This window comes from Myotis myotis, unplaced genomic scaffold, assembly GCF_014108235.1.
Source record: "Myotis myotis isolate mMyoMyo1 unplaced genomic scaffold, mMyoMyo1.p scaffold_m19_p_8, whole genome shotgun sequence".
NCBI classification, from domain to species: domain Eukaryota; kingdom Metazoa; phylum Chordata; class Mammalia; order Chiroptera; family Vespertilionidae; genus Myotis; species Myotis myotis.
Window position 1 is genome coordinate 39,609,155 of NW_023416390.1, and position 144,179 is coordinate 39,753,333.

General features: G+C 39.3%; 2 protein-coding genes and 1 long non-coding RNA gene across 4 annotated transcripts; all 3 read left to right on the forward strand.

Annotated features, from left to right (window-relative positions):
- Nucleotides 1-12,751: 12,751 nt before the first annotated feature.
- LOC118661530 (serine/threonine-protein kinase MARK2-like) lies at nt 12,752-13,994 on the forward strand. Its single transcript, XM_036319618.1, is given in 2 exon segments — nt 12,752-13,317; nt 13,319-13,994. Coding segments are annotated over 2 exon segments (1,242 nt in total).
- Nucleotides 13,995-47,565: 33,571 nt separating this feature from the next.
- On the forward strand, nt 47,566-100,073 carry CWC22 (CWC22 spliceosome associated protein homolog). 2 transcript variants are annotated; one of them, XM_036319837.1, is made up of 20 exons: nt 47,566-47,692; nt 55,963-56,100; nt 63,624-63,691; nt 65,190-65,300; nt 68,022-68,273; nt 72,364-72,492; nt 73,916-74,084; nt 74,444-74,497; nt 76,619-76,754; nt 76,849-77,055; nt 77,150-77,212; nt 82,439-82,543; nt 84,137-84,218; nt 88,266-88,326; nt 92,371-92,448; nt 92,817-92,969; nt 94,367-94,494; nt 96,067-96,168; nt 96,259-96,479; nt 99,232-100,073. In XM_036319837.1, the coding sequence occupies exons 2-20, from the start codon at nt 56,074-56,076 to the stop codon at nt 99,816-99,818; spliced, it is 2,733 nt and encodes a 910-aa protein (XP_036175730.1). In that variant the 5' UTR covers nt 47,566-47,692; nt 55,963-56,073; the 3' UTR covers nt 99,819-100,073. The 2 variants fall into 2 exon arrangements, 1 of the variants encoding a protein (XP_036175730.1); XR_004969408.1 differs by lacking the exons at nt 47,566-47,692; nt 94,367-94,494; nt 99,232-100,073 and having other exon boundaries at nt 96,259-96,401.
- Nucleotides 100,074-103,547: 3,474 nt separating this feature from the next.
- On the forward strand, nt 103,548-105,727 carry LOC118661219. The gene is made up of 3 exons (XR_004969210.1): nt 103,548-103,615; nt 104,991-105,141; nt 105,579-105,727. It is a non-coding gene; the product is annotated as an uncharacterized LOC118661219 (long non-coding RNA).
- Nucleotides 105,728-144,179: the final 38,452 nt, after the last annotated feature.

A 144,179-nucleotide genomic window follows, 5' to 3' on the forward strand; every position in this document is an offset into this window, starting at 1 on the left:
GCTGAGCCATACCAGCCAGGGATGCTTGTCTATTTTATCTATCCTTCAAAAGTTACTTGGAACATATGTCCTTCATAAAGCCAAAATAATTTTTGAAGCATAATGCAAACAGAATTATTGACAATCTGGTCTATAATACAGGTGATCTTAACATTAGTATGTAATAGACGGTAGGAGATAAAACAGGAAAGTAAAACTGTTTAAGTTTTTATTTAGATTAAGTTTAGACCTTGTTAGAATACTGTAAACAGATACACGACCTTATGTATGCACAAAAAATTTGGGGGTAATCTCCCTAAGAAAAGAAATAGAGTGTGTAACTTCCAAATAGCCAGAGAAAAATTTTAAAACAGTGTAATTAAAACACAATTAATCCAAGACAGGCAAGGAAATAAGAAGAAAAAATAAAAGAATATGACACGAATAAGTCCAAGATGAAATGACTCAATTTTTAAAGAGAGAGAGCAACCACATGAAGAGGGCCATGTGGATAGGATCTGAATCTCTACCAGCATCTAGTCAACATCAACTGGCAGACATGTGAGTGAACACGTCTGCAGATAATTCTAGCTTAGAGACTTTGAGTCTTCCAGACACAAGCCATGCCCATTGGGCCCCATCCAAATTCCTGACCTATAGAATGCTTTTTGTATAATAAATGGTTTTTAATGCCACTAAGTTTTGGGAGGAAAAAATGTATTCTATATCTATAGTAATGAAATGCACAAATGCACAAATGCACACACATTCACACACTCATCGAGTGAAAGAGAGTACTAATGATAAAATGAATGGGTCGAAATAGTTCACAAACTATTAGTGAAGCCTAGTCCAGGGGATATGGGAGTGATTTTTACAACTTCTAAAGATTTGAATTATATCAAACTTTGAAGTTATTGAGGGCTAAATGAGGCCAATGAGCAAAAGTCCTCTATCATCTGTAAAGCACTCTGACAAATAAATTAATATTCTAGTAGTAGTTATTCCATGTAAAATGGTGTGTGAAGACCAAAACAGACACACAAAGATTTCACTAGAGTATAATCTTTCTAAACTGTAACATTTATGCTGCTCCCTGTTAATGCTAGACAACAGAAATAAGCATCCTGCCTGTATTTTTCTGCTACTAATTGTTAATGTTTAAAAAATATTGGACACAGTACACAGTATTTAACGTTCGTTCTAAGTGAGATGTGCTATTTTTAAGAGAATTTACAAGCTTTTCTTTCTAATTTACTCTAATTCAATAACATGCCATGTTACAACACAAGGGGGCAGTATTTCTTTAAAAATTCCTCTGTCAGATGCGTAATGTAATTCACTGAGGTGGCACAATGGAACATCTTTTAACGATATGTCAAAATCAAGACAATTTAGCACCCATGTCAACTATAACTCATAGCCACTGGCATAAAGTCATAGTACTATATTTCTGGAAACACTTGAATAATTCCTAAAACAAGAAGTTTATGGGTTAACACAGATGTAGAGATGAAATGCCTCCCAACCAGAATAGTAAAAAACAAATATGTAGTTCTAGTCCCAGCTACTTGACCTGTCTTCTACTAGGACAGGTTAGGGCAGCCGTGGGCAAACTACGGCCTGTGGGCCGGATCCGGCCCGTTTGAAATGAATAAAACTAAAAAAAAAAAAAAAAAAGACCGTACCCTTTTATGTAATGATGTTTACTTTGAATTTATATTAGTTCACACAAACACTCCATCCATGCTTTTGTTCCGGCCCTCCGGTCCAGTTTAAGAACCCATTGTGGCCCTCGAGTCAAAAAGTTTGCCCACCCTGGGTTAGGGAGTGTGTCCCTGTTTCAGCAGCAGCAGCTATTAGTAGTTGGGAAAGAAACTTCACCACACTAATAGGGTCCATTTGGAAAATATCAAGTAAACTAAATGGCTGTTTCCCTGGAAACGGGCAGCAAGAATCCCTCCAAAGAACTCTTTACTCCATGCTTAAAGTACTGACTTATATGAACTTCCATTCAGTATGTACAAGTAACTAGAGATAATAACCCATTATTTCATTCTGATGGTGGCCCTAATGGCCTTTTATTCAGGGGTCAAGTCATAGGTCAACAGGAATCACCTCTCTAATGGGCTGAAAAAGTAAAACATGAAACACTACAGCATGGTCTGAAAGCAACAACCACTGAAGTGATTCTAAATAAATATAGGTCAAATGCAGAGCAGATCAGCCTCCTGAAAGCCATGTGGTATTATCAATATCTATGCAGTACCCACCAGGCCAGACTATCCTAAGCTTCATTTAGCAAATGTAATCTCAATAAGACTGAGGCAGATACTGGTACAGAGGCACAGTTTAAATAAATAGCCAGGGCTGGGCTAGAGCCAAAATGAAACCCAGAAGATCTAACTCCAGAGCCTGTGTTCTTAGCACATGATACACTGTTTTTCACAAGGCTGAGCTCTGTGCTAGCGTTTGAGCGGCCTGAATTTTAATCTTCCCCTGACACCATAACTGTGAGCTGGGAAAAGTGCATCATTTCTGGGCCTCAGGGTCCACTTCATCCCGCCCACTAACCACCACCACCACCATCACCTCCATAAATAAAGAAATTGGACTAGGTGATGCACAGGCCTTTCTTTGGCTCAGTAATTCATGACAGTCTTATAAAAGCAGCTATCACATTGGTGCAAAGCATAGAATCTTCTATTTTTAGATACCTGCCTTCTGTGATCACTGATAGCCACAAAGAACACTTGGATTTTTTTTTTAATAATTTTTATTGCTTGAAGTATTACAAAGAGTATTACATGTCTCCTTCCCCCCCCCCCCCGACATTCCCCCGGCCCCTACCTCCTAATGTCTTGTGTCCATTGGTTATTCTTATATGCATGCATATAAGTCCTTCGGTTGATCTCTTAACCCCCCCCCCCCCCCCCGCAAACCCTCCCCAGGCTTCCCACTGTAGTTTGACAGTCTGTTCAATGCTGCTCTGCCTCTGCATCTACCCCTGTTCATCAATCTATACTGGTCCTCATTATCTGTCCCAACCTCACTGGAGCCGTCCCAGCCTCACTGGGGGCGTTTCGTCCTCACCAGGGCCGTCTTGACCTCACCAAGGCCGTCCCAACCTCATCGGGGCCGTCCCGACATCACTGGGGCCATCCCTACCTCACCGGGGCTATCCCTACCCCACCGGGGCTGTCTCAGCCTCATCAGGGCTGTCCCAACCTCACTGGGGCCGTCTTGACCCTGCCGGTATCGTACATCGCCAGGGTCATTTTGGCCTCACCAGGGCTGTCCCAACCTAACCGGGGCCGTCCCGACCTCACCAGGGCCGTTTTGGCCTCACCAAGGCCGTTTCAACCTCACCAGGGCCATCCCGACCTCACCGGAGCTGTCCCTACCTCACCGGGGCTGTCCCTACCTCACTGGGGCTGTTTCAACCTCACCAGGACCATTTCAACCTCACTGGGGCCATCCTGACCTCACCGGGGCCGTTTCAACCTCACCGGGGCCATCCTGACCTCACTGGGGCTGTTTCAACCTCACCAGGGCCGTTTCAACCTCACCGGGGCCGTCCCGACCTCACCGGGGCCGTTTCAACCTCACCGGGACCATTTCAACCTCACCGGGGCCATCCTGACCTCACCGGGGCCGTTTCAACCTCACCAGGGCCGTTTCAACCTCACCGGGGCCGTCCCGACCACACCGGAGCCGTTTCAACCTCACCGGGGCCGTTTCAACCTCAGCGGGGCCGTCCCGACCTCACCAGGGCCGTTTCAACCTCAGCGGGGCCGTCCCGACCTCACCGGGGCCGTTTCAACCTCTCAGCGGGGCCATCCCGACCTCACCGGGGCAGTCTTGACCTCACTGGGGCCGTTTTGGCCTCACCGGGGCTGTATCGGCCTCACTGGGGCTGCCCCGACCTCACCAGGGCTGTCCCAGCCTCACTGGGGAAACACGAAGTTTGGCACTCTGTCCCCTGCCGGGCGGCTCCCCACCAGACAAAATCTCCAGGCGTTCCTGGTGGCTGAACATCCAGTACGCCTGCTCGGACTTCGCCCTCCACCAAGTGCACAGACTGCCCATCTGACGTCCCCCAGCATCCCACGCGAGACTGGAACCGGTGGGCGTGCTTGTGCACCTGCTGGTACAGCGGTTCCACATCGCCGGCCCAGCTGGGCCCGGCCCCGGCCTGCCCTGAACCTGACTCTGCCCCCCAAGTGCGTCCCTCCCGGATGCGAGGAGCCGAAATCTGCAGCCTGCTGGGTTGGGCTCTGTACTTGGTGCCTCTGCACAGCCCACTCAGTCTCATTGCTCTTCTTTCTTTCCTTCTAGTTGTAGAGCCTCCACTGGGCCAGCTTTCCCATGATTCCGTATGATAGCTGTTTGTCCCACAGTTGGTAGCCTCGATGTTGTTGTGGGAGGCAGCACGCACAGGTCTCTTCCTTACGGCGCCATCCTGGTTCTCCTGGGTCTGCTTCTTGAGCGCGTCTCCCATGGGTGTGAGGAGTTGAAGTCTGCAGTTTGTTGGGTTAGGTTGCAAAAGCGCAGGTGGGTCTTTTTGTGCACCTGGCAGGCACAGCTTGGATGGGGATGTAAATTGATTAGGGCTGTCACCCTCAGGGAGTCACCAGGGCGGAGCAAATAGCAGTGGCGGCGTCTCTGTGGCTCCTCGCCTCTCTGGGACACCGGGGCTTCGCGTCCCCCAGTGCCTGCGAGCAGCCGCGCGATAGAGCCTCCCTCGCTTTCTGACCGCTGCAAGGCTGTGCCGCCTCTCCCCGTAGGGTCTGGTGGCTCATGATCCCGCTCAAACCAGCTCAGTGGATTCGAGAGTTTGTAAAAGCAGAGGCGTTTCCTCTCATCCCTCTGGCCCAGCCCGGACAGGGATGTAAATTGAGTAGGGCAGGGTCTCAGGAAGCCGCCAGGGCGGGGCAAACAGCAATGGCGGTGTTTCCGCTGCGGCTCCTTGCCTCTCCGGGACACCAGGACTTCGTGTCCCCCAGTGCCTTTGAGCAGCCGCCAGAGCCTCCCCCGCTCTCCCTCCGACCACTGCAAGGCTGTGCTGCCTCTCCCCATGGGGTCTAGGGCCTCAGAGACCAGCCCCGAGCATGCCCAGAGGATTCGAGGGTTCGTAACCACTTCCAAATGAAAAAATCCGCACATCCAGTTGCAGCCCGCCTGGTGCGTGACTGTGTACCTCTGTTTTTGGCGCCTCTATAGCCTCCTACTCAGTCTCACTGCGCTTCTTTCTTTCCTTCCAGTTGTAGAGCTTCCACTGGGCCAAATTCCCCATGGTTCTGAATGGTGGTTGTTTGTCTTATAGTTGGTAGTTTCAATGATGTGGTGGGAGGCAGCACACACAGGTCTACTCCCTACGCCGCCATCTTGGTTCTTGGAACACTTAGATTTTTAATTTCTCAGTCAACGACATACAATAAATCACCAGGCTATTTTTTTGAATAAATTGATGGCTATGTCTTATCCACTCTTTATCTGCAAACAGGTGTTGACATGAACGACTATATATGAGCACTGTATTAAATGGGGATGAGGGGATACTCACATCAAGAATGTACAAAGGGCAGCAAATAAGGAAGTTCTGGGCAGTAACTATGAACTTCACCTCCCGTACTTCACAACTCTGACTTCAGCCGGCTCCTATCCTTTCACTGGACTTAACCAATGTGACGGCTTTGAGAAGCTTGATTATAGAACAAAACAGAAACTGCATGTGCTTTAAAGATTTTCTGACAGCAGTTACTGACCTTTTCATTAAAGTTTTCTGAAATTTAATGCAAAACACTGAGAATGTATTAGGTAATTTTACAATCTCTAGATATTCTAATAGAATATAAATCCAGCATTCAACTGTACTGTTTCACCTTCATCATGAGTATTAAAATTGTTTCATAAAAGCCTAGTTTCAAACTAGCCTTTTTACAAATGGAAGGAAATACTCTCTTCCTTTAATGCATTTTTCAACTGTATTATAAGCCCTTTGAGATTTTTTTAACATGAAGTTAATTTATTTCTGCTGATTCCTGTTCAGGCTGATGTTGCCAGAGGCTTAGTTGGAGAGAGAGAAAAAGAACATTACTTTCAAGTATAAAAAAATTTACAGCTCAACTAGATATCAAAATTGCTAAAATTTCATACTTGAAATAAATGCTAGAGGCTTAAAAATCTAGGGAGTAGCTTTTAAATAAAATTGTAAACCTTTAACATTTAGTATTCTAATTATGAAATAACAATGTCATCCTGTCAGACTTTATAACTCATGAATTAACTTTGGCATTTTCCCCTATAATGTAACTGCTGTAGAAACAACCATAAATTTTGAAAAATAAGCTTCATTAAACACCTTACACCATATACAAGAATAAATTCAACCCATGCACCAAGCGGTCACCAGATTGATTCCTGGTTACGGCACATTCTCGGGTTGCAGGTTGCGGGCTTGATCCCCAGTAGGGGGTGTGCAGGAGGCAGCTGATCTATGTTTTCTATCTCCCTCACTCTCTAAAATCTATAAAAGCATTTTTAAATAAAAGAATAGATCAACCAATGGAGTTGTATGCATGCATATGAGCATAACCAATGGACACAGACAATGGCTTTGGGGAGTGAGGGCATGTGCTGGAGGGTGGTGGCTGCTGGGGAGAGGTCAATGGGGGGGAAAGGATACTTATGCAATACTTTATTTATTTATTTTTTATGTTCTAAATTACTCTTCTATTTTTTTGATTTTTTTAAATTAAATCTTTATTGTTCAGATTATTACATTTGTTCCTCTTTCCCCCCCCTCCCCCCATAACTCCCCTCCACCCAGTTCCCACCCCTCCCTCCGCCCTCACTCCCCATTCACTGTCCTCATCTATAGGTGCACGATTTTTGTTCAGTCTCTTCCCGCATTCCCCTCACCCCTTTCCCCCCCAAGAATAGCCATTCCACTCCCTTTCTATGCCCCTGATTCTATTATAATCACCAGTTCATTCTGTTCATCAGATTATTCACTTGATTTTCAGATTCACTTGTTGGTAGATGTGTATTTGGTGTTCATAATTTGTATCTTTACCTTTTTCTTCTTCTTCCTCTTCTTAAAGGATACCTTTCAGCATTTCATATAATACTGGTTTGGTGGTGATGAACTCCTTTAGCTTTTCCTTATCTGTGAAGCTCTTTATCTAACTTTCAATTCTGAATGATAGCTTTGCTGGATAAAGTAATCTTGGTTGTAGGTTCTTGGCATTCATCACTTTGAATATTTCTTGCCACTCCCTTCTGGCCTGCAAAGTTTCTGTTGAGAAATCAGCTGACAGTTACCTTGTAGGTAACTGACTGTCTTTCTCCTGCTGTTTGTAAGAGTCTCTCTTTGTCATTTGCTCTTGGGATTTTAATTATGATGTGTCTTGGTGTGGTCCTCTTTGGATTCCTTTTGTTTGGGGTTCTCTGCACTTCCTGGACTTGTAAGTCTATTTCTTTCACCAGGTAGGGGAAGTTTTCTGTCATTATTTCTTCAAATAGGTTTTCAATATCTTGCCCTCTCTCTTCTTCTGGCACCCCTATAATTCTGATGTTGGTACGCTTGAAGTTGTCCCAGAGGCTCCTTACACTATCTTCATATTTTTGGATTCTTTTTTCATTTTGCTTTTCTGGTTGGGTGTTTTTTGCTTCTTCGTATTTCAAATCATTGACTTGATTCTTTCAATCCTCTAGTCTGCTGTTGGGAGTCTGTATAATATTCTTTATTTCAGTCAGTGTATGCTTAATTTCTAGTTGGTCCTTTATCACAACATCGAGGGTCTCATTAGATTTCTTGTAGATCTCATTAAGTTTATCAGCAGTTTCTAGAAAATTCTTGAAAAACCTTAAAAGTGTGGTTTTGAACTCTATATCCAGTAGTTTGCTTTCCTCCATTTCTGTCATTTGTGCCCTGTTTCTTTGTCTCCACTTTTTTCATGTTTCCTGTGTTGATAAAGTGGTTTTCTGTGCTGAGTGCCCTCTAGGGCCCAGTACTTCAGCCTCCCCAATTACCTGAGGAGGACACTCTTGGTGCACAAAGACCCTTGTGGTCTTTGTGCACAGTCTTGTTGTAGTTAAGCCTTGATTGTTGTAGTTATCACTGGGAGGAATTGACCTCCAGGCCAATTGGCTGTGAGAATCAGCTGTGTCTGCAGTGGGAGAACTTCTGTGCTGGAGACACCCTTCTGGGGCAAGACTTGCTTCAATGGGGCTTTGGTGCTCACTGAGTCTGCCCCCTGAGTGTGTCCTTTATGGTTCCATGGAGCTGCGAACTGGATGGTCCCACTCTGACCTCTGGGTTTCCTGGCTCCTGTATCTCTAGGGAGGTGCTAATCTAGCCTTTGTCTGAGGCTATCCAGCAAAAGCCTCCCTGCAGTGCTTGGGCAGGGTGGGTCCCACGGGATCAACAGGGCAGGGCTAGCAGTTATGGCTGCTCTCAGTCCAGCCTTCAGAGGCTCTGCTTCTCATTGTCCCAGTAATCACTGCAAGCCCCTCGGAAAGATAGCTGCCCTCGAGTTCCGACTGATGCCAGACAGTCCCGCTTCTCCCATATGAGTATGAGTCCCCAGAGACTAGGCCGGAACTGGAGCACAGAGCCTGAGACTCCCTCCCGATTGAAAACGACAACCGAGAGTGGGACCATCCAGTTTGCAGCTCCATGGAACCATAAAGGACACACTCAGGGGGCAGACTCAGTGAGCTCCAAAGTCCCATTAAAGCAAGTCTTGGAGGAAAACCAAGATGGCGGCATAGGTAAACACCGGAGATTGCTGCCTTGCACAACCACTTCAAAAATACAACTAAAAGATGGAACGGACATCATCCAGAACCACAGGAAGGCTGGCTGAGTGGAAATTCTACAACTAGAGGGAAATAGAAAAGCTTACCAAGACTCAGAGGAGGAGCGGTGCGGAAGTAGAATACTAAGGTGCGGAAGTGCATGCGGAGCGGGCTGGCGGCTGAGGGTGCGGTTGCCTTTTTCAATCAGGAGGGAGTCTCAGGCTCTGAGCTCCAGTTCCAGGCTAGTCTCTGGGGACCCAGACTCATACGGGAGAAGCGGGACTGTCTGGCATCAGTCGGAACTCTAGGGCAGCTTTCTCTCCAAGGGGCTTGCAGCGATTACCGGGACACTGAGAAGCATAGCCTCTGAGGACTGGACTGAGAGCAGCCATAACTGCTAGCCCTGCCCTGTTGATCCCGTGGGACCCACCCCGCCCAAGCACTGCAGGGAGGCTTTTGCTGGATAGCCTCAGACAAAGGCTAGATTAGCACCTCCCTAGAGATACAGGAGCCAGGAAACCCAGAGGTCAGAGTGGGACCATCCAGTTCGCAGCTCCATGGAACCATAAAGGACACACTCAGGGGGCAGACCCAATGAGGACCAAAGCCCCATTGAAGCAAGTCTTGCCCCGGAGGGGTGTCTCCAGCACAGATGTTCTCCCACTGCAGACACAGCTGATTCTCACAGCCAATTGGCCTGGAGGTCATTCCCTCCCAGTGTTAACTACAACAATCAAGGCTTAACTACAACAAGACTGTGCACCAAGACCACAAGGGTCTTTGTGCACCAAGAGTGTCCTCCTCAGGTAATTGGGGAGGCTGAAGTACTGGGCCCTAGAGGGCACTCAGCACAGAAAACCACTTTATCAACACAGGAAACATAAAAAAAGTGGAGACAAAGAAACAGGGCACAAATGACAGAAATGGAGGAAAGCAAACTACTGGATATAGAGTTCAAAACCACACTTTTAAGGTTTTTCAAGAACTTTCTAGAAGCCACCGATAAATTTAGTAAGGCCCTCGAAAAGACTAGTGAGACCGCCGATAAATGTAGTGAGATCCTCAAGAAATCTAGTCAGACCCTCAATGTTATGATAAAGGACCAACTGGAAATTAAGCATACACTGACTGAAATAAAGAATATTATACAGACTCCCAACCGCAGACTAGAGGATTGCAAGAATCAAGTCAATGATTTGAAATACGAAGAAGCAAAAAACACCCAACCAGAAAGGCAAAATGAAAAAAGAACCCAAAAAAAACTAAGATAGTGTAAGGAGCCTCTGGGACAGCTTCAAGCATACCAACATCCGAATTATAGGGGTGCCAGAAGAAGAGAGAGAGCAAGATATTGAAAAACTATTTGAAGAAATAATGACAGAAAACTTCCCCTACCTGGTGAAAGAAATAGACTTCCAAGTCCAGGAAGTGCAGAGAACCCCAAACAAAAGGAATCCAAAGAGGACCACACCAAGACACATCATAATTAAAATGCCAAGAGCAAAAGACAAAGAGAGAATCTTACAAGCAGCAAGAGAAAGACAGTCAGTTACCTACAAAGGAGCACCCATACGACTGTCAGCTGATTTCTCAACAGAAACTTTGCAGGCCAGAAGAGAGTGGCAAGAAATATTCAAAGTGATGAATGCCAAGAACCTACAACCAAGATTACTTTACCCAGCAAAGCTATCCTTCAGAATTGAAGGTCAGATAAAGAGCTTCACAGATAAGGAAAAGCTAAAGGAGTTCATCACCACCAAACCAGTATTATATGAAATGCTGAAAGGTATCCTTTAAGAAGAGGAAGAAGAAGAAAAAGGTAAAGATACAAATTATGAACACCAAATACACATCTATCAACAAGTGAATCTAAGAATCAAGTGAATAAATAATCTGATGAACAGAATGATGATTATAATAGAATCAGGGGCATAGAAAGGGAATGGACTGACTATTCATGGCGGGGAAAGGGGTGTGGGGGATGCGGGAAGAGATTGAATAATAATCGTGCACCTATGGAGGAGGACAGTGAGTAGGGAGTGAGGGCAGAGGGTGGGGTGGGAACTGGGTGGAGGGGGATTATGTGGGGGGGGGGAGAGGAACAAATGTAATAATCTGAACAATAAAGATTTAATTTTAAAAAAGTAAAAACATAAAAAAGCTATATGCTCATTTGGGCACAATCAGAAGCCTATAATTGATGTAGCATATTGAAAAAAATGATTGCCCATTTCTTTCTCTTTTTTGAGCTTGACTTTTCCCTTGACAGTTTTACATTAAATGTCTTATCTTTGAGTCTGTATTTACCTTGCTGAAAGAGATCATTATGCTAAGAAAATATTCTATTCTGTTGATATTATTTAAGTAACTATTAATACAATTTTATAAATAGATATAATTAACTCAACACTGGCAACTTTCTTTGAAATTTTCTCTTTTCCTTCCTGAGCTTATTGTAATCTCTGACTGTAACTTGTAAACATCTGTCTAGAATTCATGAAACGTCCCCCATTTGGGTCCCAGTCAGCTCAGCAACAGAGACTGTCATGTTTAAGAGCTGAGCATCACTGCAGTAAGGTAAAAATGAACAAACTAAAGTGTTCCAGTGGGAGAAACTCACAGGCTGATAATCCCTCTAAGGATTCCCTTTATACAAAGCTGAGACTTTAGGAGGGAAGTGTTAAAGGAAAATGATTACTAGAATAACATACATGTGATTAAAACACTCAATGTACGGAAAGTAAGGATTTTTCTTAGAAGATGAGTTTGAAATACAATGTGCCAGAGGCTCCTCCAGTGTCCTCAAGCCTGCCTGCTCCCTCTCTGCCTCCATAAAGGGTAGAATTTGCCCCAACATATTACCCCACCCTTTGTACCTCTGCAGACATCCTTTCATCCAGAGAAGTCTTTTGTGTCATCTGGAAATGGATATTCAAAAGGTAAAAACACCTTGCAGCCTTACCGCAGGTCCAAACTTATTGCATCCTTAGCAAGTACCAGTGGAAGGACGAATCATTTTCTTTAATCTTTACAGCGAGGCTCCTACCAGCTGGCTTTTCCTCAGTCTCACAAAGCAACCACACACCTGGAAACCCAGACTTCAGCCCTCCTCTGTCCCATGTTATCTGCCCCCAAAGCTGAGTGAGGACCGAACATAACTGTTTTTTAAAACGTTTTTATGAATCCCTTTGATTAAACAGTTGGCCATATTTTCTTTTGTTACCACAAGCTCTTCTGTTAATCCAGTGAACAAACATTTATTAAACACTTATTTTGTGACCACACACTGTGCTAGACTCAGGGAACACTATAGTCATGCTCTTCCCTTCATGGGAAAGACAGACAGTAAACAAGGCTCAGCCCCACTGTGGTCAGTGCTATGAAGATGACAAATGTGATGGCCTGAGTGAGGCAGGTAGGAATGGATGGATCAGGGATATCTGAACTGAGAATTGGAGCATGAGAATAAGTCAGATTTTCCTCGTGCACGCATCTTATCACGTTTTATTTTTAATAAAATTTCAATCTAATATCCCACATAAACAAAAGTGTGTGTCCTTTGTTTTTTCCCAGAGTATAAGGGTCATGAGACCAAAAAGTGAGAAAACCACTATGGTTTATCCCCAGCCATGATTGGTCCATTTCTTGCACTGACCTCATAAGGCACCATTGTGATGGAATTGCAAACCACTCCCCAGCCGTGATTGGTCCATTTGTTGCTCTGACCTCATAAGGCGCCATTGTGATGGAATTGCAAACCACTCCTATATAAGGCCCTGTCTGGGCCGAGGATTTCGTCCGTTATAGCCCAGGAAGCTGCTTGCGGTGACCTGTTGCACTTGGACACCTTAGCCTGTTTTTGTCCTATTTTTTTTTCATTTTTCTTTTATTTAATTTTTGTTTTTATTTCGTTTTCTTTTTTGTTATTTCTATTTTTTTATTTTTGTTTTGTTATTTTGGAGCTGCCATGTCGTCTGACTGTGCAACCTCCTCTTCTCACTTTTCAACCCCTCCCGTCAACCAGGTGCGCTTCGTTGGTGACTATGTGCTCCAGCGAACAATCAGCAAGGGAGCCGGGGCCACGGTGAGCTTGGCCTGGCACGTGCCAACTGCCACCGAGGTGGTTATAAAAGCTATTATTCAGAAGGGCTGTCCTGAGTTCCCTCAAGAAGCCCATTGTCTTCAGAGCTTAAACCACCCAAACATCACGACATTATTTGAGGTGACTGCCACCCAGGACAAGTTTTACCTGGTGATGGAGCACATGAGGGGAGGGGACCTACGAGAGCACCTGGAGACCTACGGCCGCCTGACGGAGCGAGAAGCGCGCTCCGCGTTCCGGCAGCTGGTGTCCGCGCTCCAGTACTGCCACCACAGGGGCATTGCCCACCGGGACCTGAAGCCCGCCAACATCCTGTTAGACGCCAACATGACCATCAAACTGGCAGACTTTGGTTTCGGCAAGGAAGCGAAGGGCCAAAAACTGAGCACCTTCTGCGGCACCATCTACTACATGGCCCCCGAGATCTTCAAACCAAGACTATGACAGCTGCAAAGCGGACGTCTGGAGCTTGGGGGCCACCTTGTACAAGATGGTGACGGGAAAGGTGCCGTTCCGGGGGGCCAACTTTGTACGACAGAGGGAGAAGATTCTGGCGGGGAAGTTCGAAGTGCCGCACTTCCTGAGCAGGCAAGGCCAAAGTTTTTTTAAAAGATTAATTACGGTGGACCCCAACCAGAGGCCGACCATGGAAGAGGTCATGGAGGACCCCTGGCTCAACATGGGCCAGGAGGAGGAGCCGCTGCGGCCCTACATCGAGCCGCCCCAGGAGGACTTGGACCCCCGCGTCACAGCAATGATGCTGGACCTGGGCTTCAACCAGGAAGAGATCCAGCATTCAGTGACGCAGAGGACATTCGATAAAGTGATGGGGACATACAGGATCCTGAGAGTGACCCAGACCAAGATGCCCGGCCGCACCATCCGGGTAAGGCCCTACCCCTCCCTTGAGGCCAGGAGCATTTTCTCCAGCCAGGAGGTGGGTTGTGGGCAGAGCTCAGGAGATCTATCTCAGTGCTGCGGCCGAAGCAACGCTGTGAGCACACTCCAGCGAACATGTTTCCTTGGCACACCAGGAAGTAGCAACGCCCGCCTGACAAATCTCCAGGAGCCACCTACTCTTGGCCCCGATCTCACGCCCATTGGATAACATAGAAAGCGTGTCCCTATTGCAATGGCTGCTTACCCCTTTATATACGGCTATACTTCCTCAATCAACTTGGATCTGTGTCTCTGGAAAAAAAAAGAAAACGACAACCGCGCCCTCAGCCTCCAGCCTGCTCCGCATGCATCTCCGCACCTTAGTATTTTACTTCCGCACTGCGCCTCCTCTGAGTCTCGGTATGCTTTTCTATTTCCTTCTAGTTGTAGAATTTCCACTCAGCCAGCCTTCCTGTAGTTCTGGATGATGCCCATTCCGTCTTTTAGCTGTATTTTTGAAGTGGTTGTTCGAGGCAGCAAACTCCGATGTTTACCTATGCCACCATCTTGGTTTCTCCTATGTAATACTTTAAACAATAAATAATTTAAATTTTTTAGAAAAGAATAAACAACCCTAGCTTGTTTGGCTCAGTGGATAGAGCGTCGGCCTGAGGACTGAAGGGTCCAGGGTTCGATTCTGGTCAAGGGCACATGCCCAGATTTCAGGCTCGATCCCCAGCTGGGGCGCGTGCAGGAGGCAGCCAATCAACGATTCTCTCTTCTCATTGATGTTTCTATCTCTCACTCCCTCTCCCTTCCTCTCTGAAATCAATAAAACTATATTTTAAAAAAAAGAATAAACAAAATGGATTAAAGACTTAAATGTAAGACTAGAAATCTTAAACTCCTAGAAGAAGACATAGGCAGAGAAATCTCAGACATTTCTCTTAGTAATATTTTTTTTATATATCTCCTCAGGCAAGGGAAACAAAAGGATAAAGAATAAACAAATGGGACTACATCAAACTAAAAAGTTTTTGCACAGCAAAGGAAACCATCAACAAAATGAAATGATTGGGAGAACATATTTGCCAATGATACATCTAATAAGGAATTAGTATCCAAAATTCATCAAGAACTCATACAACTCAACATCAAAAAACAAACAATCCATTTATAAATAGGTAAAGGACCTGAATAGACACTTCTCTAAAGAGCACATACAAGACGGCCAACAAACATATAAAAAGATGCTAATGTCATTAATCATTAGAGAACTTCATATTAAAACCACAACAAGATATCACCTCACCCCTGTCAGAATGACTGCCATCAATAAATTAACAAACAAATGTTGGTGAGGATGTGGAGAAAAGGGAACCCTTGTGCACTGTTGGGGGGACTGCAGACTGGTGCAGCCACTGTGGCAAGCAGTATGCAGTTACCTCAAAAAATTAAAAATGGAACTGCCTTCTGACCCAGTGATTCCACTTCTGGGTATATAACCAAAGGAACCCAAAACATCAATTCGAAAGAATATATGCACCCCTATGCTCATTGAAGCATTATTTACAACAGTCAGGCTCTGGAAGCAACCCAAGTGCCCATCAATAGATGAGTGGCTAAAAAAGCTGTGGTACATATATACAATGAAATATTACTCTGCCATAAAAAGAATGAAATTTTACCATTTGTGAGAGCATAGATGGATCTAGATGATATTGTACTACATGAAAAAAGTCAGCCAGATAAATACAAATACCATATGATTTCACTTATATGTGGAATCTAAATGCCAATATACATAAGCAAACAAACAGAAATAGATTCATGGATTCAGAGAACAAACTGATGGTTGCCAGAAGGAAGGTGGGTTAGAGGACTGGGTGGAAGAGGTGAAGGGATTGAGAAGTACAGATTGGTAGCTACAAAACAGTCATGGGGATGTAAAATATAGCATAGGAATATTGCCAATAATACAGTAATAATTATGTATGGATACTGAAAAAATCAGGGGGACCACTATATCAATGGTATAGTATATCATTGTCTAACCACTATGCTGCACACCTAAAACTAATATAAAATAACATTGAATATAAACTGTAACTTTAAAATATTAGAAAAAATATATATATATATATAAGCTATAAAAAAGAGAAAATAATTCATTAAAGCTGAACAATCCTCTTTTTCTATCTTCTTAATAATTTACTTCTTGTTGTCTGGTACATTTACAAATCAGGAACTCAGTAAAAAAATAATCCTATATGATAGCTCTAAGGGCTGAAAATATTCTTTCCCAGACTGAACAATGCTAATCAAAATTTTGCATTCAGATTATGTTACATTTTCCTACCTAGAAGTAAAGAAATGGGCACAATCCTATAACATCAAAACTAAAAGAATTTTATTTCATTGCTATTATAATCTGTTAGGAAAGGAAATGTTAGGAAATAGTGAACATAATTTTAATATATTAAAGATTTAAATATACATCAATGTATTTTTATGAGCAAAACAGACCTAAAATAATAGTCAAATCTTTCACAGAATTCTTCTCTGAAATCCATTCAAGTCTAATAGTTCTCAAAGGGCACATTACCAAACCAAAAAGCTTTTTTCAGAGTCATAAATGAAACTAGACAACAGGATTCCAGACAGTATTAACATAATGAGCAAACTAGCTCTATTTGTGCCAAAATTAATTGAAAAAGTTGTTTGGATTGATTTTTAGCTTGATCTAAACTACATTTAAACAAAACACTCAACACTGTATCTAGGCAAGAGTACTCAACTTTAATAAACTTCAAAAGCCATTTCGAATTTTATTACTTTATTCTCATCTTGTAGATGATATTTTTTCTTAAATTGTTATATTGGAAAGGAGAAAAGGAAACTAACATTCATTATGTTACAGCAAAGTACCAGTGGAAACTGAATTATCACTTAACCCTGATAATTTCCCTGGAAGGAACACATTTCTTTCCAGAGATTTCAGAAGAGGGCCTTCCGACTTGAAAATAATGGTGACATGCTACTTATCATTGTACCTAAAAAGACTGACCGGGGAGCAAAAATCTTCCCATAGCACACTTCAGAATTCTTTATGTGGAAGAATGCCTGAACCAAGTGATTAATTTGGACCACAGAAGTCATAGGATTGGCTGACAAGAGCCTGCCATACAATGGATGTGTCCTGGGGGCTCACAGAGGCTTTGGCAGGGAACTGGGATGAAGAGTAACACAGCATTCCTGGCCTTGGGGGCTTATAACTTGAGACATATATAGAGAGTTATGTAAAGAATTAGCATTTACTTAGATCAGTGGTTGGCAAACTGTGGCTCGCGAGCCACATGCGGCTCTTTGGCCCCTTCAGTTTGGCTCTTCCACAAAATACAGGCTCTTCCACAAAATACCGGCTCTTCCACAAAATACTAACTTCTGCGCATGGGCTACGAAGTTTCAATCGCACTGTATGTGCGTGCCCGCACGTGGTATTTTGTGGAAGAGCCACACTACAGGGGCCAAAGAGCCGCATGTGGCTCACGAGCCGCAGTTTGCCGACCATGGACTTAGATTCCCATAAAAGTCTGGTCTCACATGTGTTCTCTTTCTAACCCAAATTTCTCCCAAGTGCCTTCTAACCGTAGATAACGAGAACAAATTCAGCCATACTCTGGTCTTTGATGACATCTTCTGGACCGGTCACATACCAACATAAGCCGGCCTCTCTTTGAGCCCTGTGTTCTTCTTTAATGTTTGCAGGGGCTCCTGGACCTCTTCTCCATAGGGGAGGGAAGGACTCAGTTACATGAAACCTAGGCTTTCTGGACTGACTGCAAGGAAGCTGGAACTATGCACAACTTGGAGACTGTATGTAATGGTGGCTCTCTGGTATCATTTGTGGGATATCAGAATAGGTTCCTTCCCAGTTCCCAAAAGAGCTCCTTTACTGGCTTTTAACAGCACATACAACTGCAAGCAGAGTCATTCCTTCACTAGATCTAGAACAGCCATGACAAATCCATGGGGGGTGTATGCCTCTTGACTAATAGAATGTTTTGCAAGTGTACTGTGCAGCCCTGAGCCCAGGCTTTAAGAACCGATGGCTTCCACTTCTGTGGCATTTGAAGCATGCTGCCATGCTAGAAGGAAGTCTAAGCTATGCAGCTGGAGAGAAAGGCTGTAAGGAGAAGACCTGAAGCAGCTTGGCAACAGGGAGCACTAAGGCTCCAAACATGTGAAAGAGGTCTTCTTGGACCTTCTAGCCCAGCTGCAGCAGAACTCCCACTGGAATATAATGACATAAGCAACCGCAGCTACACTACATGAAGCAGAAGAGCTGCCCAACTGAGCCCAGTCCAGCCAGAGAATTGTGAGAAATAATAAACAGTTCTTGTTTTAAGGCACCACGTGTTGTGGAGACTTGTTTCACAGCAACAGGTAACTGAAATGGGGAACCTTGTACTTTAAGATGACAATAGTACTCCCTTCTCTCCCTCTCTTTGGGCCTTGATAAAAACATTCTAAAGGTCATCTGTGAGGCTACTCGATAATAACAGCCAATCGTTTTTTGAAAAGCAAAATAATGAGAGGATGCTTGACCTATGGAACACTGAAACATTTTTAAACTTCAGTAATCAGATAAAGAAGAACAGCTATCACGTATTGAATGCTGATAAGACACTGTCAGCATTGCTCAAAGTATTGCCATGACAAATAATGTATTATTCTTCATGCTTACAGTTGAAAATCTGAAAGTAATATTCAAAGCTGTTATACTAATAATTATAGAGCATTAATGATAAACCAGAATAATAGAAAAGATAATAAAGCTACATATGTGTTAGAGTTTAAGATTAATTACATATGTAAGAACACTGGTCCGTCCATGCATTGTACTGAATGAACAATCATCAGAACTGAAGAGCCTTCAGGTTTCTGAAGTGTCTCCTAAGGGATCTAGGACAACCGTAATTCTCTCCCTAGGGCAGTGATCGGCAAACTCATTAGTCAACAGAGCCAAATATCAACAGTAGAACGATTGAAATTTCTTTTGAGAGCCAAATTTTTTAAACTTAAACTATACAGGTAGGTACATTGTTATTCACTTAATTAGGGTACTCCTAAGGCTTAGGAAGAGCCACACTCAAGGGGCCAAAGAACCGCATGTGGCTCGCGAGCCGCAGTTTGCTGACCACAGACCTAGGGAAAAAGAATGAATACTCCATGATTTCAGCCACTCTGTCATCTTGCTCTGTACAACAGGCTCCAGCAGATGTACAGTAAAGGGAACCGTAAAATGGCCTCTGCTTAGCACATAAACTCTGCTTTGGGAGAAACTCCCATCCTTGGGGCAAAGAGCCCATCACCTTCATTCATAAATGAAGGCTGGAAAAAACCTTTCTGATCAAAGAGCAATTCTTTCATTCCCAGATGAAAGAACAGATGCCCAATGGGTAATGTGACTTGCTCAGGGTCACATACTGGTGCCAGAGCTATTCCCCTGACCCCACTCCCACTCTACTCCAGAAGGAGTCTCTCCCTGTGTCCTCCCCACATTAAGCTCACTTTAGGAGCACCTCTCCAGCCCCAACCACTTCACTTTTATGAACCGACAGCCACTTAAGGAAAGAAGAGAGCAAAGGCAGTCTCTGCCTTTTTCACCTTGCGTCTCAGCACCTGGCACGATTCCTCTCCACTGAACACACTGGGGAGCATTGATCAAGGCAAGAAGTGCATATTAGCCAACAGTTACCTTCAACTCCCCTCAGCAAAGGCAAGCTATTTATGGAAGTGATTTTGTTGACTATGTCAATCATCTGTTAATACACAAACATTGATTTCTACAGTAACTGTTAGACAAAATAATTGTATCCTTTAAAATTAAAGATTTGTTTTCCCACCATAATAATGTTTTGGTTTCATAATTAATATAGTCATTAAATAGGAAGAATTGCTTCTTTTCTTTTATCAGAAAGAGGACAAGATGTTTACTCTTAATTAATGATTGGGATGCTCTGAGGTGGGCAGCCTGCACTTTGCCTGAAGTGCCATTTCATCTCCAGGAATGCGACCCTCAGCTCATCAAACCATGTTAAAACCATACGTTTCTTTATTTAAAGACACCTGTTCACTAAAGTGCATGTTTTTCTCATCCAGGTTTCTTCTCCCTACTGACGAGCGCCACTGACATCCCAAAAAGTACAACAAACAAGCCAGACAGACTTATAGTAAGTTCAGATCAGGTTTTACAGGTCAACTACTCCATTCCAAAATGTCCCTTCACTCCAATTTCTTCACATTCCCCACTCGTGGTTAAGAAAAATCAACAACTGCTATTACTTAATGATGTGATATTAAGACAGCTCCTAAATGGATGTTTAAGTGATTTTCATCCAATTAAAACGTTTGCTTGCAGATTGCACAGGATGGCAGTGGAAGGTATCAATTACCAAGAATATGCTCTACCACAAGTTTTCCGTGTCTTTTCCTTTGCTTTGCTTTGCTGTTCCTTGTGTGTTGATTAAGCTATCACAGTTTAAAGGAGGAAATATCCAAACTTAATTGCAGTTGACATTGGAAAATTTAAACTCATTCTAACTGGCTGCTTTGTTTGAACAGCCCTTCTCATACTGAGTTTGTGATGTTCAGAAACTAAAGTTCTCCTATCAAATCACCATCCCTAACTTGTCTCAGTTCTTACTGATTTCTTTTTTTCCTTCCACATTTTTATGGTGGAATATACAAACATAATTTACTCTCTCAACCATTTATCAGTTCTAATGGATTTCTACAGGATATCATTCACAGGTGCAACAAAAAGCACACTATTTTTTATTATGTTTCAGTTTTACCTCAAATAAACTTGATGATTTATTTTTATCAGACATTTTTCTTCAATCTCTGTTCAGCTCTCTTCTACTCCTCCCTGGAATTGCAGCTGAGATAACACACTCACCTTGGCCAGTGTGGCTCAGGTAGTTGGAACGTCATCCCGTGCACGGAAAGGTTGCAGGTTTAATTCCTGGTCAAAGCACATGCCTAGGTTCTGGGTTTGATTCCTGGTCAGGGCACATGCCTAGGTTCTGGGTTTGATTCCTGGTCAGGGCACATGCCTAGGTTCTGGGTTTGATTCCTGGTCAGGGCACATGCCTAGGTTCTGGGTTTGATTCCTGGTCAGGGCACATGCCTAGGTTCTGGGTTTGATCCCCGGTGGGGAAGCATACCAGAGGCAATGGGTCAATGTTTCTCTCATACATGAGTTGTCCAGAGTTCTGTGGACTTAGAGATAAGAACCTTTTCTCTGAGGTTTAACTTCACGTTGGGTAGTCAGCAATCTGATCCCAGAGTAAACTTGACCTCAGCGGTGGTCCAGTCTGGGAGATGGTATATAGCAATAGGAGGGTTTCAGCAGTGCTGATGTGCAAAACTAGGGAGGCACCACCAGATCATCACATTATCCCCAAACAGACTCCAGACTGCAGCTGGGAGTAGAGAGGACAGGGCTCCCTCTCTCCATAAATAAGCAATTTAAAATAACTAACCAGATTCACCATCCTTATTAAACAGGACAGCCCTATAGCAGACTACAGTAGTAAGCAAGAAAAGGAGGCTAATCTTCCAACCTGGGATCACCCAGCAGGGATTTGGGTGGTATGCACTACTTGGAGGGTCCACTGGGGCTAAGGGCTTATGCTTGCCAAACCATACCTGTAGCAGCAAACTACATTTACAAGCATCAAGGAGGTTTTGTGTTTGTTTGGTTTTTGGTACTTTATACCCTAGTTTTAATTATCTTAGGGATTCCTGAGCTGAAACCTGTGGGTAAAGGAGTACCAGAGACTATTATTGAATTTGGCTAAAAATGTGAGGGTGCTTTCATTTCTGGACATGAACTTGAGCTAAAGTATATAGACAGTATGGCAATAGCATTCATCCTTTACATAGAAGGACTCACATAAAGCCACTTCAGATAGAAATGGTATAGCAAGCACTGCTATTCTCCTTGGTTGAAGGGCAGATTAGAGTTCGTTACATTATGCTGTTTCCTAGTGGACTGTCTGTATCAATGCAGTTCTTAAGGATGATGTTGTGTTTTTTCTAAGTCAGTGATGGAAGCTGTGCTTTAAGGAGAAGATATTTATTATTTGATACTATTTCCTCCTTCTTAATGTTTTGCATCCTCAGGCTCATTCCTCTGAGTGTAGGTCTGACTCAGTGTGTCATCTGGCATATCCACACCTGCCACATTTCAGCCCTGCTCTGTCCAACACAAAAGTGCAAGTAACATGCTGTTTAAATGGAGCCATGCTGACAGTTTCCGTTCATTCAAATAACATTTGTGAGATTTGCATGGATTAACATTCAGATGACAGAAATCTAGTTTTTATTCAAATAAAGAGACAATTTATAACCAGACTCACATCTCCTCGTTGCAATGAATCGGTGACTATCATTTACCAAAGATTTTCCATGCAGCCTGCCAATGAATTTAGGCCAGGATCCTTGTGCCTTTATAACGGAGACTTCTCTAGACATGCAAAAAATACTATTTTCTTCTTGTTGGGAAATAGCACTAAACTAATTAAAAACCTCATTACGTGTCCCCTCGGCTCACTGCACCAAAAGAATCTACTTTTGAAATTGCTACATTTGTCCAAACTCATCCACAGACCTTAATTCTTCAAGAGGATGTAAAGGGCTGTGTAGATTAGAATGAAAGTCACCTTTCAGGGGTTGATTTTGGTCATTCAGATACCAATGATATGCTCTTTGACCTGAAGGAGACTGAAGAGGATGGTGGGAGAAAACGTAGGGGTAAAGATGCAGAACACTGGGGTGCTTATAGATTCAGTCTATTGTGGGAGCTGATGGCCTTGGACTACAGATGCCTTGCAGAGAGGTGCCCATCAACATGTACAAGGACAATTTACAGAGCACCAGTCATAAGGAAGGTGGCTTTACGTAAGCTTCTTATTTGTGGAGCATAGGCCAGGTAGTCTTAGAGAGTAACTGCTTTTTATTTTCATTGTTTTAAATGCTGAATCATAAATATAAACATAGATAAAATCCTAGAATCTAGAGTTTATTGAACTCTTTTTCCCAGGCCATCCCTAGAGAAAATTGGGAGGTAGAGTACAAGTGCCTGATATTGCCTGTTGTTTGTTTCCACCATCCCACCAATGCCTCAGACACTCCCTGGGCCTCAGGTCTACTTTCTTTCTTAGCTCCATCAAAGCTGGTGTCTTGTCTGGAAAAAAAAAAAATCAGAGTCATATTCACATCCACATTGAGCTTAAAAAACAATTACTGACTGTTGCTTTGCCTGAAACACATAGAAAACTGGGGAAAAAAATGAAACAATGGTTTTCAAGAGAGTAGACAATAAAGGATAGTGATCCCTGAGAAATAGGAGCCCTATGATGACCCCAACTTACTGCATTGCGAGAGCGCCCAGGCCGTGATGTGCTGGGAGGGGGAACCCAGCTGTAGCCTGGCAGTCTCTCTAAGTTGAGAAAAATGGGGATGTTTTTGGTTGTCTCGGTGCTGGGGATGCTGTAGACATCTAGTGGACAGCAGTTGATGGGGCAGTCCTAAATAACAGAATTTTCCCAGCCAAACTGTGCAAGTGCACCGAGGAGGAACACTGGCAGGGGCTATCTGCCAGGAATGCTGAGAAGGCTTAGGGAATATCCAAGACTTTCTATTGTAATGACACTGGGGGAAATGTGACTTTCATGTTGTATGTGTAGATAAAATCACCAGAATGTACACTTTATATATATCTTATAGTTTTATTTGCCAATTATACCTCAATGAAGCTGAAAAATAAATAAAAATGTGACTTAAAAGATTGTTTACTTCATACGTCATTTGTCTGCTTTTCTCATTCTTGTGCTCCAACTCTAGTAGAAAGATAAAGATGACATAGGTGATAAGGGAAGGGATATCCAGTAAAATCTGCCTTGTGTTCAGAAGAATCTTGAAGCATTTCATGAAAGCATAGGGGGCATAGTCTCTTGGTGGGAAGCAGAATGGGGCAAGAGGTACATTTTAGGAGATGATGGGAAATATTCCAACAATCTGAGAGAAAACAAGGGCAGGAAAGGGAACAGCAGCTGTCTCAGTGATTTATTGGCTTACTCTTCCCCAACCTGTCTTCAACATTTTCCCTTGTATTTCCATAGGATCTACCAGTACATTAGAAGATAGAGAATAAGCAGTATATGAGATGATTTTGAAAAAACAAGAAGAAAAGAAAGGGTGAAAAGATCCTAGGCTGGAGTAGATGAGAGGGAAGGGGGCAGCCTGAGCCCAGGGAATATGTCAGTGTGGCCATTCTGATAAATGGGAGATCCCATCATCTGGGCCAAAGTCCAGTGTTGTCAATGTTAGCCAAGCTAATCTCTCATGATTTCTCACCTGTATTCATGGTGGGCACTCTGTAGACATCGTAGCAGTGATGTGAACTAAGCATTTGCAAAAAACTATCCATGGTTAGGCACCGTTTTAGCAATGGTTTTTTTCCTACTTCCTGTCTTAGAGCATAGTTTCAATTGTTATGTAATTCTAGACTCAAACAACTGAGAATAACATTTAAAATATTCATTTGGTTTCAAACACAAGGGGTGTGTGTGTGTGTGTGTGTGTGTGTGTGTATTCTGGCTGGTTTATGTTACTAAAGTCAAGCAGAAACCTTTTCTGTATTCCTTTAGAAAAACAGTGAAATAATAAAAATAAAAAAATAAATAAAAAAGGAGAAAGAGAGGGCAGAAGTTGTTTTGTTGAATTCATTTTTGTAAATCTAACCAAAACATACTGAGTGGAACGTGTGACCTTCACTATTTCAACAAGGAAAAAGGAAGTCAACATCTCAAATTGACAATTTTGCTTGGAAGCCTCTCTGAGCAATTTTAACTTGGTTGGTACAAATATTTTCTGCCAATTAAAATTGTGCAATATTCCCACAAGTGAAACTACTCTTGGCAACTACATCTCTTTGAGAAAAAATAAAATTAAGAGTTGGGTGTTTTAAGTGCTTAATTTAATAATATCTTAAGTAGGTATAGTCACTAATTAATTATTTTTAAAATATTATATTCTAAATTATTATTTTGGGGCACTGGGAACAAAAACCCAGAGATCTCTTCCTTATCAAAACAAAACATATTAAGTGCCTCATAGTTTGCAACATAATAATTTTTCAAGACAGAGAACTTCTAAAAATTATTAAAGTCATTTCCTGTTTATCTACTACAAGTTTTTTTAAAAATATGTTTTAGAGTGGAAGGAAGGGGGAGAGGGAGAGAAAGAGAGAAAGAGAAACGTCATTGTGGAAGAGACACATCAATTAGTTGCCGACTGGGCCAAGATCAAACCTGCAACCCTGGTACTTGCCCTTGATCAGGAATTGAACCCATGACCCTTAGGTCCCTGGGCCAATGCTCTAACCACTTGGCAACCAGCCAGGGCTACAAGTTGATCTTTTTATCTGCTACCAGTCCAAGGCATTGGAAGTACGATCCAGAAGCATCAGCCTGATTTAGGTAAAATTTAAGTACGATTTACATAGCCAATTAAGTGGCTATGTAAATAAAACAAAAGACAAAGCATATAAAAAATAGATCATTCAAATAAAAATAAATCCAAATGGACAATGAGAAAAAGATAGCATAACTCATTATGAAGAGCACAAGGCTTTAGTTTCAGAATATCTAGGTTCAAGTCTAGGCTTTCACTTCCTAGCTGTGTGACCTTGAACAAGTTCCTGATCTCTTTATGCCTTTTCATCTGCAAGTAAAGATGGTCAGATATGCTACCTCACATGAATGCATACAGAAGTGAAGGAAGCAATCCATATATGAAATTGAGCATTACAATAAATGCCATGGTATCTGCACTCAATAACTGTTAGCTAGTATTGCTATTATTTTAAAAAATAGACTCAACCTCATTACCAATCAGGAAGCCACAAAGTACTTTATTTCACTATATTAAAATGGAAAATTTTATAAAGGATTGATAACAACCTGTGCTAGCAAGAGAGTAAAGAAAGTGGGGCACATATATATAATTAGTGGGAATACATATTGGTTCTGCCCTCTCTGAATGGCAAGTGTTCCCAAACTCATCTTATTAGAGGACATTATTTCATCATGATCATCATAATTTGTTACACTCTGTTCCTTGCAAGGCATTAACTGGAAGTTGTTCATTAAGCTGTTGTATTTGAGAAAACAAGATCAAAAGAAACTGAGAACACATAGATACTCATATTTTTGTGAGTGCTCTTTTCTAACCCAATTACAAACAACACTTGTATTTCAGTTAGTCTCTGTAGATTTTAAATTGAATTTATATTTAATAAAAGAACCATGTGGTATCTATTGGTTCTTTATTGTAAATACTCTTTGATATATATTACTTAATCTACATTTTTTTTCTTTCTCTTCTTTTTGTATTGGGAAATGTTCCCAAGACTTTATTCTTCTAACCTGAATCAGACTGAATCATACATCATATGGTGGCAAAATTCCCTTGGCTACAACGTTTAAAAATAAAACTAAATTAATAAAACGTTATGAAGTAGCTGTGGTGTAATGGAAAGACAACTAGTGTAGTCAAGAAGCCTGAGTTGTAGCATTTTGAGCCCTCAGGCAAGTCTCTTAACCTCACTGAGACTCAATTTTCTCATCTGTAAAGCATAAGAATACTATGATTTGCTGAAATTATTATATGGGAAACATATCACCCAAATTTGTTTTGTTAATTTTGGAACAACTTTCTCGTCTCAGTTTCTATAGCAATAGAGCTATGACCTTGTAGAGGCCTCCCTTGATACCATCCAAGTCTAAGAAAGGTAAGAATGTCGCTGGATCAGTGCTAAAATGAGATCCTCCAGTATTCAATATTATCATCACTGTGGGGGAGGGTTAGGAGAGAAGAGAGGGTTTAGAGAAAGGAGAGGGTATGAATTTAAAAGGAGATCAAAGTTCTTTCCCTCCTTTGGATCTTTACAGGGTGAAACAAAGGGATTACAAATCAAGCCAGAAGGATCAATTTTCTCTTCACAGCTCCTGGAAGAATAAAATCAAGAGAGGTCTAAGAGGAACGATGAAATAAATGAAACCTGGGGGTGTAAAATGGAAGAAAGCTTGGGCCTAAATTGACTCGAACATAAAAGTAATCCCTCAGATCTTGAATATGGGAAAAGAGGAGTGAAGCATAAGCAGGTGCAGAAATGGAGAATTTCCTGTGTCTTATTCATGACGTTCTAAACACAGTTCCAAGGGACTCTAAGGGCAGTTGAAATTTTAATACTGAGGCTTTGGCTCTAAATTGTATAATAAAAAAAGTTCAAGCTTTGAAGTCACACAAGCGCTAGAACTGGCCTCCTCCTTGCTTCTTCCTTCCAACACACACACAGGCTATTCACAATCCTGCATTTCCACTACATTCCCTATGATGATCTTGAACTCCTCAGTCTTAATGTAGGTTAGGACTATGAGGCAATGCCTGGAGGCCTGGTCTTTCATTACTTGAGGCTCTAGGTGTAGGAAAACTTGTTCTAGCAGAGTACAGAGCTTTAGAACTTTGGGGCATTATTTTTATCTCCCTGATCAATATCACCTCACTGGTGACTCTGTGTGCAATTACAGTCCCCAAAAGGACACTCCTTTTTAGTATTGCTTCTTTTGGGGCATTAAATGTGTCTGTAAAGACTGCTAAGTTTCTAAAGGCTTATTTCTCAAACATGAAAGTCCTACAAGCAACTCAAAGTGAGAGAGATCCAGAATCTCTGCATTCCTAAAGACTTATCCTGGGTAACCCTGGGGAACAGTATGGGAAGTACAGGGAGTGCACATTTGGGTCATTAAAAGTGATGAATATCCACCATTTCTTGCTGTCACGGGTTGATGCAATCTGAGGATGTGTCCCAAAACTATAAATGGTGTTATTTAAAAATTAGTTAGCTAATACATAACCTTATGGCTTTTATATGTGTTAAGATCCAGAAGTGGTGATGCCCAGTTTGATGTCAACAGGGCAGAGTTAGCTGTAGGCAAATTAATGAAAAAGAAAAAGTCTTCTTTGGCCCCCTCCAAACACCATTTACTCTGCACTCTGTCTCTTTGACCCCTCAGCATGTAAATCCCCTTTAATGACTCTTGGGCTGCATACTCCTTCCTGTGCAGTGGCCTCCTCTAACTGGCTCACCCAAACAGGGCTCATCACCTAGATCCTTACTTCACACTAACTTCTAATCAAAGCTTAGCTTGTCATATATTCTACTCTTAATAGACTCTTTTTATCTTAAGAATTATTTACTACTAAAAAGTGAAAGTCTATTAAGCAGGATTACTCATTGGTTCATTATATCATTAAAGTAAAACATAATAAAAAAATTTCATAAGAGCCACAATAATTTTCCACAGGACTCTTTGCCAAAGTTAGTGACGAAGCAATCTTCAGCAGCAGCCCCACTTCAAATGCCTCAAGCAAAGATTCTGTCATGTATCAAGGCACAATGCCATGTTGAGGACACACCATAAGGTCACCAGGAAATGATGCCTTGAACTCACCCTTCCCCAGTAGAAGCAAATGCAATGTTTTATGCGTAAATGAAGAATCACAGAAATGACATGACAACCTGCATTTTTTCTTCTCTATTGGTAAACCTTTGGTGATCTAGCCTTTTGTTTCAAGATACCTCTGTTGATAGCAGAGGGGATCAGGGTACAACCCAGAGAAAAAGAGGATTAATCTGGATGCCCACACCTTGGTCTTATGGTAATTTTAAGGGATGGTCATAAAAGAGGTATCCATGACTAGCTCATTTGGAAAGGAAAGTGGGAAAATATTCAAGATAAAAGCCCTGTTTGGGAATAACAAGTGCATTCAACCAGGCATGTTTTCATTACTGTATCTCTTGAATATCTAAGCATAGTAATAAGGACTAGAAAGTATGTGGGTTTCATGAAAGCAAATAAGGTTTTCAAGTGAATTACCCAGTGTTTTTTACTGACAATAATTATTGTTCTATATTATTCTATAATTTAAAGGAGATCAAAGGTATTTCCCTCCTTTGGATATTTACAGGGAGAAACAAAGGGTTATAAATCATATAATCCTATAATTCTATAATTATAATTCTTTCTTGTTCCTTTCTTTCTACAATTCTTTCTTGTTCTTTTCTTGTTTTGTTGCTTCCACACATGAAATCAGTCCCTCTTTTTACCCTCAAGTTCATAAACTGAATTTTCTTCTTGTTTTAACTTTTAGCAAATTTAAAAAGTCTTTCTCTTTCTCTTCTTGCAAGCAGAATTCTGGGCCCCCATTTGATCACTGGAAATTAGATCACTACAAATCCAGTAGCAAATAATCTTCACAAAACAAATTCATATCTATAAAAATATTTAAAGCTTGTCAGTAGAGACCTTTCAGCTTGTGCTATTTTCCCTTTGGGCACCATAAACACAGTGATCTTAATTTGTGATATTTGAGGGCCTTTGAAAAGTGAGAACATAAAAGAGTTATTAACTGAAAGATAAGAAAAGAAAAATAGACAATTCAATAATAATAGTTGGAGACTTCAGTACTCAACTTTCAATATTGGATAGAACAACTAACTATGCAGAAGATTAACAAGATAATAGAATACTGAAAAAAACACTATACATCAATTAGCTTTACATATCCTATATAATAAAAGGCTAATACGCAAATCAACCAAATGGTGGAACAATCAGTTGCTGTGATGTGCATTAAACACCAGGGGGCAGACACTCAATGCAGAAGCTGCCCGATAGTGGTCAGTGTGCTCCCACAGTGGGGACACTGCTCAGCCAGAAGCTGGGCTCACGGCTGGCTAGCGCAGCAGAGGTGTTGGGAGCATCTCCTGCTTCCGAGGCAGTACTAAGGATCCCTAGGCTGGCCGAAGCTGGCAGGTGGACATCCCCCGAGGGCTCCTGGACTGCAAGAGGGCACAGGCCGGGCTGAGGGACCCCCCAAGTGCATGAATTTCATGCCCCGGGCCTCTAGTATCTATATAATACTCTACCCGAGAACAACAGAATGTACATTTTTCTCAAGTGCATATGAAATATTCTCCAGGATAGATCATATATTAGTACATCGAACGAATCTCAAAAAATTTTAAAGAGTTGAAGTAATACAAAATATGTTCACCAATCAAAATGAAATGAAAATAGAAATCAGTAACAAAAAAGTTGAGGGAAGACCACAGATATGTGGAAATTAAACAACATGCTGCTAAATAATCAATGGGTTAATGAAGAAATCAAAAGAAAAAACAGAATATATTTTAAAATGAATTAAAATAAAGACATACCATATCAAAACTTATGAAATGATAAATGAGCCAAGAAAAAAGAGAGGAACTCAAGCTCCCAGAATTAAAAAATGAAAGAGAGGACATTAATATCAACCTTAGAGGAATAAAAAGCATTATAAAGTAATACTATAAACAGCTATATTCCAATAAATTAGATAACTTAGATGAAATGGACAAATTCCTAAAAAGACACAAACTACTGAAATGACCTAAGAAGAATTAGACAATCTGAATAAATCTATAACAAGTGAAGACAATAAATTATTAACCAAAAAAAAAAAAATACCCCAAAGAAAAGCCAAGGCTCAGATGCTTTCACTGATGAATTATACCAAATACTTAAAGAATTAATACAAATTCTACACACTCTTCCAAAAACTGGAAGAGGAGGGAACACTTCCCAATGCATTATCCTGTATTACCCAGCTACAAAAAACAAAGACTTCATGAGAAAAAAAAAAAAAAAACACCCTACAGACCAATATCCACTACAAATATGGATGCAAACATCTTCAACAAAATAGTAACAAACTGAATCCACAAACATAAAAAAATTACACACCACGACCAAGCAGGATTTACCCCAGGAATGTCAGGTTGGTTTAAGGTCTGAAAGTCAATTTATATAATTATATCATATCAACAGAATAATTTAAAAAATCACAACACTTTGGATTCTGACAAACTCCAACCCCTTTTCAGGATAAAGACACATGGCAATCAAAGAATACAAAGGAACTTCCTCAACCTGATAAAGGGCATCTATGTGGAACATATAACTGATATCATATATGATAACAGAGACTAGATGCCTTCCCCTAAGATCAGGAAAAAGACAAAAATGACCTTTTTCACTACTTATATTCAACACTGCGCTGAAGGATCAAGCCAGGACAATTAGGCAAGAAATTAATAAAAGACATTCAGATTGGAAAGGAAGAAGTAAAACTCTACTCACAGGTAACATGGTACTGTACATGGAAAATTATAGTGAATTTATTAAAACACCATTAAAACTAAAAACAAATTCAACAAGGTTGCAGAATACAAGGTCAATATACAAAAATCAATTGTATTTCCACACACTGGCAATGAACAATCTGAAAATAAGAAGAAGAAAATAATTCCATTCACAAAAGCAGCAAACAATGAAATATTTAGTAATACATTGAACCAAAAAAAGTGCAAAACGTATTTAGAAATCTACAAAACGTTGAAAGAAATTTTTTAAAAATCTAAATAAACAGGGAGGAAAATCCATGATTATGGATTGGGAGTTAAGATGGCAATACTCCCCAATTTGATCTGTAGCTTTAAGATAATACTAATGAGAATCTCAATGGATTTCTTTATAGAAACTGACAGAATGATTATAAAATTTATATGAAATTACATGGGACCCAAAAGAGATAAAACAATCTTGAGCCAGGCAGCATGACTCAGTGGTTGAATGTTGACCTATGGACCAGGAGGTCACAGTTTGATTCCCAATGAGGGCATATGCCCAGGTTGTGGGTTCAATCCTAGTGGGGGCCATTCAGGAGGCAGCCAATCAATGATTCTCATCATTGATGTTTCTATCTCTCTCTCCCTCTCCCTTCCTCTCTGAAATCAATAAAAATATATATTTTAAAAACATCTTGAAAAAAAAATAGGAGGACTTACAATTTCTGATTTCAAAACTTACTACAAAGCAATGGTAATCAAGACTGTGGTACTGGCAAAAGGACAGACATATTCATGAATTGGAACAGAATTTAGAGTCAAGAAATGAAATCATGTGTCACAGCCAACTGATTTTCAATAAGGTGCCAAGGCCATCTACTGCGAAGTCTTTCAACAGATGGTGTTGAAATTGCTGAATAGCCACAAAAGATTGAAGCTGGACCCTTTCTCCACACCACATACAATATTTAACTCAAAATGGATCAAATACATAATTGTAAGTGCTAAAACTATGAAACTTGTAAAAAAAAAACAAATGGTAACTCCCATGACCTTAGATTTGGCATAAGTCTTGGATATGACATCAAAAGCACAAGCAACAAAAGGAAAAATAGATCAGTTTAACTTCATCAGAATCGGAAATGTTTGTGCTTCAAAGAATACCACCAAGAAAGTGAAGAAAAAGAAAAAAAATAACCCTCAAAATAGAAAAAATATTTGCAAATCATATGCCTGATAAGGACCATGTATCCCAAATATGTAAGACACTGTTACAAGTCAGTAATAATAAGAGAATCCAATTTTTAAGATGAACAAACATTTTGCAAAGACATTTCTCCAAGGAAGATATACAAATGGCAAATAAATGCCCTGGCTGGCTAGCTCAGCTGGTTAAAGATCGTCCTGATACAACAAGGTTTCGGGATTTATACCGGGTCCAATGACTGTATCAATGAGTGGAACAACAAATGGATATTCCTCTCTCTCTCTCTCTCTCTCTCTCTCTCTCTCTCTCTCTCTCCTCCCCCCTCCCTCCTCCTCCCTTCCTCTTTTTAAAATCAAGAGATAGACTTTAAAAACATTTTAAAAACTTTAAAAATTCTTTTTGAATGGTACTAAGTGAATAAAAAGATGCTTAACACCGTTAGTCATCAGAAAAATGTTAACTAAAATCACAATGAGGTGCCACTTCATACCTGCTAGTGTCAGTAAGGATGTGAAGAAATTGGAACCCTCATACCTGCTGGTATGAATGTAAAATGGTGTCTAGTAGTTCCTCAAACATTTAAACATAGAGTTACCATATGATCCAACAATTCTACTCCTTGCCTATACTCCAAAGAATTAAAAATAAGTATGCAAATAGTTGTATATAAATGCTTAAGCATGACCAAATGGGGTCTACCCCAGGAATGTCAGGTTGGTTTAACATCTGAAAATCAATTGATGTAATACATCATATCAATAAAATAAAAAAATAAAAATCACAACCCTTTGGGTTTTCACAAACTCCAACCCCTTTTCATGAAAAAGACACATGGCAAACAAAGAATACAAGGGAACTTCCTCAACTAGTGAATAGATAAGCAAAATGTGATCTGTCCATATAATAGATGTGTTATTCAACCATAACTAATAATGAACTGCTGATACATGTTACAATATGAATGACCCTGAACACATTATGCTAACTAAAAAGAGCCAGTCACAAAATGACTACATATTATTCCATTCATGTGAAATCCCCAGAGCTTAGAAATCTGTAGAGATAAAAGGTAGATTAGCAGTTGGTTGTGTAGGGCTGGTGAGGAAGTAAAGGGAAACCAGTAGGGAGGGTAACAGCTAAAACATATGGTGTTTCTTTTTGAGGTGATAAAATGTTCTAAAATTGATTATTGTGATCATAACATATATTTGTGAATATTAAAACCCATTGAATTGTACATTTTAATGGGTGACTTTGTGTAATATGTGAATAATATCTCAATAAAGTAGCTTTTTAAAAACATTGCTCTAGTTTGAAAAATAAAAGTTATTGGCTCCAAGCACAAAAGAAAATAATTAAATGTCTACAAAGAAATGTTAAATTTACTTCTGATCTTTTAAATTTAATGCTACAAACAATTTAATTATCCTGGACAGCAATTTGTACGTTAGATTGTCTCATTTCAAAATCATTCTCTAGTAAGCAGGATGATTCTTTAGAAATCAGAGCTAAACATAAATAATTTCAAAAACAAACCAATAAAAAGCAGTCACATTATGTTCACTGCACAGAAATTACATTTAATGTGACATGTGGGTACATTTAAGTGTGTGTGATATGATGTAAGGCAGTATTTCGCAAAGTAAGTGACGGAGGCTAAGTTTTAAAATGGCCCTGCTTTTACCATGCCTTTCCCCCACGGGCACATGCACTGGCGCTGTGTTTGTCAGTAAAAACGCCTTACTAATTTCAATCTCCTTCCTCTCAACTCAACACATTTTGGTTTCCAGGGACTCTGAGCTCCAGCTTTCTCCTCCAGGTTTTGAACATTAATTATCTGTTATCTTTCACACACTGAGGCCTACACTTTCAGGTAAGAAATGTGAACAGATAAACCATTGAGAAATTAGCTCATTTTCATGCAAATGTCTTTATGGAGAGAAAATGTCTTTGTGTCAAGAATGAAGACATAAAGCACCCAACTAAGAATGCCTAAAATGAATTTGGTATAGTATATATAATTATTCCTCCTTGAGATAAAATTATAGCTACTTAGTATTTTAAATTTGGCCAATTGTTAAGACAGAAAGAAGAGATAAACTTTAGAAACAGAATGTCCTGGGTTTGGATCCCTTGTCTTTCATTTACTGGTTATGTGATCTTGAACAAGTTGCCCAAGTTCAGTTCTCTTATCTGTATAAAAGAGGATAATGTAGTATGCATGCATTATAACATTACATGGGGGAAAGGGCTGTAACTAATAGCAGCAGGCACTCAAAAAACTTTTTTACCTTAATATTCTGGAATTTGAATGTAAAATGAAAATATCACTAATGGCACCATTGAGTCATTCATGAAATGTTGCTTGATCCCTAGTAACTAAGATTTATTTTGTTTGTTCTAAATACCAGAGATAGCCCTAACTGGTTTGGCTCAGTGGATAGAGGGTCGGCCTGCACACTGAAAGGTCCCAGGTTCGATTCCGGTCAAGGGCATGTACCGTGGTTGCAGGCACATCCCCAGTAGGAGGTGTGCAGGAGGCAGCTGATTGATGTTTCTCTCTCATCGATGTTTCTAATTCTCTATCCCTCTCCCTTCCTCTCTGTAAAAAAATCAATAAAGTATATTAAAATAAATAAATAAATACCAGAGATAGGTCAGACACTACTGATAAACTATAATAATAAATATCTTCCATGCTCCCTCCTACTCTCTAGTATTTTATGATATCTAATAAAATAGTTCCAGTATAGTTCCCTGAACAAATTGAGAAGAACAGACTTGAGAGCAGGGCAATTCCTGGAGTACATGTGATAGGCCCTCACATTTGCTGATAGTAGAATAACTGGTCATTTTTTCCTCTCTTGTGTAGCATTGCATCTACAAACTGCTTTATATCACAGGGACATTGTGAAGAATTAAAGACCCAATAGAAACTCACAAGATGATTGCAGGCATTGAATAAATGAATGAATACATAAAGCAGAAAATACCTAAAGAAAGGAACAAAGGAAAGACAAAGTTACCTTCTGCTGTACGATTAAGAAAAGCATCTTGAGTAAGGTCAGGGAACTCGTTACTAGAATGGTTAAGAGAGACCTAAATGTCTACATATGTCTGATGTGATTTTGTTTCTCTCTCGACTTACAATTCTTTCTATTCCTGTTTTCACAAATTAATCCTTATGAAACTGCACTGTACCTATAAGGTAAGGGCACACAGTTAGTAATAGAAATTTTCTAATGGAATGTGGTGAGGATGAGAGATTCTGATCTTCTCATATACCTTCTCTGGACCATTCAAAGTTGAGCTCGAAAGAAATGGAATCGGGGAAAGCTGGGGCTTGATCTAGTTAAGTCAATTTCTAAAACAGCCAGGGAATGGGACACATGGGAGAGAAAGTGATTTGCTTGTTTGCTTGTTTTTGTTTATATTTTCCCATATGCAAAAAACACGGTCTATATACTTCCTACTAGTGGAAGAAGGAATCATATAAAATTGTGAAGGTGTCTTTAAAAACAATTCTAAAATCTTGCCCATCCTTCCAGAAAATCTCCTGAAAGCTTTTGAGATAATGCTGACACCTTTAAGTAACCAATCCAGGAAAAAAAAAAAAAATGAATGCAAATTGACTGGGGCCCAGGACCCAGAGTCTCATCCAGACCCATATCTCCAGGGAGGCGCCATCCAATCTTTGGTCCACACTGATCACTGCAGAGATGCCCGCTGATACTTGATTCATGATGACTGCCACATCAGTACCTGGCTTAAAGGATGAAATCTTCACTAACCTGGGCTCCTGTCACCTTAGTGCAAGTAGTCATCTCGCAATCTTGCCATCTGACCTCTCCCCATATGCCAAGGCAATACCATTTGAATGGGGCCCAAATTCCCCCTACTTGCAGACTTACACCATCTGTCCCTCCTGCTTTCACTGTCTCTCACTGTGTGAGCCTCTTCCCCTCCATTACAGCATATGTATATGCTGTATAACGACGCTTCAGCCAACAATGGGCCCACATATACAACGATGTACCATAAAATCATACTGGAGCTAGAAAATTCTATTGCCTAGTGATATCATAGCCATCCAATTGTTGTAGCACAAGACATGATTCACAGTTGTGTGGTGATGAGGTGTAAACATACTTGCTGCACTGATAGTTATATAAAAGTATAGCACATAGAATTATGTACAGTATATGATTTATAAGTAACTATGTTAGTGATTTATGTATTTACTGTACTATACTTTTATCATTACTGTACAGTGTACTCTTTGTACTTATAAAAAAAAGTTGCCTGTAAAACAGTATGCCATGTTATACTGGCAGCAGTAACATATTGTGTTTACTGCATCTCTTGATTGCATCATTTTCTCTTGGGTTTGCTTTAACCACCTATTGCTTAAAATGTTTAGATACACAAATATCACAGGGTTACCACTGCCTAAAGTACTCAGTGCAGTAACATGCTGTACAGGTTTGTAGCCTGGAAGCAATAGGCCATACCATCTAGCCTAGGTGTATAGTAGGCTGTACCATCTAGACTTGTGTACACACCCTCTCTGATGGTCACACAATGATGAAATGGCCTAACAATGCATTTCAAAGAACACATTCAAGCCACCGCATGACTGTACTGCTTTCCAGAGGTATGGCCTTTAGAAAACAAAGGCAGCAATGTCTTAGGGCAAATGGCTTCTATTTCCAGACCTATCACTAACCTTCCCTGAGGCAAGAATAGCCTATCTGCAGGTTTGAAATGGGTTCAATAGAGTATATGGGGGAGGGAGGACCTCAGTACATTATCATATCATATTCAAGAGCAAAAATCCTCTTTTGTTGAGGAGAAAAAACACACCACTTATTTAGTAATTTTCCTGATAAAGTCCTAATTTTGTAACTAGTTTGGCCAATTTTGGCTAGCCTGAGACAGTACAGTGCCAGCTACTATTTCAAGTGCTGTAGCGAATGCTCCTGATACCTTGATCATATTCCTTGGCTCTGCAGAGGTCACCTGCAGCTCAGTGCAGAGTTCTCTAATGGCTTTTTAGCACAAGCACTGCCATCTTTGCCTGAGGCCTTTCTCTGGCTCTGGAGCCAGCTTGGCTGGAATGGACCAGCTAAAAGAAATGACCTCCCCCAGGAGTAGCTCTCAGTCAGTGAAGGATCACTCTGTCCTGTTGGGGGCAATGCCAAGGTATGTCCTCTATGCTGTTCAGTATAGTAGCTACTAGCAGACGTAGCCACTGAGTACCTGAAATGTGGCTTGTCCAAATAGATACACACTTTTAGTGTAAACTACACATTGGACTTCAAAGATATACTGTGAAAAAAATGTGAATTATCCCATTAATATTTTTATTGCCTGTAGGTTGAAATTACAATAGTTTGCTACATAAAATATGATAACAAACTTAATTTTACCTTTTCTTTTTACTTACTGGAAGATTTTAAATTACATGTGGCTTGCATGTCTACATATCCATTGAACAATACTGTATATCGTTTATTAAAGGGTCTTCCGCAGAAATGAGCTGTAGATGCCCACACCAACAACCCAATCATCTTCCCCATTTTCCTCTGTATTGAAAATATTAAATATCTCTGTGATGGGGATTATAGAGAGGTTTTTATTTTTGGATGGAGTTTGGTGTAGATTGAAATTTGTGCCCTAACTGGTTTGGCTCAGTGGATAGAGCATCGGCCTGCGGACTGAAAGGTCCCAGGTTCGATTCCGGTCAAGGGCATGTACCTTGGTTGGGGGCACATCCCCAGTAGGAGGTGTGCAGGAGGCAGCTGATTGATGTTTCTAACTCTCTATCCCTCTCTCTTTCTCTCTATAAAAAAATCAATAAAATATATTTTTTAAAAAGAAATTTGTGCCTACTGTTCTAGGGACAGAAAATTTATATTGGGGGAAAGACAGCTCTTTAGTAAAATACATTTTTATGGGCCATTAGGTTATGCAAAACAAAGGAGAAAGTGGGAACTGAGAAGGGAATCTGCTCTATTTTTCTTGTTAGGTGTTATCTCTGCAGAGATTACGGCAATGTTGGCTAGGTTTTGTGTTTCCTTGAGAAAGCTGGGGAGAGGGGGGAGGGAGGGGGCGGGGCCTATACCCCGGAGGATAGGCAGGAGTCAATGGACATCCATCTGGGGAAAAGAAGTCAAGCCCTGTTCCATGTGGCAAAGTAGAGGAAGGGCAGATATGGCCTTTCAAGGAGCCCCTTTGGAAGGGCCTGACTCATGGACTCCAGGAGAAATGGCACTAATTCCTCGCCTAGATTTGTGTAAGTAGATTTCTGAAAGTAGAGAACCATTCATGTTCCTCCTGATGACTCTTACTGTGACCCGTGCTTAGTCATAATTCCTAGTGATCAAACACACAAAATATGAGGAATGTCCTTTATTTATTTTTATTCCAACATGCTCCAATATATTGGATACCAACTTTCAAGCCATCCAGACAGTCAACATTTTCCCCAGAACAGCTTTGAGTGTATGACAAAATAGTCGTTGTATTCTAAGACAGTGTTAACTAGTCTGCTTACTACAGATATATGCCTTTTAAAATACTACCACGTGGCATTAAATTTTAACTCAATATAAACCTAAACTTGAGGCAGTGAAATCCCCATTATTGGTTTTTCAGGGTACTTTCATTCTACTTAATCCAGGGATTACAGAACACATGCTTCAGGATTGAATGAGGTTATAAAAACCTTCCCTTTTCATAATATACTAGGGCTATTTTCCTTCACTGACTTGCTTATTCAAATGTCCATCATTTTCACCAAATTGCTCACTCAAAATAATTAGAAAACATACCTTTTAAATAGGTTATGCCTGATGTAAGCAGAAGGAAGTTCAGCATTTGATCCATTCTTCCTTCCTGTCACCAGCTCTTTCCATACTGCTTTCCCATATATTTGGTCTCTACCCCAAACCTTCTGTTTCTATAAGAATCTAGGCTTTTGAGAACTAAACCAGGAATACCAGCAGACCTTTAGCTTCCCATTCTGCCATATCTCTTTCCTGAGGAATGAGCCAAAGAAATCAATTGCTTGATTAGGAGAAAGGGGAAGAAAAAATCCCGACGAGCAAAAAAAAAATGGTCATTATTTCAAAATATTATTCTGTGTAAGATACTATGTCAGCATTTTACATACAGCATCTTAGTTCATCCTTAAACAGCTCAAATGCTGTTTATTGTATTGTTAAACGCTGTAAATGTTATCCTCATTTTAGAGTGAAGAAAATAGGCTTGGTAGGTTGGCTTAGCATAAAACAGCCTCTGAGATAACTTCCGGATAGGCACACCCTTGGGTCATTCCCTCCCCACTCTCTGGGCTGTCATGTGTGGGGTGACCCTAGCGATTTGACTCTAACAAAAGAAAGATGGCAAAAATAGTGAGACATCACTTTTGAAATTAGGCTGTGCCCTCTCTCACTTGTTCCCCCTGATGGAAGCCAGCCGCCATGTGTGAGCCATTCCACAGAGAGGTCCACGTCAGGGGCAGGGAAGTGATGACTCCAGCCAACAGCCACTGAGGACCTGAGGCCTAACAACAACCATGGGAGTGAGCCAGCCTGGAGGCACCCTCCCCCAGTTGGGCCTTGAGATGACCAAAGCTCTGGCCAGCACCCTGATTGTGGCCTGTGAGAGGCCCTGACCAGAGGACTGGGCTCGGCTGCACCCGATTCATGACTCTCGGGAAATGAGATATAACATGGCTGTAAGCACTGAGCACTAGGGTAATTATCCGGTACAATTAAACTTAGCTGATTTGGCTCAGGACATGCTCTGCTGCTCCCTGGGACGTGGGACTGGCTCTCTAAGCTTCCCTCGCAGAGGCCGCCGCTTGTGGCTGGGCCTAGTATGCCGCCTCCTGTCTCCCACAGGCCTGGGCAGTGCTGAGATTCTCGCACACAGCACACACCCTAATCAACTCCTTCCCTTGTTCCAAAGAGAGATTCCTTGTTTTCTTGCTTGTACTACGTTATTGATAATTACTTGAACTATTGATAATTCCTTTTGGATGATGACTCAGAAATATCCATTCTTATTACCACTTCATTTATTTCTCTTTATTTCTCTACCTTCTCTTCTTTCACTGCTTTCAAGCTCCTTTGTTGCTCCTTTTTACTCTTAGGTCCCATTTTCCTCTTCATTTCCACTTTCTCCGTAAACTGTTTTTTTTCTTGCTTCTGCTTTCACTGACAGAGAAAGGCACGACTTGCCTTCTGGAAACATAACATTTGTCTGAAAAGAACAGCTTCCTGGAAACATCATCAGAAAGAAAAACACGGGTGAGGGGGGCGGTAGTGCACGAGAACCTCTTTTTTAGTGGGTTTCTTGTTTTTGTTCCCACCCATCTCCCATATCAACACCTCCCCTGAGGCACTTCAAAACTGCTGGCCACCCCAATGGAAGTGCTTTCATAGCAGCTGTCAGAAAGAGTTCCAAGCGTACTTTTAAGTTATGACATGTGGGTTACATAAGCACTGGAGACTTGTTAAAACATTCAGAACATGATACGAACTGAGTCACACAACAGTGGGTCAAAGCGGCAGCTTTTCAGGGTGACTAACACGGTCAGCCAAGATTTAGGCACCCTGGACAAAAACACATCTTACGGAAAATCAGTGTAAGAATATATTTTGTTCCTTCCAGGCACCTATACTCCTAGCTTCAAAAATACCTATGGCTACAATGACTTGGTATTTGGGTTAATTATGCTTTCAAATATAGCTGTAACAGAACCAAATCACATTAGAAATTGGATATGGGATCCAAAGGTAATTCTTTATTTTATTTAAATTACTCTTATCTTCCCCAAGACCCCTACCCACTGGAGTATCTTCAGGGGAAAACAACAACAAGAAAAAACAAATGGTAAGCCACTCCTCTAAACCCAAGTGACTTAACTTCTTTCTGTATTTCTCATAATAACTCAAATGGCATGTGAGGTGGGACAGTTCTTCCCAGAGCTCTGCAGGCATTTAGCATCCTGTGCTCGCTCCTCATCCCTACCTCCTTCTTTTACAAAATGCAAGTAACATAGCATGTGACACCACCAGCTTATCCACCCTCACTCATTTCCAAACACCCCCTTGCAGGTTAGGACTGCTGTCGCCCTAATAAAAGAATCCTAAGTAATGCTCAGGTACTTAGGCAAACCTTCTAGATCCATCCCCACCCACCTCCTCTCTAAAAGGGCATCTGGGCTTTCAAGGAAAAGGGGCCAGTGAGGATCCTCAGATGGGCGCAGTGTTCCCAGGTCCTCTTGTTTCCAAGGAAGTGGTCACTACTCCACTGACTGCCCTTCCCAGCTAAAGTCAACGGCTGGTGCCATTCAGGAGCTGGTCACCACATAGAAAGTCGACCCTGTTGCCACGTGATTAAATGAATATTATTCTCAAATGTGACACTGAGAATAACCTTGTTGCACAACTTATCTGTCCAATTATACCTTGGTAAAAGGAGGAAACATTCCTCCTTTATTGATAGAAACATTCTTTTTTGATAGAAAGTTATAATGCTACGACAGTAGGACATTCAGTTAAAAAATTTCTCAATTCTTAGGTATTGGTGAGAATTTCAGTCCCAAAGTGGAGTGTACTAAATTAAAGATTTGAAAGAGCTTCAGAAGAAAAAGAAAGGGCTCACTTATACATCTACAAAGAACAGAACATTAAAATACCCAAAATATTCTGAATAAATTAGCACATTGAAATTTCTTTCAACAGTTTATTAAGGTCACTGTCATTAATTGTTATCTCGCTGGGCCTTGGATGAAGCAATAAGCTTTGATGACATATGTCTGCTTTTGCACAGAAAAGAGCCCTGAAATACTGACGTGTTCCACTAGTCCGGTCTAAGTTTCCTAAGCAATGTCATCCTAGTAGATGGTATCTAAGACTTTGTTCTTTAAAAAACTTTTTTTCTAATAAAGTACAGTTGGCATACAATAGTATATCAGTTTCAAGTGTACAACATAGTGATTCAACATGTATATGCCTATGATGTGATCACCACAATAAGTCTAGTAGCCGTCAACATGCAAAGTTATGATATCATTGACCACATTCCCTGTGCTATACACTACATTCCCTGTGGCTTACTTATTTTATAACTGGAAGCTTGTACTTATTCCCTTCACCGTTTTCACTCACCCCCCCCCTCACCCCCCCACCAACCTCCACTCTGGCAATCCTCAGTTTGTTTTCTGTCTCTATGCAAACAGGACTACATTAAACTAAAAAGCTTCTGCAGAGTGGAAGAAACTATCAACAAAATAGTGACAACCTACTGAATAGGAGAAGGTATTTGCAAATGGTATATCCAATAAGGCATTAATATCCAAAATATATAAGGAACTCATACCACTCAAAATCAATAAACAAATGATGCAATTTTAAAAATAGGCAGAGGACCTGAATAGACATTTCTCTAAAGAGGACATACAGATAGCCAATAGACATATGAAGAAAATGCGCAACATCACTAGTCAACAGGGAAATGCAAATCAAAACCAAAATGAGATATCATCTCACACCTGTCAGAATGGCTATTATCAAAAAACAAGAAATAACAAGTGTTGACAAGAATATGAAAAGGGAGCCCTATGAGATTGTAAATTAGTGCAGACATTATGGAAGGGAATATGAAGGTTCCTCAAAAAATTAAAAATAGAACTACCATATGACCCAGCAATTTTCCTTCTGGCTATATACACACAAAAAAAAAAGAAAGAAAAAGAAAAAAAGAAAGAAAGAAAACACTAATTATATATGCACCATATGCTCATTGCAGCATTATTTACAATAGTCAAGATATGAGAGCAACCTATGTGTCCATCCATAGGTGAATGGATAAAGATGTGGTATATATGTACAATGAAGCATTACTCCGCAACAACAATGAAAACAACAAAAAAGACTGTTCTTTGAAATACCCATAGTTCAGAGCACCTAGTGCAGTCTTTTCCACAGGGCTCTGAGACTTTTGTTTTTTCTGAAGACTCAATCACTAGCCTTTTGCCTAAACTAGAGTCTCAGACAAGCTTCAGAGAGAAGCAGAAACCTGCTTAATAATGAGACTGAATTGCTGTGGTCAATTTATTACAGTACCAATAACATCAGAAAGAAAAATACCCTAAGAGCTATTTCATAAGGGTTTAATCAATGTTTCCCATGAACTAAGAGCCTATTATGGATAGTGAGGGCAGTGACAAATTTCCAAGGCCTTCTTGTAAAATCTACAATTTCTGAAAATTTTAAATGAACTTAACTTAGGGAAGGCTCTGGTCTGAAGTTTTCCCCACGCAATTCTTACAATAGCGGTGAGGTAGTTAAGAAATATGCAGCATACTACACAAATCTACATTTTTCTAGTATCTCTCTGGTGCTAATACTATTGTGGCAGATAGAGAAATGCATCCTTCAGATGTTCAGACTTTTCTTCAAGGAAGGACTGGTGGCCGCTGGCTATTAACTCCTTCAAGGTGGCCTCAGCTTTTGAGTTTTGGCAATGCTCTTCTTGGGGTGGCCTCTGCTAATGACCAAGCAAGAGGTGCTACAAAGACCGAGATTTTTGCCAAGTACAAGACACTTCTACTAGGTAATCCTCATGTTGGACCTTTCGGTTGGGCTTCCAGAGACTTTGTCAGATCTGCATTGTTGTCTGTTGACTATTCCTACTCAATCTTGCTTCCTGCCTTTTCCTTTCACAGGTGTTACTTTTGTCTCTATCCCTGTTCACTTGTCAGAGGACCCAATAGTACCAGGATTGACCCGAAAAAGTTGTAAGTTGGGATTTTGAGACTGAATCCCTCACTGCCTGACTGGCAAAACGCACACACACACACAACAAAAAAACAAACAAAAATCAAACAAAACCACCATCCCTGGTGATATATGGGGCACAATGAGTCCTTGGCCCAGTATGGTAGTGCAATTGCTAAAGCTCTCCACTGCCGGAAGCCGGTCTATCCTTGCTGCTTGACACAGTCGCTGCAGGGAAGAAACGTCTGCACAGCATATGTTTCAAGGGACCTGGCATATATGGCGTATGTTTGCTCCCCCTCGTAGTGCTATGTGTTTTAAACAGGACCACCTCCCTGAGAAAGGTTGTTTCCCCAGGTGAGGATTTTTCCCTGGAGTTAGGGATTAACAGGACTAAGGAAGGGAATAAAACCCCTTAACTAAGTGCCAGGTGGGTAATTAATCACTTTAACTATGAATAATCACGTTTAAACTACATAATCTTTACTTAGGATAATCTCCTTCAGTTACTTCCTTGTAGCTTAACAGAACAACAGAGTAGTGACCTTGGAATGGAGATAACCTTTGGAATAGAATGGATAGGATTAAAATCAACTGGTATAAATACAGATGTAACAGGAGAATAAAGAACAGAACCTGGCTGGAGACCCTGACTAGAGAACCTGGCTAGGATGCTGATCAACTGAACACTCTCTGTGTCATTTCTTCTTTGCCAACTCCGTCCACACCTTTGGGAACCCCTGGACCTGCTGGGGTTGGACCCCAACACTTCACTGGCAGAGAGCACTGGAACATAATACTACACAGGGTGAGTTTATTGACTTTGGGGAATGCTCTTTGAATATAGGATTAAACACTCTGGAAAGGACCCAAGGGGGTGGAGCAAATTCTCTGCCAGGGTGACTTCTAGACACCTAGAGAAAGCACTGTCCCCGGAATGTGTATAGAGAGTGAATCTCCATGGAGCAAGAAGTGAACCAGTTATGGGTTCACTCAGCAAGATAGACCACCGACTCAGAATTTAAATTTAAGAGCCTTTACTAAGCTGGCCAGCTGACTACAGTTACAGCACCCTGCCGAATCAGAGGCTGAACTGCAGCCCTGACTACTACAGGAGTTACATTTTATTATTAAACTAGAGGCCCGGTGCACAAAAATGTGTGCACTCGGGGGGAAGTGGGGGGGTCCCTCAGCCCGGCCTGTGCCCTCTAGCAGTCTGGGACCCCTCGGGAGATAATGACCTGCTGGCTTAGGCCTGCTCCCGAGTGGCAGAGGGCAGGCCCAATCCCTAGGTGCAGCCCCTGGTCGGGCTCAGAGCAGGGCCGATTGGGGGGTTGGGGCACCATTCCCGTCACACTCAAGGCAGGGTCGATGGGGAGGTTGTGGCGCGACCCCCTGTCACGCACAGAGCAGGGCCCATCAGGGGTTGGGGCACTGCCCCCTGTCACTCACAGAGCAGGGCCCATCAGGGGGGTTGGGGCTCCGTACCCTGTCATGCACAGAGCAGGGCCCATCAGGGGGTTGAGGAGCTCCCCCCTGTCACTCACAGAGTAGGTCCGATAGGGGAGTTGGGGCACCGTCCCCTGTCACACACAGAGCAGGGTGGATCAGTGGGTTGGGGCACCGCCCTCTATCACCCACAGAGCAGAGCCAATCAGGGGATTGGGGCACCGCCACTGTCTCACTCAGGGCAGGTCCGATGGGGAGGTTATGGCTCTACCCCATCACACACAGAGCAGGGCCCGGGGGGCGGGGGGGGGGTTGTGGCCCCACACTCTGTCACACACAGAGCAGGGCCGATCAGGGGGTTTGGGCGCTGCCCCCTGTCATGCTGATCCCGGTGCCGGGAGGCCTCTCTGCTCCGCTGATCCCGGTGCTGGGAGGCATATTACCCTTTTACTATATAGGGTAGAGGCCTGGTGCATGGGTGGGTGCCAGCTCGTTTGCCCTGAAGGGTGTCCTGGATCAGGGTGGGGGTCCCCACTGGGGTGCCTGGCCAGTCTGGGTGAGAGGCTGAGGGCTGTTTTCAGGCTGGGAGTGACTGAAGCTCCCAACCGCTCCTTTTTTTCTTTTTTCTTTTTTTTATTCTGGGCCAGCTTTACCTTGAGGCTTGGCTCCAGCTCTTAAGCCTCCGCTCCTGAAAGTAGGTTTCTGGCCTTTGCATACAATGTTTCGAATCTGCTGGCTGAAGTCTGGCGGTATTTGTTACAATGTTTCTTAAACCGCCAGCTCAGAGGCCTGCAGCTGCAGGCGGGGAACGTTGGTTTCCTCCAACGATCCTCCGTCACTGAGGCAACCAAGCCTCATGTTAGTTTCAAGCTGCCTGGCTGCCGGCCGCCATCTTGGCTGACAGTTAATTTGCATATCTTGCTGATTAGCCAATGGGAAGGGTAGAGGTCGTACGCCAATTACCATGTTTCTCTTTTATTAGTGTAGACTCTGTGGAGGCCCAGAGAAAAATGTGTCTTTCAAATTCTGGGCCCCCCAATATGGAGGAAACTCTCTTTATTTATACTCTCTCCAGACCTTTGTCTCCCAAATTTGGAATGAGATCCCGGGCCTTCTGAGAAAGAAGGCCTGAGTGCTGGGAAGGGGCCATGAGACCATAGCTCAAGGCCTGGCCTGATGTCAGTACCTTCCTATCTGTGTGTTTTAGGAACAGACAGCACAGCATGACCTGTCTGGCCAAAGCACCAGATATGCAGCCCAGCACAAACCATGACAGACACAGATACCTCTTCAATGACAGCCTTCACCTGCTAACACTTTGAAGTCCACCTCAGGTGTTGAGGCCACATTCTCCGTGTGCTGGCTCAGGTCAATGACTAAGCAGGACTGTGTTACAAGGGGCTCTTACCCTACCAATTTATCCCAGTGTGGGACTCCCACCCCTGCCCCATCCAGTTTCCTGCCTTTTCCTCTCACCTTTCCACATTCTTAACTCTATCCACTGTTAGCTTCCTGAAGGACCTAATATAGAGGCATCATCTTCTCTCTACAGAAGTAGCATCTCCTCATTGCTACACTTTGTTTATGGTCCAATATTTTCCCATTCATTTAGGCTTCAAATCTTGGAATTTAGTACGCATGTAACCACTTGGTAACATTTTTTTGCTTAGATTCTCCATCTAATTACCGAAAAAGTCTGAAAAAGGGTGTCTGCTCTTTTTAATAATTTCACAGGAAATGACTACTAGAGTTTACTTTTTTGCAAATGCGAAGAAATGTTTTTAAAGCATATTTTGACATGTCTTAATCCCTACCAGGATTCCCATGAGCCACCTGACTGTACCCTCTGGCGCTTATCCAGGAGAACTACAATTCCCGTCGTACATTGCGGCATTCACATACAACTGCTTACGTCATTTCCACCCACACAGGCGGTGGATGTTGGGTTTTGTAGTTTGTGTCAGCTTCTCTTTTGTCGCTGTCTGGGGAAGGGAACAGAGTGACCGGATAGACTGCTCTGATACGGTTCTTGAAATAAATCACTAGGAGAACGTATCAAAGGCAATGCAGCGTAAGGTTTTTATGTGTTTCACGTTCTTCTTTCCTCCTCCTGCCGTGGCCGGGAAGGGGAAGTGACGTACTTCCGGTGTAATGGCGGCGCGGTGGAGTTCCAGGTAATTGTCTAACTCGGTGGACTCGCCACCGGCGGCGAACCAGAGTGGGGGTGGTGGGTTGCCGGACCGGGTGGGAAGATCAGCGGGCCCCGGGGTGGGTGTGGGTTTGCTGGGCGGGCTGTCGGCGGCGCCGGGGCGCGCGCGGCCGCCTTCCCGCCGAGCGCCGGCCTGGCCCGCGAGGTTGGAGGGTGAGAAGCGGCCGGGCGGAGTCTGAGCGGGTGGGTAAGGGGCGACCGTGAATGCCCGTCCGCCTGCGCGGATGGACCCAGCTTCCTAGCGAGGTTGTGGGCACTATGCCTCCGCAGGGCCTTTGTTGCCGAAACCCTGCAGCGGCGCTGGCTCTCGCCTCCGTGTGGGGTGTGTTTGGGGCGCGAACCACTGGGAGCCTCTCGAGTCGTTTGGGCTCGCGCCCCGCTCCGGGGGCTGCGCCGTGGCGTGGCATTCATTGTAGTTCGTGAAGAAGCAGTGGCAGTGCCGCTCCTGTGCCGCTCTCCGCCGTCATTTCCCGGTGACTGCTGCTCTCAGATGTCCGCAGTCCTTTCTTTTCCTACGCGATGATTGTGCTCAGAGGGGCTCTCTGTTGCTCCGTATGGGCTGCCCTCCTCCGTCACCCCCTTTCCTCCCGTTAGCTGATCCACCTCCAGTGTCTGGGAGCTCCGAAATGGGCTCCCCAGTCACCGCCTCCCCGGAGCCCGGGCCCTACACTGCACTTGTAACAGGAAAACAGTCGCCAGTGTCACCGAGTCTGGGCGCAGCACCGCCCCAGTGACGGCGAACCTATGGCAAGCGTGTCAGAGGTGACACGCGAACTCACTTTTTTGGCTGATTTTTCTTTGTTAAATGGCATTTAAATATATAAAATAAATGTCAAAAACATAAGTCTTTGTTTTACTATGGTTGCAAAGATCAAAAAATTTCTATATGTGACAGGGCACCAGAGTTAAGTTAGGGTTTTTCGAAATGCTGACGCCCCGAGCTCAAAAGGTTCGCCATCACTGGTTACTAACCTATTGTCACATAATCCTCACGACAAGTTTTTGAGATCCACGAAGAAGGAAAAGGTTGGGGAAAGACTATTTCAGATGCCAGACCTTGGTGATTGCAGGTGTGGTACGGATTCCTTTTACATGGGTAGGGATCCCGACCAGAAATAGCAAATGGACAACCACGCAGACTCGGGCTTCTGCAGACCGTCACCCTGCGTCCTCCTTACCTGGCCTTATTTTAGGATTGTCTGTGAACTGGAGAGTTAACCTCAGTTTCCACCCTACCTGGGAAGGCACATTTAGGATTGCCGTTAAAAGTGTGATTTTGATCAGAAGCAGCATTGTTTCAGGCACCGTCTGGAGGAGGAGGAGACTGACTGTGTTGGTGCTGGGGACAGAGATTTCCGTCCGCCTTGAGCATGTTTAGTTAAGTCTCTCTCTCCTGGGGCAGGTTCCCTAACATCTTTAGTCTCGGCATCCTTATCTGAAAGTTGTGGTTAAGAGTAATACCTACCTCAGTGGGTTGTTCTGAGGATAAAGGAAAGTAGCTCATGTAAGGAAGGCATTGTGCACAGCGCCGTTTTAGCTGCTCTGTTATTGTTGCCACTGTAACACAGTTGATGAATTCGCTGTCTCGGTTCTTGTTCTTCGGTGTTGAATGTCGCCCTTCCTCTTCCATGTGCCCATGCCACTGTTACGGAGCCTTTCCCACTTCCTTTGACTGGAGCTCTGAAACTTGAGAAGCCAAGGACATGGACCCAGTGGTTCTGAAAATGTGGTCTCCTGAATCAGCGGTACTAGCATCTTCTTGGAACTTGTTAGTGATGTAAATTATTGAGCTTAGCCCAGACCTGTTGATTTGGAAACCGCGGAATGGGTGGATCTTTCGGTGTCTTTGTTACCAAACCATCCATGCGATCCTCATGCCAGTTTGAGAGCTGCCGTTCTAGCCCATCTCCTAGGGATCTGTTATGGTCCACCCCGCCCCCGGAATTAGGTCTGCTGCCTTCCCTGTTGCAAAGCATTTCATCTGTAGCCAACCAGTACGGCCCTGGTACGCCGCCTGTGCCTCCCCACTTTGACTAGTTTAGTCCTATCATTTCTGAAATTCTGACACTTCCTGGACTGCTTAACTGTCTTTCCTAAACCAGCCAGAGCTCTGTCAGTTTTCCCAGCTTTTGAACTGTGAGAGGTCAGCTCTCCTAACTGGTGATGGTGCACTGCCAAGTGGCCTCCAGTGGCTGTTGTACCGGAGACCACCTAAGAGAGCACACAGTGACACATTGTGTATGTATAAAGCCCATGCCTTAATTTGAGCATTATTCTCTGTTTATTGCCCACCTGTATTTAGTCTAAATTTTGTACTACTTGGTGTAACCCTAACTTGGTATAAGTCATGGCTAGCCTAGAGCTAGTTTAAGAAAAAAGTGATTATTGGTAATAGAGCTGATCCCACTGATGACTTGGTGGGCTTTCTTGTATTTCTCTACTTTTCAGTTCGAGTCTGAGAATCTCAGCATGGAAGGGTGGTGGAACCAGAAGGCCTCTGGCATAGGAGTTTCAGCAAACTTCCAGACTTACTAAACCTATAGCCGAAATATTTTACCTCAGTATGTGTAGTTCCCAAGTGGACATTGGAAGAGGCATTTCAATGCCTACAACAAAGGGCAAAGTTTCAAAGCATTCTCTTCAAAAATAATACATCGGGAGGAAGCAATGGATTAAAGCAAGCCTTTGCCATTTGTAGCCAAGCTAATAAGTCTTTCCCAGTGAAGAAATACCAAAAAGATCATATGGGCTGTTTTGGCCTAGGGACATGTGCTCCTGTCATATAGAATAGGTTAGCTGATGGGAAGGAGAGGCCCTTTGGAGATTTATGTTTAACTTGACTTGGAGCCTAACTCATAAATGTATTAGGCTAGGCAGAGTTCAGCACTTCCACCTGAAAAGCTACCTTGACTGCTCTTCCCTGAATTAGTTTATTAGGACACCTTTTTATCAGGACAGCTGGTGACTGGAGCCTCTGTGGTGGAACATAGTGCTGTGTGTCTAGGGGCTACTTCATGAATCTCTGGAGGCTACCACCTCCAGATTTCCTTGGAATGTGGTTTGCTAAATGGCTCGAATTAAATACTTAGAAAGCCCACTTTGAAAGCGGTGCACACCCCGACTGGGGATTGAACCGGAAAGCCGGGTATGTGCCCTGACTGGGAATCGAACCAGCAACCTTTTGCTGCATGGGATGATGCTCAACCAACTGAGCCACATGGGCCAGGGTAAGAGTGGTTTTTATAAATGTTAGTTGAAGGTGTGGAGGTGAAGATGTCCTTCCAGTGGGACTGTGGAGAAAAGATAATGACTATTCATTTAACAAACATGTATTGAGAGCTTTCTATATTGGGAGTATGGCAATGAACAAAACAGACAAAAATCCATGAGCAAAGATTAACCTCTACTGCAGCGGTTCTCAACCTGTGGGTCGCAACTCCTATGGTGGTCGAATGACCCTTTCACAGGGGTCGCCTAAGACCATCCTGCATATCAGATATTTACATTATGATTCATAACAGTAGCAACATTACAGTTATGAAGTAGCAACAAAAATAATTTGTTATGGTTGGGTCACAACATGAGGAACTGTATTTAAAAGGCCAGAAGGTTGAGAACCACTGCTCTACAGAAAAGTAATGTTAGAGGGGTGGAAAGAATAATAGAGATAGGAGGAAAACCAGGTGAACCCAGTGTCCATTTAAGCAAGAACTTCAGTAGGAGGAGCTTAGCAGTACCAAATTATAGAGTAATCCTTTGTAATAAAAGGGGAATATGCAAATCGACCAAATAGCGCAATGACCACCAGGGGACAGATGCTCAATGCAGGTGCTGCCCCCTGGTGGTCAGTGCGCTCTCACAAGGGGAGCACCGCTCAGCCAGAAGCTGGGCTCATGGCTGGTGAGCGCAGCGACTGGTGGGGAGTGGGTCTAAGCCATCCGTCAGACATCCCCCAAAGGCTCCCTGACTGCAAGAGGGCGCAGGCGGGCCTGAGGGACCCCCTCCCTTTTCGAGTGCATGAATTTCGTGCCCCAGGCCTCTAGTGTCAGGTAAAAGAAATGGTCCCTGGGTTTAGCAACAAAGAGGTCATTATGTAACTTTGATAAGTACTTTGTAGTGGGAATAGAAAAACAGATTTTGGTGGGTAAGTGGAGTTAATGGGTGGTTAAGAATTGGAGGCATCAAGTGTAGACTTAACAAAAAAAAAATTGGCTGTTTAAGGAAAGATAAAGTGTATGGGACTAGAGAATGGACAGAGTAAAGGGAACTTGCCTCATAAATGCAATGATAAGTTCAACATGTAGAATATTTAAAAACCTCAATGGGAAATCAATACTGTAAATCAAGAAATAGCTGATAGAAATTTTGAAACAAAAATTAACAAATTCCTGCTCTCATAGAGCCTATATTCTGGTAAAAAGGAGCACATTAGAGGATGTTCCTATGTAACAGCAAAATATTTTTTTAAAACTTTAAGTAGTGTCCAGGTCAGTGTAGCTTAGTTGGTTGGGCTTCATCATCCGTGACACTGAAAGGTTGCCCGTTCACTTCCTGGCAGGAGGCCTGCAGAAGCAGTCAATCAATGTTATATTCTCACATAGATGTTTCTCCCCCTCTCCCCCTCTTCTTTCCTCTCTCTAAAAGTTAATAAACTATTAAAACATTTTAAGTAGCATATCAAAATGATCACATCACTAACTTTGATTTCTTTAGTTACTTAAATACCAGCCAATACGGACTTGCTTGGTGATATAGGAAATGAATGAATAGTTATTCCCAGTTTATAATGAGTTCTTTTTAGTATGAATATTGGTATCACTGAGTTCATTAAAAAGATAAGAAATTTTAAACTCTTGTTTTTTGTTGTTGTTGTTTTAACTCATCAGAATCTGTCATGAGATGTCCCCAAATTGGTGTGGACTCCTCTATACATAGAGTCACAGACCAGAGACAAGTCAAACGCTTTTATATTGTTTGTTCCTCATCACTTACAACATCCCAGCAGTATCCAGATACTGTCTGCACAGCTTCCAGCCCTGTACTTGAACATAGGAATATTCAGTCATTGGAATGGTTATGAGTGTGCAATGACTAAGAAAAAACAATAGGCAGTACAGGTCTGCAATTTTTTATTTGTAATTCTTGAAGTCAGAATGTTTTGACATTCAGAATTTTTCAGATTTTCGAGAAGAAATTTTAGAGCAGATTTTAGTGCAAATATGTTAAGTAATCCCCCTTTTGGGGTTCTGGCCAAGTCCTCCAATCAAGCACATTAATATTTCTGCAGCACATCAAATGAGAGTCTCATGAAGTCTAAAGTTGGTGCATATCAGGAGTTGCTGCCAGTTGAGTTTACAACAAGCTTAAAAAGAAAAATCTTTCTATTTTCAGATTTCAGAATTGCAGAAAAGGGATTGTCACCCTGTAATACCTGGTGACTTTTTCTGAAAGGGATAGGAGTGTGTTGGCATTTTTTCCCCCTGAATTTGGGAACTATGCTAAAATCAAATTACATCACTTTCCTTTATGTGGTATACCATGGGCAGATTTTTTCTCTAATATGTACATATATAAAAGCCTAATATACAAATTGTGCCCTTTGGAGTTTTACTGAGAGACAGAGTTCGATCGCTTGCTATGACGTGCACTGACTACCAGGTGGCGACGCGGAATAAAAGAAGGCCCCAGCTAGCAGCTAGCATCCAGGGAAGGGAGGCCCCAGCTGGCAGCTGCTAGGGACCTTACCCATGCACAAATTTCGTGCACTGGGCCTCTAGTGTACATATATTTAAAAAATAGCAAGAAAAAAATAGAATGGTTTTCTTAAACAAAGGGGTTTTCCTTCAGTACCTACAGGGAAAGGCCCTAACAATCTTGTCATTAATGTTTAAGAACTGTGGCCAATCTGCTGCTACTGTCTGTTCCCTCAGAAGTAAAATCACTGTTCGGAAGGGACAGGGGCTTGGATCCTATTTGAGGATTTTCCTCAAGATTCCGCCCCCCCCAATTATATATTTTTTGCATTTAGAACAAATTTAAACTATATATATTTTGAATATTGATTAATATTACCATTATTCCCACTGGACAACTATGATTTATGGATTTATATATTTTTATTTTTTTAACTGTTAAAATGTCTGAAATTTGTCCAGTCTGCTGTTACTGCGTAGAATGCAGAAGAGCAAACTAAAGGGAATCCACTCCCCTTTTAACAATTTTATGATAGTATATTTTGGTGAGTTTCTCTAACCTGGGTTGAGAACTTATAAGGGATGATGGTAGAAATGTTGTTCTGAAATAATAGAGAAAACAGTGCATTTTGGCCATTGGTTGAATATATTTGCATTTTCTGAATTTTTGAGATAATTGCAGAATTTTTAGTTTATTCATTTCCAGTTAAAGTCCTTCTTACAAATGTTATTAAATATTTGCTTTCTGACGTAAAATTGTCATCATTTTTAAACTACATCTCCTTATAAAATCTCCTTGCTAAGGAAAGGAGGTGTGGTTTTGCTGAGTTGCTTTCTTGTGACAAGGAGAGGAAAATTTAATAATTCATCATAAAATCCTCATAGTGGTCCTAAAAAGAGCAGTGAGAGCTATAAACTCTGGATAAATTGCTCTCGTTGCAAGAATTTCCAATTAGACCAAATATCAAGCATGTACATGTTGAGCTTTAAGAATTTCCCTAGAGGGAAATTTATATAAATCTTGATGGTGATAATACTTTAAACATTTTTTTGTTGTTGTTAGAACTGCAGTACCAGTCTACCTTTCAATATTGTCAATTTCATACTTATATTTTGGGACATGGTATACTTGATTGCCAGAATTTTATTTGGTGATGATGATTGAAGGGTGGTAGAAAGAGGAAATGACACTGATCAGAAAGAAAACTAATTAAATTTAAATAACTAAGGTACATTTGAAATAAAATACATAGAAAGTTGCTTTTTTATTTTATTTTTAATGTGTTGGTAGGTTGAGAAGAGAGACCAGATTTAAGACCCAAGAGGAATATCAAAGGAAAATGTTAAATTTTGCACAATAGTTATGTGCTTTAGATTGAAATTATATTTTATATATTGTTAAGTTTATAAAGTATGTTACGTATATTGTACTTACTAATATTGATACCATGCTAACTATTGTAATAGAAACTTTCCTTGACTTAGTGGTTGTGTACATTCCCATCTATATTAAATGGTAGCAGCTCTATGTCACTTTATAGTGTCAAGGTTATTTGTGTACATGGTCTAATGGAAAGAATACTTATTTACCTGTCCTCAGGCTAGGTTTTTACTTATGGTCCACCACTAACTATCATAGCTTAGGGCATTAAATGAGTTATCTGACTTTCATCTTATCTTTAAAAAGAAGAAATTGTACTAGATAATATGTAACATTTTTTGCATTAAAATTAATATTTTTCCTAGTTGTATTCAGTTTTTTTGGTACTGAGAACAGTTCTTTCTCTAGGTTCTTTATCTTAAAATTGTTTTTCTATTTTATGTTGTTTCTGTGCCATGCACCATATTATAAATCATTTAAATATGCAATTCTCATAAGCCCTAAATCACTTATACATGTAACTCCAATAAAATACTTGGAAACATAACTATCAATTTAGCATTTTTCAAAAATTCCTAAAATGTGTTTAACAGATGGATAGTGAAATTTAATTTTAGCATTTAATGTTGATGACTAGGTTTATTCTGAACAAATACTTAGTTCTCATAAGTGCATATACCTGAAGCCTTTGAGACTTGATTATGCTAGCTAGCTTGATTATGCTATTATTATAGTACCTTATATTTTCATGCAGAGTATATTTATCTCTGATTGATCATTATTACAGGAACATTGGATATTTTACAATTGCTTCCTCTGTTCACTTGTTTTTTGTGTGTGTTTTTTATAATGTCACAATACTATTTTATGATGTAGATATATTTCTTTCATTGAGAACAAGTTGAATAAAGTTATCTGACATTAGTTTTTAAATTAACTTTTTTCTTCTCAATTATAAGAATAAAATACCTTATTGCCCTTAATATACCCTTCTTATTATTTGCTCTCTTGTTCAGAATCTTTGCTAATAATATGTGTTCTTTATACATTATTATGTGGAGCTATTTAAGGATTTTTTTATTATTGGTTATATCTATGCCTACTGACTACAAAAAATAAGTTGGTCAAAGTTAACAGAGCTTTCTTTGGTATATTTTATAGGTGATCCTTGCAGACAGAAAAAGTATACTGTCAGAAAATTCATACCATTTGGGACTTGTTATTTGGACCAGCTTACGGAGTCTGACTGATAGGATCAACGGGCAGCAGAAAATGAAAAGTAGTGTGGCGCAGATAAAAGTAAGTCTTTGAAACGTGTAATAAAAAAATAAACATGTAGTCAATTACCTATCCTTTAAACAAAAATGCATGTATATAATTCAGACAGTAAAGTGACATCGTGCATACATCTAACACAATTTCAAATGTGCATACTTGGTCAGGTGGGAGTAATAGTGTTCAAAAGGACAGTTGAGAGAACATACAGGGTGTGTATGCATGAATCAAGAAAGTGCATGTTAGTGGGCACATGAAAAAAAATAACAGGGCAGGAAATCCTTAATGCACATGAAATGAACTGTGATGCCCAAATGGTTGTAGTTCCTGCATATCTGTCTACAAGTGAACCTTTTGTTGCATAGTTCATTATATATATGAGCTCTATATCCTGTGCTGTCCTTTAGACATTATACATTCAACAAATATTCACCGGATTCTTACTGTGTCTCAGTGACTGCTCTAGGTACTTTGGGTAAAAGGGTGAACAAAACAAATCCTTGCTCTCATGGAGTTTGCATTTTAGTGGGAAGAGAAAATAAATCATAAACTTAACACATAAGTAAATTACATGGTCTGCTAGAGTACTAAGTGCTTGACTGTGCTATGAAGAAAAGAAATAGGGTAAGATTGAGCAGTAGCACTGGAGGTTGCAGTTTTTAACCCCTAGAGTGCCGGGGAGCGCAACTGTGCTCCTCCTGTCTTTCACCAAAAGTGCCGGGAGCGCTATTGCGCGCCTCCTGCAGTGTCACTATTAGATGCTACTAGTTCACACTTTATTGACAGATGGCACCTAAGTGCAGATTACTTATGATGCCAAATGTTTGTAGTTCTAAAATTGACCACTGGCATTTATCTGCCTAATTTTTTACAGGTACTACGATTTTATGAAGTTTACTCAGATTTTGTAGCCCTAAAGCTTCGAAATGGCGTCCAGTTCTAAGTCTGTTTTTATTATCTAAATATTTTAGATTTTTTTTAATCAAAATCTTATTAAAAGTTAATATCTTCATTCATGTATTCAAAGTCAACATTAATTTTATTTTAACATATGTTTTGTTCAAATTTTTTTCTACAAGTATTTTATAATACAATCAGCAAACAATATATGTCAAAGATGAAAACAAATGTAGTAAAGGTTTCCTTAAGTTTTTGAATATGTAACTTCATGTACTTGCGATTCATAATTTTTTTCCTAAACTGCTGTAAAATCAGCAAAAATGCCTTGGCAATTTTAGCATAGTTCCTAGGATATTGGTTGGCACTCAAAGGGTTAATTGGAAAGGCCCATTGAAAAGGTAGCCATTTGCCCTGACCGGTTTGGCTCAGTGGATAGAGTATAGGCCTGTGGACTGAAGGGTCCCAGGTATGATTCAGTCAAGGGCATGTACCTTGGTTGTGGGCACATCCCCACTAGGGGGATGTGCAGGAGGCAGCTGATTGATGTTTCTCTCTCATCGATGTTTCTAATTCTCTATCCCTCTCCCTTCCTCTCTGTAAAAAATCAATAAAATATATTAAATAAAGAAAAGGTAGCCATTGAAGCAAGGACTTAAAGGATATGAGGAAATTAGCCATGCAGGTATTTGGTGGAAGCATGTGCCAGGCAGAGGGAACAGCAAGTGGTGGTCCAGTCTGGCTGGAACAGGTTATGAAAAAGGAAGCATAGGAGGCGATGAGTAATGGGTCAGTAACTCCAACTGCTTTCAAAATTGTTTCTCTGCCCAGATGGTGTGGCTCTGCGATTGAGCATTGGCCTATGAACTAGGAGGTCACAGTTCAATTTCTGGTCAGGGCACATGCCCAGGTTGTGACTTGATCCCCAGTGGGGGGCATGCAGGAGGCAGCCAATCAGTGATTCTCCCTCATCATTGATGTTTCTTTCTCCCTCTCCCTTCCTCTCTGAAATCAATATCCTATCTAATAATAGACAAACATGGTAATTAACCATACCTCCGCTATGCTTCCCATTGGCTAATCAGGGTGATATGCAAATTAACTGCCAACCAAGATGGCAGCTGGCAGCCAGGCAGCTGAAGCAAATAGGAGGCTTGCTTGCTCCAGTGATGGAGGAAGCCAAGATTCCCCGCCTGCCACTGCTGGGCTCTGAACTGCACTCTAAGCAACGATGTTGCAATTATAGAAGCTAAACAAACCTCAGATACCTGCTTTCAGCCGTCAGAGGTGGAGCGAGCAGGACCGCAACAGTGTTTCAATTATAGAAGCCAAACAAACCCCAGATACCTGCTTTCAGCCAGCCGGCCTGGGAGCTGGAGCCGCAACAAAGTTTCAAGTACAGAAGGTAAATAAATCCCAGAATAAAAAAGAAAAAGAAAAAAAGGAGCGACTGGGAGCTTCAGTTGCAGGCTTGGCTCACCTGAAAACAGCCCTCAGCCCCTCATCCAGGCTAGCCAGGCACCCCAGTGGGGCCCCCCACCCTGAAGGGAGTGCGGCAGCCTGAAAACAGCCATCAGCCCCTCATCCAGGCACTCAGATTTAGACTGATATCTTTTCTACAGAAGGAGAAGTGTCTAGTCCAGCCGTGGGCAAACTATGGCCCACGGGCCGGATCCGGCCGTTTGAAATGAATAAAACTAAAAAAAAAAAAAAAAGACCGTACCCTTTTATGTAATGATGTTTACTTTGAATTTATATTAGTTCACACAAACACTCCATCCATGCTTTTGTTCCGGCCCTCCGGTCCAGTTTAAGAACCCATTGTGGCCCTCGAGTCAAAAAGTTTGCCCACCCCTGGTCTAGTCTCTCTCAGCTCTTCCTGCTCCTCTTAGACCAGCGGTTCTCAACCTGTGGGTAGCGACCCCTTTGGGGGTCGAACGATCCTTTCACAGGGGTTGCCTAAGACCATCGGAAAACACGTATGTAATTACATATTGTTTTTGTGATTAATCACTATGCTTTAATTATGTTCAATTTGGAACAATGAAAATACATCCTGCATATCAGATATTTACATTATGATTCATAACAGTAGCAAAATTACAGTTATGAAGTAGCAACGAAAATAATTTTATGGTTGGGGGTCACCACAACATGAGGAACTGGATTAAAGGGTGGCGGCATTAGGAAGGTTGAGAACCACTGTCTTAGACTATGCTTCTCCACCCTTCCCTCTTGTGTTACCGATGGGTCCTCTGTGATCCCTTGAGCCATGGTTTGGACCCTCCCAGTCGTTTCTCAGTTTAGGGTGTTTCCCTCTATCCTGTAAGCCACAGGCAGGTCCACTAGCTGGGTTGGAACCAATCTTGCCTCAGGGGAAGCTCAGATCTTCTTTTGATGTTCTGAGCTCATCTGTTAGGCTCAAGAGGCTTGAGCTGAGGATCTTTCTTTTCCCATTGAGCTTTACTGTAGCTTCCTTAGCTAGCCAGAAGCAAGGTCCCTACCTCCAGCCATCCTGTCCCTTGCTCTTGACTTGCTCCCTGAGCCTAATGTATACCCAGAGCTTGGGACTCAGGCTCCCTGCTTCACTTACCTCCTTGTACTGCTCTCTCTACATTGTTAGAGACTACAAGTGGCTGCGTGGTATACTGTATTTGTTTTGCTAAATGAACAGAATTTTTAAAGGTAATTTTGACAATAAGTCATTTTCAACTATTGCTCTGACTTACAATCTAACTCTATGATAGAGGAAATTGGGAAATTCTGGTTATTATTATTTGGATCTTACCTCAAAATGATTTTTCACATAGTGAAATCCTGTTCACCTACTAAAGCCTAGTTCAGGTCCCCCTTACTCACTGTCATCCCTCAGGACTCTGTACCGTGGTGGTTGTGCCCTACTCAAGATCTCCTGTTAGCACTTACTACGTGTGCCAGTCATCCATTAACGTCATCATATTTATGAAATCCCGATTCACGACTTCAATATTTTTGGTTTCTCTTTCTCACAACAGATGTTATGGAGATGTGTTAAAAATCATTAGCACAGAATTGAGGCCATCTCCCTAATGTAATAAAAGTAATTGCAGTGCCTTGTAAAGGAAAAAGTAGAGTTTGCAGTTTTAGTGTCTCTTTCTTTTCCTCTTTTTTCCCCTCTTCCCCCTCTTCCTCCTCCTTCTCCTCCTCCTTCTCCTCCTCCTCCTTCTTCTCCTTCTTTTCTCTCTTTCTCTCTCTCTCTCTCTCTCTGTCTTTCTGGAACATATAATCTGATATGTTTAATTGTGGAAGTCTTTATAACCATCTCTCCTACAAGATCATAAATTCCTTGAGGGGTTTTCCTTTGTATTCTCCAGACTACACAGGAAGGCCTATGTCATATAATAAATATCAGTAAATACTATGTTTGATGTTAACCATGACTTGAATTAGTCTTGTGTTCCACATTTGGCTTAAGATCTTGATGTCAGGTTTTAAAACCTATGTGTATGTGTGTGTGTGTATATATATATATATCTCCTATCTAATAAAAGAGAAACATGGTAATTAGCCGTACTTCCACTACCCTTCCCATTGGCTAATCAGGGTGATATGCAAATTAACTGCCAGCCAAGATGGCGGCCAGCAGCCAGGCAGCTTGAAGCGAACATGAGGCTTGCTTGCTTCAGTGACGGAGGACTCCAACGTTCCCCGCCTGCCGCTGCCAGCCTCTGAGCTTGCAGTTTGAAACATTGTTACAAATATAGAAGCTAAACAAAACCCCAGAAACCTGCTTTCAGCCAGCTGGGATCTCAGAGCTGGAGTTGAAACAGTGTTTCGATTATAGAACCCAAACAAACCAGATACCTGCTTTCAGCAGCCGAGGCCTAAGAGCTGGAGCCAAGCCTCAGAGCTAAAGCTGGCCCAGAATAAAAAAAAGAAAAAGAAAAAAAGGAGCGGTTGGGAGCTTCAGTCACCCGCCAGCCTGAAAACAGCCCTCAGCCCCTCACCCAGACTGGCCAGGCACCCCAGTGGGGACCCCCACCCTGAAGGGTGTGTGACCAGCTGCAAACAGCCATCATCCCCTCATCCAGGCTGGCCAGGCACCCCAGTGGGGACCCCCACCCTGATCCAGGACACCCTTCAGGGCAAACCAGCCGGCCCCCACCCATGCACCAGGCCTCTATCCTATATAGTAAAAGGGTAATATGCCTCCCAGCACTGGGATCAGCGGAACCGCGAGGCCTCCCGGCACCGGGATCAGCATGACGGGGCAGCGCACAAACCCCCTGATTGCCCTGCGGCTCTGTGTGTGACAGGGGGCAGGGCCACAACCTCCTTATCTGCCCTGCTCTGTTCGTGACAGGGGAAGTCGCCCCAACCCCCTGATCAGCCCTGCTCTGTGCCTGATAGGGGGGAGCTCCCCAACCCCCTGATTGCCCTGCCGCTCTGTGTGTGACAGGCTGTGGTGCCCCAACCCCCTGATCGGCCCTGCTCTGTGTGTGACAGGGTGTGGCGCCCCAATCCCCCCCCCCCCCCCCACGGGCCCTGCTCTGTGTGTGACGGGGTAGAGCCATAACCTCCCCATCGGCCCTGCCCTGAGTGTGACAGGGTGCGGCGCCCCAACCACCTGATCCGCCCTGCTCTGTGTGTGACAGGGGGCGGTATCCCAACTCTCCTATCGGCCCTGCTCTGTGCGTGACAGGGGGGAGCTCCCCAACCCCCCTGATGGGCCCTACTCTGTGCATGACGGGGTGGTGCCGCAACCTCCCCATCGACCCTGCCTTGAGTGTGACAGGGGGCGGTGCCCCAACCCTCCAATCGGCCCTACCCTGAGTATGACTGAGGGTGGCATCGCAACCTCCCGATCCGCCCTGCTCTGTGCATGACAAGGGGTGGTTCCCCAACTCCCCAGTCAGCCTGAGCCCGACCAGGGGCTGCACCTAGGGATTGGGCCTGCCCTCTGCAACCCGGGAGCAGGCCTAAGCCAGCAGGTTGTTATCTCCCGAGGGGTCCCAGACTGAGAGAGGGCACAGGCCGGGCTGAGGGCCGCCCCCGCCCCCCCCCCCCCCCCGAGTACACAAATTTTTGTGCCCTGGGCCTCTAGTATATATATAATAGAGGCCTGATGCACAAAAATTCATTCAAGAGTAGGCCTCCCTTCCCCTGGCTGCTGGCACTAGATCCCTCCAGCACCCAGGACTCGGGCTGCTTCCTTCAAGCTGCCCACGGGCACCTGGACCTGGCTGGCTTCCTTCAGGCCTCCCACAGGCACCTGGAACCCGGGCTGGCTTCCCTCGCCCGCAGTCACCTGGGACCCCTCCGGCCCTGGCTTAATCAGGAAGGATGCCTGGAATGACATCCGGAAGATATCTGGTCTAATTAGCATATTACCCTTTTGTTATTATAGATGATGTTGAACATTTCTACTTCATTGTGTTGTTAAGTGAAATAATTTAAAAACTTTCTTATACACATTAGAAACAGGGTTTTAAGATGGTTGCACTGAGTATAAAATAACAGCCTAACTATGGCTACTGTAAATTACAGATTTGATCACATGCTTATTTACTTACATAGATTAATCTAGTTTAAATGCTTCCTTCAATAGTAATGAGATTGGAAATTTACTTGTGATAATGTTAGACTCCAACTTCTGTTACATAGATAATCATAAAATAAGATGAAGTTTGAGCACTTGTTTACATTTCTATGCAGTAATTTTCTATTTTTATATATATCTTTTCCCATTAAGAAGGCAAGTATGCAGAACAAGTTACTCATTATTTTATTTACTTTTCTTAGATTTCTAGATTAAGATATTTTAAAAAACATACTGTTTTTCTTTTCTTGTAATTTGGTTAATTAAAATTATTTTAGTTCGTTTTAAAAACCTTGTCAATATTGATGTTGATCAATGGTATAAACATTTACCTATTTATAGAGATAAATATTTTGGCTTCTTAAACATATTTGGATTTTTAAATTAGTATATGTTCTCAAACTAGATGGTTCATTTCTCCGTCTCACGTGACATGTCTCTTCAATCTCATGTTTATTGAAGTTATTTGTATGTCTGTTATTTTTAAAAGGAATTGACACAGGAGCTATATCTTTCAAGTTATATCTTTGAAATCCTTATAGCCTAATGTAGTGCCATACATATCAGACACTCGAATAATGTTTGCTGAAAACACGAATGAATTTCATAAATATATTAGAGTTTGTTTCTTCTAGCCATTTATTATATCTAGATTCATTAACTTGGACTAAAATTGTGATTATTATAAGCCAAAGGAAATAAGAAGGCCAGTGCAGTAGTAAGTCTTGGGCATAACCACAAAAGTGAGCTCTTGCTAGAAAACCTCTGGCCCTTAGTCATGTTTTTCACCAAAAGAAAGTTTTGATCTTATTTTTCACCAGGGGAGGTGAAATAAAAGTGGTATCCTATACATTTATAACATATATAGGAATAAAATATCAGCAAGGTGGCATGTGAGAAATATTTTCATCTACCTTGAATTTTTGGGGTTTTTTTGCGCAATAGTGAAAACAGATTTTTGAAAAATATTTTGAAGTAATTTCTAAAGCATTTCCAATTTTATGAGATATATATTTCATTGGCTGTGTGTTAACATGATTTTTTAAATACTTCTTTTTTTTCTTTTTGGAAGCATTCTTCAGGTCATGACAGAAGGGAAAACAACAGTTCATATCAAAGGACCGTCTCTCCAGAAGACAGGTAAACAGTTTTATGTGTTCTGAATTCAATTTAAATGTTTTATAAGTTTAAGAAATTACTTAACTCTTAGTTTCCCAATTTTAGAGTGGACAACTTCTTTTTTATGGTTTTATAAAGAATATTGAGTGGACTTGAGTATGAATCATTCTTGACTGACGTAGGTCTTTCTAGTAAATAAATCTAGATTTTAAGTAATTTTTTAGGGAAGAGGGAAGAACTTTAATATCTCTCTCTAGAATGAGTTTATAAAATGGAAAACTGAGTTGAAATTACATTATTTTGAGGTGCTGCTTTTGCTGTTACTACTATCCTTTACATTTACAGAGCTTTTTATAGTCTTTAAAATACTAGTATTGTTTATATATCATGTTAAGATCAAAGATGCAGAAATATTACCATTATATTCATAATGCTTTCATATGGACTTAAGTTATTTCACTTAGTAAACCGTGACTATTAAAAATAATTTATGAAGGGAAAAGCACCCTCCAAACTTTCTTTCATTTGTCTAATCTCTTCCTCTCCTTGCTAAAAATCTCCTTTCTCTGCTAAAAATCTTTCTTCATGGGCAAGTTAATTGCCATGGTTTGCAACTACTTACTACCTTTCATCAGTCATCTACTCTCTATATTTAAAAAAATAATCTCTCCAAAGACTTAAATGTGTCTATAAAATATTGATTATGTTACTATGTATATTTATTATGTGGGTGTGTATTTAACTTCTGTTAAGGTTCTCTGATTTTACTGATTTTTAACATTCAAATAGCAGATTTTGTACTATTCATCCTTGTTTCTAGTAATTTTAATCCATTGCCACTGCTATCCAAAAATGCAGTTTCAAGAATAATCCTATATAATAAAAACCTAATATGCTAAGTGTCCAGTCGACCGGTTGGCCTTTCAATCAATCAAAGCATAATATGCTGATGATATGCTAAGGCTGCTCAACCGCTCGCTATGATGTGCCCTGATCACCAGGGGGTAGACACTACGACCTGTAGGTTAGCTTGCTGCTGGGGTCCGGCCGATCCGGGACTGAGCAAGATGGCTGGATACGCTCTGGAGCCCTCCCGAAGTCCCTCCCTTTTGGAGTGAAGTTAAACTGGTCTTTATAGACACCAACTGATGACATTGATCTCATTTATTCAGTGTTTTGATAAAATGAGTAGCTATAGACTAAGCAAAAAAAGTCATTTTCAGGATGAGTGTTTTTCATGCTGACTATATACGATATCCAGATACATATCTTGCTAAGGACAGTGTGAATCAGGATGACAAGTTTGGTTAAGTGAATTCCAGCAGTTGTTTTGTTGTTGGGTACAACAAAGCTTTTATAATCAAGACTGAATGAATGGGTGTCAAATAATGAGCTGTCTGTTAAAAACAGTTTGATAAGACATTTTTTAGTCATAGAGTTGCTTTACATTACCAATGTATGGCTTTCCTAAGTGTAACATAGCTGTTTTCAACTTTGGTTTTCTTATTTGCTGTGTTAGATATGCAGAACAAGAAAGATCCCCCCGGGATAGAGATTACTTTGAGTACAGCAGGTCAGACAATGAGCGTTCAAGAAGAGGACGTTCTTATGATGGCAGCATGGAGTCACGGTTAGTATTGGAAATTTTAACTATAGAAAGAGTGTATTAGTTTAACTTTTCTTTTTTCTTTATAATAAAAACAATAATAGCATTAAGTGGATGATCTTCTAATAAGGACTTCATGTAAATTAGTTCTATTGCAGTAAGTGTATGATGGTAGATGCTGTTATGTCTATTTATAGATCAAGAAACAGGCTTAGATGGGGGGTAACATGGGGATAAGGACACATGTAATAACAAAAAAATTTTAAAAAAAGAAACAGGCTTAGAGAAGTTAAAACATTTGTGTGTGTTCTAGAAGCATGTTAGTCTCAAATCTGTCTGACTCTAGAGCCAAAGCTCTTATTCATTATACTGTACTGCAAGAGGAGTTGGCTCGTGTGTTTTGAGGTTCTTTACTGAATGAAAGGAAGTTGTTTATATTATATTACCTAAAGTGATCTAAATTTACTTTCCTGCATAACGGCAAATGAACATTGAAAATGAAGTTACCAATCTGTGGTTTTAATCTAAATATGTTATTATTCTTAGTCTTGGAGAACTTGACTACCCACCTTATTAGTCATCTAGCTTCAAAAACTTGTCTACTATGTTTTATTGTTCACTAAGTTCTTACTGATTTTGATATCTCTGTCGGTACCTAATCCATGACTTCTAAAACTGTATTCCTACTAGAATTTTGATCAAAACTCTGCAATTTGGTGCTTAAATGGATTATTTGATATCTGCAGCTCAAATTTCCTTTTCACTTCTTTTACTTTCATATATATCTCCAGTCTTCAAATGTCAGATTAAATGAGCCTCCAAAAGCCAATCCCATCGTCTGTCACCTTAATGACACCTTAATAAGAACAACTATTATCACCATATTTAGTGTGCTAGGCCATTGGTCGGCAAACTGTGGCTCGTGAGCCACATGTGGCTCTTTGGCCCCTTGAGTGTGGCTCTTCCACAAAATACCGACTTCTGCGCATGGGCCATGAAGTTTCAATCGCACTGTACATGCGCGTCCGCATGTGGTATTTTGTGGAAGAGCCACACTCAAGGGGCCAAAGAGCCGCATGTAGCTCGTGAGCCGCAGTTTGCCGACCACTGTGCTAGGCATTTTGAATACTTTCTCACATATGAGCTAGATACTGTTTTTCACAGTTTAGAAAAGAGGACTGATTTGAAGTGATTTGAGTAATTTACCCGAAGTGGCAGTTACCTGTCTGGTAGATGATGAAACTGGGATTTGAACTCAATTCTCACTCTAAAGCCCATGATTTTTCATCATTCCTGACTGTATTACTTCACTGTAAGTCTGTGTTTGGTCCATTTTATGTACAAAAAGTCTCATTTGACCCACACAGTCACACTGAAGTATTAAGGTGGAATATAATGGCTAACAGTCCAAAAGCATTTGAAGAGAAATATTTCTATCTGGATTCAAAGGAGACTGTGTTGCTCATGCACTCTAAAGGAACCAGCACTATAATTATAAGGAGACGATTTTATCAGCCAGTTAATAGTTTTAGTCGGTGGTTCTCAGAAGAATCATAATCATTGCTGTTAGCTACTCTCTTGGAACATTTTATCTTCATAACAGGAAGCAACTCCATTGCAAATCAGTGCCTAGATTTCAGAGCACCTGACTTTGTGACTAATTGGGGTTTCTAGACATCATTTTCAAACTGCCTGCTTTTCTCTGTCTCTAGGTTGCATTACTGTATATTAAGACAGTAATCTCATATGCCGTCTAGATTTAGGTAAAATCTATTCAGTGGTTTCCTGGTTGTGCAGCCCTTGCTTTCATATAAGATAATATAAAACAGTTTTTATTTACTGTATTCATATAACTCATCGTTGCACAAAGTGTGAGTAGAATGACCTGAGTTTCCAAGGCAGTATCTGTATATGTAAAAAATAGGTAAGTGGACAAGCTCTTCTCTGGGGAAAGATAGCAAAAATCAAGGATTTACCCTTTCCTGTTACTCTTGATAGTTTCAGAGAGCAATATTCTAATTATTTTAAAAGTGTTAGCTTAAGAAAGAATACTCACTTGCATTAATAGGGAAGAGTAATTGTGGCTAGAAAATGGTTGATTTTCTTTAAAAATTGTCTCAAACAGAAACTTCTGGTATTCTGAAGTTTTTGATAAAAATACCAGTTATATCAAGAAACAATTTCAAATGTTACATTTTTATGATAGTCTTACTCCTAAATTGTCATTATTGATGATAAATTCTGGTTTCTCCTTTATATAGTTTATATCATGTGTATCACAAGCCAATTTGTCTTCTTAAAACACTCTTTTTATGTCACTATTCCACTCTGAAACTATTTAAAGTGTATTGCTTGTCTTTGAAAATTTCAGCCTGACTTGAACACATACTTCCAACTACTGTTATACATGATTCTTTATTGTTTCCTGATTGTTCTTTTCATTCTGGCCTGAACACCCTTGCTCAGTTTTCCATTAGTTATTTTGTCTTCTACTACTTGCAGAAAGCCATTCACCCTTCGCTCTCCCCTTGTCTTCTTGCCCCCAATATAAATTGTCAAGCCTTGATGACATAAGTTAATTTAATTACATTTTCTTGTGAAGTACTTTCTACCCATTCCAAACCACTTTTCCTTCTCTGAATTTATTGGGCCCACTTATGGTCTCACTCATTTGGTATGTAGAAATACATTTAAGATTGTATTTTATATTGTCTTTTCTCCATTTTCCAAAATTTAATGTTACAGAAGTAGGGACAGAGAGAAACGCAGAGAAAGAGAAAGAGAAAGAGATGTGGATCGGAAAAGGTACCGGAGATCTTCATCGCCTGGGAGAAGAAGCCCAGAACCATCGGTGACCCAAAGTTCCTCTGCTCAGGATGAGCCTACTGCAAAGAAGAAGAAAGAGGAGCTGGATCCTCTTCTTACTCGTACTGGTGGAGCATATATTCCTCCTGCAAAGCTCAGGATGATGCAAGAACAGATCACAGATAAAAACAGGCATGTTCATATCACTAACTATACAAGGCAATGATATCTCATTGAAAAACAAAAATCAACTACGGTCTAATTAACCTTGGCTGTTGAGAATTTACATTATTCCACAATGATAGATCCCTCAAATTAGACTTCTTCCCTTCTTCACTCTATAAGCTTCATTGGAATGCTGCATGCTATTTGTCCTACTCTGACACATTAGCTCAGCACTTCTTTATTTCTTTGCATGTATGAATTTAAAAATTTAAGGAAATAACACTTAGCTATTTTAGATTATTTCTTTCATAGTTGCATGCTTACCTATTGGTAGTGTCTCTTTTTCCTGGATAATCAAGAGTATTGATATTTTTTACCTAAAATGAATCTTCAGTTTTACCAAACCAGGAGTTGGCATACTTTTTCTGGAAAAGATCAGACAGTAAATATTTAAGTCTTTGTCTGTTATTCTATCTTTGTTGCAACTACTTGATGACTCTTGGGAATACAGCCATAAATAATATGTAAACAAATAAGCAGCTTTGTTCCAATAAAGCTTTATTTACACAAACAGGCAGCGGACCACATTTGGCTCATGGGTGTAATTTGCCAACCCCAGTACTAATCCATGGAACTAAGTTTACAATTTTTTTTTCCCTCCTTTTCTTTGACCATAACATCTTGGATTATAATGTTTTGCTACACTAAGGCAGACATTCAAAATTTATATATGACTATTCACACTGAAAATACCTTTCCTTCCCTTTTTAAAACAATTGGGATGTTGAGGAGCTATATAGGAAAGTGCAGTTAAGTTTTCTCTCATGGGATGAGATAACATCTAGGTGTAAGATTGAAATGCCCACTTAGTTGCTAGGTAGGTAGTAAAAAGATTGGCCTAGAAGATAGCTATACTTTAAGAAAAACAGATTCTAGGTTTGTCAAGAAAGAGTGTTCCTGCATCTTTTGTGGGTATTTTAATGGCAACTTGAAAGTACTTGATAACCTTGTATAAATGAAGTCTAAATGTGTTTCAAAACTGAGCTTGAAGTAGAAATGTCATTTGTGTAAGTGTAAAGACTTGAGATAAGTTAAAACTTAAAAAGTTATGTGCTAGAAAGGGATATTAGATGACATTAAATTTAAAACTGGTAAGTATGTTTCTCTTCATATGTCATGTCCCAACACTTGGTAGTGATGCTTGGAGTGTTATGCTGAGGAGGGATTTGGAGATGGCCTCTGTGGTTCGTGGGAGCTTCATGACCACATAGGCGTTTAGCTCTTGTAGAAGCAGTAGTGGCAGCATTAGTGAGAAGTATTAACTGTCCCCAGTCCAGCCCAAAGCAATCCTAATTGTAAAAAACAAGAAGCATTGTTAATGCAAGTTTTTCTTATGAATAAAGTGGGCAGTCAGCAATATGTGAAATTTTAAGTAATTCCTAGAATATAACTTTATCTAATCTAATAATAGACAAACATGGTAATTGACCGTACCTTCGCTATGCCTCCCATTGGCTAATCAGTGCAATATGCAAATTAACCGCCAACAAAGGTGGCGGCTAATTTGCATACTGCAGGCAGGGTGGGCCAGTGCAAGCTGCCATCCGGCCCCCGTGTGCCGCCTAAGTCCCGCCCCCAGCCAGGACCCCTATGTTTGGCCCTGGGCGGAGGGTCTTGGCGGCGCAAACGGGCCACCTAAATCCCGCCCCCAGCTGGGACCCCCGTGTGCAGCCCTGGGCGGAGGGGCTTGGCAGCGCGATCGGCCCGAGGAAGCCCTATTCTTGCAGGAATCCTCCTGCAGCGGGCTTCTAGTATATATATATATATATATGTTTGAAGTCTGTTCAGAGGCTGTAAAGGGGACAAAGAAAATTAAGTCTCTAAGAGAAATCTATAGTCTTTGCTTTTAGTAGGTACTTAATCAGGTGAATTGTAGGCTTTATAATTAAGTATAATTTTACTTGATACAGTTTTTTGATCAAAGTTTAATAGAAGTGATTATCAGTAATATTTTATTGGTCAAGTTGGTTATTAAGCCGTAGATATATTTCTTTAGAGATAGTAGCATACCAAAAGGTTGGGGTTGAGGAACAGTGGGAGTGCAGGCACTAAGGGGTACATGATCTATAGCAAATTTAGAAACAGTAATAAAATTAACTACAATTCAGTCTGCTTAGTATCTCCTCAGTGTTTGCTGAGGATAGTATCAGTAATAAAATACTCTCCCCATCCCTCCTCAATATCTATAATAATAAAAGCATAATATACTAATTAGACTTGACGTCCTTCCAGATGAAGCCGGGGCTGTGAGGGAAGCCCAGGTCCTGGGTGCCACAGGGAAGCTGGAGCCAGCAGCCGGGGGAAGGAAGACCTACTTTTGCACAAATTTTGTGCAAGTGGCCTCTAGTCACTCCAGAATAGGGAATCTTAACCTACACACCTTTAAGAGATCCATGAATAGAATTCAGGCAGTTCATGAACATAAATGGGGGGAAATGCATCTTTATTTTTACTAATCTCTAACTAAAATTTATCATTTTTTTTCTATGGGAATGTAGGTAACAGACCATAGTATTAATAGACTATTAGTTGCAAATATCTCATAATAATTCTTTATGGCCATGGTATTTGGAAATTAAAGACGTTATTAGGCCTACTACCAGTTCTTGTTATTTAATTTGTTAAGAAGCACAGAGAGTACTATATCAAACTTTTGTTCTTTTCATGTTTTAAAAACTATATTTCAGTATGATTGCTATCCTTTGTAATCCTATACATTTGTAAATATTATCCCAAGAAGTCTATCAGCTTCCTCAAAAATTTATATGTAAGAAAAAAAAATTAAAACTGCATCTGAAATGACATTCCACAAAGAAATAATTACAAAAAAACCATAGAATCTTAGAGCTTTAAAAGGTTTTAGACAGTATCACGTTCAACCAAAGAAACTTTAAGGCTGAAAAATTTACCTACGACTTTAGTTAAAAAGTATAGCTATCTGGCATTCAGCTGGTACAGCTATGGGATTATTACATAAATGTAGAGACATTCTTTAAATATTTAGAACAGTCTTTCAGCCCACGATTTCATATGACTTTCCTTTTCCTATAATTATTATTTCTTTACCAGAGGTCCGGTGCACAGGATTGTGCACTAGTGGGGGGTATGGCCTGCAGGGATCGGCCCACTATAGGAGTGCCGCTCAGTCGAGCGGCTATGGACCCGCCCTCTAAGCTGCTGCGAGAGCAGCCACTCATCCCGGTCAGCTGAGTGACGCTCCCACTGTGGTAGCGCACTGACCACCAGGGGGTAGTTCCTGCATTGAGGGCCTGCCCCCGGTGGTCAGTGTGCGTCATAGCGACTGGTTGACTGGTCTGGTCATTCTGCCGTTTGGTTGCTGGGCTTTTATTATATAGGATAGTTTAAAATAATTTTGTTTTCTCATGCTTTTAGGAGATGGAACATAATAAAAATTTCCTTTTTATGGTTTATATGTAGGTATTTCAGATTATAATTTAAAATAAAAAATAATAGCTTTTATCTAAAAAAATTTTTAAAGACAAGTTTGTATAAAGTGTTATAATGTAAAATAACCATGTATTGAATCTGATTAATGAATTAAATGTAAAGTGCAATATACATGATTATCCTTATCTGTCCTTAATAAATGTATGTTATTAAAGGGAAGCAGTCTGTGTGTAAGCATTATATGTACATAAAAATCAAATAGCTTAGGACAGTGGTCAGCAAACTGCGGCTCACAAGCCACATGCGGCTCTTTGGCCCTTTGAGTGTGGCTCTTCCACAAAATATCAACTTCTGTGCATGGGCCACGAAGTTTCAATCGCACTGTACATGCCCGCCTGCACGTGGTATTTTGTGGAAGAGCCACACTCAAGGGGCCAAAGAGCCGCATGTGGCTCGTGAGCCGCAGTTTGCCGACCACTGGCTTAGGATATAATCTGTGTTTATTTAGTAATATTTTACTGCATTTGTGGTCATTTTATGGAAATAATGTTAAAAATAAAGGCACTAAGTATTTTTTATGTTCAAATAACCTCTTGTTATTGTGATTGCTGATGGAATTTTAATCTTTATTAAAATCTATTCTTTTTAGCTTAGCATACCAGAGGATGAGCTGGGAAGCCCTAAAGAAGTCAATTAATGGTCTTATCAACAAAGTCAACATTTCTAATATAGGTATTATTATTCAGGAACTCCTTCAAGAAAACATAGTTAGAGGGAGGTAAGCATCAGCTATTTTATTTGTAGTATTTCGTAGTGGTTTTTCAAAGGAACATAACCTACATGAACCATAATTATTGATTTATTATGCTGCCTTATTTTAAAGGTAATTGTGGATATTTAAAATGCAATTTTTGTAAAAAGGTAACTATTAACAAATAGCCTGTACTTAACAATTGAAGGTTGTATGGAGATTTTGCTTTTAAGAAGCTTTGATGTGATATAATGATTTTTGAAGATATTTATGTATGGAATACTTCTAATAACTTAAACTCATGAACCAGTTTAATTTCTAATGAAAACAAAGTGAGAATGTGAAAGAAGTGAGGAAGGTAAGTAATAAATTTTAGAAAAGCAGAAGAGAATGACTTAGCATTTTCTTTGCGGATTTAAGTAGTTGGTGATGTTGAAAAGGGTCAGGAAACAGATATCCCGTATTCATTCTGTTTATTATTTAAATCTGAAGTCTATTTTCACATGACCCTGATTCCTTTCCAAACAACATTGGGCATATAAACTAAGGTGTAGCATGTTGTGAGGATAAAGAAAGGTGACCTCAGGTAGCCACTGTTCTCAGAAGTAGGTAGTGCTCTTTCATTTTCTGAGAACTTATGTGGGTTGCTTAAGATCTTACCACTTATTAGCTGAGTTCTCTTTTCTCATTTTCTACCTTAATGATTTAATTGTCACACCTTAACCCGATGACTACTAAGACAATGTTTTCCTGCCTTTTGGCAGTCTAATAATTATTTGTCATTATATTGCTAAAAATAACTGTTCAGCCCACTTTGCATCTTTCTCCTTGTCACATGCATATAGAAACATGCTTATTTTAAAAATGAGTTAACATAGAACTTTTTATATTTCTGTCATTGTTTTAGCATTATTCTTGCATTGCTTCCAAATCTTCATTTTTAATTTACTGAAAATAGGCTTAAAGATGGGAAATACCCAAGTTTGTCTTTAATCACATAATTTTATATAAAATAATGGTCCAGTAGTGGAAATCTTATTTTGTTTAAGTTTAGTACTTTTGAAGCAGGTCTTTTTTTCTTATACTATTTTGCAAATGTTTAATTACTTCTAAGAAGTTTAAAAAAACTCAAATTTATAATTAGATATAACAAACAGAAATTGGAAAAGAGGAATTATATTGTGAGAGAAAATTTTTTGAAGAAAAAATTGTAGTAAAATCTGTTTTGTGAAAGCACAAATTGAAGTTTATTTTCTCAAAAGCAGTTTTTATTTGTTAGAAAGATAAACTTTTCTCCCAAATAAAGTGATATAAATTTAATCCTGATTTAGCATTTGTGATTATTTACAGAGGAATAATATTACTGGATTTTAAATGAGTTTTTTATTCTTCTAATCAAATTGGTGATTATTGTTGATGTTTTTTTTGTGTGTGTTTTTTTTTTAAACAGAGGCCTGCTGTCCAGATCTGTTTTGCAAGCACAGAGTGCTTCTCCAATCTTCACCCATGTTTATGCAGCCTTAGTGGCTATTATCAACTCAAAATTTCCACAAATCGGGGAATTAATTCTCAAGAGGTTAATTCTTAATTTTCGGAAAGGCTATCGAAGAAATGATAAGGTATATATGATGGGCTTGTAAGTAAACTGCCATATAAGGACAGATTAATAAATCAGTATCAACAATAGTGAGCAATGTTGATTTCTATGTAGGAATGCTTTTTTAAAACTGCATATTTCATGAGAACTTTTTTTTACTCTATTAAATATCTCTGGCTGCTAATGATGAGCCACAGAAATTTTAACTATTTTGCCAGAAATGGCACTCTTTCACATCTATTAGTTCTTATCCTTTAACTTTAATATAAAAATGTTCCTGTGTATTACATATTTTAAAGAGTGTGTAAGCTATAGATTTTTAGATAAATGAAAATTGGTTTTAGTTTAGAGATTAACTTTTTCTCTACCTTCACTTACCAGCAACTTTGTCTGACTGCTTCAAAATTTGTGGCACATCTTATTAACCAAAATGTGGTAAGTAATTATCTTCAAAACTTAGTACCTTGTAGTGACATTAGACCACACAGACTTGATGCACTTCAATGACATATCTCTGTTTTTGTTTTGATTTTATAGTCTTTGGAAAAGTATCTTGGATAATATTTTAATGTTAAAACTATAATAAATGCCTTCAATATTATTTCATATGAAGAATAACCAGACATTGTTTTATCAAATTGATCTCGTAATTCTGTTCATGTTCACTTAACTACAAATCATTTTTTCAGAGAAAGTAATAGCACTTGTTTTTATAAAGCAATAAAGTTGGTATTTCCTCCACTCTTTCCCCCTGGGCATGGTGTTTATGAGAACCTAATAATATCTAATAATAAAAATTCCTGATCCCTGCAACTAGTATATATAGTATATGTAGCCATATATTCATAGAATCAGTTTATAAAATACTAGATGCCCGGTGCATGAATTTGTGCACTGGTGGGGTCCCTTGGGGTGGCCTGCAGAGATCGGGCCCCAGCTTGCGTCCCCACCCTGCAGCCCCACCTCGCATCCCGCCTTGGCCTGGTGCCGCCCGCTCACCTGCTCCACTATTCCACCATGGTCCCGCTCTCGTCGGGGCCCATTGGAGCCGGCAGCGCCTCCACTGCTGCCCACTGCCATCAGTGCATCGTTTACGCCTGCCATGTTTTGTGCCGCCCCCTAGTGGTCAGCACACATCATAGTGAGCAGTCAAACTCCTGGTCTCCCAGTCAAACTCCCGGGTTGAATGACCGTCCAAGGGGACAATTTGCATAATAGGCTTTTATTATATAGGATAGTAGATTAAGTAATTTTAAATACAAATAATGTTATCCAGTTTTGTGTTTATTTTGTATTTAATCACTATTTGAGAGTTTTGATTCTGTTTCAACTTGAAGGAGATAGTAAAAATTGTTCTTGTTCACATTCAAAGTTTTTTTCAATATGTATTATCATGTTTGATGGTATCTATAAGAACAATTTTAAAATCACACTTTTATTTCTCTAGCATAAATATTATTTTAATTCCTATGTGAAATTCTTGTCAGTGTTTACTCTTAGAAACCTTTTAGATTGTAACCTAATTAGTTATAACAATAATAACATGCTGTTTAAGACTATAAAAACTTCACATGTCTATGTCAGCACAACTGTATGTTTCAGTTTTATAATGTATATCTTACTTTATATTAGAGATACTTTGGCATTGTCAAAAACAGTTAAAATGATAAATATTTTCTTCCCAACTGTGATACAGGGTGATGTTTTCTTGTAATTTATAAGACTGTTTGCCCCCTCCCATAAAAAGTAGTATGTATTTTTTATCTTGTGCTCAATGCAAAAAAAAATAATGTATTGAGTTGAAATTTAGACTTTTTCCCTTCCCATCTTAAATAAGTGTCCGACTTCAGAAAGGCTTATGTATAGTGTTTTTGAACATTTCTAGTTCATTTTCACAGCAAAGCTTCCCAATAGAATTTTATTCCCACTCTACCTGGCATTGTTTATAGGTGTTAACTTTTTTATTATGGCCAGTGTAAGTAGTTTGATTTAGTTTAAAAAATAAAAGATATATTTAAAACTATAATTTCATATCAGAAATTAAGATATTTTCTGATAAAATAATTATGCATATAATTTAAGAATTGTTTTCTATCTAATAGTTGCTGATAAGATGAAATGGACAATGGATATAAATATTTGTGCTTATAGAGAATCACTATGCTTAATATAGTGACTATGAAAATATCTCAGATTAAAGAATTTTAATTTATATTTTGAGGTTAATTATTGTATTTCCTATAGGTAATAAATGTTATAATTTTTTATATTATGTATAAGAATATTTCTCCTGGAGGTAAGTCAGATAGTTTTATTCAGTGCAATACACTAGGAATTTTGTAATAATCATTTGGGAATTCTTAACAGATGCATAATGAAAGCAAAAGAATAATTGTATTTCATATATGCAGTATTTTTATATACATTATAAAACTTTGCTAATACAATATTATCACTGCAAAAAACAGATTTAGTAACTTTTAAAATTACTGTCAATACTAGGCTTATAAATGTTAAAACATTTTCTCTATTCCATATGTCTTTATTCTATTTAAGGCACATGAAGTTTTATGCTTAGAGATGCTCACTTTGCTCCTGGAAAGACCAACAGATGATAGTGTTGAAGTAGCTATTGGTTTTCTCAAGGAATGTGGCCTCAAATTAACACAGGTGTCACCACGAGGAATCAATGGTAGTGTATATCCTTGTTTTGATATCCAGCTTTTGTTTTGAGTATTATAATATTTATTGCTTATTTTATTGTCTTTTCTTTCTGCTTAACCTAGCTATATTTGAACGCCTTCGAAACATTCTCCATGAGTCTGAAATAGACAAAAGAGTCCAGTACATGATTGAAGTGATGTTTGCTGTAAGGAAAGATGGGTTCAAGGACCACCCTGTTATTCTAGAAGGACTTGACTTAGTGGAAGAAGATGATCAGTTCACCCACATGCTTCCTCTTGAAGATGACTATAATCCAGAAGATGTTCTTAGTAAGTTAGGGGGTGATGGTTGGGAAGTAGGGCACCAAAAGGTGTAAGCACAGAAAATAAAAACTTACTTAAACTTTTAATTTATTTTTTTAAGATGTTTTCAAGATGGATCCTAATTTTATGGAGAATGAAGAGAAGTACAAAGCTATTAAGAAGGGTACGTAGAATTTTATTAAATGATTTTATTTTGGATAAGTTGAAGCAGTTTTTGCAGTTATATAATACTGATAGAAAGATATATATAGATCACTGACCGCGCCTAATTAAATCTCTACTTTTATTGAAGCCATATTCTTCATTGTTTTTGTATGCATTATTTTTCTGTTTAATGCTTGTCCAATGTACTATTTCATTCTAAATTATTTACATAGTTTTTTTATCTCCTCTTTCCCTGTGTTTTAATTGTGTAACTCTTAATTTTTAGCCCTCTTAAGAATATTCATGTATTACTAGTACACTTTATTTGACTTCACTACCACCTAAGAATTACTACTTTAAATGACATGCAATTTATTATTCAATTAAGTGCTATATTTTATTATTTCTTTTTTATTTCTTTTTTTTTTAAATTAAATCTTTATTGTTCAGATTATTACAGTTGTTCCTCTTTTTTCCCCCAATAGCTCCCCTCCATCTGGTTCCCACCCCACCCTCGGCCCTTACTCCCCGCCCCCCCACTGTCCTCATCCATAGGTGTACAATTTTTGTTCAGTCTCTTCCCGTATCCCCCACACTCCTTTACCCCCCCCCCCAAGAATAGTCAGTCCACTCCCTTTCTATGCCCCTGATTCTATTATATTCACCAGTTTATTCTGTTCATCAAATTATTTATTCACTTGATTTTTAGATTCACTTGTTGATAGATGTGTATTTGTTGTTCATAATTTGTATCTGTACCTTTTTCTTCTTCTTCCTCTTCTTAAAGGATACCTTTCAGCATTTCCTATAATACTGGTTTGGTGGTGATGAACTCCTTTAGCTTTTTCTTATTTGTGAAGCTCTTTATCTGACCTTCAATTCTGAAAGATAGCTTTGCTGGATAAAGTAATCTTGGTTGTAGGTTCTTGGCATTCATCACTTTGAATATTTCTTGCCACTCCCTTCTGGCCTGCATAGTTTCTGTTGAGAAATCAGCTGACAGTCCTATGGGTACTCCCTTGTAGGTAACTGAGTTTCTTTCTCTTGCTGCTTGTAAGAGTCTCTCTTTGTCTTTTGTTCTTGGCATTTTAATTATGATGTGTCTTGGTGTGGACCTCTTTGGATTCCTTTTGTTTGGGGTTCTCTGCACTTCCTGGACTTGTAAGTCTATTTCTTTCACCAGGTAGGGGAAGTTTTCTGTCATTATTTCTTCAAAACGGTTTTCAATATCTTGCTCTCTATCTTCTCCTGGTACCCCCATAATTCAGATGTTGGTACGTTTGAAGTTGTCCCAGAGGCTCCTTACACTATCTTCATATTTTTGGATTCTTTTTTCTTTTTGTTTTTCCAGTTGGGTGTTTTTTGCTTCTTCGTATTTCAAATCTTTGACTTGATTTTTGCGATCTTCTAGTCTGCTGTTGGAACTCTGTATAATATTCTTTATTTCAGTCAGTGTATGCTTAATTTCTAGTTGGTCCTTTTTCATAACCTCGAGGGTCTCACTAGATTTCTTGAAGGTCTAAGTTTATCGGCGGTTTCTAGAGAATTCTTGAAAAACCTTCTGAGTGTGGTTTTGAACTCTATATCCAGTAGTTTGCTTTCCTCCATTTCTGTCATTTGTGACCTGTTTCTTTGTCTCCGCATTTTTTATGCTTTCCTGTGTTGATAGAGTGGCTTTCTGTGTTAGGTTTCCTATAGGGCCCAGTGGCTCAGCCTCCCCAATTACCTGAGGTGGACACTCTTGGTGCACCCCCTTGTGGGCTTTGTGCACAGTCTTGTTGTAGTTATGCCTTGATTGTTGTAGGATCACTGGGAGGAATTGACCTCCAGGCCAATTGGCTGTGAGAATCAGCTGTGTCTTCAGTGGGAGAACTTCTGTGCTGGAGACACCCTTCTGCGGCAAGACTTGCTTCAGTGGGGCTTTGGTGCTCACTGAGTCTGCACCCTGAGTGTGTCCCTTATGGATCTGAGGAGTTGTAATCTGGATGGTCCCACTCTGACAACCGGGTACACTGGCTCTTGGATCTCTAAGGAGGTGCTAATTTAGCCTCTGCCTGAGGCTACCCAGCAGGAACCCAGCTGTGAAGCAATGCAAGCTGCTGTGGGGCCTTGGGCCTTCTTTTGGAAGTTCTGGGTTTCTCTGACTCGGCTGCAGTTTGTTAGGTAATTTTCAGATTGCAAAGGGCCAGGCCTTTCATATGCAAAAGCCTCTGCACACAGCTTGGGTGGGGCGGGGTCTCTGGGGATCAGCAGGGTGGAGCAAGCATCTATGGCTGCTCCTAAGTCCTACCCTAAGAAGCTTTGCTGTAAGTACCTCTGAGGGAAAGCCGCCGTTGAGTTCCGACCGATGCCAGACAGTCCAGTTTCTCCTGTATGACTTTGGGTCCCCAGAGACTCGCCCGGAACTGGAGTTCAGAGCAGTCAGGAGCTTGAGACTCCCTCCCGATTGAAATAGACAACCGTGTTCTCAGTTTCCAGCCCTTTCCACGTGCTCAGCTGCCAGCCAGCCCTTTCCACGTGCGCTGCATCCTCAGCTGCCAGCCCTCTCCACGTGCGCCACGTCCTCAGTTGCCAGCCCTTTCCACATGCGCCACGTCCTCAGCTTCCAGGCATTTCCACGTGCGCCGCGTCCTCAGCTTCCAGCCCTTTCCACGTGCGCCGCATCCTCAGCCTCCAGCCCTTTTCCACGTGCGCCACGTCCTCAGTTGCCAGCCCTTTGCGCGCACGCCTCTATACCTCTGCACTTTACTTCCGCACCTTCTCTGAGTCTCAGTGTGCTTTTCTCTTTCCTTCTAGTTGTAGAATTTCCACTCAGCCTGCCTTCCTGTGGTTCTGGATGATGTCTGTTTTGTCTTTTAGTTGTATTTTTGAAGTGGCTGTGTGAGGCAGCAATTTCCAGTGTTTACCTATGCCGCCATCTTGGTTTCCAAGTCTTCTATTTTATTATTTCTTGAGAGCAGGTTGATAGACTTCTGATAACATCAATCACAGTGCTAGATATCAGTGCTTAATAAATAGATAATTATTATTTGTACACCATTAATATATTGTAAGCATATACTTTGGACAGAATTTGGTTTGTATTTTGTCTGCCATTACTAGTTAAGTGACCTGGAAGAGTTACTTATTTGATGTAAGAGTAAATGTTCCCTGTTTGTGTGAAGATAAACAAAATATAGTGCTTTGTATTGTCACAGAACTAGTATTTAGACAATAATACTATTTTGTTTCACATTTCTATCATTTATTTCCTAATGCTAATAGTCAGGGCTAGTTATATAATTATGTTTATATTATTTTATTACACACTTAAATATTATAATATTATGATAACTTTATAGATTTATTTTCCTGAATTGTGATTTTATCTGAAAAGTACTCACTGCTCTGAAAGTTCCTAGGAGGAGAACTATAGGTTGTGAGCCATTCTTTGAAGTAAAAATGAAAAAAGCTGATTCATCTTAAAACTCAAATGATTGCATAAGTGCTGTTCCTTGAGATAACCATCATCTTATGTCTGTCATTAACAGCAGTCCTATATATGAACTTCATGTTTTGTTACTCTGATTATTATAAAGACCTACCAAGGGCTGGAATTTAATAAAATCAATAATTTGTCAGGGTCATTGTTAAGAGAAATGGGCTTTCCCCTACTTTAAGAGCAAAGAACACTACTGCTAGTGCAGTTTGATGCTTTGATTTGTGCTCAGGTTGTCCCAGTTTTAACCCCTGATGCTTTGGGCCATCATTACAGATGTCAGCATAGTGAAAGGTGGATGATGTCTTAGCAATACTATGAAAATAGTTTTAACCTCACAGACCACCTGACAGGTATCAGTGATTCCCCACCTCCATCCCTACCTCCCCAACCCAGAGACTTACAGACTATACTTTGAAACCACTGCTTTATCCAGTTAATGAAATCTAATTGTCATTGCCTATATGCTTTCAGTAAGTAGATTCTAAAGTGAACAGACAAGAAGAGGATGATGTAAACGACTAGACAATTCATTTGACCTTCATTCTTTCATAAAATATCCTTCTAGAGCTGGCATAAAAAAATGGTCACAGCAGGAAGTGGGCACAGCTTTAGTAATTAGCACCTTAGAGTGACTCAGGTGTACTTGTGTTTTAGGTCTTGCAGCATTTGGGAAAACAGCAGGAGTGCCTGTCTTCCTTCTATTGAATACTAAATAGTTTCATCTTTTTAAAAGTCTGTCTAAAACCATATTATATAATAATAAACTAGACACTTCAGTTTATTTCTAACACTTGTTACAAATATTCTTGAGGATATATGTATATTGGCTAAGGTCTGAATGACAAGTCTCCCTGCTTGTACAATGATTTATTCCTGATAGCATGAAGTTCTCTACTAACATTCAATATTGTATGTGGCTCCTGAGTTATATACTAGTATACTGCTTAGTAAATAGAAAGACATTAGAAATTTTCTAAAAATGAATTGGCCCCAAAACATTTTATTAAAAATTCTCTGATCATAATAGAAATGGGGAAAATGAAATGTTGGCCAGGTTGTAAAATCTTTCATCAGACTAATAGAGCACACATGTGATTGAACAAAATATAATTTTAGTTTTTGTTACTTGTTTTATATAGTCTCTTATTTGCATCACTATTTTCACCCAGTTCTGACTGTGAGCTGTATTTTAAGAGGTGATAATCCAATGAAGTGCTCATCTTACCAGTTTTCCTAAAGGCTTTTTAAACTTTGGTTTTTGTTTTATATATAGAAAGTCTTTGGATTAAGTGTGATGTTCTATTTAATAGGTATACATTTTAATAAAAATCTCATTAAAATGAATGCTAAGTTATGCAACACTTTCTTCTCTTTTTTTTGTCTTTCATAAAACATTCTTAGCTTAAATTCTTGTTTTCTATATCAAGAATTAAACTTTTTGTAATATACTGTCTTCTTTCTGGTGATAAACTAGGAATATTTTGACGTCAGTATGCTCTTGCTCTTTTGAAAACTTTCATCTACTTTTTCTTTTTCATCCCCCCTTGTTTCATGGTCACTTTCTGTCTGTCAGAAGAATGACTCATGGCTCTTTCTAGTCAAATTAGTTATAATGTTCTCTGACCACCTCGGCAATAACAGGAGGCCTCTGTTATTATCTGTATTGGTTGATAAACAGATTTCTGAGAATTGTCTTTGAAGAAGGAACTGCAATGGCTATCACTTCCTTGTTGATATTTTCCTAAATTTACTTTGGTTTTTTAGAAATTCTTGATGAAGGAGATAGTGATTCAAACACAGATCAAGATGCTGGAAGTAGTGAAGAGGAAGAGGAGGAAGAGGAGGAAGAGGGAGAAGAAGACGAAGAAGGTAAAAGTATAGCTTACTTAAATAGTACTGTAAAATACTCTGAAATTGAATTGATTCTAATGAAACAATGGTTCCCAGTGTGTGTGATTTGGGAGGGTCTCTTTACTGTCATCTACTGGATAAAGGCTAAGAATGCTGTTAAACGATATTACAAGTCAAAAGACTGCCCCTCCTCCAACCAAGTATCCAGCTCAAAATGTCAGTATTGCCAAGGTTAAAAAAACTTACTCTACAAGTATTAAACAAGAAAATTCATTTCCAACATCAGCATAATTTTAATTTGACATTTTCTGTCTTTGATTATAAACTATGAATAAGGTACATTCATGTTGAGTGCATATGATTTATGTAACCCTAGCATTAATGTGACAGATGAGAATGACTCGATATTTGCTGTTCATTTGACAAAATAAAGTTGGGAGGCCAAAATCTATATTTATACAAAAATAGGCATGATGTTCTTCCTCTTCAACTTTGATTACCTTATATTTCACAGGAAAATTAGCTCACTACTTCGATTGAGTTTCAGTTAAAACATCAGAACATGCCTACACTGGTCATTATTTACTTCCATTACATATTTGAAAATTTAAAACTATCTCTTTCCCTTTTAAGGCATAACATACTTAGTTCTGTCTTATCTTAAAGTGTAACTGCTTTTTATAATGTATTTTATAAAAATAAGTTTAATTTTGCTCTATTGTCTTATTTGTTTAAAACATCTTGCTATCCATGTACTATATTTTACTTTAGAATTTCTTTGTTTTAGGTGAAAACTAGAGGTCCAGTGCATGAAATTCGTGCACTGGCAGCAGGGTGGGGGGGAGGGGGGAGCCCTCAGCCTGGCCTACACCCTCTATTACAGTCCAGGAGCCCTCAGGGGATGTCTGACTGATGGCCTAGTGATGCACTTAGCAGCTGTGAGCCCAGCTTTTGCCTGAGTGGTGCTCCCCCTATGGGAGCAGACTGACCACTAGGAGGCAGCTCCTGCATTGAGCATATGCCCCCTTGTGGTAGTGCATGTCATAGCAACCAGCCGTTCCGCCATTCAGTCGATTTGCATATTAGCCTTTTATTATATAGGTTACTGTTCAAATAAAACTGATTAAATATTTAACATTCATTAGATACAAGAAAATTTTAACAAATACACATATTTATTTTGGACCCATCCAACTTGTCACAATAATCCCAGTGTTCTCTGAAACTGTACTTCTACCCATAAGTTATAGTTCTTCCAAATTATGAAGATACTTTTTAGAGCTCTGGAAATAATGTCTTACTAAGCAATATCATAGGTGCAGCCTTTTATAGTGTCTAAATGAGCAAGTGACACAGAAACAAAAGTAGCTTTTCTGGCTTGGTTCTGAACTTCTTTGAGCTAACAAAACTTACTAAAGTATTTTAAGATATGATAATAGACTTGAAATAGTTACTTTGAATTCTACAAACACTAATTTATACTGTAGAAAAAAATATTGTTATTTTTAAACTCATAGATTCTAAATGTAATTCGAAAATTATAATACAGAAATACATTTTCAGTTCTTCACATTTATTTGCATACTTGCATAATTTTCTTGTTTCTTTCAGGACAAAAAGTGACTATTCATGACAAAACAGAAATTAATCTAGTCTCATTTCGTCGTACAATTTATCTTGCTATTCAATCAAGGTAAGATAACTGTCTCAGTTAATTCTTACTTTTGATAGCAAATGAACAAGGAGATGGGATTTTTAGAAACTGATGATAGAAAACTTGATACTATGTTAGTGATTCTCAAACTCTATCCCAAGCCAAGCTGATAGGTCCGTACTCTTGGTTCTTTGCTTCAAAAGCAAATTATCTTTATTTACTTGGAAGACCTAACTGTGTTACAGAATTTAATGGGTTTTTATTTGTTTGTTTTAGTTATGTCATTTCTTCTTTTTTTTTTTTTTAATACATTTTTATTGATTTCAGAAAGGAGTAAGATAGAAACATCAATGATGAGAGAGAATAAACAATTGGCTGCCACCTGTACACCCCACACTGGGGATCAAGCCTGAAACGCAGGCCTGTGCCCCCACCAGAATCAAACCATGACCTCTTGGTTCAGAGGTCGATGCCCAGTTCTGTGCCACACCAGCCAGGCTAGTTATATCATTTCTTATAATTAGATAGCACTAATAAAAACCTAAAAACAAGTCTGTATTATAGAACTAGCACAGTATTAATTGTGTAGTGGAAATTTAATATTTTATATTTTTCTGTTTTCTAATTCTGGTTTTAAGGAGAGAAGCACTGTTATGTTAACTCTTGGACACTGATTTTGTTGTGCAAATAGAAATGTATAGAAATAGAAATTAGGTTTAGGAAGGTTTTTAGGACCCTTTGAGTCAGTGTTAAGTAAGAACTATTATCATGCTATGAAAACAAAACCTATTCCCTTTGAAGCCTGTGAGTTTGGTTTTGAAGAAAAGTAAATGAAAATGTAAAATGTTTAGTACATCTGTTGTTTTGTTTGTGCAGCAATCTATTAATTTAGTGGGCAGTGTTTACATTTTACTCTGGAGGAGAAATGTTTTCTCTATTTTGCTTTGTTACTAGGTTGTGTATATTTCCATTTAGTATGATGTAATAGCAATAATGATTCATAAGTAGGAGTCATCTTGTTTTTTTCTGTCTGAAAACTTTGGCTTAGATTCATCTTCTAAAAGAAAAGTTAAATAGCAAACATTGGTTAGAAATTTTTTGGTTTATCCTTACCTATTGCTTTGCCTTTTGCATGAAAGAAAAAGAAACTATTAAATATTTTTTTTTTTCATGAAGAATTAAAGTGGAAGATGAGAATTTTTGTTATAGATAACTGTTTTAGGAGTTTGACCTTTTATTTGTATATACATTTTTAGAAAATTAACAGTAGTAAGTTGTAAACAGATTTATTGTTTTAATATTGCTGTTAACATTAACTTTGAAGGGTTATAGTGGAGCTCTTTGAAAGGTTATTTAAAAGCAACTTTTTTTAAGTTGACCTAACCTTAATAATCTCTGAATTACAGAAAAGACTTAAATTTAAAGCTTTTTTTTAAAAAAATATATGTTTTATTGATTTTTTACAGAGAGGAAGGGAGAGGGATAGAGACTCAGAAACATCGATGAGAGAGAAACATTGATCAGCTGCCCCCTGCACACCTCCCACTGGGGATGTGCCCGCAACCAAGGCACACGCCCCTGACCAGAATCGAACCTGGGACCCTTCAGTCCGCAGGCCGAAGCTCTATCCCCTGAGCCAAACCGGTTAGGGCAAATTTAAAGCTTTAAGACACAGTAACAGCCACTATTATGTAGTGATATCCATCATAGTAACTACTGCCTTATGTATTGGTGTTTGTTAAGAGTTCTCAGCCTCTAAATGCCTAGTCACAATTATTTATATATGACAAAGGTTATTATACTTAAAAGCTCATACAGATTTTAGGAAACACAAAGACTGATAGAAAGGTATTTCAAGGATATGGTTGGGAGATTCATATAATGGATTGTAAAACATAAAAAATATTAGTCATAAGACATATCACCAATAAGTGATGTTATCCCTCATTAAAACAACTGAAGTGGTTTATTTCATTAAAGCAACAGTACTTAGTACTAATGATGATTTTAGTGAATTATATATAGATAAGCCTTACTAGTGGGAATTTAAATTCTTTATGGGAAGCCTTTCAGTAACATGAATCAAGGTTTTAGTGTCCATTCCATTTGTCCCTTCTTTTTCATTATTATATTTCCTAAAGGCATGCATATTGGTAGGAAATTATATACAGAATTGTTCAGTGTTTAAAAAAAAAAAAAAAAAAGGAGACAGTCTTATTGTTTGACACAAATAATCAAAATGTCTAGTTTATGCCACCATGAAAATTAGGCTACCCCTGGCTGGGTTGCTCAGTTGGTTGGAGTGTTGTCCCATGCACCAAAAGGTTATGGGTTCAATTCCCCATCTGGGCACATACCTAGGTTTTGGGTTCAATCCTTGCTCAGGGCACATATGAATTGATGTTTCTCTCTCACATCAGCGTTTCTCTCTCTCCTTCCTTTCTCTCTCAAGTCGATAAACATTCTCAGGTGAGGATAATAAAAGAAAAGAAAATTAGGCTAATGGAGCATTGTTATTGATATGGGCAAGTGGTCTGATATAATGTTAGGTGAGGGAAAAACTATAGAATATATATTACTGTGCCTGTAGTATATCTTTACTGGATAAATAGGTAGGCATATTTTAGAAATAATATATTAGAAAAGAAAATGTCACATCCTTTTAAATACTTTTTGGTATCTCTATGTTATTAAAGTTTGTCAATTATACTTAAATATTTTAACCTTAGTGCTAAATATTGTTTAATATTATCTGTTATAAAAGTTATTTCCTGATAAATAAATTTTCCTAAAGTAAATTATTTCCACTTTAGTTTTTTTAAAAAATTCAATTACATTGTGTCATCTTGGGTTATTATCCTACTAGAGGCCTGGTGCATGAAATTCGTGCACTCAGGGGGGTCCCTCAGCCTGGCCTGCACCCTCTCACAATCTGGGAGGAGCCCTTGGGGGATGTCCGACTGACGGCTTAGGCCCGCTCCCCCTGGGTAGCGGGCCTAAGCCGTCAGTCGGACATCCTTAGTGCTGCCACGGAGGCAGGAGAAGCTCCCACTACCACCACTGTGCTCACCAGCCATGAGCCCCGCTTCTGGCTGAGTGGTGCTCCCCCTGTGGGAGCGCACTGACCACCAGGGGGCAGCTCCTGTGTTGAGTGACTGCCCCTTGGTGGTCAGTACTCGTCATAGCAGCCAGTGGTTCCGTTGTTCAATCAACTTGCATATTAGCCTTTTATTATATAGGATTGTGCTTATGAAACACAATAAGTAACAGAAGCTGATAAATACAGATATCACTGTTATCAAAATAATTAGGGTTTGAAAATTCTACAAAAAGTCCAAATATCTTAGCATTATTCCTGAATCAAGTTCACATCAAGTTTGCTAATTCTCTTAGGTCAGTTGTTGGCAAACTGCGGCTCACAAGCCACATGTGGCTCTTTGGCCCCTTGAGTGTGGCTCTTCCACAAAATACCGACTTCTGCTCATGGGCCACGAAGTTTCAGTCGCACTGTACATGCCCGCCTGCATGTGGTATTTTGTGGAAGAGCCACACTCAAGGGGCCAAAGAGCCGCATGTGGCTCGTGAGCTGCAGTTTGCCGACCACTGTCGTAGGTGAAGCATATGGATGTAGAAGCCCCATGTTTGGGTATGAATCAAGATAACTTGTAAAACTGGTGATTAAGCACTAGATGTCATGCTGGGCTCCTGAAGCATCTTCTACCATTTCCTGACTTGGATTAGAGAGAAGTGGAAATAATTTAGTAGTGTAATAAAAATTTAAGTCTACTTTTCTTTGTATATGGATTTCCTTTTCAGGACATTCTATATAAACGGAATCATACTATATGTGGTCCTTTGTGTTTGACTTTTTTCACTTAGCATAATTTAAGATTTATCCATATTATAGTATGTTATCAGTACTGCCTTTGTAAAGAGCTATGTCTTTTTTATATGTATAATATAATATGAAATTATAATAAAAAGTATTTAATACAACTGTTAAAGTAAGTTTCTTTATAAGAGTACAACAATTTAACTACGCTGCAAGTTTTTAACCTAACGGTTGTGAGCATTTTATCTCTGCAGTTTAGATTTTGAAGAATGTGCTCACAAATTGCTGAAAATGGAATTTCCTGAAAGCCAAACAGTAAGTTAATTTTTTTTCCAATTAGGAAATATATTGGTTATAAAAATGTTTAGGATAATTAATAGGTTTCATGAATTGAAATTACGACTTAGTACTAAATATTTAAATTTAGATTTTTCTAGAATTTATAATTAAAATGTAAAATAACTCAAAAAATTTAAAATAACTCAAAACTTAGGAGTCCTGGTGTGTTTCATATATGTTACTCCTAGTGAATTAAATTGGCTGCTTGAATGCGATGTGGGAAAAGGAGGAGGTTACTACACTTTACATAAATTTCTGAGTGGTTACTGTAAATCAAAATGTGGCTTAAATACATTAGGAAATTTGTTCTTTAATAAATTATCTGGTCTATCTACTTTATGTACTAAAACATTATTTTCAGATAGAAATTATAAAGATCAATATATACATGTTGTTACATTAATTATAGAGAATCTATATCAGTTTTTTCATTCATTCATTCAACAAATTGTATTCAGCATATACACTTTGTCAGGCACTCTGCAAAGTGTCAGGTATTTAATATCTATAAAGTACATATTAGACCCCTTTAGCCCCTAGGACTTATATAGTCTTATAACTGAGCATACCTCACTGTTCAAAGTATCATAGAACTCTAATGCTAAGGATAATAAAGACTGGACTAAATAGGTTATCTTGGCTACTTTTTTCTAGTTGTGCTCTTGTGTATGTTACTCCCAGTCCCTCTAGACTTTATTTATATATTTATTGTTGACAGAATTACAGATGGATTCTTGGAACCTGAACCAAGGCTTTGCGGTTTTGTTTTTCACACCTTGCTTTACATGTGCTAGACCCAGCACAGATGCTAGAGTCTAACAGGCTGTTTGGTTTCTAGTTCTTCAAAAAGATCTTAATTATCTTTGCTAAGTTACCATTAGTTGTAAGTCCTTTGTCTTAAGGCTTTTTTTATTTTCAGCCTTGCCAAAGCAAGGCCTCCAAAAATTAGGTTGCCTCCCAAAAACAAATGGGAGAGAGAGAGTATGTCTTAAGGCTTTAAATATGATCTGTGACAGGGATTGGCAGACTGTGGCCTAGGCCATTGCCCATTTTTATAAAGTTTTATTGGAATACAGCCATGTCCTTTGGTTGTGTATGGCTTCTTTTGCCTTATAACAGTAGAACTGACTAGTTACAACAGAGACCAACTGAATGGCCCCAAAAATCTAAAATATTTACTATCTGACCTTTTACAGAAAAATTTTGCCAAACTTTGTTCTAAAATGTAGATTTATTCTTGAAATGCCATAATATGGAATTTTGAGAATAAATTATTATTTTTAAATTAAAAAAATTATTTTTTCCTCTTAAAGTTTGTTTACTAATCCTATATAATAAAAGGCTATTATGCAAATTGTCCCCTCTGGAGTTTGACCAACTGGGAGTTCGACCGCTCACTACATAGTGCACTGACCACCAGGGGGCGGCACGCAACAAAGGAAGGCCCCAGCAGGCAGCCGGCAGTTGGGGGAAGGATGGCCCCGATTGGCCCTGATCACTGGCCAGACCTAGGGACCTTACCAGTGCATGAATTTTGTGCACCAGGCCTCTAGTATATTAATAATAGTGTACCTATTCATACTCTAGGTTCACTTGATTGTTGTCATTGGAAAGAAATAAATTTGTGAATTAACCTTTAAAATTATACTTGAAACTGAAATTACTGTATGATCTTGTCACATTATTTGAGGATATAATTAAGTCATTATAAATGTCATTAATATTAATCCAGAGGATAATATTAGGACTAACCTCAACATATTTTGATAACATTTGGATGAATGTCTTAGTGCATCTATTTTTAGGCACTCAAAAGACTCTCCTAAAACTGCTATAATATTTAATTAAAATGTTAAAATATTTAATTATTATAAGCCACAGGGAATAACTCTTGTAATTGCATTTAGTCTAGGGAAGAAAGTAATTTGTTTTATAACTAGTGCTGGCTTTATTAGCAATGCTATCAGCATATTACCATATTACAGTGTTTACAACCTGATTAACTCTTATGTTATTGTAAAATACAGTGTTGGTAGAAAAGCCGAAAATGCCTTTTAATATATAAAATTAACATACTAAGGCAGAAGTCAGAAAAACATCTTTCAGTTTTTAGTACTATTCTAAATTTTGACAAAGTACATCTTTTCAAAACTTATACACTTATTTAATTGAGGTAACTTGTGACTAATCTTTTAAAAAATAATCTGTCAGTATAAAGATATCTAAAAATTACTCTGTATTGTGAAGTGAGGCCTTTGAGTAGCTTATTTTATATATAGATTATCAGCTTCTAGAACAGAGCTCTCCCAAAGAACTTAGTGCAGTGGTGAAAATATTCATATTCTCCTGTGTCCAGTGAGCATCCGCTACTCACAAATGGCTTTTGAAAACTTTAAGTGTGGCTAGTGTGACCAAGGAACTAAAGTGTTAACTTCATGTAATATCACATAATTTAAACTTAAATAGCTGCATGTGGCTGCAGGCTACCCTCCTGGACAGAACAATCTAGAGTGTATTCTGTGCTTCTCCAGGGCCCCCTTCCTCTCCCTTGTACATAAATAGATGTAGTAAGTATATATTGACCTAATTTTTAAAGTGTTTACAATATCTACTTAGGTTGCAGCTCATGCTATTAAATATGACAAAATGTCAAAGTTGCTCATTGAAAATATAAAGATAAATTAAGTAAAAAAAAATGAACTGAAAGGTTATATATTATATTTTATAAGCTTGCTTTCTGTTTATAGAAAGCAAATATATTGCAGTTACTGTGTTTGAAAAGTATAATTTTAAACTTTCCAATAAGTATTTTATAGAAAAAAATGAGTCAATTCTACAGCAGTGGTCAGAAAATGAATTTATGCCTTTTTTATTTTGTCTCCATTGATTTGTCCTTGTTGCCTGAATGTCTTCATCTATAAAATTGCTATAATCAATACATATTTCATTAGGATTATTTCAGGAATTAATAAATAGTATTTGTTCATTATAAATAATTTAGAATGATATTTCTTGATCCTGGATTTATTCTTGGACTTACTAGCTTAACAGAATTTTCACAGAGGAATTTTCAAGGCATATACATAGCTGATTAAACAATATATTACTCCAGCAGTTATGAAATGATTCCATCTGTTTGTATAGATTAAGCTGTAGATAGATCTGTATGTAAAACATTTGTTTTGAGGCTAGAAAATTCAGCCATAGAGATCTTTTTCTTTGTTCTTTTAAATATATTTTTTTCTTTATTAACCAGTGTGTCATTTAAGTAAATATTGAAACTTTTGCCTATTTACACTTCTGTAAAGACTCATAATGTTCTGCTTTTTCCATACTAAATTAAATATATTTCCTAATAATGGAGTTTAAAACTTTAAAAGGTGTATAGCTTAATTTTTAGGTGTATTAGTGAGATGTCATATTGATGACCTGTATTTAAAAGAATTCTCTATGGAATCTTTTTAGAATACAGTTTATTCAATATCTTTTTGGATATGTCTGTTTCATATACATACTAGGTTCTCTTTTTAAAAAAATATATATTTTTTATTTCAGAGAGGAAGGGAGGAGAGAGAGATAGAAACATCAATTATGAGAGAGAATCATTGATTGGCTGCCTCCTACATGCCCCACACTGGGACTCAATTCCCAGTATATGCCCTGACTGAGAATCACACCATGATCTCCTAGTTCATAGGTCAATGCTCAACCACTGAGCCACACCAGGAGGGCACATACTAAGTTCTCTTAAAGTGATTCACACTTACATAAATTTAGAATTTTATAATCAGTCTAATTAGCATGAATGACATATGGAAACTGTCTGCCAGACTGAAGGCTTTAAAAAAACTACTCTTAGCATAGATTAATTTTTTTGTCTTAGTCACTAAAATTCGCAGTCTTAGAATTTTTTTAAAAAAAATCTTACTTAAAATTTTAGATGTCTCTATTATATTGATAAGTTATACAACATGAATTCGTTGTGTTTTGAATCATTATTGTTATTTGTTTCCCAAATAGAAAGAACTCTGCAACATGATACTGGATTGCTGTGCTCAACAAAGAACATATGAGAAATTTTTCGGCTTATTAGCTGGGGTGAGTTCTAGCTTTCTTTTTCTTATTGGAATTTAATGGAATCACTAAGGCTGTTCTTAAGACAACAGTGTCTTAAGGAAAAGAGGGGTGGAGATAGGTGGAGATGGGCAAAAAGAGGGGAAAATGGAGAAGGAAAGAGATTTTGCTTAGTGCAACAGGCACACAAGGCACTGTGCAAATGATGTTTTATTGAATTGTACAACTGAAACCTATATGGTTTTGTGATCCAGTGTCACCCCATTTCTTATTTGAGCATCTCATCAAATAGCACAAAAAGATGTACAAAATATTTACTTTTGATTCAATAAATTTAGAAGAATTTAATATGCTCATAATGGTATTGATTCTCAATTTTTTTTAATTAATAGCGATTTTGCATGCTAAAGAAAGAGTACATGGAATCCTTTGAAAGTATATTCAAAGAACAGTATGATACCATCCATCGCTTGGAAACAAACAAATTGAGAAATGTTGCTAAGATGTTTGCTCATCTTCTATACACTGATTCACTTCCATGGAGTGTAAGTAGATGGAGTTCAGTGTTTATACTTCCTTCCTAATTTCCTGTTATTCTCAAATGTGTATTAAGTATAATATACCCTTACTTTTCCTATGTAGGAAATGTACTTTAAAATGAAATGTGTAGCAAACTTTTATTATAATAGCTGTCTCTGAGATTATGTTCATATAACATGAAATAAAAAAGCTAAGTGCATAAATATATGAATGTAACCATTCTGGATGATATTAAAAGTTTAGACATGTTGGTGCTTTTTAATAGCGATGGCTGTGAGTATTTTCATGGAAATGATTGTAGATTTTTATCTTTGTACACATACATGTGTACACACTGATGTTAATATGCACCCAGGTTTGGTAGTCATGCATTGCTGAGTTACTGCTTGTTTCCTGAGGGACATGAGAGAAATGTTTGTCCTAATAAGACATGTTCTTTTTAGCAGACAATGAATTTGGGTAAGCGTTTGGGAGGAATTCTTATAACCATAGTTAGAACAAGGAAAGGTGTCTTAATGAGTCAACGTACGCTTGATTACAATTTGAAATGCATTCATTAAGCTGGCATTTATTATATAACTGCTGTTCATTCAGCCAGCAATAGAAAGAAATTGCATCCTGGAGGAAAGAAAGAAGAGGATCACATTATTGACTACCAGAATCTAATGGAAGAATGAAGCAACATCATTGAGCTTATAAACACTGGGTAGATTTTTGTAATATTTTAAGTACTAAGTATATCCAGCTACATTAATAGCATTTTTTAAGCTAACATAGGAGCCAAATCGTAATTTTTTAAAACTTGTTTTTCCCCTCTTTGGGAAAATGAAATTAAAATTTTACAATTGAAGCACCAGAGCTCCTAGAACACATAACTCAACAAGCTGGAGGTTGCTTTTATTTTTGTTTGTTGTAAAACATCAACATGAGCTTCAGTTTTTAAGCATCGGTCGTACGATTCAGGATGAACTATCACTCTTCCTGTCTTTACTTTTGTCGCATATTACATATGCTGTACAAAACTATAGCCTAACGCTCTATGTGGCATTTTGCCTCAAAACCTCATATACACACATTTTGATGAGGCTTAGGAGCTAGTAATCTCTGCTGCACCGTTATACACTCAAGACAATATATTCCTGCTCTAAAAAGCACAGTACTCGAGAAAGAGAATGAACTCTATTTCTGTAGCATTTTAACATTCTAAAAATTAGCACAGAGAAATTGTCTTAATCTTTGCCAGGAAACAGTACATATCGCCACTAGAGAAGTTATTCAGAGATAATTCTGATTGAAGATGAGACTAAATCATCATTTCAAGAGAAAGTTTGAGTATGAATATTGGTCACTTTGTCTTAATCTTTTAAACAAAATTAAATTGTATATTTCATTTAATTTTCAGGTTCTTGAATGTATAAAGCTGAGTGAAGAAACCACTACGTCCTCTAGTAGGATTTTTGTTAAAATATTTTTCCAAGAACTGTGTGAATACATGGGTCTTCCTAAACTTAATGCAAGATTAAAGGATGAGTAAGTTTATCATTAAGCACTTTTTATTCTTACTGTCCTCCAGGGTTTTCCTTCACTTCAGTGACATGTCAACCCTGGGCTGGTAAAGCAAGAGTTATGCCCCTAGGACTTTTCTTCATTACTTACCATTCTGAATCTCACGTGTGGCCAAGGACAACATGCAGTTTTTAATGATGGTTTTTAGTTCAGTAGAGAAAACACAGAATTAATGCCTCTTTTAATTTAGTTAAAACCCAGAAAATTACTTTTGTATGCTCATTGGAGTTCTTCAGTAATGAGTATTTAGAGTTCTTACCCTAATTTTGAGCCTCGGAATGATAATCAACTTTTTTATTATCATTGACAATTGTGAATATATACAGATGAATATGTAATGTATCATTACACTGTACTAGGGTCTTGTCCCAGGACTATTATGTAACCTCTATTCCAGCTTCAGCTGCTATTTGTGCAGGTTGCCCATTGCTGCTCACATTGGCTTCTCCATTCACACTCCTTTCAATTCTATAGTGACAGCTTGCCAAGTCAAGTCATCTTCCCCAGTCCTCATGTCCCTTGACTTCTCAGCCTCACTTACAGAGTTGACCACGTGCTCACTGTGGCCCCTCATTTTCTTCCCATTCAACCTTACTCCTCTCAGTCTCTCTTATCCTCAGCCTGCCTCTCCAGTGTACACCATAGGTCTGTCCTGGTTCTGCATGCTCTCTGTGTTATTCCATCCATTTTCCTGGGCTTTGTATACTCATTTCTTGGTCCCTGCCTCCTTTCCCAGGCTCACCTAGTGAAGCCCATTGCAGTGCACTGTGCTCCAGCCACACCAACATTGCCCAGAGAGTAAAGCAGGTCTGGCTCATTCGCGCCTCGTTACCTCTATTTCCAGAGCTGGGAATTCCTCCCTTGTTCTGTCCAGCAAACTCTCCTTCTTATTTGTCACCTTTTTCTATGAAACACTTTTTCCTGCCCTGCTGGTTAGTCATTCACTATGGTACTCAAAACCACATATTGTTAATATTTTTTGTTCGTGCCCCTTCCTAGAAATAATAAGGATATGTTATCAATAGGTCATTGAATAAACATGATTTCTCCCTTTTGTTGATACTTTTTCTCTTCCCCCAGTGCCTTGCCCAGTGCTGTGTGTGTGTGTGTGTGTGTGTGTGTGTGTGTGTGTATATATATATATATATATATATATATATGGAGAATTTTTTTACTGTTCTGTATATACATTCACATATATACATGTACATATGAACATAGATATATGTTTGTATGTTACATACATATATCTACTCTGTGTTGGTATAAATATGAAAAAGTTTTTTTAAACCTTTGTTGTATAATTATAGAAATCAAGTTTAGTAAATTAATGAGTGTCCTTACTCATTTCATTAGATACCATGTAGCCTAACCTAATAAATTATATAAATCATTTACTTGGTTGTATTTTATTTACTAATTTAATATGTAGAAACTCTGAAAAGTGACTGTATGGGAATTTTGCTTTTAAGTAAAGAACTTTATCTTTCAGCAATCTGTTCTCTTTTGTTCATTTTCTTTTCTTTTCTTTTTTAGAACCCTACAGCCATTCTTTGAAGGGTTATTACCCCGAGATAATCCCAGAAACACTCGTTTTGCCATCAACTTTTTTACTTCTATAGGTCTTGGAGGTTTAACGTAAGGATTATTTTTAGAATTTTATTTTCAATTACAAAATTATCTCATAATTTCCTTCTAAGCAAAATCTAACATTATATTTTTAATTAGGGATGAATTGCGTGAGCATCTCAAAAATACACCAAAGGTCGTTGTGGCACAGAAGCCAGAAATCGAGCCAAATAATTCCTCCCCCTCCTCTTCCTCTTCCGCATCCTCCTCGGCAGAGTCCGACTCCTCTGCTTCTGGTTCGGACAGCAGTGACAGCAGCTCAGAGTCTTCCAGCGAAGACAGCGACTCCTCATCCGCCAGCAGTCAGAGCTCTGCCTCAGGTATTGAAACCCATCACCCATCGTGCTCTTTTCTAACAAGTATATTGCTGGTGATGTTTACAATGAGAGAAGTAAATAATTGCATTTTATATTTATTTTAGAGTTCAGTTGTTTAAAAGCCACAGTTAATATAAATGATCATCAACCATTGTTGTAGTCTATAGTAAATTTTAACATTTACAATGCTAAGATTACCTTTGGAAGCCTTTTCATAGAAATGAAGATGTTTCATTGGTAAATATTTATTTGAGTGGTGACTGAAATACCATTCATAATGTCTAATCTAGTTGACAGGAGCCTTCCTGATGTTTGTTTTAAGAAATTTTAATATTTTTAATAGTGACACTTATGGTAGTTATTGATATGTATCACACATTTAGTGTGTATCTCATAAGTGTACAGCTATAAAAAGAGAATGTGCATTTTTGGCTAGAATACCATAGAAATTATGTGCTCTTAGTGCATCTCATTGAGGAATTTATAATATTGGTGTATCTTATTGGTGACATTGACTTTAATGACTTGGTTAAGGTGATGCCTGTTGAATTTCTTCATGGAAAGATTTTTCTCTATAAATTAGATCTTGCAGGGAGATAATTTGATGCTATGCAAATCTCCAACTTTCACTCTCCATTTTTAGTATCCATCTTTGGATCTTGTCTGGAACACTTAATACTGCTTTTAAGTAAAGAACTTGGTGTTTGCCAAATGATGATTTTTCTACTTGTCTCTTTTCTACATTTAATAGTTGAATTTCTTCTGTAAGAAAGAGTTGTCCCTTTCCCCCATTTACTTAATAATTTTACTTTATATTTTATCACTGTGGACTCATGGATATTTATTGTTTTCTGTGGGTTAAAATCCAATACTGTATTTTATTTGCTGTTAAAATCATTTCAGCCTTGGCAATTAGGAGTTCCTTCAAGTTGACTCCTGTGTTCCTTGGACATACCCCTATCCCTTTTCTTAAGGGCACTGCCTTCCTTTATAGCCTCTCAAGTTCAAGATCTTTACCTCCTTTAAGCAGAGATTTTAAATTTATATCCAGCATTTCTAGTTGTTCTTCAACTGGTCTACAGCCTTCTTCATTCTACTTGGAACTGGAAGTGCTATAGTAAAGGATTTTTTCAAATGTGCTATTTTCTGAAAAGTTCTGTGTTGTTTTCTGCAGGGTCAGCTCTGCTGTCTTCTCTCATATAGTATTTTCATCTCTGTTTCAGAGAGGGAGCACTTTTCCCTATAGCCTTAGAAGGTTGGAAGCTTGGTCTTTTATTCTCATTCCCTGGCTTATTACACTTCAAAGTATTTTACATATTATATGGCAGCAAGAACTGTGGGACTCTCAGTGTTTTATATTATTAGAGCAAGATTCCATTTGCTCACGGGAAGTCTTCTTGAATTGAAATATGCTAACATTGTTCATTTAACATTCACCTCTTTTAATTCTAAAGAATTTGTTATTTCATGATATCTGTTTTGAGAACAGATGATAACACAGCATGGATTTCTGCAATAAGGAAGCTTGCTGATTCAAAATTAATTTGCCTCATCCTACAATTTCAGTAGAGAGCTTCCAGTTTTATTAATAAAATATTATATAGCCTAAAAGCAATATGAACTGCCCCCAAATTGGAAAATTGTAAAGCAGACACCAAAGAGAGAAGAAATTGCACATTATTATATGGCACAGGTTTTAATGTCAACAAAGCAGTGAGAGCAGTGTGGAGTAGGGTCAGAGGGACATGATTTCGCACAGAGCCAGATGGTTTCTGCTTGGGTAGCTGCAGCTCAGCTGAGTTGTTTGATAGGAACCAGAGAAATAAATCCTTAGTGGCAAACCGACTGACTGTCAAGGGTAGGCATTTGGCCGAGGAAATACAGGTTGGTACAGAGATTTAGGTGGAGTAGGATAAGGGTAGGTGATCTTCCACCCTGTTTTCTTCTTTCTATACACATATGAATGCAACAGAAATTTTGGTCATCTCAGCATCTTTGATTTATGTACCCAAACTAAGTAACACAGATAAAGCAGTTAAATTTGTTTTATAGCTTAAAATGGTAAGTTATTTTATTGTAATTATTTAACATTTATATTTGTGATGATATCAGTAAAATAAGATGTTCAAGGCTTTTTTCGAAATCAAGCCATAGTGGCTCATATGAAGCCTGTGATTGTATATTTTACCCTGGCTTCTCCTACTGGTACAGCTGGTGCTTCTCTAATGCACTGGAGAGCAAAACTTGTTTTTATAGGAAGAAGTTTATTTGAAATACATATGTTTATGCTGTTAGGCCAACCCAGTCATCCCACTTCCTCTCACTTAGGAAGTGATTGTTGCTGGTGTGTGTGATCAATCATTAGTATTTTGATTATGTACCAAATCTGACATAATATTTTGTATCAATAATTCACATGGACTGGAATTTCTGTTTTTGAATAAAATTTGTAAGTGGAAATGTTTTATTTTAGTTACTTCATAAAAGATTTTACTATATTTGCTGTAATTAAAGTTCCTGTTCACTATTTTGATTCTAACCATCAAAACATTACTTCGGTAACTAATGCTGACATATCGTATACTCTCAAATATTTTGTGAAATGTTCTGTCATTAGGCTTTTCATTCAATAAATTTAGCTTTGAATCCCGTTTATCTGAATTAGTAAACCTACATTATATTAATGAATGTGATTGTTAAATCATGAAATTAAGATTAAAGTTAAAACTAACTATATTTCATTTTACATGTGCAGCTAAAGCTATAAGAAAGAAGGGACAAGGGAACACCAGAAGCAAAGAAGCAGATAAACTGATCAGGAAACAACGAATAAGTGATAGGAAGCAAGAAGAAAGAAGATCAGAGCAAAGGCACCAAGAAACAAGGACTGAAAGAGAAAGGAGATCAGAAAAACTCAGAGATAAAAATGCAAGGGATCCAAATTGGAGAGACCCTGTAACAAAATACACTTCAGACAGAGGTGTTCCTTCTGAACGAAATAGTTACAGTAGAGTCATGAATGATAGAGACCAAGAAATGCATCTAGATTTGGAAAATGAGTATGGTGATCTGAAAAAGAGGAGAGGAGAGAGAAGAAATTCTTTTTCTGAAAATGAGCATAGATACCGAAATAAGGACAGTGAAAAATTTAGAAGAAAAGACAGATCAAAGTCAAGAGAAAAGAATAGAAAACATTCAGACTCTAGAAGCGATGAAGATAGGTATCAGAATGGTGCTGAGAGGCGGTGGGAAAAATCTAGCAGACGCTCGGAACAATCCAGAGAATCAAAGAAAAATCAGGACCGGCGGAGAGAAAAGTCTCCGACAAAGCAAAAAAAGTAATTCTACAAAATTACAGAAACTGAACATGCCTTATATTCGGTTGAAACAAATTATTTTTTACATTGATTATTGAACTTTATAGAGAATTGTACAAAGTACTGGTTTGTATTGTACATTTTAAAAATGTTTTCATTTTAATATGGTTTATATAATTGATACATCTCAAGGCTCTCCACATAAAATTATTTGAAAAGTTTCACCAGAGAGGAATGTATTTCTGGCATATATTTTGTTAATAAAATGATTAAATACTTACTGAATCAGTGATTTTTTTCATTGACAGATTTTTTTCTGATAATGTTTCCAGTTGTCATAGAACTGTTATAATTTTTACTGACCAAAATAAATAAGCCATTTTAGTTTAACATTTTTGCATTGTTAATGAGATGCTATGAACCTTCTTGAGGAGTCTCCTTTTTTTATTAAATAGAGGAATTATTTCAAGTTTTATATTGTGTCTTGAACAAAAGAGGTATATATAATTTTTTTCACAAGTGTTTTGCTGAAGTTAGGTCTGTATTGGTCTTTAGACAAATATACAGCTATATTATTTATAATTAGGAATTCTCACATTGATAACAGCTCTTTTTGGACTGCTAGATTAATGTTTACTTGAAATTCTTTGTGACTAGTGCTTTTTCTCAGCCTTGAAGTTATGTCACTGTTGGTGAATTAAGGTTTTTAATTTTTAATCTGCATTAATATGTCATTGGAAAACATAAAGTCATAAGAAATGTGAACAGCCTAATTGTGAAATAATTACAAGTTTTTATAAGAATTTTAAGAGTTTCCATCGTTATTCACCATTTATTATGTCACCATATTATTTATTACTTTTGAAATAAAATATTGCCTCTGAAATTTTAGATTTGTTGACAGACATTTAACCCTACTTACTAAGTAGATTACTTGTGACTGTTCCCTTTAAAAGTTCATAAAATCCATTTTAACCCACGTCTGGGCTCAAAAATAGTGGGGCCACCATCTTAATGTTTAACTTTCAGGCATACTCTGATTCAAAATGTTTTCTATTTTTGTTGTTTAAAAGCTTGAGTATAAGTAAAAATAAAGTCCATGTAAATAAAGAAATATCCTCTCCTCCTCCAATCCTTTTGCCCCCCTATTCTACTTATTTGGATCTTTATGCTCCTCACTGTTTTATTTACTTTTAACAAAAGTAGTTAACAAGATACCTAACTACCTTCAAGCAGAAGTAACTCCTATGGGCATGGTGAAGGTAGGGTGCAGAACTGCCATCTGCCTTTGTGCCATGTTTCTGCAGCATTTAATACGATGTGTTCGTGTGCACTGCCTGCCAGTCAGGCAGAATTTCACCTGAATCCTTCTAATATGCAGACAACAAATATGTTGCCTATATTTCCAAGTTTTACTTTTTTTTTTTTTAATATATTTTTATTGATTTTTTACAGAGAGGAAGGGAGAGGGATAGAGAGTTAGAAACATCGATGAGAGAGAAACATAGATTCAGCTGCCTCCTGCACACCTCCTACTGGGGATGTGCCCGCAACCAAGGTACATGCCCTTGACCGGAATTGAACCTGGGACCCTTCAGTCCGCAGGCCGATGCTCTATCCACTGAGCCAAACCGGTCAGGGCCCAAGTTTTACTTTTTAGGATTGGCATTTCTAAAAGATTAGCTGAGTTCTAAATATTTTGGATACATTCCTCATCATTTTTCAGTTTCTGGACTTCCTTGCCTTTAAAGTTTCTCTGTCTACTATATCCCTAGCCACCTGCTCCCATGGTCCTCCCCTTTACGGTGACTTCACCGTCCCTACCACCTCTGAAATCTCGCCTGTAAGTGCCACATTCTTGACTTCAATACTTTGTGCCATTTCCATCTTGACTCAAGTATTTTTTTTCCTATTTCATGATTGCCTCGTACTTTCATGCTTTCATGCATCAACATCTTTAGGACCCACATGCTTCTTCCCCCTTAATCCTCGCTTTTTCCAAGGTAGTCAGATAACTCTCTGATCTTTCAAATTCTCTCATTCTGTTTATTCCACTGAATCTTTCTTCAGCCAAGTCAACTTTCACGCCAGTGATGATTTAGAAGATAGCCCAGAGAGCCCAGGGTGACCTCTGGGAAACCTCTGTTTGCTTAACAGACACATCTTAGCACACCTCCAAACCCTTCCTGCAACACTGCCAATGTTTTCCTGGCTCTCCTTGTCCTGCTCCTTGCGTCCCCTCAGCCTTGGATATGCTCTACAACTTCCGTTTATACCCATCCACTTGTTTCTTTTTAAATCTTAAATACCTTTGAATGCCTTGCCTCTCTCCAGTCAGAACATACATTTCTTGCAATTAGTCCTTTCTGTGCATTTTATGTTTTCTGCAGATAAAGGTAAGGACTAGTCTACCACTACCACATGCCTTGTGGAGAGAGGAAACTCGAGTTGCCTTAGTTTCGCATAGGTACACAGAGTCGCACAGGGGTGTGTGTGTGTGAATCCACTGCAGAAAAGCACAAGTCTTCGTGGCTGAAGTGGAGGGGCTTATTTTTAGAAAAAGAGGTTCATATAGAGTCTTACTGTTTAATTTGGGATATTTTTGGCTAACTGCACATTTATGTATGGGTTATCTTACCTATCCCACTTGCTGGCTATTGACTTTTGGGCAGGTCCTTTAATATGTAAAATGGTATAACAGTAGTAACTTCCTCAAATAGTGAGTTAGTTGTGGCTTACTTAGAATGGCCTGGAAGTAAGTGCTCAGTGTGCTATTATTTTTTGTTACTGCTTTTATTGTTATTGTCATTAAAGCAGATATAGTACCAGTAGACCAGGAATTGCAAGCTCAAATACCTAGAGGGCCCAGGTGGATAAAACAAATGAGACAAATCCAAGTGGGTAGTGAACTGCAGTCAGTTAAAGGCAGCAAGAGTTGCTCAGCTCTATCTAGTTGTGCCTATAGGAAAGAAAGCTGAAGGTTGACGTATCTGCCTAGTTTTCAAGAGATTCATGCTGTGAATGGTAAGAGTTCTTTCTTTTTTACAGCAGCATTGTAGTCCATTGTGTAAATGTACCAGTTTTTTATTTTTTAAATTCTTTTATTTTTTTAGCTATCAGTTTTTAATTTTTTAATTTATTTTTTTCAATTTTTTATTGATTAAGGTATTACATATGTGTCCATATCCCCCGATTGCCCCCCCCACACCCCACTCCCATACATGCCCTCACCCGCCCCCCCCCCCCAGTGTCTTGCTTCCATTGGTTATGCTTATATGCATGCATACAAGTCCTTCAGTTGATCTCTTACCTCCCCACCCCAACCCTACCCCCAACCTTCCTGCTGTAATTTGGCAGTCTGTTTGATGCTTCTCTGCCTCTGTATCTTTTTGTTCATCAGGTTATAATGTTCTTTATTATCCATAAATAAGTGAGATCATGTGGTATTTTTCTTTTACTCACTGGCTTATTTCACTTAGCATAATGTTTTCCAGTCCCATCCTTGCTGCTGCAAATGGTAAGAATTCCTTCTTTTTTATTTTTTTTTAAGCAGCGTAGTATTCCATTGTGTAGATGTACCACAGTTTTTTAATCCACTCACCTGCTGGTGGGCACTTAGGCTGTTTCCAAATCTTAGCTATTGTAAATTGTGTTGCTATGAACATAGGGGTGCATATGTCCTTTCTGATTGGTGTTTCTGATTTCTTGGGATATACTCCTAGGAATATATCTCAACCTCTCTCTTAATATTTGTTCTAGGAGCTGTCGCCCTTTGAACTCTGCTATGTAGCAGTACCTGCTTTTTGCAGCAATAACTGTTAGGTAAGGGACATCCTAATTTTACAGCTTGCACACCAGTGTCAGCCCAGCTAACCCTAGGCAAAGCCATGACTCCACTGGCCACATTATCCCAGTGACAGGTGAAAGCATGTTTTTCTTAAGACTTGCTCCCCACACACACCTGCTGTAGCCAGACTGGTTACTCAAAGAAAAGACACTGCTCTTCCTCCTCCCTGGATTTCTGCCTCCTTCTACACGAAAAATTCTTTTCTGGTTGCTTGTCCAAGTCTTTCAAATCTTTACATTCACCTTGCTACTAACATGAAGGGTGCTCTGATGGAGAACCCAGCAGTAGCTTTTCCTTCTAGAGCACATGATGCCATTCAAGGCACACTTGGCGAAGGACTTGTTATTAGCACTTACATATTATACAGTGAGCTCATTATCTTACCCTCTAATTAGATATGCCTTTATCAGGGGCAGGAGTTGTGTCTTAAATATTGCCTTTGCCTGCCCCTTGCTAGAGACCAGAGTTTCTTAATTTCAGCACTATTGACATTTTGGGTCAGTTCTTTCTTCATTGTGGAGGCTGTCACGGGCATTGTAGAATGTTTAGCAGCATCCCTGGCCTCACCTGCTAGATGCCAGTAGCACCAATTTTCCAGTTCTGACCCTCAAAGCGGTCTCTGTATATTGCCAAATATGCCCTCAGAGGCAAATCTATCCTTATGTGACTACCACTGCCATGGACCTAGCACTGAGAAAATACTCTTCAGTGGACCACAATGATAGTGCTTGTTCTGTGAGCATCACTGTGTCCACTCATTTGGACTCCATTGTCTTCTTATTCTGCCCTCTTGTATTTGTGAGGGCAAGATTTTGTTTTAAACGAAGAACCCATCATTTAATAGAGTGGTGGACAGTGATATTTCAACGCTCTTTGGCAAAACATTCTGATATCCTAGGGATGACATTCTGATTGACATTTTAAGAGGTAGGTTTTCTTAAAATGGAAGCATGATTGACCTATTAACATAATTGTCCCACGTCGGTTCTGGTTCTCACTGTAGCTGTTTATTATAGCTAACTCATTTTCAAAATGGAAAACAGCCAGCTCAGAGTATTGTATTATTTTTAATCCTATACTAGATAATTCAATTACTCAAATGTCCAAACACCTTACTTTTTGATCAAACACTTCAGGGGCAGTCAAGTGGTTATTAAAGTGAATAAACTAGCCATGTAATGAGAAATTTCATGTATTACATGACTTAAAAGATTGGGCAAATGGGATTGAATCTTCTGTGAGTTCACATCCATCCTAGAACATGTGTCTGGTATGAATTAGGAGTCCTTATGAGTCCCAGGCTTTATACAGTGCCTAGTTTTGCTTAACCCAATATCTTTCCTTCCCTAGCATTACTGTTATGACTAATACCCATGAAGCACCCGTGAGGGCTGTGCTGAACATTTGCTGTTTTTGTCTGAGGATTATTCCTTCTCCCTGAACCTACCAACGAAAGACCTTCCTGGCCTGGCCATACGTAGTGCCTGACCCCCTGGGCAAGGTAATGAGTTCTGGAGTGTGCATGTGACTTAATCTGGGCCACTCAGGGTCCTTCCTCAGTAGTTTCTCAGTCTAGAACATGGAACACAGGGCCATGTTGAAGGGCACACAGACCAAGAAGGGTGTTCACTGAAGCTGGAGCATCCACTGTGGAAAAAGCTCACCAGTAGAGAGGGTCGTGCAGCCCAAAGGAAACAGCCCTGTTGGAGGAGAGTTGTAAAACTTTTGAGTTCCTCAATTGAATTTGCTGAAGCTAGACTTCTCAGTTTAGTGGCACCTTTCTCCTTAAGCTTCTTGATTTGGATTTGTAGCACTTGGACAAAAGCATCCATATTAATTCAGGGTAATCCTCATTGGTGGACAGGTTGGAATCGTTTGGGTGGTGAGGATGGCTATTCTTACTTTACTGTACTTTCGCTTACATATTTTTTCTTGCAGCCCTTTCTTTAGATGATAGATGGAAATGGCCTGTGGAAAACAATACAACAAAGGACCTTTGGTGATTCTTAACTGTGGAAACATCTAAGTCAGTGATTTTAAATGAAGTTAATTTTATTACTAGTGATTTTAAATAAGGTTAATTTTAGGAGGGGTTAATTTTATTACTAATGCTCCATTTTAAAAATAACAGAGAATCTCAATTCTCCTGAAGCACTCTCCTCAGAGCTTGCCTTGTATTGCACAGATGCAGCAGTTCAGTTCACAAGCAAAACTGGTTTCATACTACCAGAGGAAAGGACTAAATGAGCTATTTTGGGAGCAGTAATACCTTCTTAAAACCTCAAAGATACTTGAGCACATTACCTTAACAACTAATGTATTCTCCTGATCATTGACAGTAAGAAATACTGAACAGTAAGAACACTGTGAACATTTTTAATCTTCTTACACAAAATAAATGTAGTCTGAAAAGCCCATTATACACAAATACATGCAGAGACTCTTCCTTAAAATACAGGGGAAAAATGTGAAATGTATATATTGCCACAATTCCTTAAGTTTTGAGAACAGTTTTGCTCTTATCCTGAATATGATTTTTGTCCATAAAAGGAGAAAATGAAACTCTTAGGGATAGTTATCCAAAGAGGGGAAATAGAGGAGGGAAATTGTGTTTGCGGTTAATGAGACATGGTGCATTGCTAGCCTGGGCTGGAGGCAAGTACTGGTAAAGTGATTGGAGACGTGGGAGGCACCAGAGAGGAGAAGACAGTTACTGATGAGCCATTTCCTACTGTAGATACTTCTTGGAGGTCAGAAGTTCAATTTTACATTCCGTTGTTTACATGCCTTTGTATCTCCAGGTTCAAATCTAAAATCGCTCATGGGTGCTCCATAAGCATTTGATGAATGAATGGAGAAACAGATCACTTCAGTTTATTGCTAGGCAGAATAGTTTGGTATACTTTGGGATTCTTCAGGTTTTATGAAATTTTAAATGCAGGATCAACTACTATCAACCATGTTGGAATCCTAATGTGAGTATTTTATGTTAGAGTAAGAGAAAGTAGAAGGCAAGAATGCATTAGCTTAAAACCTAGGCACCAAAACGAAGATAAAATATATTCATAACTGTGTTAAAGGGAAAAATGCATAGAAGTGGTGGGAGTATAAATGAGTAAAATCTGTTTAGAAAATGGTTTGACAGTTGAGCATCCATGTTCCCTGTGAGCCAGCAAGTCCACTCCTGGGTGCCCAACAGAAAAGTGGAACTTCATGTGGAATAGCGGAGGCTGGGTAAAGGGTACAAACTTGCAGTTACAAGATGAATAAAGTCTGAAGATCGGATGTATAACAGTGTGACTATAGTTGATAACACTGTATTATATAATCAAAATTTGCTAAGAGCAAAGAACATAAATGTTCTCTCAAAAAGAAAAGGGTAAATATGTGAGGTGATAGATGTGTTTATTAACTTGATGGGGGGATATCCTGTCACAATGTATACATACATATGTTAGTACCTTTATCTTACAATTTTATTTGCCAATTATACTCAATAAACCTGGACAACAACAATAACAACAAAACACTACATGCTGGGTTCCTAGGTCCCTGAACAGTAAGAACACTGAACATTTTCAATCTTCTTTCTTCCCAAAAGAAATACATACAAATGTGCACCAAAAGACATGTATGAGTATTTTCAGAACAGCATTATTCTAATAGCCAAAAATTGGAAACAACCCAAATGTGCATCAGTAGTAGAACGGATAATAAATTTGTGCCTTATCCATGCAATGAAATACTATACAGAAAATAAACGATAAAACCACAGCTATATTCAGCATCTTTAATAAATCTAATGTGCATACGTTGAACAAAAGAAGTCAGACCCAAAGAAACACACACTATCTGAGCCCAACTACATGAAGTAGGAAAACAGGCAAAACTAATATAGTCAGAATAGTGGTTAAGATTGGGAAGTAGAAAGGGATGATGCTAGGAGAAGGGGTAAATGGAATTACTTAAGTGCTGGCATAGTTCTATTTGCAGACATAGGTGTTAGTTACACATGGTTCTTCCTTTTGTGCTAATGTGCTGAATTGTAAATCCTTAGGTCTGTACACTTTCTGTTCAGTAGCAAAAACAAGTTAAAAGAAAAAAAGATACAACTATTTAAAATCTCTTATAAAAAGTTGACCTTCTTTCCAACTCAAATACAGCTGTAATCATTGCCTCTTTACTATAAACAAATTCATGATGGGGGAGGTAGCATCATGGCCACAAATTTCTCTAATTGCTCCCTGCATGCCCCTTATCATTAAGAGGTATGCTCTATGACTCCACCATTGGGACCAATAGAGAAACCCATCACTGAATCTGAGTTTTTATTTGAACGTTAGTTAGAATTTCAGCCCTTTTACAATAGGAATATATTTTTACATCTCTGCAAGAGGTTTGAATTGGGGTGTATCGCTTGCTTTGGCCAATGGATCATTAACAAACATGATGCACAGGGATGCTGGAATAGGTCTCATTCAAGGGGCTTGGCCTTTCCTGATGCTGAAGTTCATGAGCCCAGGCTAGCTTGCTGGTTAAGAGGCCAGGGCCATTCCCCTGGTCCACACAGAGCTAACTGCCACATATAAGTGAGCCCCTACCCTCAGCCCATCAGCCTGCTAAGCACCAGACATGAGTGAGCCCTGGCCTGTCTGGTATAAGCCAGAAGAACTACCACGCCAACCCTCAGAACTTTAAGAATCAATGAATGTTTGCTCTCTCAAGCCACTTGGTTTTGGAGTAGCCTGCTTTACAACAGAAGCTAATTGATATGCATAATGATCCCTGAACTCTGCCAAGCAACATAACCCCATATTCTATTACACAATTAATAAATGCTTTGAATTAATGATGGAGATTTCTTCTTGTTCTTTTAGTCTCTTATCCTAAATAGTCAGTTTTACAACATAAATCCCAATATTTCACTTCACACATGTTAAAATATTATAAATGTCTGTTGCCTTGTTTTATTAATGTGCTTTGTTTTGTTTTGTTTTGTTTTGTTTTACTATACCAACCTCTGAAAGCTCCTAGAATGACCTTCAAATATATTAAGGTTTTCCCCACAAACTGTCTTCTGTTTAGAAAATAATAGTCAAAACTATTCTAAAGCACCTGCATCAATTTTTTACTTAAGGGAAATATTTTCTGTCAGAGAAATGTTGAACAAATTTACTAGGAGGATTGTGATTATTCTTTCCTTTAATCCTTTAAAGAAAGACCTCTCCTTTTGGGGCATATCTATTTTTTGGGGGGCGAGGGGGGCATGTCTTAAGAATATCTCTTGATCCCAGCAACCCTATGACTTCAAATGAAACATAAAGAAGAAAGTCCAGGAAAAGAAAGTTGCATACATTTATTGCAATGTAGTAAAACTGTCAATTTTTTTTTTTTTACCCTCACTCGAAGATATGTTTATTAATTTTTATAGAGAGAGAGGGGAAGGAGGAGAGAGAGAGAAACATTGGTCGGTTACCTCCTGTAGTTACCCCAACTGGGGATCAAACCTGAAACCCGAGGTATTTACCCTGACCAGGAATTGAACCCATAACCTTATGGTGTATGAGATCAAGCTCCAACTAACAGCTGCCTGGGCAGGGCAGACTGTCAATAATTTTAATAATGTCCTTAACTTTAAAAAACTGTTGGCTTCTAATATGAGTTTTTAGGAATCCTACATAATCAGATCTGTTGACTCTACCATTTTAGGTCATATCCCTAGCTCTTGGTCCCTGTCCCTCTGTGGTGTATTATTGATCAGAGGTGCAGGATTAGGGAGATGGGTGAATGTGACTTCAAGGAGAAAACCTACCCTGGTATATGCTCTACTGTTAGAGGTTCAATAGCAACATTTATAAACAACTTTTATCAAGAGTTATTTCTCAGCCCTAGCCAGTTTGGCTCGGTGGATAGAGTGTTGGCTTGCAAACTTAAAGGTCCCAGGTTCGATTCCAGTCAAGGGCACATGCCTGGGTTTCGGGCTTAATTCCCAGTAGGGGGCATGCAGGAGGCAGCCAGTCAATGATTATTTCTCATCATTGATGTTTCTATCTTTCCCTCTCCTTCTCTGAAATCAATAAAAAATGTATTAAAAAGAGTTATTTCTCAGCATCATTAATAAATCTAATGTCCATCTATAATAATAAAAGCAGATTATGCTAATTAGACCAGACAACCTTCCGGACGAAGCCAGGGCTGTGAGGTAAGCCCAGGTCCCGGGTATCAGAGGGAAGCTGGTGCTGGCAGCCAGGGGAAGGAAGGCCTACTCTTGAATGCATTTCATGCATCGGGCCTCTAGTTTGTAAGTAAAAGACAAGATCCTAGATAATAGGATCATCTGCATTTCCTATTTTATGCAAAGATATTTATCATGTTGGAAAACATATGCTTTCCTTTTTTAAGTGTATAATTATATTTTTATTAAAAATTTAATAGTTTCATGTCAGAAATTTTCAAAGTATCAAAAAAGTTGGGAAAGTAAAAATACTCAGTCTCATGACTCCAATGCAACTACAGTTAACCCTGTGGAGCATTCCTTTTAGGCTACTAAAATGTTTTTTATCAAATACAACGTAAAAAAGTATTTATGATATTTTAAAAGCATACAGAACAACAGTAGGTACATTGTCAAGCTTAATAGATGTTACCAGTATATTTAAAGCCCTCCACGCCCACATAATCTTCTCTCCATTAAATGATTTTTCAAACTATAATTTAGGTAACTAATATTTTATAAATGTAATATTTATCATTTCCATGCTTTTATTTATGGAAATGATAAATATTAAATTTAGAACATTAGTTTACCACGTATGTTCTCCCCTAATCATTCTATCACCTCTCTTAACCTCTCTTACATATACTATTTCTTTGACTCTTTTTGCAATATCCTGGATATTCTTTTAGATATGTCTTCTGATTTTTCTGATTCTCTCTGTGTCTAATATTCTGTTTGACATATTTACTAAATTTTTTATTTCCATTAATTTCTTTTTCTAGAAGTTCCATTTGTTTCTTCAAATCTATTTTTTTCTTCTATTTTATTAGATTCTCATTCTGTTCTCATATTTACAATTTTTTATTTTTGAAAACAGATTTAACTTGTTTTCGGTTTTGTGCCTAGCTTAAATATGTAAGGCTTTGGCAGGTCTGATGTTGCTCTCCGTTGTTTCTTACTGCCTTGTTTTCTTGTGTGTTATTTTCTTTTTTAAATGTGAGCTAATATTTTTAACTTGTGTTAATTTTTGAGGCTGAGTTTTAAGTGTGTTACCACAGAAAGGATGTATATTACATCAGTCAGAAGCATGGGGATAGAATCAACTGGGACCACTTTTCAATCTTTTTTAAAATATATTTTTATTGATTTCAGAGTGGAAGGGAGAGGGAGAGAGAGAAATAGAAACATCAGTGATGAGAGAGTCATTGATCGGCTCCCTCCTGCACGCCCCCTACTGGGAATCAAGCCCGCAACCCGGGTATGTGCCCTTGATCAGAATCGAACCCAGGACCTTTCAGTCTGCAGGCCAACGCTCTATCCACTGAGCCAAACCGGCGCAGTGGTCGGCAAAATCATTAATGAACAGAGCCAAATATCAACAGTACAACGATTGAAATTTCTTTTGAGAGCCAAATATTTTAAACTTAAACTATATAGGTAGGTACATTGTTATTAACTTAATTAGGGTACTCCTAAGGCTTAGGAAGAGCCACACTCAAGGGGCCAAAGAGCCGCAAGTGGTTCGCGAGCTGCAGTTTGCCGACCACGGGTACAGCGACCACTTTTCAATTTTGATTGAAAGTTTTATGGGCCATAGTGCTAGTATAAGTTTTAGGTCCTCAAACTTCCCCGAGGGTAACCTGGTGGTTAAATTTGCAGGGGTGATAGTTTGCCATTCACACTCCATCCTATCATCAAGTTTGTTTCTTTGATGATTCCTTCTGTGGAAGGAAGTTTATTTCCACTTACCTCTTATTCTCAGCATCTCGGCTTTACGTGGTGCCTACCATTAGACTCTCCAGATTCTAGAGACCCTAAGCTTTGTGTTTAGTAATATGTTGGTAAATGCTTAAGGACTGGCCCCCCAGAAAAAAAGAATCCCTGAATTGCCAATTACTGTGTTATAAATACTCACATGGCTGATTTCAAGCTACCAACACGATGCCTTTGAACATGAGGTGGGAAGAGAAATGTAGAGCCAGCCCTGGGGCTGGCTGCAGGCAGTTCCATCACACACTGCTTGCATGTCTCCTGGCTATGAAAACTGAAGATAATTTCAGGAGGGTTTGGCATATCCCTCAAGTGAATGACAGTTGAATAACTAATTACCTCCTTGCATTTCCTCTTTGACTTTGTTTTAGGTTTATGTATATCTCTACCACCTTGCAATATGTTTTAAAAGGAGGGGTTTGATTTATTTGTTTCATTTTTATTTTGACCCAAAATTTGTTTTTAGCAAAGGAACTGTTTAGGGTACCTTGTCAGCCCTATTGCCAAAAATAAAAGTTCTTCTCTTTGTTTCTTTCTTCATTTTTTAAAAACACAATGTATTGTTTTTCTTTTGTAATTATAAGGATAATACATTTTAATGTTAGAAAATTTGAGAAATATACAAAGTACAAAGAAGAATATTAAAATAATTCATAAGCTCATAACCCAGAGCTAAATACTGATAACATTTTGGTGCATATCTTTCCCATCTTTATATTATGTGTGTGCATGTGAATATCTGTGTGTTTTTATCTAGTTTCCATCATTCTGTATCTCTCATTTTGTAATCTGGTTTTTATTTCTTTATAATATTTAATGAATATTTTTATTTTATTGAATATCTCCTACAACCCATTTTTATGGCTTCATGGTGTTCTCTTACGTGAGTGAACCATAATGCTGATCATTTGTATTATTTCTTCTAGTAAATCATCAGTATAACCAATGCTGAAATGAACTTAAAAGGTGTGCATCTGGACAGTTCCTGGGGGCAATGAATTTTTTCCCCATCCTGGAATTGAGACAATCTTCCTCTATGGTGTTAGGCCATTTTTCTCTTTTCTTATTTCTGCTTTGCTCAGCTGTATCTCATTCTGCAGCAATTCAACTTTTGCCTACTGTATCTCCAATTCTTCATGGTTAGTAATCCTTTCTATATCTAATATCTATATTTTTGCTTTGTCAGCCAAACATTAACCATTTAAGAAATGGTACCATGAGGGGATGTGTGTGTGTGTGTGTGTGTGTGTGTGTGTGTATTTAATACAGTTTTTTTTAAAAGGCCAAAGGAAAAGTCTGCTAAGTCTTTTTTTCTAGTTCTGTGTTCTCTAAAATCAATTTTGCTCCTAGATATTGATGACTCTATTAATTATTGATATAACCCCCTTATAAACTATCAAACATATTGCTTCCCATCAAATGAAGATATTGCCAGCCCGCTGTGTCCGTCTTTGGCAAAGGTGTAGAGAGACAGCACAGCAGATGCACTCAGTGAAGCCGGTGTTTGCAGCAGAAGAGTCATCAGCTTATGAGAAATTACAATGTAGGTCAGTCCTTTCTCCCTGAACACTCTTCATCTCTCCGACTGCCTGTGACTTGTGATAGAATCTCTTCTTGGATGAATCATCTATCAGGAAAGGGCAAAGCAAGAGGAAGTGAAGGAATGGCTCCAGGTTGACCCCTGGGAATGAATAAAATATTTAAGATAATACAAACTTGAAGTAGGAAAAGTCCGTGACGTTTCCTAAGAGATTTGTGGTTTAAAAAAAAAAGGAGAGAACGTTTGAGACAGTAATTTTTAATAATCCAATAAGAATGGACTATGGACTAGCTCTTATAGTCAAGCTACTTCTCAAAAAGTCAAGTTGTAGAAATAAAAGTAACTACTTCTCTAATAGAAATGGTTGCCAATCTCATATGAAATCAGAGGCTATGTACATGTCAGGCTTTATTTCTGGAAGGATTACAGATAATAATTTAGACTGAATTTAATTTCTCTCTTCCAGGTGAGTGAAATTCTAGGATGACTCTCTTCTATCCACCTGCTTCTCCCCTATTGCATATTAAATATTAAATTATCCATCAGTCATATTTCTAATGTTCAGTCCCTTGTGCTCAGATACATAGTATATAACAATGACATATATTTTCTATTTCATCAATTCTTTTTCAGCCTTTACCCATATGCAAAACTAATTTTGTTAATATCACTTGCCCTAGCTAAGTTTTGATGTAACAGTGGTAGGAGATGATAAGAACATAGTTTTGGAGTCAACTTGGATTTAAATCCAGGTCTGTCACTAGTATCTGTGTGAACTTAGTCAAATTGTTTAATATTTATTTCATTTCTTTATTTGAAAAATGGGTTCATGTGATGAAGCCTACTTCACAGGTTACCTCCAGGATTAAATGAGATAATGTATGTAAAGTACTTAGTACATTACTAGGATAAATGGGCTAATTACCTTATTAACCATAACTATCTATTTTAAATATATTTTTTATTGATTTTTTACAGAGAGGAAGGGAGAGGGAGAGTTAGAAACATCGATGAGAGAGAAACATCGATCAGCTGCCTCCTGCACACCCCCCACTGGGGATGTGCCCACAGCCAAGGTACATGCCCTTGACCAGACCCGAACCTGGGACCCTTCAGTCCACAGGCCGATGCTCTATCCACTGAGCCAAACCGGTCAGGGCCATAAACATCTATTTTAATAGTTACACTCAATTAAATACATCTAGTATTTATTAAGTACTTATGTATGAAGTCATGGTTTGGGAAACTGGAAGAGTATATGGCACATTTTAAAAAATGTATTTTAATAAAATTTATATATTTAAATTTATATATGATTTGATATTTATATATAAAATATATATTATATATATAGTGAAATGATTACTACAATTAAACTAAAGAACATACCTCCTCACATTGTTATCCTTTCTCTTTTTTTGTAATGAGAACACCTGAAACCTACTCTCTTAACAAACTCCCATTATTTAATACAGTATTATTAACTGTAAACATCATACTGTACATTAGTTTTCCAAACTTATTCATCATACATAACTGTAACTTTGTACCCTCTGAGCAGTGTTTCCCCATGGGCCCCTGGGCCCTGGTAACCATCATTCTACTTTTGCTTCTTCTATGTACTAGTATTTGACTGTTTTAAGTTGTACATATTTGCAAGATCATGCAGGTTTTTTCTTTCTGTCTGGCTTAAGTTAGTATATTGTCCTCCAGATTCATTGCAAATGACAGGATCTCTTTCTTTTTTGAGGCTGAATAATATTCTATCATATCTATCACAATTTCTTTATTCATTCATCGATGGACATTTAGGCTGTTTCCATATCGTGATTATGAGAAATAATGCTGCAATGAACAGGGAAGTGCAGAGACCTCTTGGCCGTGCTGATTTCCTTTCCTTTAGGTATATATCCCGAAGAAGGATTGCTGGATCATCTGGAAGTACTATTTTTAGTTGTTTGAGGAAACACCATACTGTTTCCTTAATAGCTATATTCATTTACATTCCCACCCACAGTGTACAGGGCTCTCTTTTCTCTATATCCTCACGAAAAATATCTCTTATGTTCTTTTAATATTACATATAAGCCTACCTTCATGAAGTTTATAGTGTAGTTGAAGAACAAATTTTATACACTTTAAACATGTACGTAATAATATAAAGCAATATATAATCAAAACATGATATACATTAAAAATCTTTGATTTAGAAAACGGAGTGACATTTTATGTGCTGGAAAAGTAGGAAGGTCTTTCAAAGGAGACTTAATACAGTATTCAGTTATTCTCAGAATGCAATAAGCAGAGCTCAGGCTTTGGAGTCAAATAGAGATGATTTGAACTCTGGCTCTGCCACCTCTACCTGTGTGATCTAGGACAGATTATTTAAATGCTTTATGCCTTAGTTCTTCTTGAAATGAGACATTAGAGTGATTAGTGGAGTTCTTTTTTTTTTTCTTTTTTCCAATCCTCATCTGAGGATATCTTTTCCATTCATTTTTAGAGAGAGTTGAAGGGGGGGGGGGAGAGAGAAAAAAATATCGATGTGAGAGAGACACATTGATTGGTTGCCTCCTACATGTTCCCCAACTGGGGCTGGGGATTGAACCTGAAATCCAGGTACATGCCCTTGACTGGAAATCAAACATGTGACCCTTTGGTGCATGGGCCGACACTGTAACCACTGAGCTATACCTGTTAGGGCTGAATAGTGGAGTTCTTTACCATGGTGGGAGGGTACTTTATAAATGTGGTGGTGGCAGTAGGAAATGCTGTAAATGAATAGGGCTGAGAATGAACACAACGATCAATTTTTAATGCACCCCTATTTTGTTATTTATGTACTTGATATAATCTTAAAGGAAGCAGTCAGGAGCTTAATAAATACCCTTTGAAGATTGTGATGAGCATGCTTTATTTGCTATATTTTATTGAAGTCTTTAATTATATACCAAAGATTTTTCAGGATAAATTATTAAATTTAAGTAAGTTTCAGAGTCAAAAGACATCATGAATCATAATTCTTTATAGGGTATATAAATTTTTCAAAACCTTCTGTACCATAATGTTAATTTTAAAATCAATTTATTTTCTAATGTACTATTAATATTTTTACTCTATTTCATTCCCTGTAGATATAATTCTACTTTATATAATTTTATTTCTTTCTTTTATAAAATTATATTTATTTTTCTCATGATAGCAAATACACAGTTGAATACAAAACACAAAAGCCATCAACAGTGTAGTTATTCATATACCTACAAGATACACATGATTACATCTCTGACAGATAATCCAGAGGCAAATATGTTGAATAATAAAAACTGCTTTGGTGCTCTATTAAATTATTAAAAATCCACATGGTAAATGTTAGTGTATTATAAGACTTGAATATTCATTATATTCCTTCCACTTTCATATTTTCACTCAGTTGACAAAAATATTACCATTTTCATATCCCTGGTTATACCAAATATTGTAAAGAACTATTTTTGAAGAATCACTTCATCATCGGATCTTGGGCTGCTTTCTTTAAAGAAATCAGTTGATTCCTCCTTTCAAAGTTTGGGTATTATCAGCATTTACTTCTCAGTGAATAAAACTCCTACTTTCTAAGCTGAGAAAGAATTAATTAGTCACAAGCTCCTAAGTGGCACTTGAGTAGATAAAAGGAAATTCATCCAGGAGGCATAAACCCAGGAGTCAAGGTTAGGGCACAGCATGGATCAAAGCAAATGAAGAGAAAACAAAAAACAGAAGAGGGCTGGAGCTAAGGGGTTAGTATCCTCCAGGGTAAAGGTGACCCCTCAGTCAGTGTGCTGAGGGGAGGCATCTTGAGCAAGGTGACAACTTTTGGGGGAGCTGAGTCGACTCTAGTTAATTGGACATTGTAGGTGTTGCTTTGACAGGAAATCACAGTGGAGCTTTCCCCTTCGTCTGAGGCAGTTCTGGTATTTCTGAGGTCACCTCATCACCAATACTGACTTTTAGGCTCTGATGTTCCCTGACCTTGAATGGGATATTCACTCTCCTGGGAGGAAGTCTTGATTTAGGGGTGGGTGTAAGGAGCCAGAGGGAGTCCTTTATATCTACAGAGGCTATGGACTGCCTGTAGGTGGATTTATTCATCTCCTTATTATTCTTTGGCAATTATCTTTCTCTGAAGCAGGCCCTTTCTGGTGATGGTTTTGTCCTTAGTCTGGCACTGACAGTTGTTTCTAAAATCCTGGCTCTAAGGGACTCCTGGGTAATCCATTAGACACACAAGGAGAAACATTACTCTTGCAGGTCACTGGGACTATGTTTATTGAATTTCTGCTTCAAGGTATTAAATGCTTAGTCAACCTGAGCACACATTGAGTATCTAGCACCACATTAGATACTGGAGGCAGGCAGAAAAGATGCCTAGATGATGTTCAAGCCCCAGTCTAATTTTGATATAGGAAAATTAAATGTAAACAATAAAAAAGCCCTTGGCATGAGACATAAAAATGTGGAAATTGATATAGCACATTTTGTGTATGTACCAATCTATCATTGGTCACTTTTTATTCATTTAACAAATATTTATTGCACATATCTGATGTGCTTTGATATTGTAAACTTTCGATACAGCACAGCCTGCTCTTAGATTGCTGCCCCGATTGCCCCACAGGAGCAGGGGGAGGTGGAGAAGCCCTCAGGGGCGATTGGGGCCAGCAGCCGCCACTCACACTCACTGACCGTGCCAAGCGATTAGGGCTGGCATCCGGCACTGGCAGTGGGTGCAAGCGGGGCTGGCGCTGGCAGCAGGAGCGAGCACCAGGTGAGACCACAGTGCGTGGGAGCAAAGAATTTTCAGTAACCACCAGAGGCTCCCCCCAATGACAGCGACGAGCACCTTGCCTTGGTCTAGCACCCCGGCTCACCTGCTCCACCATCCCGCTACGGCCAATGCCAGCCATGTTCAGCACGTGGCCCCTAGTGGTCAGCACAAGTTATTGCGACCGGTTGTTCAGTTGTTCGGCCATTCAGTCTATTTGCATATTAGCCTTTTATTATATAGGATAGTTGTAACAAATACACAAGTGGTTATAAGGAGCACTCTTATGTGATGTTTGTGTTGTGCCTTAAAAGATGAGGAAGCTGTGATGGGAGAACATATACAAATAGATCTCAGACAGATGAAAAACACACACTGGAATACAAAGCATAGCCTTTCTGTGTTGGTTATCTAATGCTGCATAACAAGCTTTCTCCAAAATTACTTACTCAAAACTATAATATCATTCATTAGTTATCTTTCATGGACTCTATGGGTGAGGACTTTGGGATGGCTTGGCTGGCGGGTTCTAGCTTGGGATCTCTCCTGAGATTGTAGTCGCATGCAATCACTGGCCAGAGCTGCACTAACCTGAAAATTAGACCAGGCCTGGATTATTTGCTTCCAACATGGCCAACTTGTGTGGCTGTGAGTTGATTCTGGCTATGGCTGGGGTCTCAATTCCTTTTCAAATAATCTTTCCATGGGCCACATTAGTGTCCTTATAGTATGTGGTTCACTGGTGAGCAATCTGAGAGACCAAGGTTCTTCTGTATTATTTTATTGGACACACAGACTAGCACTGATTTAAAGTGGAAAGAGACCTTATAAAAGGTTAAAGATCAGAAGGTGAGGGACTTGGGGGTCATCTTTGAGACTGGATACAACACCATCCGAAAAGAGAATGATTTGTTGGTTTCAGAAACACTTGCAGACCACTCTCAGGGGTCTCTTTGTTTACTGTCCAGCTAGAATGAGAGTACCTTAAAAGTAAAAATGGTGTCTTTTATCTCTGTTCAGGCCCTTGGTGCTAGAACATCACTAAGTGAGTATTAGACACTTCAAACAGCTTTCTTGAAGAAGTGAATTAATAAATATACGAATTAATATGATCTGAGAGATAAATTAAAAGTATCAAAACCACAGGACAAGTCTTGATTCAGGAGAATGTGAGAGGCTACATAACTGGGCCATAGTCTGGATGAAATCTAGAAAAGAAGGTGAGGCCGATCATGAGAATTGTAGGTGGTACCCAGTATTAGCCAAAGCTTTATCTGGCAGACATGATTATTCCAGTCACTCAGAAGTCTCCTTTATGGTGTCTGTGGGACAGTCATTGGATGAAACAGTTCTCAGAACAACCAGAGACTTCAAATGATCAAGACAGACCTCTGAATCACATCTCTGAATCCGCCATCAAACAAGCCCCGCCTCTAAATGTTCTCACAGGGCTCATTGCACTGAGACATTTACTGTGACAAACTGCTACTCTTCACCTCACAATTTCTTTCATAAAAATGGCAAAGAATTTGTAGTCGATTATTTATTGTATTATTTGTTCCTCACAACCATAATAGGCTATGCCCAGGCCACTTACTCGGAAACCCAAGTAGACCCTAAGGTTCAATAAGAAGCAAAGGAGGCCGTAGGCAATAATGTAACTGAACCATTAGGCCTGAGTAATGCAGGCAGCCCCACCCACCACATCCCTCTTATAAAAGGATAAAAGGCAGCAAGCACATCTATGGGATCTTCACTCTGCACAGCTGCCAGCACTCCAAATTTTGGGAGTGCATCCTGAAGAACAAAGAAGCCCTGGGGGCCAAGTCCACTCACACTATGGGTATCCTTCATCTTGCACAGCCTCTTTGCTGGTTCCACACTCAAACAAGGAGAAAGAAGCCTTAGGGGGCCTGGGTCAGCATCCACTTGTCCCTCAAACTTGGGCCGGCCCCTGTGGTCTGTCATTGCTCCACTCCTGGCACAGGACTAACTAGTCAAGCACCATTTATGCACACACAGAATTGTCAAGGTATCCAAAACACAGAAGGCTGATCCTAATAGTCCCATTAAATAGGACAGTTGAAATACTTTTCCCTCTATTCATGACCTACTGCAGGGGAAACCTTTCCTGCTCACATGCTTCCCTCCTGAGCTGTGCTAAGGAGCTGCCTCCTCTCATAGAAGCATCGTAAGTGGGCGGAGGCAAGGCCTGAGAGAGCATGCATGTATGTTAGGCTGGGGAGAGATGAGCTCGGGGAAGAATGAATAGGTACAGTAGCAAAATCTAAAGCATTGTATTTTCTTTTATTGCCAACAAGGTTGCTGAAATCTTTTCAAATAAAAGGGCTGACATTTGGTTTTGACACAATTATTAGCACTTTTGAAAAGAAGGGCATCCAAAAGCAGAGCTAGGAGTGTGCACGCCCATGGGGAGTGCATGCGCAAACCTGGGGACAAAGTCAGAAACAGTTCCTTCTGAAGCTGAAAGGAATAGAACCGGCAGCTATTCACGGACGCCCTCACCCCACACCCACGCACCCTCGCTCAACTTTTCCCTGCAACCCACTCCATGCTGGAAATAGATCGATAGGCTGCTCCGTCAAACTTATGCAAGGCGCACAGGCGCTCAAACTCTCTGACTGATGCTCAGAGTGGGAGTTCACCCCAGGGGTTAAGAGTTGAGGTTTCACGGGGTTTCTCTGCACATGAAGAAAATCAATGGTGTTGAGATGTTAGGAAAACAAAACAGACTCTGGACTTGGACCATCTTTGTGTTCTCCATTTCCTGAGTTACCTGTCAGGTGTGCTCCCCTACCCCATCCCCCACAAATTCAGCTCTGCCCATAGTCGGGACCAGGTTTGTCCTATACACAGTTTTGGAAAGAAACCCCATTTAACTAATTCTTGATTCAGGACCACGTTAGGCCCTTCTCTGACTTGGGCGGCTCAGCCTTATGGTGACCGCATTCTGGCCACTGACTCTCAGCCTCCCAGCCTCAGGCATGAGTTCCTATCCTGGGTCTCCCGAGTTTCCTGCCTGGTCATTGACCAGGAGGTCTCTTCCATGTCTTGCTGGACCTGCTTTAGCCTCTCAATTTTGGGCTGCTTATTCCTGTCCCTCAACTTTGTTGTATATCATTGTATAGGAAGAATTTGTGGGTTTGGTTGTTTTTTTTTTGGGGGGGGGGCATTTTTTTTTTCAGTTTTATCTATACTAATAAAAGAGAAAGATGCAAATTGACTGTACCTTCACAACACCCACCAGCCAATCAGGAGTGAGCATGCAAATTAACCCAACAAAGATGGTGGGTTAATTTGCATACACAGGCTGGGAGTGGCTGCGGGGGGAAGACGGAAAGGCGGCTCCAGCCTGGAACAAAGGCGGTGCAGGCAGCCAGGGGAAGGAAGGCCCATTCTTGCACGAATCTTCGTGCATCGGGCCTCTAGTTAAGAAATAATTGGCAAACATCACTGTATAAGTTTAAAGTATATAGCATGATGGTTTGCTTTATATTTACAGTAAAATGATTACCATAATAGGTGTAGTTAACATCCTTTTTTATTATGGATATATAATTAAATTTACCATTTAAACACTTTCAAGTATGCAATTCAGTGGCATTAAAAGCATTGTTGTGCAGCAGTCACCACCATCTATCGCCAGAATTTTTCATCTTCCAAACTGAAACTATCTACCCTTTAACCCCTCCATCCTTCCTCTCCCAGCTCCTAGAAAGCATCATACTTTCTGTCTCTCTGAATTTGACTATTGTGGGTACTTCATATAAGTGGAATTACCAGACATTTGTCCTTTTGTGTCTGGTGTTATTTCACTTAACACAATGTCTTCAAGATTCATTCACATTGTAGCATTTGTCAGAATTTTCTTCCTTTTAAGGCTGAATAACATTCCATTCTATTTTGCTTATCCACTCATTCACTGATGGACATTTGAGTTGTTTCCACCTTTAGGTTATTGTAAATAAACTTGCTGTGAACATGGACATACAGGTATGTGTTCGAGTTCCCACTTTTGATTATTTTGGGTATATACTTAGAAGTAGAATTGCTGGATCATATGGTATTTTTATGTAGTTGTTTTAAGAAGGGCCATGCTGTTTTCATTTCCACCAACAATGCATAAGGAGTCTAATTTCTATACATCCTTGACAATACTTATTACTTTCTGTTGTTGATTTTTTGTTTTTATCTGTTTTGATAACAGCTATGCTAGTGGGTATGAAGTGGTGCCCACAGTGTTTGTAAAATGACCAGTGCTCATGGCTTAGTGCAGGTGTGGGCAAACTTTTTGACTCAAGGGCCACAATGGGTTCTTAAACTGGCCCGGACGGCCGGAACAAAAGCATGGATGGAGTGTTTGTGTGAACTAATATAAATTCAAAGTAAACATCATTACATAAAAGGGTACGGTCTTTTTTTTTTTAGTTTTATTCATTTCAAACGGGCCAGATCCAGCCCACGGGCCATAGTTTGCCCACAGCTGGCTTAGTGCCAGAGACTATGATTTAATTGCTTGGAGGGGAGGCCTTGTCAACAATATATTGTTAAAAAACTTCCCTAGATGATATTAATGTGCAACCAGGGTTGAAAACCTCAATATATTCTTGGCTTATGCTACCTGACTTCTGTCCCATGTTCATAGGCTGCCTTCCTGGTGTTATACAAAGAGACAATGATAGAGAGACTGGCTAAGTACATACAGCAGTAAATAACAAGGTCTGTCTGACCCCAAGCCCTGTGTTCTGTCCCCTGTACATGAATTGTGCCCTAAAAGGTGATTTTCACGGGGTTCCCAATGCAGTCTACCAGTACAGAATGCACTAACTCCTTGGATCTGGTTTGTGGGGTGCATTAGTTTCCTGGGGCTGCTCTAATGAATTACCATAGACGATATGGCTTAAGATAATAGACATTTAGTCGCTCACATTTCTAGAGGCCAGAAGTCTGACGTCAAGGCATTTGCAGGGTTGGCTCCTCCTGGAGGCTCTGAGAATCCCTTCCAGGCCCCTCTCTAGCTCCTGGTGACAGCTGCTAACCCTCGGCATTGCTTGGTTTGTAGATGCATCACTTCAATATCCGCCTCCATCTTCACATGACTTTTCCCCCGTGTCTTAGGTTCTTCTCTCCTTTGTCTCTTATAAGAACACTGGTCATTCAATTTAGAGCCTGTCTGATTCCAGGATGATCTCATCTGGAGATCCTTAACTTTACTAAGGATCTGCAAAGACCCCTTTTTAAAATAAGGTCACATTCACAGGTACCTAGGGTTAAGATTGGACATATTAGGGGTCAGATACAACTCACTACAGGGAGTTTTTGTAGGTCTTTCAAATTCTAATCAGTTCCATTGTGAGTCAAGAGGTCAATATACACTGAGTGGCCAGATTATTATGACCACCCCATCAGTATTTCGTTGGGCCACCTTTTGCCTTCAATACTGTGGCGATTCTTCTTGGCATTGACTCCACAAAATGTTGAAAGGTGATGCGAGGAATCTGATACCATGCCTGATGAATAGCACTGTCCAGTTCTGTGAGATTTGATGGTTGTGGAACCAGCTGCCTGATGGCTCTTTTAATGTCATCCCACAAATGCTCAATTGGATTGAGACCTGGTGATTGTGGGTGCCACCTAAGCAAGGTAAAGTCTCCCTCATGTTCTTGAAACCACTCCTGCACAATACAAGCACCGTGGCATGGCGCATTGTCTTGTTGGAAGAAGCCATCTCCATTGGGATATGCCATCAACATGATATTATGAACCTGATCAGCAATGATACTTAGGTATGTTGTGCTATTCAGACGTTTATAATGATCTGGTCCTCTAACAACTTCAGCGCGAAATTATAGCTAATTTGCCTACAAACGTCACGTGGTCATAATAATCTGGCCACTCAGTGTATATCAAAACCCAGTCTGTTAGGATCAAGACTGGACCTGAACTTGCACTGGGATCAGAATACCAAAGTGGCCATAAATCTTTGCCTCTGGTCAAAGAGGCTGCTTAATGTTCTGTCCATCTGCATTGGGTGTGGGGAAATGTCTAGTCCATATGATAGTTTTGAGATTGCCTTGGAGTCAACAAGGTAGTACCAAGACCTTAACTCAAGATGCTAGAGAAATGTCCTGACCAGAGCACATACCCTGCTTTCTCTGCCACCGTAAAAGGATCTGCTACTGTACAGGGTGTTGCGGCTGCTCTAGGGTGGGACAAGACATTCTAATCCTGGGAAGAAACTCGGTTGACAGCATGTAAGACCTCCCTGGTAGAGCCGTGCTTGCAAGGTGTTCCTTCTCCCTGTTTCCTTGCTCTAACTCAGCGGTTCTCAACCTGTGGGTCGCGGCCCCTTTGGCGGTCAAATGACCCTTTCACAGGGGTCACCTACGACCATCCTGCATATCAGATATTTACATTACGATTCATAACAGTAACAACATTACAGTCATGAAGTAGCAACGAAAATAATTTTATGGTTGGGGGTCACAACATGAGGACTTGTATTTAAAGGGCCAGAAGGTTGAGAACCACTGCTCTAACTTATCCTATTTAGCCTTCATTGTCCACACAATGATGATTTCTAGGCTTTAGGGAAAGGAAAGAACAGCAGGGACAACAAAAAAATAAACCTCCTCATGGAAAGGGCCAGGGCTGCCTGCCCTGTGGGGAGATGGGAAGGCTCCTCACTAGGCTGTCTCTCTCTTCAGTTAATTTTACTGTCCTGTCCACTTAGAAGGGTCCGTCCCTAATGGTCAGTCTCTGGACCCTGTCTACCCTGTGAGCAGCTGAGGGAGAAGGCAATTGCACTTCATCTCATAAATACCTCTGCTGTGTGGCAGAATGAGGCAGCCCTACTTTCCCCAATGTGCAGGCATCTGGGGTGTTGGGTGTCAAATCCTGAACGGAATTATTTTCAGTTCTGGAGCCTTTGATAAGGTGTCTAAAGTGAGAGCATTTTGTTTCTCAGCTTCGCAGAGAATTGCACACATGGTTCTCACTCTCATTTTCTTTTCGTATTTGGAATGATTTTATTGCAAACTATGACTTCTTTATGAGCGAATACACCAGAGAATCCAAACTCAGTCTCCCAGTGGACTCAGCCATTTGTAAAACTGGCAGAGAATCTACAGGCAGGGGTTTTAAGACGTGATAGAGGCAATTCATCAACTCTTCATGCATATTCTCCCGACTGCAAAGGAAATTAAATTTGTTTTCACCTCCTGAAACCCTCACACATTTTTATTATATAAATCTATTATGTGTTTAATGCTAACCTGCAATCAGTTTGCCCAGATGGTGAAAACCTAGTCCTATACAGTTTTTTCTTATTAGAAGTTTTGTTTTAGTATATTCATTGATGGTCTAAATTCTGGTTCTGTATCCTAATGCTATTGTAAATTTATAATTTTTCTTTAATATGGAGTTGCCAAGCTGGTCATTTTCATATTTTAATGTCTCCTGTTGAATGCTTAGTTAATTATCTGGAAACACTACAAGTTCAGGGGCAGGGTCATATATTAATCTTTCCCTCCAAGGGGTCAGAGGAGTGTCTGATTTATAGTAAGCCTCCCATGACTGTTGATTGGAATGCACATATGTGAAGTAAGCTTGTGCCTTATATACAACACAGAAGCTTACACACCCCGAGTGTTTCATTTTATCCATTTCAGTAGTTCTGTATGTGTTCTATTATGTCTCCTCAAATCTCAATTGGGTATTTTTGTGATAAATACACAAAACAACCTGAATATAAAACTTACAGTGTTACAAGTGGTCAATGGATACATATAAATATATTCTATCTCAATAATTAAATACAAATGAAAAATGCAAGATAATTTTGTCTATCAGTTTGTCACAAATGCAAAAGTATGATACCATTTTGAGTTGATGAGAGTAATACCATACACTATTGGAGGGAATTGAAATAGGCACATAAATTTAGGAATTAAAATGTTTATTTTACTTGAGAGCCATCTCCATGTTAGGAATCTAGTCTGCAAATATAATTGCACAAGTCTGTAAACACACATACACAAAGGACTTTTTAATAGCAAATTCTTTGAAACAAGATCAATGCCATCTGTAGAGGCATGAATAAAGAAACAGTGGTTCACACTAGCTGGTTTGGCTCAGTGGACAGAGCAGTGGCCATTGGACTGAGGTTCCCAGGTTTGATTAAGGTCAAGGGCATGTACCTTGGTCGCAGGCTCCATCCCCAGCCCTGTGGGAGGCAACTAATCGATGAGTCTCTCTCACATTGCTGCTTCTCTCTCTCTCTATCTCTCCCCCTTCCTTCCATTCTTTCTAAAAAACATTGTAAAAATATCCTTGGGTGAGGATTAACAACAACAAAAAGAAACAGTGGTTCATACAATGGAATATAATACAAGCTATAAAAAGAATAAAGTAGCCCTGGCCAGTGTGGCTCCGTTGAATGGGGCGCCATCCTGTGCACTGGAAGTTTGCAGGTTTGATTCCTGGTCAGGACACATACCTAGGTTGTGGGTTCGATCCCCAGTTGGGATGCGTACAGGAGGCAACTGATGGATGTATCTCTCTCACATCGATGTTTCTCTCTCGTTCTCTCTTCCTCCCTCTCTAAATTAAAAGAAAAAAACAAGGTAGGTAGATTTACAAACCCAGAAAGAATAGCCAGGGTATATTGCTTTAGGAGAAAAGGAGTTATGACTAATAACTAATAAATATTCATATGTATGCATGTGTGTGTAAGTGTATAGATATAAAGAATAAAAGTAGTGGAAAAAATAAAATAGTACAAATTCTTTCAATTTTTGTCTTGTTAGAAATACTGCATTTCAAAATTTTCAGCCTCAGTGTTAGAGAAATAAAAATAATTCAGAGCACAAGGCTAATTAGATATAGTGATTTTTAGAAGATCATATATTTTCTTATACTTTTAATGTAAGCTACTAGTCACTTACTCCTTAAATCATCTTTAAAATCATTGAGAATATCTGGGAGTCTGGAACTTATACATTCATTAAGAAAGGGAGGGAAAAAAAAGATTTTAGGGAGAACTGTACAGATCACAACATTGAAGGAAATTAAGGCAGAGACAGAGGAGTTAATGTTACAGTGAATGCAAAGATATATTCACTCATTCATTCATTTAGTATCTAGTTCCCTTGGAACTGTTCTAGGTATTAGAGCTCAGATGACCCAAACTGGCTGGGTCCTGCTGTGAAGTATTTCACCACTTCCTTTGAAGCACCTCCTGTCTGGGCCCTGGGAACCCTGGGGAGAACAGATCAGGCAAGGCCCTGCTCCTGTGAAGCTGGTGGGAATATTTAGTGAACAAATAAATGTGTGACATTTTGGGTAATAATAAGAGTTATTAAGAGCCCTAGCCAGTTTGGCTCAGTGGATAGAGTGTCTGCCTGCAGACTGAAGGGTGCTGGGTTTCATTCTGGTCAAGGGCACATGCCTGGGTTGCGGGCTTGATCCCCAGTGTGGGGTGTGCAGGAGGCAGTCAATCAATGACTCTCTCTCTCATCATTGATGTTTCTATCTCTTTCCTCTTCCTTCCTCTGTGAAATCAATAAAAAATATTTAAAAAATGATTTGAATGGAAACATTTAATTCTAATTTTTTTAGTAATCAATTTTCAAACTATCTTTAGAACCAAGTATAATCATAAATTGCAAGTGTATACATGAGGTACTTCTGCAAAGTTGAATTTTCAAAGTGCAAATCAGAATCTAATTACTCAATTTGCAGAAGTATTCACACCAGGATTCCTTTAAAACAGGAACTTCCATAGTGTTTGTTTCCAGACCATTAACTACTTGATAGAGACTCTATGGGTGGGTTAAGCAATCTAATGTACAAAAGTTGGAAATTGTTAGACAAAAATGGATGGGAAATGAATGTTAAATAAATTATAGGGGGATAGGAAAATAGAATTGATTTATTAATCTATACATCTTAGAAATAAATCTCTTTGTGAAAGTGAGTTATTTAATTGCTGCTCACCAGGCACAGAATAATTTTGTTGTAGTTGTTACTGGGAGTAATCAAGTATATTCTTATAACATGCAATACCAATATTTTCTCATTGCATTCTATATAGATTTATCTGCATACTATTTTACACACTTAATTAAAATGTTGATATATCTGCATGCTGCTAGTGAAAGTGCAGCGTCACTGCCACATATATCTCAGAGTTATTACAATGTAATGAATGTCAATTAGTGATAAATCCTAGAGTGACAATGTAAGACAGGATGGTGAAGTAAGGCAATTATCTGAGTAATTTGGGAAAATTCAGAGTTGCTTCACTTGAAAATTCCAGATATTTTAAAACTGTTCCTCTAGAATGTAATTAATATTTATACCATTGAGTGATTTGACTTGGGCAGGATTATAGCAGCCCTATCCACAGAGAGCCTTTGTTTTAAGCAGGCAACTGAATCACATGTATTAAAGGAAACATCTCCCATTTTCCATAACTCTTTGGCTAAAGGTTGCAAGCTGATAAATACTTCATAATGCTTATTCAATTCAACTCAACAATATTAAGCTCTTATCAACTGTGCTAGATGTAGAGATTACTAGTCTCACGGGGTTTATGATCTAGTGAGGAACACTGAAGGAACACATTAGAATTTATATGATATGCTCTAAAAGCAATGTCTAAACAAGATTCCATCGGTATAATGCAAATGGAGTCATTTGTTCTAACTGAGAAGTCTGTGGAAAATGTAACTTTTAAGGCTGATTTTAAGGGATGAGGATGTTTTCATAGGCAAAGATGATGGAGAATAATTTTCCTGAAGGAAGGGTATGGAGACAGGAAAACATAAGACATCTTTACAGACTGTGAAATGTCCCATGGGACTAAAACTTAGGCTATGGAAATTTGCTGTGGTATTTGGAAATAAGGTCCTAGACCAGAATTATAGTTTGACAAACTAAGACAAAAAGATGAAACTTTTCTAATTGGCAGTAGCTACCTTGGGGAAGTTTTTGAGCATTGATTGTTCTGTTTAATGAAGATAACTGTTATACCAGTTTGTAAGATTAGAAGGGGCTGAATCTGGAGTGTTGAAGATCAAATAGAAGACTCTTGCATTTGACTAATGATGAGCAAATGAGGCTCTGTATTAGTGTAGGAGCAATGGGAATGGAAAGAGAGGGTGGTTTCTAGAATTTACCAGGGTAGAATTATGATAACCTAGTGACAGACTGAGTCGCACAGGAGTAGAGGTGATGCAGAAGCCTCCTACGTTTATGCAGAGGAAGAGAAAGTTAGAGAAAAATATTGAGGAGGAGCACGTTTGGAGAAGAACTACACAATGTCTCAGAAACCAAACGAGGAGAGGATTTCAAGAAGGAGGTCAACTGAAATAAATGATTCAGAGAAACACAGTAAAAGGAGTGCAAAGAGGACATGTATAGATTTAACAGTTAGAGAGTTGCTGTTAGTTTTTAATAATGTGATGAGATCGGAAGCCAGATTGCAGTGGGTTGAGGAGTAAATGAGACGTGTTACCTTGTTGGAGACAAAAGTAAAGATTTATTTTTGAGAAATAGTGATGAAGTGTAAATGAGAGACAGCTATAAGGCTTTGAGGAGAATAGGGTGGAAAGTTTTATTAGCATAAGGAAAGTTAATTTTTAAGGAGACAATGAAGAGGCAAGGTGCTAGTCTGTTGCATTGGTGACCCCCAGTGAGCTATATCTCCCACTATTCATATCCTTCTGTAGCTCCCTCCCCCTGAATTTAAAATGACTCTGTGACCAATAGAATGTAATGTTCTTGGACAGACTTTCAAGCCAAGACATGAAGAAGACCTGGCTAGCTTCTGACTTTGTCTTCTGGAGAAGCCAGCCACCATGAAACCATCCTGCTGCAGGGGAAACCCAAGCCATTTACTTGGAAATGCTACATGGAGAGAGAGAGAAAGGAGAGAGAGAGAGAGAGAGAGAGAGAGAGAGAGAGAGAGAGAGAGAGAGCGCTCCCAGGTGTTCTAGGCATCCTAGCTGAGGCACCAGACAGGAGTGAAGCCATTTGGGCTTTCCAGTGCCAGAAGATACTCCTTGGATCACCGAGGAGACATCCTCTGCCCAACTTGCATCTTGTAAACAAATACTGATTCTTGTTGTTTTAAGCCATTAATGTTGTGGAGTGCTTGTAATGCAGCAATAGGTGTCTGGAATGGGTGATTTAAAAAATAAATAAATGATGTTAGAGAGGTGTGATGGATGGAATAAGGTCCCAAAGAAGATAAGGGGACCTAGGATCAAGTGGAAGGATTGGTCTTGGAAATGAGTAAGGACACTGTGTGTGCGTGTTTTTGAGGCAGGAAGAAAATGAGGAAAGGATGAATAAAAATTAAAGTTAGATGTGGATGGGAAGAAAATTGGACCAGTTCAGATTCGACAGTGAGGTACTTTGTTGAGAATGAAAACTGCACAAAGGAACTGAGAGCTAAAGAGGGGGAGAAAAAACTTGACTGTGAATGAGATAGGGATTCATCCTGGGAGGAGTAAATAAATGGCAGAGTACCTTAGCAGCCTGGGTGAGTGTGTTAGTCATGAACTTGTAATGAGGCCAACAGCTCTGTGATTTTTTTGCACCCACCCTTACTAAGATTGGTTTCCTTCAGCAATCAAAACTTATTGTTTAGGTGGGTAAACAGTCATTCCTATTAAATTTAGGAGATTTGGACCCCAATTATATCAACAAATGGAAAAAATGTCACCCAACTGAAATTTTTGAGTGTTTCAGGGTCTTTCAGAGACCCTTCCCATTTTTATAAAAAATATCCATTTGCCCATTTGCAATACTGGAAATAATTTTTGTTAGCAGTTGCCAAATCATATACCTGAGATGAGATTACAGAAAGTGCTATTTATACTAAAGAAATTGGGTCCACATCTATTTTAACTTCCTGTCCTATTTTCATATTTCCATCCATTTGGGTTTCTGTCCCATATGTTGTCCTCAGCACTGTCTTAAATTGCTGTCTAGTTTACAGCTCAAAAAAGCTTCTGTTCCAAATAGGACTTTATTTCAGTAGGAAGCTGTACTTTCAGTCTATTACTGTGAAGCTTAATTAGTAAATCTTTAGAAGCTCTCTATGATGGAAACAAGAAAAAAGTTAGTTTTTATACCCTTGGATAGAACAGTGACTCTTCCTTATGGCTTCTTACATGAAAGGTAAACTAGTGGAAGGGTTTGGAATGCGACTAGCTATGGAAAGCCAAAGCTTAACCACCCTATTACTCTGAGACACTAAAGGGAGTTTATTACGTGCTCATGTCACTACTGAATAAAGCCTGGTTGTTTCCATCTCATTGCTTGCCTTGTCTGGAACTCCATGGGCTCCTGCTCCCTGACTTCTCATTTCTCTGAGCCTCAAATTTATGGTTGGCTTTGAACTTCTGACTCTCCTTGTTTTTCTTCCAAGACCTAACTGTGTTGTTTCTCTAAGTTCTGTCTGCTCGGTCTGATGACACACTTCAATCAATAGGCCTGGAGTTGACATACTTTCCACCACCCAGGATGTGTTCCACCACCCAGGAAAGAGCTAGACAAGGTGCAGTATCCATGGACTGATGCCATGCAATGCCTAGTGTTGTGGCTGAACAGAGAGGGTGCCCACTGATAGGTAAATTTAGAAACTACTGATTAGGTTTGTTTACCAGAAATTCCAAAAGACCCTTTAAAACATGATAAGATAGTACATGTTGTCTTGTCAGGGATGATAAATCATGTCCCAGTTGCATTCAGTGAGAAGATCTGAGTTAGAATTCAGGCCCTGGCTGGGTGGTTCAGTAGGTTGGAGTGTCATCTCATACACCAAAAAGTTGCAGGTTTGATCTCCAGTCAGGGATAGTATGGGAGGCAAGCAATCAATGTTTCTCTCTCCCATCGATGCTTCTCTGTCTCTTTCTCTTCCTTTCTCTCTCTCTGAGAATCAATAAAAAATCATATCCTTAGTGAGGATTTAAAAAAAAAATTAACCTGGCCAGTGTGGCTCAGTGGCTGAGTGTCAACCTATGAATTTAACCTATGAACCAGGCGGTCAGGTTTTGATTCCTGGTCAGGGTTTGATACCCAGTAGGGGGTGTACAGGAGGCAGCCAATCAATGATTCTCATCATTGATGTTTTTATCTCTCCCCTTCCTTTCTGAAATCAATAAAAAAATTTTTTTCATAAGAAAATTAGAATTCATTACTGGTTCTTTTAACAATTAGCTGGGAATGATTTAGGAGCACTTTATGTTTATAACTATGTGCTGGAAGTTAACACCCATTAGGATAGGCATAGATAGACTCACTACCAACTTGAATGAATATCAGGCTAAAGGAACTTAAGTTTATATATCATGGTATGTGCCATGAACAAGTAAACTGAGGATTCCAAAAACACACTGTTGCTATCCCAGTCAAACTACGTGTTAAGTGGTTTGGGAGGGAAAAAATAGAATCAAACAAATCTATGGATTGGAAACTAGATTGGCATCAACGTAACTGGGGAAATTCAAGCCAGACTTGAGATGTGCTGAAAACCAAATTTCCTAAGGCCTGGGAGACTTTGGCATGTAGTATTGGGCAGTTAAATTCTAGAGCTATTTCATTTGTGCCAGTTACTTACCATCACTAGCATCAAACTTGCACTGTAGTTTTACTACTGAAAGAGAACCTTTCTTGGCCTGAAAATGTGCAGAGGGTAAATGGCAAGAAGAGATCCTCGCTGCTGTGCAGAAAAGCTAGGGAGAAACTTTCATAAGAGGAGACTTGAGCATAAGAAACGCCTCACAGATATTTACAGAACAATCTCCATGTAAGGGATAGCCGTTGCCTGGTTTGAAACAACAAACTAAGCAAACTCATATGAGGCCTTCCAAAACAATATTTAGGAAACAACATGTCCCCAAGATCATAAAGGGATGAGAAGAGGTACAGGAGAAGCTGTGCAAATAATGAAAGTATTTGGGATCGAAAGGGGTTCTTAAGAAATATCATTGCGCTCAACATGGCCCCTTCAAGCAAAGAACTTGAATTGTTGGGAAATTAATTTTTGTGACTTGACTGCCATTCTATTCCCAGGTTGGATTACAGGGCTCACAATTTTTAAGTTTTACATTTGAATATAGCAACCTCATCTTTGGGTGTCAGTGATTACACCAGAAAACCACATACTTTCGGAGTGTTTTGGGGGATGATGTACAGTTTTACTACAGTACAGTCCATATTCAGTACAGCCTATGAATTTGAGTCAATAAAAAATAGATTTATAGGGTCCAGCGCTTTAAGCAAAAGCACTTGTGATAATATAAAATGAATTAAACTATTGTTTCAGCCTTCATCATGAGAGACAGTTCAACAAATAACTACTAAAACATTTTCCACAAACATTCACAAGTATCACCCAAGCATATATGAAAAGTCAGCAGACTTATGGTATGAAAATCAGCAGACTTATGGTATAACGGTCTGTGGAAATTTATGGGCAGGAAGGCGAAGACACTCCAGCAGTAAGCATTTTAGCTTTTCTGTAATTACAGTTTTATTCTAATGCCCAATGGCAATGGCACAGACAGAGTACAATTGATGAGGAATCTGGTCAGGCCCGAGTACATTCAAGAGCTTCTGCAGAGATGATAAGCAGAGGTCCTTCTCCTGTTAGACCATCTCAGCCCAGGAATACATCCTAATTAGCCCCTCTGGAAATAGCTTGGGGTGGTTGTGAACCACGGAAGTCTGAGTTACAGGATGATGGATCTTCTCTTTCTTTTTTTCAGTTAAAAAGAATTGTCAGGAATTTTTCTCAAGGGCAAAAATTTCTTGAGAATAAGCCTTAAAAATATAAATAAGTATTTTTAATGATAAACTTAGGACAAGTTTTCCAAATGTAATATTTCCACTGGGATGCAGTTCAAAAAGCTAGTAGTGATCATGAGCCGTTAGCAGTCTGGGAATAAGATGTAATTATGTTTTAAATCTACCAAGATGCCCCAATTTATCATCCTTAGACTTGCTGTTTCAAGGCTTCACAGACAAACTTTTGTCTTGAGGATCCCTGTTTCCTGAGTTCACTTACAAAGACTCCAAAACCAGAGATGCAGGGACAATTGGGGAAAATCAGGACAAGAAGATAAACCATTCTTCAGCATAAAGGATAGGGTATGGTGGATAGCCATGTCCCTCCTATGCCCAATCCCACACAGAGACTTATAAGGCTGTTTCTGAACTGTGCCTATGTGCCCTGGCCATTTTTTTTAAAAAAATATTTTATTGATTTTTTACAGAGAAGAAGGGAGAGGGATAGAGAGTTAGAAACATCAATGAGAGAGAAACATCGATCAGCTGCCTCCTGCACACCTCCCACTGGGGATGTGCCCACAACCAAGGTACATGCCCTTGACCGGAATCGAACCTGGGATCCTTGAGCTCGCAGGCCGACGCTCTATCCACTGAGCCAAACTGGTTAGGGCTGCCCTGGACATTTTTGAAACTGATCTTCAGAAATCAATATCTATTAACTTTTATTTTTTATAATTTATTTTGCAATCTAAATTTAAAAAATAGATCAGGAGCATTAATATATTTTATTTATCCATATTTTATTTATCAGAGGATATGATTTTTTTTAAATAATTGATTTTAGAGAGAGAGGAAGGGAGACAGTGATGTAAGAGAGAATCCTTGATCAGTTGCTTCCTGTCTGCATCCCATCCGGGGATTGAACCCACAACCTGGGCAGGTGCCCTGACCGGTAATCGAACCTGCAACCTTTCAGTGTATGGGAAGATGCTCCAACCAACGGAGCCACACCACCATGGTGAGATATCTGTTTAATAATGATATTTGGTATTGTTCCAAAACAGAAATATGTAGAAATTTATTACTTCTTAACTCTTACCTTTCATCTTAAAAGCTTAATATGAAGAATAGGTTAATGAATTTTCCTAAAATAAAGAACATCCAGTTCAAGAAACTGAACATGACCAATAGCCAAGAGCTTCCCTTGTGCTCTCTTCCAGTCACTGCCTTCTACCAAGGGTACTTGCCATCTTGAGTTTTTATTTCTTTGGTTAGTTTTGCCTGTTTTTTGTTTTGTATTGTATGTAATTGGGTGAATCAATTATGCACCTTATGTATCTGGCTTCTATCAATCAATATTATGTTTGTAAGATTCATCCTTATTGTTCTATGTAGATGTTAATTTTTATTGCATAATATTATTCCACTGTATGAATAGACCACTAGTTATGTATACCTTCTTCTATACTTATAATTTCTTCTTCTAGAAACATGGCCCCTACAACCAGCTACAAAACTCTAACTTCCATGGCTTTATCTGAATCGCTGAGTTCAAATGATGTCCTCTGGAGAGAGAGACTAACCTTTCCCAGGCTTTTCATTTCTTCAATATCAAAAAGTCATCTGGTCCACTTTGGTAGCTCCTAGCTGCATGTGACTGCTGAGCATTTGGAATGTGGCTAGCGTAAACTGAGATAGACTGCATGAGTAAAAGACATGGCAGATTTCAAAGAATTGGCATGAAAAATTATGTGAAATAATTTAATATTGATTACTTATTGAAATGATTATTATTTGGATTGAATAAAATATATTATTAGAATTGATTTCACCTGGGTTTTTTTTTTTTTCACTTTTAAAAGTATGACTAGCCCTAACCAGTTTGGCTCAGTGGATAGAGCGTTGGCCTGCGAACTGAAGGGTCCCAGGTTCAATTCTGGTCAAGGGCATGTACCTGGGTTGCGGGCACATCCCCAGTAGGGAGTGTGCAGGAGGCAGCTGATGATGTTTCTCTCTTCATCAATGTTTCTAACTCTCTATCCCTCTCCCTTCCTCTCTGTAAAAAAATCAATAAAATATATTTTAAAAATATGGCTACAAGAAAATTGAAAATTACATAGGCTTTCAATATACTTTTATTAGTTAGTGCTGATCTGGATCACTAGCTCAGTTATTCTTCCGCTAAAAGTCAGGACATTGAACCAGGTAAACTCCCCAATTATTTGCTCAAAAATTCTCGAAAGATCCAGGTGCCCATCGGAGCCATTACATGGATGCTCAGCTCCTGGCTTTGCACAACTTCTCCTTCATCAACTTGAGATGGGTCCAAGTGAGAACCAGCACATGCCTGTCTCAGTTCGTGAGTGCTACCCACACAGCCGCCTCGGGTAGCCAACAAGCTTGCGTATTGCATTAAGCACTGACACCACTTAATTAAAAATGTGACGAGAAATGTTGATTATAAAAGTATACGAGGCTAAAAATGATGAGAGACTTCACATTTCCAGCCTCCGGAGGGAAACTACTTTTCGCTTCAGTTGACACTGTTTATAGCTGCTGTTGGTTTATATGGAAAATGTGGCAGCTAAAGTTCAAACGATTTATATTTGGCAATATAATTTGTATGGATTCATTTTGGAGGCCAGCTGAATAATAAAAGTGGCAATTAATTTTAAAGTTTTTGATCACAAGTTTAGGTTTTAGCATCTACAGACCACATTCTAGAATCTAGATCAAATGCAAGCATTCAAATTAAGGTGGTCCCACAAGTCCCAGAGCCATAAAGAAATTAAGATAATACTTAAATGTAAGATTTTTTTTTAAAAATGGAGATATGACTCCTAACAACTTTACTGAAGTCCCTAGTCTACTCATATGTAAAGTTTTATTCTGATTTATGCTTTTAACCTGGAAGGATTTCAGGACTGTTAAACATTTCATTAGGCAAATCGATTCTTAAATTTCCCAGCACATCTGACATCTGAGTTTTCATATTTTTTTACCCATGTTTTTCTGTTCTTCCTCTGTGTCATTATTACTCACTGTTGGCAAATATACTCACATACCTCTTATCTTTAAAGTCATAAAAGTTTTAAATTATTAAAAACCTAGAGAAATATGTCTTCTGAATTGCGCATTATATTATGCTTCTAATCCCCAATTGCCTAATCCCTTAATTAAAACTGTAGCAATTTAAATCATTGCAATGATGTTTTTGTGATTCTATATCTTAATTGCATTTAAGTGATGAATATTTGATGCTGTATATTTGTCAGACAAATTAGGAATAAGCACCCTAATTCCCCCAAAGACAGTTAACGATGATTGAAACCTAGAAAGGTCTTGATTAAAAGAATTAGGAAATTAGACAAAACCTGTAAATGTGTCCAAGGGGCAAGTTCAAGGACTTCATTCTAAATACCTTTATGGGAAAAAGAAAAACCATGCTGATTTTAGAAGGGATTAAAAATTGAACAGGCCCAGAGTTTTCATCAGGAAATGATCTGGTTTTAGAATCTCCATTATTTTTTAAGCTACTTTGGGGACTGTTTTAGAAACAGCTCAGCTTCTGTGGAATGATCCTCTGAGTAAAGCACGAACTAGAATCTGTTTTTCTATCATCGGATCCTCACATAAAATCAGCCCATAAAGGCCTCCCATCTTGAGGAGGAACAGAAAGAAAGCATTTGTTCAGAGTAAGAATGAGAGGTGAGGAATGGGTGTCTTGGTGCTTGTCACCCACAGAGCAGTGTGCTGTGTTTGTGAAGTTTGTACAAGGCCACTGAAGACAGGAAGCAAAGGACACAGCCATTTGGCATTCTTCACAGGCACAAAATGATTGTCTACATTGAGTCCAGAAATATCAGAGCTGAAAAGGGACCTCAGAGATCATTGAATTCCCCTCCTCCTCTTCGCGAGGAAGCTGAGGTCCAAGGGGAGGGGGCATGATCATTACTGGCAGAGCATGTTCCGCTTAGAAAGTATATCAAGGCAAAGGCTGGAAAATGTGCACATACACTCGTACAGTGTTCTCTCTCTCTCTCTCTCTCTCCTCTCTCTCTCTCTCTCTCTCTCTCTCTCTCTCTCTCTCTCTCTCTCTCTCTCTCTCTCTCATGCTCACACACTATGGTCTTCTATCCTCAGTAAATTCTCCCAGGGTAATAGTCTTGTGAGGAGAGAGCTCTTTTTAAAAAAATATTTTTATTTTTATTTTTCCAGCTTTATTGAAGTGTGATTGAAAAAATTGCATATATTTCAGGTGTACACATGATATGTTGATATACATATACCCTGTGAAGTGATTATTGCAATCAAGCTAATAAATAAATTAATATATCCATTGCCTCAGGTAGTTCGCGCGCGCGCGCGCGTGTGTGTGTGTGTGTGTGTGTGTGTGTGTGTGGTGAGAACTCTTAAGAAGCACTCTCTTGACAAATTTTAAGTATATAATACACATTATTACCTATAGCCACCATCCTATACAGTAGTTTCTAGAAGTTTCTACCCTTTGACAATATATATATAATATTGTTGGCAAGCAGATGGAGAAAAGGGAGCCCTTATACACTGTTGGTGGGGAAGTAAATTGGTACAGCCATATGGAAAACAGAATGGCAGTATGCAAGTTCCTCAAAAAATTAAAATTAGAACTGTTAAAGACAAAACCACAGGCCCCAAATGGCATCCCTTGTGCTAAAGCCTGTGATACCAAACCTGGACTTAATACCTGACCTGACTGCAGTTTGACCTTCACCACAAATGTAATTTAATCAACCAGTTGAATATGCTGATCAAGCACCAGTAAGGTAATCGGTTACACCCCCTCTCCATCCCCCGAAGGAAGAAGAGATCCTCGGGATAAAACCCTTGCCACCGCCTTCCCCCCCAAGAGATGTTCTGGCCTAAAAATGATCCTTCCCCCCCCGCCCCCCTCCCCCCCAATAATGCTTTGTCCCACCCTCCTTCCTGTAAAAGCCTTTCATTTTGTATAATTCCTCCCAAGGCTCTTCTAGTTGCTACATGGGATACTGCCTGATTCATGAATCAAATGCATAATAAAGGCAATAGACACTTAGATGTACTCACTGGAATTTTGTTTTTTGACTGAACTATCATATGCTCCAGTGATCCTACTTCTGGGTATATATATCCAAAGGAAATAAAATCACTTGAAGAGATATCTGTACTCCCATGGTCCCTGCAGTATTATTCAGAATAGCCCGGATAAGGAAACGACCTAGATGCCCCTGGACAGAGGAGGGAGCTCTTTTAGTGGACCTGGACCTATCCTCTGAGTAATCGTTCGGAGGGAAATGTTCAGGTCCGGTGCTGTAGTCTTGAGGGGCGGGAGACAGCTCATTTATCTTAAGCCTACAGTTACCAATAATGTGATATACACAAAGAAGGATGTATAACTTTTTTTTTAGCAGCCTTATCTGTGGCACAAAGGACCCAGGTTTTATTCATCTACAGCTTATACACTGCCTCCTTCCAGATGGGCCATTTGTGATCTTTCCCAATACACACATACGTACCAACAGAAAATGACAGACTCACCTAGAAGGCAAGGTGATAACTTTAAGCAGCCACTGGAGGATACTACAATTTTTAGCAACAATTTGATACTGTTGTCTGATTCTGAAGTGAAATATTCAGTCAAAAATACCTCGCCTTCTTTGGAGGTCTCTAAGCCTTTGAGGTTTGATTGAAAAGGCCAAATTTCTGCCTCCCACAGCGCTATCTGCTTCATTCAGCTCCCACACATTCACCTCCTCCCACCTCCCTTATCTCCAGGCCCTCATTCCCTCTAGCACAGGGTGTCTCACCTGGGCTCTATTGCCATACTGGGCCAGATCAGTCTTTGTTGGGGAGGGAGGTGGAGCTGTCCTATGTATTGTAGGGTATTGAGCAGGATTCCTGGCTTCTACCTCTCTCTCAGTCACAATAAAAGTCTCCAGACATTGCCCCCACGTGAGAACCACTGCTCTAGCATGGCGATTCTGTAGGAAGGGGCTGAATGTATAATCTATTATGTCTGCATACTTTTCCCCAGTCCCCAGGTGCAGTGCCTGCTACAGACCTGGCAGAGATGTGCAGCAACCCCAGGCGCTCTAGGAGGAACTTAGCAAGTTCCTTACCTGGTCGCGGTGGCTACTCTGCTTTTCTGTTGCACGCTAAGAATTTCTCTGATGGAATATAAGTATCTCCATGGAGCTGGAGACTATGGAAGAAACCATAGCATTGGTGCCCTCCTCAGATGACCACCCCCACTTTTTCAGCTGACGCATTCCTTAAGCAGACTGAGCCCTGGCTACCAATGAGAGGAATGGGAGACTTCTTTTTGCCTAAGAGCCTCAGGGCTGCCCCACCCCATGGGGAAATAGTCCCTTCCCAGAGAGCACCAGAGAGACATTTATAAAAAGATAGAATGAGTGTCCCCCACTCCCAATAGCATGAGTTGCAAATGTGTCACCTACCCACAGGTCAGGGCTGTGGATCCTGCTTTGTAAAGGCAGTGTTGATTTCAATCATCCTAAATAAATTCGCTTTCTTCCTAACTCCTTTGGTGAGACCAAGTTCACACACCAATGTGGCTAGAGAAGAGGGTATGTGGGAACAGGAAAGAGTGGGAGAAGCATTTTGCACTTTATTAAAATAAGAGTATCAGCACCTGTTGTTTGTTTTTCATACAAAAATAAAAAGCAATTTTTAAATGCTTGCTTAGACTCTTCCTTCTCCTGGAGCACTTTCCAGCAGCAAAGCTGTATCATTGTATAGGGTTTGTGCTGTTTTTACATCAGTGTTTATGCTCAGATTCATAGGGCAGTTGGTAGGTACACAGATGAAAAAAATATCAGCAGGCAGAATCTTTTTCTTCTTCTCTCCTTAATTTCCTCCTTTACATGCAGGAACGGAGCGCAGTGCTTACAAAGAGATTCTCCAGGCCATTCCAGGTGAGTGCAGGGAATCAATGGTGTGACAGAGGAACCCCACTGATCTAAGAGGGGAAAACAGCTAAATCTGTTTGCATAACTCAGCACTTCTCCTGGAACTAGGGCTCCGAGCAGGGTCGCAGAGATGCTGCCGAGGGTCACAGAGCCTGTGCGCGAGAGGACATCTGCAGCTGGTTGATGGTGGCATCTCCAAAGGCAGATGGTCTGAACTGGATGAACCTCCCCCTGACACTGAACTCTGGCACTAGCTCCTTCCCCTGGCACCAGCCTTACGTCTGCTCTGCTGTCAGGAGAATGGTTAGATTCTGATTGCTGGATTGTATTTTTTAAAATTTATTGGGGTAACATTGGTTCACAAAATCAGACAGACTTCAACTGTATAGCTCAAGCAAACCTCATCTGCACACTGCATCCTGCACCCATTGCCCCAAGCGAAGTCTCTTTCTGTCCCCACACCCACCCTTCGCGCACTTCCACCTACCCCAACCCACCTTTCCCCCTGGCTATCACCACACTGCCTTTTGTTTCTATGTGTTATATCCGTATGTTTTTTTTTCAGTTAATCACTTCACCTTCTTTCATCCAAGTCTTGTTCCATGTATCCATCCCTCTCTTCTATTTTGTTTGTCAGCTCATTAAAGTCCACATATAAGTGAGATCATACGGTATATTTGTCTTTCGCTGACTGGCTTATTTCACTTAGCATAATATTCTCTGGATCCATCCATGCTGTCGCAAAAGGTAAGATTTCCTTTTATTTATTTATTTTTTTTGACTGAGTAGTGTTCCATTGTGTAAATGTACCACAGCTGTTTTAGTGTTTGTAGTAAAAGGAGATAGTAGAGCTGTAATTCTGAAGTTTTAGCAATGGTAATGAACCTCAATATGGACATTTTTTAGCTTTTTCAAAAAAGAAAGGTATTTTTCTTTCAAAGCAGATATTTTGAATCCCAGATCTACAGAGCTATCCACCAATGGACTTCATGGGGTTTATAAACCCCTTGAAATAAATTGAATGCACATGCATTTTGCTGAAATAGATTTCATATATTTTATCAGTTTCTCCAAAGGGATTCAAAATTGATGAAAGGTTAAGAAGTACAGTCCCTGAGGCAGTCATGAAGGTACCTTTTTTTGTTTGTCTAGAATTTTGACTTGTGTGTGTGTGCCTGCATGCGTGTGCGTGTGCATGTGCGTGCGTGTGTGTGAGCACGTGCGTGTGTGTGTGTGTGTGTGTGTGTGTGTTTGATTTTGAGTTGTCTGAGACCAGATAGTTTCGTTGGTGTTTTTCTATGAGGTGTTTTCCTAGATGGTGAACCAGTTTAAGGTTGAAAGTTCTCTGGAGCCTCAGTTCCTCCCTGCAGTGGGGGTGACTTCATGTTGGTTTTGTGACAGCAACAGGTTCCCACAGTGGCTTCTACCTTCTATACATGGGTCTGGATATGCTATCTTTCTCATTCATACAGTGGCCTTTCAACCCCAGTTAAAACTCCTGAGATAGAACATGGTGCAAACCAATGTATTCTGTGGCCTCAACCACCTTCTAACTCATCCATACAAATAGACTTCATAGCAGATTTTAGTGAACCAAAATTTCATGGTGATTTTCTTATAAAAGTACACTCACAATTCACACATTTACTTTCCCCTACTCTCCTCAGTATTATTATTATTATTTCTTTGCAAATGCAATCCCTTTAGAACACATGAAGCTGTCTGCCACTTTCCTTCTACAAAATTGTCACTTGTGTATAAAAAAACTAACACCTTTTACCCTGCTATCCTGATAAAGAAAATATCAGCCTTCACAGAACCCTTCTGATCAAGATTTAGAAATCAGAAGGTCAATATAGCCATCAAGAAGTTTCTGACTCAATATGGAAGCTTTATTTCCCCTTCATAAGTCTTCTCCTAAGTTTTCTCTTTTTATTAAATCACAATGCCAGGCAAAGTCAGGGACATGCTGTGCCTGTCATTGTGGTTTATAGATCAATTGAAAGCCAGTATTAATCATCTGTCTTGATTCTGGAACTTATTAATTTTCCTAGAACAATACCCTAATGACAAGTCCTTCATTCTGTGATCTTATGCAGTGTCATCTGCCTTTCTTCCTCTTAGAATAAACCTTAGAAAATGTTAGTTACATAAAAAATTTTTTTTAAAGTAAATCTATATTTATCACTGGCCAAGTAGATGAAAGTTAAGTTTAACAAAACAATGCTTTGTTTCTATTTTCCTCAGGAATCTTTAAATTATAGATGGTACTCCAGGTCTAGGTCCACTAACTAGAGATGAACTTGAGTCTCTTTTCTAATTATCATAAAGGATTTTATGAAGAATGGACTAAGCTCAATTCTCAGATCTGAGATTCTCAATGTTTTTGGTAATGAGGGTTTGTTTTTATAGTTTCTTGAAATTATGGCAAGACGTTTAGATAGCAAAGTTCTTAGGAGAAAGTCTGTACATGGTAGGCCCTCAATAAATATTGTTCAGTGAATCAGTGGAGTTGAGAAAGGAGGATGGTGAAGAGACTGGGAAATGCTACTAGGTAAGGCCTCAGCATATCCTGACTGGAACCTTATGTAGCTGGGTCAATCCTGGGTTCTTCTGGAAAAGCTTTATTTCTGGGTAGCATATTATGAATGTATTATCTTGTAATAGAAAGTGAACCCTTTGACTTGATTCCAAATGTCATTAAATTAAACATTGAATGGAGTGGCTTTAGAGAATATGAGTCAAATGTTTGTTCATTACAAGATTAATACAGTTCTTAAGTTATAAAGGTAATTTAGTCAGTTCCAGACAAAAATGTCATAGGCCTTCAACTAATACTGTTAATTAAGGGATAATTTTTACGCATATTTAAAAACAATCTATATATATAAAAGCTTAATATGCAAAGTGTCCCCTTGGGAGTTCAACCAACTGGGAGTTTGATCACTCACTATGATGTGCACTGACCACCAGAGGGCAGTGCAGAACAAAGGGAGGCCCCAGCTGGCAGCTGGCAGCCACTAGGGACCCTACCCATGCACAAATTTTGTGCACTGGGCCTCTAGTATGGATATATTTATGAAAACATTAAAAATAGAACTACCACATGACCTAGCAAGCCTATTTCTAGGTATTTATTTAAATAAATTAATAACATTAATTTGAAAGATATATGCATCCCTATGTTCATTGTGGCATTATTTACAATAGCCAAGATATGGAAGCAACCTCAGTATCCATCAGTAGATGACTGGATAATGAAGATGTGATGCACACATACATAAAAAGAATGAAATTTTGCCATTTGTAATAACATAGATGGACATAGAGGGAATTATGCTAAGTGAAATATGTCAGAAAAAGTCAAATACCGTATTACTTCACTATATATATGTAGAATCTAAAAAACAAAATAAATGAACAAGCAAGCAAACAGAAA

Bases quoted from the DNA above. Each gene is read 5' to 3' on its own strand.
- CWC22 (XM_036319837.1), top strand. From the start codon at position 56,074: ATGAAAAGTAGTGTGGCGCAGATAAAA. The intron at 74,085-74,443 runs GTATATATGATG...TTCACTTACCAG, and splicing joins GCTATCGAAGAAATGATAAG to CAACTTTGTCTGACTGCTTC. The intron at 82,544-84,136 runs GTAAAAGTATAG...TGTTTCTTTCAG, and splicing joins GGGAGAAGAAGACGAAGAAG to GACAAAAAGTGACTATTCAT.